At 42.8% G+C, this 122,992-nt stretch overlaps 2 protein-coding genes and 1 long non-coding RNA gene across 12 annotated transcripts; 2 read left to right on the top strand and 1 right to left on the bottom strand.

The window, feature by feature from the left end:
* Positions 1–13,585: 13,585 nt before the first annotated feature.
* Positions 13,586–114,353, bottom strand: LOC125635670 (alcohol dehydrogenase 1-like). Of its 3 annotated transcripts, XM_075127333.1 has the most exons (5): positions 113,859–114,353; positions 101,230–101,278; positions 16,465–16,600; positions 14,733–14,871; positions 13,586–14,083 (listed from the first exon to the last, which is right to left on the bottom strand). In XM_075127333.1, the coding sequence occupies exons 3-5, from the start codon at positions 16,598–16,600 to the stop codon at positions 14,059–14,061; spliced, it is 300 nt and encodes a 99-aa protein (XP_074983434.1). In that variant the 5' UTR covers positions 101,230–101,278; positions 113,859–114,353; the 3' UTR covers positions 13,586–14,058. The 3 variants fall into 3 exon arrangements, with proteins under 3 accessions (XP_074983434.1, XP_074983435.1, XP_048703607.2); XM_075127334.1 differs by lacking the exons at positions 101,230–101,278; positions 113,859–114,353 and adding an exon at positions 81,027–81,135; XM_048847650.2 differs by lacking the exons at positions 101,230–101,278; positions 113,859–114,353 and adding an exon at positions 16,853–16,979 and having other exon boundaries at positions 13,587–14,083.
* LOC142071844 (uncharacterized) lies at positions 57,446–62,287 on the top strand. Of its 2 annotated transcripts, none has more exons than XR_012668041.1 (2): positions 57,446–57,585; positions 59,681–62,287. It is a non-coding gene; the product is annotated as an uncharacterized LOC142071844 (long non-coding RNA). The 2 variants fall into 2 exon arrangements; XR_012668042.1 differs by having other exon boundaries at positions 57,523–57,604.
* LOC125635669 (endogenous retrovirus group K member 21 Gag polyprotein-like) lies at positions 57,604–62,287 on the top strand. 7 transcript variants are annotated; one of them, XM_048847649.2, is made up of 3 exons: positions 57,604–59,733; positions 60,328–60,394; positions 61,166–62,287. In XM_048847649.2, exon 1 carries the CDS (start codon positions 57,611–57,613, stop codon positions 59,204–59,206), a length of 1,596 nt encoding a protein of 531 aa, XP_048703606.2. In that variant the 5' UTR covers positions 57,604–57,610; the 3' UTR covers positions 59,207–59,733; positions 60,328–60,394; positions 61,166–62,287. The 7 variants fall into 7 exon arrangements, with proteins under 7 accessions (XP_048703606.2, XP_048703604.2, XP_048703605.2 ...); XM_048847647.2 differs by having other exon boundaries at positions 60,278–60,394; XM_048847648.2 differs by lacking the exon at positions 60,328–60,394.
* Positions 114,354–122,992: the final 8,639 nt, after the last annotated feature.

Below are 122,992 nucleotides of genomic sequence, written 5' to 3'. Positions count from 1 at the left end.
AAGACCAGGTCAAAGCCCCTTTCCAGCCACTCCCCATCATTGAAGTTCCATTTCAGCGAGTAGCTGTGGATATTCTGGGTCCTTTTCCCAAAAAAGACACCCAGAGGAAAGCAGTACATACTGACTTTCATGGATTTTGCCACCCGATGGCCGGAAGCAGTAGCTCTAAGCAACACCAGGGCTAAAAGTGTATGCCAAGCACTAGCAGACATTTTTGCCAGGGTAGGTTGGCCCTCCGACATCCTCACAGATGCAGGGACTAACTTCCTGGCAGGAACTATGGAAAACCTCTGGGAAGCTCATGAGGTAAATCACTTGGTTGCCATTCCTTACCACCATCAAACAAATGGCATGGTGGAGAAGTTTAATGGAACTTTGGGGGCCATGATACATAAATTCGTAAATGAGCACTCCAATGATTGGGACCTAGTGTTGCAGCAGTTGCTGTTTGCCTACAGAGCTGTACCACATCCCAGTTTAGGGTTTTCACCATTTGAACTTGTATATGGCCGTGAGGTTAAGGGGCCATTACAGTTGGTGAAGCAGCAATGGGAGGGATTTACACCTTCTCCAGGAAATTCTGGACTTTGTAACCAACCTACAAAACACCCTCCGAACCTCTTTAGCCCTTGCTAAATCTTGGGCTGTATGAATTTAATGTACTCCCTTTCGGGCTGCGAAATGCACCTGCCACCTTCCAAAAACTTGTAGATGGTCTCCTAGCGGGATTAGGAGAATATGCAGTCGCCTACCTTGACGATGTGACCATATTTTCGGATTCCTGGGCAGACCACCTGGAACATCTACAGAAAGTCCTTGAGCGCATAAAGGAGGCAGGACTAACTGTTAAGGCTAAGAAGTGTCAAATAGGCCTAAACAGAGTGACTTACCTTGGACACCAGGTGGGTCAAGGAACTATCAGTCCCCTACAGGCCAAAGTGGATGCTATCCAAAAGTGGCTTGTCCCAAAGTCAAAGAAACAGGTTCAATCCTTCTTAGGCTTGGCCGGTTATTACAGATGATTTGTACCACAATACAGCCAAATCGCTGCCCCACTGCCAGACCTAACCAAAAAGAAACAGCCAAATGCCTTTCAGTGGAGTGTCAGAAGGCCTTTAACCAGCTTAAAGCAACACTCATGTCTGACCCTGTACTAAGGGCCCCAGACTTTGACAAACCATTCCTAGTAACCACAGATGCGTCTGAGCGTGGTGTGGGAGCAGTTTTAATGCAGAAAGGACCTGATCAAGAATTCCACCCTGTAGTGTTTCTCAGCAAAAAACTGTCTGAGAGGGAAAGCAACTGGTCAGTCAGTGAAAAAAAATGTTACGCCATTGTCTACGCCCTGGAAAAGCTACGCCCATATGTTTGGGGATGGCGTTTCCACCTGCAGACCGACCATGCTGCGCTACAGTGGCTTCATACCACCATGGGAAATAACAAAAATCTTATTCGGTGGAGTTTAGCTCTCCAAGATTTTGATTTTGACATCCAACACATCTCAGGAGCTTCGAACAAAGTGGCTGATGCACTCTCCCGTGAAAGTTTCCCAGAATCAATTGGTTAAAATAGTCCTTCAGATGTGGAAAATATTGTTAGTCTTTATGTACTTGGTAGTATATTTAGAGGTGCATGTGTCTTATTAACTCTATTTTTCCTAGAGCTCCAGGAAGAAATCCCAGCCAGCATTTCACCCTAGCTGAGATTTGGGGGGTGTGTCATAAATATAAAGGGAAGGGTAAACCCCTTTAAAATCCCTCCTGGCCAGAGGAAAAATCCTCTCACCTGTAAAGGGTTAAGAAGCTAAAGGTAACCTTGCTGGCACCTGACCAAAATGACCAATGAGGAGACAAGATACTTTCAAAAGCTGGGAGGAGGGAGAAAACAAAGGGTCTGTGTCTGTCTGTATGATGCTTTTGCCGGGGACAGAACAGGAATAGAGTCTTAGAACTTAGTAAGTAATCTAGCTTGGTATGTGTTAGATTATGATTTCTTTAAATGGCTGAGAAAATAGCTGTGCTGAATAGGATGAATATTCCTGTCTGTGTGTCTTTTTTGTAACTTAAGGTTTTGCCTAGAAGGATTCTCTATGTTTTGAATCTAATTACCCTGTAAGGTATCTACCATCCTGATTTTAAAGAGGTGATTCTTTTTTACTTCTATTAAAAGTGTTCTTGTAAGAAAACTGAATGCTTTTTCATTGTTCTAAGATCCAAGGGTTTGGGTCTGTGGTCACCTATGCAAATTGGTGAGGATTTTTACCAAACCTTCCCCAGGAAGTGGGGTGCAAGTGTTGGGAGGATTTTGGGGGGAAAGACGTGTCCAAACTATGTTTTTTCAGGAACCCAGATAAAGTTTGGTGGTGGCAGTGGAAGTTCAGGGGCAAAGGGTAAAATAGTTTGTACATTGGGGAAGTTTTAACCTAAGCTAGTAAAAGTAAGCTTAGGAGGTTTTCATGCAGGTCCCCACATCTGTACCCTAGAGTTCAGAGTGGGGAAGGAACCTTGACACCTCCCTATGCCTCAGTTATACCCTCTGTAAAATGGAATAATTATGCTTTCTAAACTGCTCTGAAACATGCAAATGAAAAAAAAAATCATGCTATAGAACTCAACGTTATTATATTAATATAAATGTTCCACATAACCCAGCGAGCTTTTGCATTTTCATGAATGACATATTTATCTTCTATTCTATCTTCTAGAAAATAGAAAAAGCTTGCCATGCTGCAGTATGCCTTAAAGGCAGTGCTGCCCCTGGGATCTCACATTAGCATAATGATAAATCTGCTGTGTATTGCCTGAAAATGTTGTATGCCAATGTGCCAGAATGTGTTTTCCCAGCACACTTCTTGATGAGCATCTTATTTACATATTGGTAGAAAAGAGATCCTGTGAAAGACCTACACAATAAACTATGTTTTTAACACAACATTTTCTTAATTGTGTGTTAATTGTGCATGTTCTATGTGTTTTCAGTCTTATCTGTGTATTTTCTGACTGATGTAGTGCTTTCCTACTTGGCTCTCATGCTATACCAGTGGAACCAACACAGCTAGAAAGACTATCAGAATAGTTACTGACGTATGTTCTGATACAAGAATCTTTACTACTGGTGCTGTTGCACAAGTCAGACCCCCTCTGCCTGCCCCTCCCCCCACACACACCCTAAATACCTAATTTGAGTTGCAGATCTCAGGCAAGTTTGTTGGGGTGGCAAACTAAGCAAGTTTAGTCTGGAAATAATTGAGAGACAGCAAATAAAGAACCCAAAGTGCCATATTTTTTAGGATATAATCACATTATTTTATGATAGGGGAACTCAGTCTATCTTGCAGATATGGACCTGATGCATAGAGAAGATATACCACCATCGCCTGCCTACCTCATGAGATATCATGATGATAAATACACTGAAATTGTGAAAGACTTGTGCCCTGCATCACTCATTAGGGACTTCCCAATATCTCTTTTGTTTTACCCTTTTTCTTAGGACAGTAGGGTAAAAGGGGCCATATAAACACCATGGATTAGATTGATAGATAAATTAATATTTTGAATTGGCCTTGCATGTCGAGTTTTAATCACAGTGTTATAGAAATCATGATAAATATAGCACAGTAGAAACTTTTCCACTTTCTTATGCAGGTGGTGATTGTCCTTTAACCCTGCAAGCTGCAATCTTAATTACTCAGGCAGATTACTCCTTGGGTCCCGCTCATTTGTCTTGTCCCCCAGGCAGGTCAACAGGGAACAGTGCCTACGTTCAGGGGAGCACAAGGTTTGCCATTGTGAGTCCAGCTGCTGTGCAGAAGGTCAGGACTGGGTGGGAGGCGGAGAAGGTTTCTTGCTAACTCCTCTTTCCCAATTGGGCTCAATCTGGCCCAAAAAGCAGCATAAAAGCACCATAAAGCTAACACAAGACCCTAGGTAGTAGAACTCACTCTGACAGTAACTAGCTGTATCTCCAGAGATAAGAAAGTACTACACACAGTTTGCATTGTGTGAGAAAATACCACCACACATTTCTGTGAATAGGCTATTTACAGAACATGTACAGGTCCATTAGCACAAAGGGACAGCTATGTTTACTGCAACCCAAACAAAAGAGTAACCTGAAAGAAACACAAAGAACACCCTGGTTGTACAAAGCAGGACAAAAGTGCAGAATATCTCAGGTCTCACTCCTTAATCACAACTGTGATTCTCTGCTGTCTCCCTGACCACTTCTTTAGTCCTCTCATCAACCTAAGAGGTGCATCTTTTCTCACAGCTATGCCTTTTGTACTTCTGTCATGGTTCTCATGGTGTCCTTGATGAGAGTCACCTTGTTACACCCCTGCCTCTAGCAAGAGGGAGTCTCTCTTGTGGTAGGTGGGAGTCAGCCGCCTGCCACCTCCAGCCCTTCACTCACTCAGGCATTCTTCTCTGGGCTTATGTCAGTCCTGGCTTTTCCTTCATAGGTGTACTATAGTCCCTGAACTGTTTTGAAGTGTTCTGTGGATAAGGGACTGAATACTATACTGGAACACTTTACAGAATTACCAGGGCAGCTGTCCCCAAACCACCAGAATACAAACCAGTTTGTTGATTCAACTCCCGCTCAATTCTTCTATAACCTCACCACACCGAGATATGTTTGTTTTCATTGTAAATCTACGTTTATTGTCAAAGGTTAAGATTTAATAGATAGTGATTAAGGATAATGGAAACAAAGGTTTTATATAAAACAAAATTATAACATGTTTTTCTCAAGATTAACCTTAACTTAGCCTGCTAACCTATCTCAAGCCATTTATTCTCACCCCAAATGTCTTTCATGGCCTTTCACCCAAGCCTCGTTGAGACCCTGTTTTCATGAATGTAAATATGCTGTCCATTTACTTCCTCAGCTGCAGGATAAAGGAAGTCTCCTTGCCTTCTACCTGTATCCCCAAATGTGTTTGTCTTTTCTCAGAGATAGTAAAACTCCTGTTGCTTGTTTTGCCTGTGTTCTCCTTTCCTGTTGACTCTATATGTAGAAGACCACTATGATGGGTTACATTGCTTTACAATAATTAATTTACATTTGACAGAGGAACACATTTTACTTTCTGTCTGGAAAAGAACCCTGTCTCCTTGGTTGGTGACAGACTTTTAAAATATATTTTCAGTAGATGTACACAGCTTCTTAAATATCATTGGGGGGAGAGATAGCTCAGTGGTTTGAGCAATGGCCTGCTAAACCCAGGGTTGTGAGTTCAATCCTTGAGGGGGCCATTTAGGGATCTGGGGCAAAAATTGGGGATGGCCCTGCTTTGAACAAGGGGTTGGGCTAGATGACCTCCTGAGGTCCCTTCCAACCCTGATATTCTATGATTTGTATGTACATCACAAAGATTGAGGATCCTTATGACAAAAGCTTTTGTTGGAGATTTCACATGACATGTGAAATGGATAAATACCATGAAAGCAATGTTCTAGGTGTAGTGAGGTTGTCAGACCTGTTAAGAGTTGCTGTTACACAGCAGTGAACCCGTTGACTGGTGGTATTGAGTGGTTTTTAGGGTCACAACTTCCCATTCCTGTATCCACAACACTTTCTTCCACTGCATGATATACAAATATAGCCAGTGTCTCCATTCTTGCAAAGACCACATACAAGCTTTTAAACTCTCACTCCTCGGACAGATCTGTCAGACATAAAGCTATATCTATTCTGCTGTGCTCAAGGAGGATGGCACAGGAAAGCGCTTTCGGTCTTCGGATCACTACAGCATCTTGCACATACTTGCTGAGTAGGGGGTGGGGGAGCCCAGCTAACATACCCAGTTTTGCTCCACACATAGTCTGGTCAGGGTTGAGGTCAGGCCCCAGACTTACACACCTGCTATTTCTAACACCTCAGGACATTATTGTGATCTTGCGGATATTAAACTGAAGTGACTCTTGGTTTCAACAGAGTTACACCAGTGTAAATCAGGAGAAAGAGCAGTTTTTGGCTCTCAGTGGGAGGAATGCATGTGGCTTAGTTTTGAAGCAAGGATAGGGCTCAGTGCTGGGAAAACTCCCCCAAGCACACTTGACCCATTCTGCCTGCATTTGGTCTGTGTAGGCAAAAAGGGTCAGACAACCTCTACTTGGCTGCTGCAAACCTGCTCTGCCTCCAGTATTCCCCCAGGAGGGCAGCCAGAATTTGACTCAGAGAAGGAGGAATTTTGTGCCACCCTAATCATTCTATAGAGGCTCATGAGACTCTTACCTAAATGCAGCTAAATAAAATTTTCCACTTCAGCAACTCATTCAACCAGGGGGAATTCTGCCTGCAACACAACTGAATGTAGTCTTGCTCAGAAAATACAAATCATTGATTAGACCATATTCATTGGAGACATTGTTCTTCATTCTGCCCAATGGACTGTGCTTTCAGGAATCTTTTTTGATTGCCACTAAATAAGTCAGTGTTGAAAAAGCACCGACTAGGATCTGGATTACTATTATTACTCATCTGTCTGCAGCAACATGGGCCAGGTGTAAGCAGGCAGGGTTCTTTTTAAAATTAGTACACTTCCAGCTCGGGCCCCACACAGAATTTCAGGAATCACTAAATACCTTCCCCTGGTGCCGTTGCAGACAATTTCCCAACTTGCAAGCACCAAGTCGGTATGTGAAACAAGGAAAAGGGAAGACGACATTAACTTGGAAAAACACACCAGGGATAGAGCTATCTATGTGAATGAAAAGTAAAATACTTTCCCTGGTGGTAGCTTTGACAATAGTCCTTTAACTCATTTTCCTAGCCCAGGATGTAAACTTCCAGTAGACAAATATCTCTTTACCATGCCACTTCTCCTTCCCCATCTGCTAACCCTCAATGTGTTTGGTGTTAGTAGATAGCATAGTCCCAGAGTCCTGAAGTCCACTCAGGGAGGCCTATCTCCAGTTTTATGGGAAGTGCTGGCTGGTGCTGTCCTGGGGCCCCACCACCTAACCTAGTTATAGAGATGTCACATTGTGGGGTGCAATCCAGACCAGTGAGGGGCTGTGTCATCACCTGCCCTGAAACCTTGGGTGCCTCACAATGCTTTGTGAGCAGCCCAGGTTGAGAGCTACAGCAGCAAACAGCCAGACAGCATTGAAGTCACACCCTGAATGTCTGGGTATAACTGCAGTCCTAGTCCAGCAACTCTGACCCCAGCAGGCTGTCAGCAACACCCTAGCCACACTCTGGCTTCAAGCAACCTTGGTTATTACCTGCAGGGTAACGGCAAATTACTCACAGTCCCAAATTTTCCCCCAAAACATGTGTCTAGCCCTGCTCTCCTGGACAGTTCAGATATTAGAGGACTGTTGCCCCTGTATGGGGGCAATACACAACAGTTTGTAGTTAAATAAACTTGTTTTTTGTATGGTAACTCCAATTAAAGTAGCAAAGAGAGAAATTTTAAGTATAAAGGTATTAAAGTCAGAAATGGTTACAAGAGCAAGAAAGATAAAACACTTTCTAATAACTAAGACGTAAGAAGCTGCACTTGATTCGAGGAAAAATCCTTTACCACATGTTCCCAGCAACTGGCCTGAGCAAATTCTCAGGTCAGGATGCCCCCCAGAGTCAAAGGGCTGATTCCTTTGTCATCTTAGATGAAAGAATGAGAGAAAAAGAAAGACTACCTGGGGTGCTTTTGCCCCTCAGTTTTATAGCCCAGTCACCCTCTGAAAGGCATTTTCCCCGAGGGTTATCGCTAGATCAAGTTCCTTCCTGCTGTGAAGATGGAGATATGGAATCTTGTGGTGAAAGAGGTTCCATGTTGTTGTTTGCTAAAATGCAGATCCATCTGTTCCTGGCCCCCTTTGCTGTCAAAGAATGGCCACTTGGCCGCTGATTGCCAATTCACTTTGATGACACCTGGCTAGAAGCATCAGCTTGTCCTTTGTCTTTGAGGAACAGGTTTTTTTTTTTTTTGTTTTTTTTGTTTTTTTTACACACACACACACTCTCTCTCTCTCGTCTGGTAAACACATTTCAGTCATAATTTCAGCTTCTGTTCACAACTTTACATATAGTGTTGCTGCACACATTTCACCATGATATTATTGACCTGGGAGATATTAGTTTTCAAATGATCCCTCACAAGGCATATTTTGTAAACAGATTACTACAATAGGATGTAGGGTGTGAATATGGGGATGCATTCTCTTGCACCTGGATATGGGAGCAGGCACTATTAGAGAAGGGAAGTAAAGGGAAATAAAATCTTCAGACTTACCAGAGAGAGAGAGAGAGAGAATCAAGGGGGGGGGGAACCCCCACAGAAGGAAATAGAGTTGGTGAAAAAAGGAATTGATCAAAAAAGCTGTTAGATGAAAACAGATCCTGAAAATGGTAAACGAGAAGCCCGCCCACAAAGGGCCTGAAATACATGAACAGAGAGAATGACTGTTGGAACATCTGTTGACAGAACACAGTTCAAAGGTGCCTAATAGAGAAGTGAGGACCCACTAGGTGAAGAAACACCACTTGTGGTTAACCTCAGTGAAAAGAGATGCAGCCACAGGAACCTCAAATCTAAGGAGCACTTCAAGGTGAAGAGAAGCAAAGAACAGGCTAGCAAGAGCAGAGCTGGACTTACAGCCAAGAAGTGGAAAAGCTGATTCTTCTCTGAAGTGACACAGTATATTGTTAAGGAAATACTTTTGTTCTTGTTAATAAGCACTGGTCCTAACTGCACAGTGTGTACAAGCTCAAAAAGGTTGAGCAATGGCGTTTATATTCTATAGCTTATTATTACAACAACTAGTAAGTCTTTGGTAATGTTCTATATTATTTATGCTCCTGGTAGAATTTTGAGGGGTTTCACTTACAAAGCTCTAAAAATGTAAAATGATCCCTTTTGTCTCAGCCTCTCCTCACAGTTAGCACAGCCAAGCTGGGTCACCACCTGGTCCCCAGTCCTATCACTGCCTGGATGCTAAGCAACCACTCTACGATTTAAGCCAGTGGCTCTCAAACTTTTTTACTGGTGACCCCTTTCACATAGCAAGCCTCTGAGTGCAACCCCCTCTTATAAATTAAAAACACTTTTTAATATAGTTAACACCACTATAAATGCTGGAGGCAAAGCGGGGTTTGTGGTGGAGGCTGACAGCTCACAACCCCCCATGTAATAACCTCATGATCTCCTCAGGGGTCCCAACCCCCAGTTTGAGAACCCCTGATTTAAGCTACTCCCGTGCTCTGAATAGGTCCCTGACTCACCCATGTCATGCTAGAGGCTGCAAGGACCCCAAAGAAGCCTGTTGTTCCTTTATGAAGTGGTCATGGGAGGTTTTCTTCTTGTGGGTTGGCTAGCTCAGGTGGTCAGAGTGGGGTGCTCTTAGGGTTTGAGCCCTATGGTGGACACAGGCCTTAGGAAGATGTTTTTTCCCCTTTTGTCCCACTGCTCTGAGCAAGGAGGCCAAGAATAGGGAAAGAGGCAGGCTGGCTGCCTCATATGGAAATGGCAAGAGTCCTCCTTACCCCAGTGTCTGGAGAACACATTACGGCTTGAGCTAATTCCCCACCTTCAGTTAACCTGTCTCATGCCACAGATACAACGAGCTGGCTCTGGGGTCTTGAGCAAAGCAACAAGCAAGGCGTGGCTCCCCCCTGCCACAGCAAAGCAGGCTCATATGCAAAAGGAGCACTTTACAATTTGATCTAACCCACCTGACAAAAAAAACCACTCTGATGTCATCTCATCGCAGCTGTTTCCTGTAAGGCTGTGGGAAGGGCCTTTGACACAGGCAGCCTAGCTCAGTTGGTAAGAGTGGAGTGAATAATACCAGCATTGCAGGTGTGAGTCTCTGTGTTGGTGGTTAGCTCCCTGTAGACTGGCCTTTCCCTGAGTGCTACAGGCAAAGGCCTAAAACAAAAGAGAAGGAGGTGGGAAAACCACACTCCCATCCCCAGAGAGCAGGGGAGAGCCATTGCCCCAGCACCTCAAGAGTGTAGACATCAATCCTACTATTTCTTGCATGTAAAGAGAGTGATAATCCCCCTGATGAGACACTGGCCCCAACCAGCCCACATTGTGCCAGAGGCCACAGAGACTCCCCACAGCAGCCTATTGCTCCTGTCAAAAGGACCAAAGGAAGCATACTTCTTTGGGGCTGGCTAGCTCAGGTGTTTAGAGCAAGGTGCTAGTGATACCTGCAAAACCTCTCTGCCCCCAGACTCACCCCCACTGGTTCCAGCCTGCTCTCTCTGACCCCCAATGACTTGCCTTTTGTGACCCCACTACCTCCCAACTCATACTCATTGACTCTCTGCATGAGCCCAACTGCCTTCAAATTCATAAGCACTGACCCCTGCGAGATGCCCCACTGCCTCCAGACTTGCCATCATTGACCCTGCTGTGACATGTTGCCTCCAAATTTTTCATCATTGACCCCTGAATGACCCTAACACTTGCCCGCCTTCAGCCATCAGTGAGCCTCATTGCCTCCAAATTTATACTCATTGACCCCCTAAGTGCCCCCCATTACCTTCAGGCTTGCTCCCTCGGACCACAGTGACCACTAATATCTCTAGATTCACACTCATTGACCCTGATTGTCTCCCAGTTTACCTCTGCATAAGTCCACTGCCTTGCTACTTGCCCTAACTAACCCCCTGTGAGGCTCCCTGCTGACAAATTTATCGCCATTAACTCCGCTACCTCCAGCCTTTCTCCACGTGGCCCCCACTGACCTCTGCCATCACTGACACCTGCATCAATTGGCTGCCAACAAATTTAATCTCATTGACCCTTGAAAGAGCATCACTAACTGTAGCCTCTCTGTGACACTGGTGTAACTCCACTGCTCTCCAAATTCAGCATGTACGACACCCACTACCTCCTGCTGTGGTCTATCAAAACACTGGCTTGAAATTTATCATCAGAGACCTCTCTGCATGACCCACTGATACATCCAGTCCCCACTCCCTGTGTCCTCATGTGATGCCAGTGCCTCTAATTAGAGGCTCATTGGCATTGGAAATTTCCACTACCCTCAGCTCTGCCATCTATGACCTTGTGTGACCCTTTCCCATCCAAATTTACACGCTTGACCGCTGCATCCCCACCACTGCCTCCAGCCCTGCTCTCTGTGACCTAGTGAGAACCCTCTGCCTTCAAATTAACTACAGTGAACTCTCCAAAACAACAGCCTGAATTGTGTTACCCCTGTGCAAATGCTCTGCCTTCAGATTCAACGATTTTAAATGCTCCATGACACCACACTTATTCCCTATATCCTCGTGTGACCTCTCTGCATCCAAATTAAGCCTCATTGACTGCTACATAACCTTTGTGACCTCATGTGAACCCCCAACTTCAAATTAAACCACATGAACTCTGTATGACCCCAGCCTTGCTCGCTGAACTCTGTATGACCCCAGCCTTGCGCGCTGTGTCCTCATTTGACCCCTCTGAATCCAAATCGATCCTCATTGACCCATATTTGACCCCAAAGTACCTGCAGCCCTGCACTCTGTGACCTCTCTGCCTTCTTATTAAACCACATTGAACTCCACATGACCTCAACTTGGTCTCTGTGTCCTCATTTGACCCCTCTGAAGCTAAACTGATCCTCATTAACCTCTGTGTAACCCCATAGGAGCTCCAGCTCTGCTCTCTGTGACCTTGTGTGAACCCTGTGCCTTCTAATTGATCCTCGCTGAACTCTGTATGACTCCAGTCTTGCTCTTTGTATCCTCATTTGACCCCTGTGCATCCAAACTGATCTTCACTGGCCTCTGTATGATCCCCCACTGAGTTTAAAATGACTCATAGTGTCCTCTGTATCAGCCCCATTGTCTCCAGCTTTCACTCTTTGTGACCCCACTGCCTCCGAGTTGATCCTGAGTGACCGCCTGAAGGTGTCCCACTACCTCCAGCCCTGCTTGCTGTGGCATCACTTACCCCAGTGCCTGCACAGCTATCCTCATTGATCTCTGCGTGTCCGGCTCTACCTCGAGCCTTTTTCTCTGTAACCCCCCCAGTAGTCCCTGATTGAACCCCAATTCCGACCTAGCTTTTCATCTGTGAGCCCTGTCTGTCTCCGTTTCCCCTAAACTTGCTCTCCTTGACCCCGTGTGACCCTGACAGCCTCCCTTTTCCCCCTGCATGACACAATTAACTCCAGCCTCACCCTTCTATGGCCCCCTTTTCCTCTAGACTCTTCTGCCCTTACTCCTGTATTGCCTATTGCCTCCTGACCTGCCATCGTAACCCGTGAATAGTAACCAAAAACAGGCTAGTGAGGCGACCGAGTCACAAGTGCCTTCTCCATCTCCTGAGATGGTGGGTTTGATTCCACTGGAGGCTCCCTTAGTTGAGGCTTTGCAAGAGACTTGCTCTGTTTCCTCGTTGCCATAGCCGGTGGGGAGGGGAGGGGGGAGCAAAAAAGGCGGTGTGAGACAGGGTGACTGAAGAACACAGGTATCCATCACACTACTTTTTGCAAGGAAGGCAATGGCTCCATCATTTGGACTCAGACCCCGACTGGAGACTGTCCCCGCCATGCCCATGTCATGCCATAGGCCACAAAGTTCCCTTGGCTGCCTGTTGCTCCTCTCCAAACATCCAGGGGGAGCGTGCTTCTTGTGTGCTGACTACAGTGTGCTGCTAATAATGCCTGTGTTGTGGGTTTGACTCCCCATGGTGGTCACTTGGTGACTGTGGGCCTGGGGAGCGTGGCTTTTGCTCTTTTACCTGACTGCTATGGGAAGATGGGGCAAGAAAAGGGAAGGATAGGGGCTGGCTACGTTGGAGGGTGTGGGGGAAAGTCCTTGCCCCACAATCTGGAGGGTACTGACGTCAATCCCCCTGCTGCAACAGAGCAGGCTGGAGAATGCAGGCCTCCATCCTGCTGCCACTCACATGTAAAGTGAGCGTTCAACCACTGGAGCTAATTCCCCAGGCTCTCAGCCAGCGACCACTGTTGCATGGTGAACAAGGGCCAGAGCCGAGCAGCTTTCACCCTCACTATGGCTTGGGAGGCCAAGTGAGGAAAAGGGTTACTGGAGATGCTCAGCCCCCTGGCTGACAACAGCTTCTAAACAGAAAGATCAAAGGGCCTGCACTCCACCCTGCCAACCTCCTGTTGTGGCTCAGGGGCTGGACTAGGTTACCTGCTGAGGTGCCTTCCAGCCCTACATTTCTATGACTATGACTCTATAAACATGCATTGCTGAACTATGGTGCAATGACACTGATCAGTGGGATCCCGTCAGACCTGCGTATAATCTATACAGGCAGGGCAGATTAGGTCACACAGGGCGGGGAGGAGTCTACATCTGAAACTGTAGATCAGCTGTAGAACTCCATACTCTGAGAGCAAATAGTAATTATGGCAACAGGCAAAAGGAGGTGGTGTCCCTTCTACATCGATGGTTAGCTTACAGAAGTGTCAGTACACCCTGACCTAAGCAAGTAGAGATCGATATTTCTGATCTCTCCACATGTTTAGGAGGGAAAAACACAAAGTTTGAATTAGTTAACTTTACTTTAGACCCTGATACATTTACACAAACATTGCAGTAAAGATCACAAGAGAACATGCAAAGCAAGAAGCAATTAGAAAACTAGTTTCATGCATTTAATGAAATGTTACAGTAACAGAAGGTCATTATTCAGTTTGAATGGGAAACCCAGGCTAACAAAAGCATTACTCTTTTCAGCTGATAAATGTTTTCTCGGATTACATCTGTGTTTCAGGAGAAGCCCTGTGTGAATCTCACTCAAGTTATGTGCTGTTGGTTGCAGCTTGGTTGGTACTTGCTCTTGGCCAAATTGTGGATTCCAGAATTGCTCTGCTCTCTTTCACACACCTCAAAGCTATGGATGGAGGTTTGAATTCTTAATCCAAAACAAAAATGATTCCTCAATCTATTTAGATGTTTCCAGGTTCAGATAGGCCAAATTTACACAGCTCTAGAAGCAAATATTGTAAAACCAACACACTAATAAAAGTTTTGACTAAGGGGAAAAAGTCAGACAGGTGATTCTGCAGGAGAAGTGCTGTGCTGCTCACACCCTACTCCTCATTGCTCAGGGGCTTAAAACAACAGGATGCTGTGAATACTGAAACAGAAAATGGAAGAATTAATAGAGAGAACAATCATCCGTACACTGACATTGGATATCTATTACAACAAGCCCATTCCCCTCCTTTAGTTATTTTCACAATTCCATTTTGTTGGCTGTGCAATGTGTAAATTGACTGCAGAGACAGAGAAGTACCCCTTGCCCAGAGAATAAGGATAATTTCTCCTAAATCTTCATGTGTACCGTATTGCCAAATTTTCAGACTTAAGTGCCTAAAGTTAGGCACCTAAATTAAGTATTTGGGCTCCTAAATAAGTTTCTTGATTTTCAATTTCCAAGCACTCAAAATTCTCACAGTGACAGGCCACCGTCTTTCTATTTACACCTTTTAAATGACAGATAGACATGAGTCATGAGGTTCAGATCTTGATCTCAGGTTTCTTCCAGTCTCAGGATGACTTGACTCAGGATTCTTGTTTAAAATCTTTATACAGATACACACAAGCTTTGAATACAAACATTCTGAAAGTTTGTGGAAAAAGGGGTCTGGATCAGTTTCCATTTTGAACCCATCTCTTATCTATCAAAAAAACTGGTCAAGAAATGGCAGAATCTTTCTCTGGAAATTCCTACATCAGACTGAGTCATGAAATTGTCATTTAGACAAATAAATAAAATATCTCACCTTTTCCCTGCCCACAGCAGTTTGAATCCTTCATTGATTTTATCATATGGCAAAGTGTGGGTTATTAATGCAGCTGGGCTACACTGCTTGTTCATGTAATCAGACACCAGTTTAGGAAGAGGGGCCTTCAACTTCCACCCTTAAAAAAAACAAACAAACAAGCAAACAAAAACAATAGCAGCAGCCTATCAGAAGAATGTGACGTACATAATACCCATTCAAGAAGGTAGAGGGGACGAAAAATCATGTTCATAAGGTGAAGATGGCTTTAGCTGCAGATGTGTTTACCGTAACAATTAATTCTGCTTCACAAGGCTACATTGGCATTCAGGACTCAAATCAGCACCCCAACACCTCAGAGCTGTAATGAGGTCACCAGACTGTGATTGTGAGGACACAGTTTGAATCTTTGTGTTTTGATTCCAGAATTCCTGCTAATGAGACGAGTAGCACCAGCGCTTCCTTGTCAGGATGGGTTGATTTAAATCAAAACTATTTAAATCACCGATTATAATAATGATTTAAATCAGCAAGCAGGAAACCTTAATTTAAATACTGAATTTTAGTATTGTTTCAATTTGTATTTTTTTTTGTGATTTTCTAAAAGAACCCAAAAGTTGATACTTAGTGGCTGGTAGACATTAAAACATGTTGATTTGCAACTAAATATAGCCTTTACACTAAATCTGGTACTTCTTATGCTAAACAGGAGGATACATGACAACTATACCCATTTATTTAACTTAACATATATTTATTTAGATTCTTAATTTTTAAAGTTTTATGTTAGAAGATGGTGAACGATGTATTTCTTATTTACTAGATGATGATTAACTTTTCACTTGTGATCGGTGTTAAGCTCTATTTGGATGGAAACTGGAACCCAAATAGAAATGTGCAAAAATGGCATTTTAAAAAATTACTTAAATGTGCTGGGTACATGAGAATTTTTTTCCAAACACATTTTGCATTTAAAGCTAACTGATTTAGTAAACTGTAGTTAGTGAATTGAAGTGATTCTTTCTGTCACCCATGACCTTCAAGATTTTAGAACGAGTAGAATTTCATCTTCTCACACCTAGTTTTTATTTGATAGGAAGAAGAAATCAAGCTTTTCTGCTTTTTCAACTCCCAATTGTTTTCTTAACTTTGAATGAACTAGTCATTGAACTGAACTAGTTGAATAAATGGATATGGAGTATGTATGATCCTTGCACCTGCAGAAGAGATTACTGCTATCAAAAGCTGGGTTAGCAGTTCAACACACACTGGTTCCAGATGCTTAGCCAGTGACCTCTACTAATTCACTGGTTTGGCTTCCTTTAAAACTTCAGTAGCAAACATGGGCTGCTTCGTATTTTTCTATTTAGTGTAAATTATTTTACATACGTTGTCACAATTTCAAATGTAATTTTTAATAGGTTTATTTTTAAAAGAAAAATATATTTAATTTAAATAATAAAATCCAATCTAAATGAAAAAAATCTGGTATTTTTGATTTTTTTTTAAACCATCAATTTTTATCCACCCTGTTCCATACTATGCAATGTCTATGCAACTTGTAGCTTCCATCTCCTCTGTGAAGGTTGCATTTCCATCTCTGGCTGTTCTCCTGCAGCAGGACCTTTTCCTTGCTTAACCATGAGATCAAGATCAAGAGACTGAACGTTCAGACTCTGAATGTCACAAGTACATCAGAGCACTAGGACTGCACTTCCGCTTAACTCCTTACCTCCAATCAAACTCTCCTTCCATTGATGCCCAGAGAACAGCAGCATAGGGTCAAAGGAGATCTGTGATCCTGAAGGGGGTTCTCCTACCAGCACACAAGTTCCATAGCCCAAGTGGCACGATAGCAGGGCAGCCATCTGTTTTAGAACACAGACATGTAAAGAGGGCAGGAAGGTTATGAAACAAGCTTCCATTCAGAGCTGGTTGTAACTTTTCCATAATACTGAAGTTTGCTAAAAGGGAGACTATGCGCAGAATAACTAGGATAGGGCCAATTGGCGATACCCTGACGCCACAAATAATCCCATTGAAGTCAACGGGAGCTGCTGGGTGCTCAGGCACTTGAAAGTAAGGTTACTAACTGAGGTGCCTAATCAGAGGGTATTTACCTTTCAGTGACTTGAGTTCTTCTGCAGGGTGTTTTATCCCTGTGTGCGCTCTACCATGGGACATGCATGTGCCTGCACGCTCTTGTTTGGAGATTTGAATTAGCAGTGACTGCAGGTCTGCACCTGTGCACCATGCAGCCTCATGCCCCAAAGCGAGGCCACAGAGAGGAGTGGAACCCGCCGTCACTCCAGAGTAGCAGACTCCACTGCAGAGGGGAGGGAGGGCGGGAGGTGGAGCACCCATAGGGACAAAACGTCTTGAAGAGCTCTACTGAAAGGTAAGTAACCGCTCCTTCTTCTTCGAGTATATGTCCCTATGAGTGCTCCACTCTAGGAGACTTCCAAGGAGTAACTCAACACAGAGGTAGGTGCTGAGGAGGTGGATCCAAGACAGTGGGGAGGATGGAATCATCAAGGGCCGCCTCCATCTTAGATGCAGGTAGGGGATCGCGATGTCTGGAGAACATGTGAATGGAGGACCGAGTTTGCAAATTTGGATGATGGGAACATAATAAACAGGGCCCAAGAAGTGTATTGAGCCCTGGTGGAATGTGTTGTCACCTGGGGGTGGGAGTTGTATCCTAGTGACATTGTAACAGGTTATGATGCAAGCTGAATCCCACTAACAGAATCTTAAACAAGAGATTGATTGTTCTTTCTAGCTTCCAAAAAAGGATATGAATAATCTTGGAGAAATCCTAAAGATTCTAGTCCTGTCCAGATAGAAGGGAAGTGCCCACCAAACATCTAAAGTGTGAAGACTAGCCTCTTCTCTTGTGGAGCAAGGTTTGGGAAAGAAAATTGGAGGATGGATACTTGAATGATTTGAAAGTCCAACAAGACCTCTGGGAGGAATCAAGGATGTGGGCGTAGTGTTATCTTTGCACAGTAGAAGGCAGTGTAAGTTGGGTCAGGAGCTCTGTGTTCTCCCACCCTTCTACGTGAGGTGATGGCAAGGAATGGTGTTTTGAAAAGGTGGAGGAACAAACAGGTGGCCATTGGTTCAAATGGGGGGTTCATTAGGGCACTGAGGACCAAATTAAGGTCCCCATGGAGATGAGGGGATATGAGGAAACAAATGAGATAAGTCCTCAAGGAATCTGGGTGTGGAGGGGTAGGCAAAAACTGAAAGGCCCTCAATAGGCAAATGAAAGGCCAGAATAACTTCCAGGTGTACTTTGACTGAACTCATAGATAATCCACTTGTTTTGAATTCCCGCAGGTAATAGAGGATTCTGGAGAGAAGATCTTCAGAAATGGATAAAGTGATATGAACACCAAGAAAGAAAGCACTTCCACTAGTGCAGGTAAGTTTTAGGTGTGGAGAGCTTCCTACTATTGAGAAGTACAGAGTGGACCTCCACTGAGCAGTCCAACTCTAACATCGAGAACCATCAAGGAGCCAGGCCTTGAGGTTCAGAGACAGGAAACTGGGGGATTCATGATGCCTGAGTTCTGTGTCTGGAGGTCTGATAGGAGCAGGAGTCATTGAGATCTCTACAGAAAGGTGAAGTAGCTCCCAATACCACACCAGTCTGAGCCAAGAAGGCACAATCAGGATGACCTTCACCTGCTCCTGCTGTTATTTGACCAGTGTCCTGAGAATGAATGAAGTTGGAAGGAAGGCACAGAAGAGGCGGTTGGGCCAGGGAACTAGAAGGGCCTCCCCTAAGGAACTGTGGTCAAGTCTCCCCCAGGAGTCGAAGATTTACCATTTTGTGTCGTCCAGGATTGGAAAGAAATCCGCGACAGGGCTGCCCCAAACTTTGCAAATGTTGCAAAAAATCGGGATGTTGAGCTCCCGCTCATGGGGTGCTGATGGAAAAGAGTCTGCTTCGGGCAATGGCTGCTGTGTCATGGAGGCCTGTTCGGGAGACCACGGGGATCTCTATGCGATGTGTAATGTGCCAGTTCCACAGTTTTAGGGGTTCTGTGCATAAGGACTGGGACCTTGCTCCCCCTTGTTGGTTTATATAGTTCATCGCTGCCCTGTTGTCGACCATTAACCTGGCACGACAGCTTTGAATGTCACCAAAAAATGTTGGTACACGTAATGAACTGTCCTTCGTTCTAGAACATTGGTCTCAAGCAACATTTCTTGTGGTGACCATTTGGCCCTGCACTGTGGAATTCTGTAAGTGGGCTCCTCAGCCGAGCAGGGAGGCATCCATTGTGAGGATTCATGTTGATGGTGGGCAGGAGAAAGGGGCTCCCACACATACCTTCATAGGGTCTTTCTACCATCCAAAGAAGTCTAGAACCCTTGGGGGTATATAATTCATTCGGTAAGGCTGTGCTTATCTGGTCTGTACACAGTTCTGAGCCAGCCTGCAGACATCAAAGATGTCATCTCTCATGTGGCGTAATACATGCTGAGGCCCACATAAGAGCTGAAGGAAGGGTCTTATTGCTGTCTAAGGCCTCAGCTGTAAGTTAGTGACTAAACTGGAAATGATGGAGAACCTATCCCCCAGAAGATAGGCTCTGGCAGTTTGGGTGGCCAGGGTAGCTCCAATGAAATCTATTCTCTGAACAGATGTCAGCGTGGACTTCCCTCATTTGATAAGGAGGCCAAGAGCCTGAAACAAGGGGAGGGCTCTGTTTTGTTGCTGATTGTACCTTGGGAGCAGATCATCCCTCGCAAAACCAGTCATTTAGATCAGAGGTTCTCAAACTGTTGTCCGAGCTCCATTCAGGTGGTCAATGGATAGTTTCAGCCACAGGCGTGGCTCCACTAATTAGGTGCCTGGACCCTGGAGAAGACGCACATGTAAGGTGTGGTGGTAGCCTTGGAGGGAATAGGGGCTAGGTGGCAGTAGACAGGGGGGTGAGAAGACAGGATGCGGGGAATTTGGGACACACAGGGCTGCGGAGGCCAGAGAAAGAGGTGACTTTCCCCAGCTCCAGGGCTGTGGCTGCCGGGGAGAGACAGCCCTCCTTCCGAGCCTCAGCTCTGTGGCTGCTGTGGCGGGGGAGAGACCCCCCCCCTCCTTCCCAGACCCAGCTCAGGGGCTGCCGCGGCAGGGGAGAGAGGGCACATCCATCACATTAGAAAGGTAAGACTAATGATATTACAATGAGTTGTATGCTTTTATCTGTAGAACAAAAAATGTTAATTATTATTAAGGTTTTTTTTATATAACGGTTTTATCCAAAGCGCTTTACAATAGTTAGCTAACAGTACAAACAACATTTGGAAAGAGCATTAAGTGGTCCGCTGAGATCCTCAGTAATTTTCAAGTGGTCCGTGAAAAAAAAAGTTTGAGAATCACTGATCTAGATTGGGAAAGACAGCAATGCCATCTCGATGTACCTGCAGCTAAAGAGAGGACCTTTGTGAAAGCCCATGGAGTCATGGAAAATGCAAAGGGGAGAACATGGTATTAATAATGCTCTGAGCCAATGGCCAACCGCAAAAATGTCTCTGGGAGAGTTGTATAGTGACATGAGAATACATGTCTTGAAGTTGAAGAACAGTAAACCAATCTCCCTGATTCAGGGATGGGATTATGGTAGCAAGAGTCAGCATCCTGAAATGCTGTGAAAGGATATAGGTGTTCAGGTTCCTGAGGTCTAGCATCAGTCCCCAATCACCGTTTCTTTGGGGAACCAGGAACTATTTGGAGTAAAAAGCTTCTTCCCACAAATTCTGGGGGAACTGGCTCTCTCGTTCCCTGAGTGAAGAGGGACTGAAATTCCTGTTTCAAGAGACGCTCCTGACAGGGGTCCCCGAACGGGGAAGGGGAAGGAGTGGGGAACAGACTGGAAGTGGATAGAGTAACCTGTAGCCACCACCTCTGAAATCCACCTGTGCATGGTGATAAATTCCCAAACAGGTAGGAAAAATGCATGAGGTGGTCCCCAAAGGGAGGGTGGAGGTTGCGTTTGCTCAGCATATTCAGAAAAGAGGATTATTTGAGGCCCTCAACCAGGCCATCAAAATGGTTGTTTGGAGGAAGGTTTGGGTAAGAAAGTTGTTATTGGGGTTGTCCCTTTACTATGAGGCCAGGATCTCCTAGGAGACTCCATAGTCTGGAATAGGCCTGATATTGTTGATGTTGGAATGACTGGTATTGTGCTGTCTGGGATTTACTGACACGTCTTTTTTCCAGGCACATAAATTCCAAGCACCCTCAGGGTAGCGCTAGGATCCTGGAGGGAGTGAAGTGAAGTGTCAATATCACAGCTTTTATCCTTCAAATGGGAGATCTTCCACCATGTTTTGTACCTCACAACAGCAGTGACTAAAGAATGTGAAGCTGTCTCAGTGTTGAGGGCAGCCTGTAAAGAAGCCTGTGCTCTGAGCTAGCCCTCAGAAATGACAGTTTAGAACTGATCCCTCTTGTCCTGTGGCAATTAATTAATAAAACGAGTAAACTTTTCATAGTGATTAGAATCTTATTTAATGATCAGGTTTTGGTAATTTGTTACTCAAAGTTGCAACTGAGGAATATCTTTCTGCCACCTCCCTGTTTGGAGGTGTGGATCTGGATCTAGTCTGGCAGTTTCTCTCATTAACTGCATCCACCACCAGGGAATTGTTAGTGGGAGAAGAAATATTCCATCCCCTTGGCCGGTATAGAATTTTTTTGTCTGCCAGTTTACAGGTAGGTTCTAGGGTGGTGTGTGTTTGCCAGAAAGTCTGGGTTGGAGATAAAAGTGCATCTTTAATGGGCAAAGCTATTTTGCTCTGGGGGGTGATGTGAAGAATATCCATAAAAGAGTGCTGAGACTCTTGTACCTCTTCCGTGGAGATTTCACAAGAGTCTGCAAGTCTCTTCATTAGGTCCTGAATGACCTAAAATCATCCATGTAGGATGGCGGAGTTGGCATTACGACCAGGAGTGTGAAGGAGGAGGACTTATGAGAGGATGGTGTATCTTTCTCTGGAGGTTGTTTTAGTTCCTTCTGCTCTCCGTCCTATAGTGGAGAGGCATGTGGTACCAGTGATTGCATGTAAGATACCAGTGGCTGTTGTGGAGCCAGGAGAACATTCAGCCATGTTTTCTTGGGGGTAGGAACCCAATAGAACTGGTCCACATAAGGGTTCCAGGGACTCTAATAGGCCCATTGAGGAAGTGGGTAGGTTGGGGACCCTAGGGATTTACATGAGCAGAAGGTCCAGGGTAGCTTCTGGACCCTGGTGAGGCTGAAGAACACCATACCAGGATTTCGGAGTCAGAGGTATCATTCTTATAAGGAGGAGCTCTGGGCATTGGTGCTGGAGAGCAAGTCAGAATCTGAGCTGGTGGTTGGGTAAATACCAGGAGACTAAAACCTGCTGCAAAGTGCCGAGAGGTGGTGCCCAGTGGGTATAGAGGGACCTGAGGAAAACTTCTCTCAGTACCATGGAGAAGAGGGGACTCTGGTTTCTCTGAAACAAACAAGTCCCCTTGAGACAGGAACCTTGACAGAACTGGAGGGCTGTGATTGCCAATTACCAGGGCCCTACCAAATTCATGATCCATTTTGGTCGATTTAACAGTCATAGGATTTTTAAAATAGTCAATTTCATGGTTTCAGAGGTTTACATCTGGAATTTCATGGTGTTATACCCGTGGGGTCCTGACCCAAAAGATGGTTGGTGGGGGGCTGGGCGGGGTGGGGCGGTCACAAGGCTATTTCAGGGGAGTTGTGGCCGGGAGCCAGCTCTAAAGCCAGTGCCACCACCACCACCAGCACAGAAGTGAGGGTGGCAGCGAATTGAGGGTGGGTTACCATATGTCTGGGTTTTCCCAGCAGCCTTCCGAGCGGGCTGGGAGGCTCACAGCTGGGGCTGCAACTTCCCTGCCCGGGTCAGAAGGCTGACAGCTGGGGTCTCACCCTCTCTGAGCGGGGGGAAGAGGTGACAGCTGGGGCCTCACCCTCTCTGCGTGGTGGGAAGAGGTGACAGATGGGGCCTCACCCTCTCTGAGCGGGGGGAAGAGGTGACAGATGGGGCCGCAGCCTCTCTGCAGGGGAGTGACACCTGGAGCTACAGCCTCTCCGCATGGGGGGAGGGGGTGACAGCTGGGGCCGCAGCCTTCCCCCCGAGTTTCGGGACAGACAGCCACCTTCACTTTTGTGCCACCTTCAGAACTGGGATCCCAGCCAGCAGCCGCAGAGCTTCCTGCAACCCAGGGAGGTTTCTGGCAGTGGGTCTGACCCGGCTCCAGGAGTGGCCCCTGCAGGGGAAGAGGAAGGCCCATCCCTCCCCAGCCTGGGCTGGGACTAGCAGTTGGAGCCCATCCCATGGTAGGAGCTCCCAGATGGGGTGCCCCCGGCCCTGCCCCTCTCATACAATAGCCAGATTTCACAGTCCATGACACACTTTTCATGGTCACAAATTTGGTAGGGCCCTACCAACTAGGTTTGGTGACACCTGGCTAAAGGCATCAGCTTGTCCTTTATTTTTGATATTTTGTTTTGCCTCCTGAGTAGAGAAACTGCCATCCGGCACTCTAGGGGTTAAAGAAAACCTTTGGGTTCAGCAAGCCCCACCCTGCTGTACTTGAGGCCAATAGCAGGCTTGGAGGGGGTAGAAAAGAAGGGAGCTGGCTCAACTGAGTGCTAATTAGTGGGTGTGCACTTTTACTTTTCTATCTGTCTGAAGGATTGATCAGTTATCTACCAGCTAGTGCAGCTACTTGAGGTAAGTAAAGGCTCCCCTGCCAAGGAGAGACTACAACTAAGCCCCAGCACTTGGGGCAACTGGACTAGTGGGACCATGCCCCAAACTGAAGAGACCTGTAGGAAGTAACCCAAGGAAGTGGGTCTTGACTCCCTGCTGGGAGGGAGACCCCATTTCCCTTGTTTAGGGATTGATCTACATAGGGCCCTGAGGTGGGGGGAGGGGCTAGAGAGGGAGGGTCAGGGTTCCCCTACCACCCCATCTTGCCTTACAGACTGAAAGACTGGTGATCTAACCCTTAGGCTGCCTGGCCATGGAGACCCTATTGCACCCCCTTTCCTCCAGACTTGTCTGGTAAAGGCATTTCAGCTTATATTCATAACTTTTACTATGCATTTTGTACATATATTTCACCATGATCTTGGCTAGCAAGTTATTGGTTTTCAAATTATAGCTCACACAGTATATTTTGTGCAAAGATTACTAGAGTAGTGTGTGGGGTATGATGAGGGGTGCATTTAGGTCACAAGTGTTTTCAACTTCATTATTGAATGGGAAGGAAAGGACTTACTAGAGTTCACTCAACTCTGATGCTGTGGCTTCAGTGAGGAGCTCTGTGCTACACCCCAACAAGGAGCTGTCTCCTCATCTGCTGTTGCAAAATCATCTGCAACAAGCTCTCAGACTGAACTTTGTGTGATGTTTCTCACCATGAAGTCCTTGACGTGTAGGCTCTTCACTTGGACAGAACTAGTTGTATATAATTAGCATTACCACTATGGTCCTAAAACAAGACCCCACTACAATAAGTAACATACAAATAGGGTCCTTAAACAGACTCCTTACCAAGGTAAGGCCACACCAGCTCTGTTCTACTACCCAACTGTTTCTGAGTTGTTTTAAAGTTATGGTGACCCCTGAAGTGTGACTGAAGGAATTCTGGGTACAATGCTTATGCAAATGAAGTTTTCTGTAGCCCTGCTTCCCCCAGTTCATGGATAGATGGGAGCAGAGTGCTCCTTCTCCTTTGGAGCTTTAGGCCACAGACCTGCCATTATCATTATTTAAAGTTTATATTGCAATAGCTCCCACAGGACCAAATCATAATTAGAGCTCCATTGGACCGGATGCTATGCAAATACTTATGACAATACAATTCCCTGCCCTGAAAAGCATACAACCGAGAAAGACCTACATATTCCATATAAAAGGGAGTGAGCTAAAATATCTAATCCATGTAGTTTTATACACCTAAACTCTTTTGCTCCATATAAATATATGGAATAGGTCTCGACTCTGTCTATTGACCCCTTAAGCTATTAGGTGAGTTTTGAGGATGCAGTTACAGGACCTGATAATGACTGATTCTGGGAGGATAGCAAAGGGGTGAATGAGTGAAAGGGAAGCTAGAATCCTACTGTTAGCACACCCTGAATACGAAGTGCAAGGGTCTGCACCACCTGAAACACTGGGCATTGGAGTGGTGGGGCATAGCCACAACCCCATCTTCATTCCACACCCACTAGAAGCTGGAGGCTAGTCCCAGAGGGAGTGTACACTGCATCTTTTAAATGGCTGCTGTAGATACCACCTCAGTGTGTAGTCTCCAATGTGACCCAGGAAGCAGTCTGTTTGCCTGTCTCCTCTGTATTCATAATGTTTCTGGCAGCTGCCTCAGCATGGGGCGCCTCTAACCTCCTAAAGCAGATGTGGCTTAAAAAGCCTCAATATAGCTCAACATGTTCAGCTAAGCATTCCTATTTGGGGGAGCTTACCCAAAAGAGACCTTCAGAGCTTTTCGGGTCATGCTCTCAGACAGCTTTTAAAGTTTTGTCTTTATATTTTTACAATGCTATCATTTTGTCATTAAAATTACATGTCTGAGGGTATGATTTTATCGATCATTTAAATCTGAAATGATCCAACATTATCGACATGATACCATCTAGTCAGGACAGGCAAGTTTGCAGCTCTAGCAGAAAAGCAAAAGGAAAAATATAGCTAGCCCTGCAACTTATTCAAAGTAGCAAACCATCAGGCATTCAAGAATGGATGCATTTGTGTGCCCCTACAGCTGAAGATGCACCTATTTGCTGGTTACAGCATGTGGAAGTGCATGCGTCGTAAGAGGGAGGTAGAGAAAATAACTGAATGTAGAGATCCCATGCCATGCCCGTGTTATGTGATCACGTGCAGTATAGTTTGTCTAAATGTTGCTTTCCAGGACTATATCATAACATAACAGTCTGGTGCAAGTCTCAAATGCTAGGCTATTTACACTGAGGTCAAGGGCTTCTTAGCTTTTGATCTGTGCCCTTTATAGCTGTATTCATTTTAACTCTTCCTAACAGATGTTTTTCTGCCTGAAAAGAACTGCAGCTATAATCTAACTGCCTAAAATTGTAGGCTCTGTTGTAAAAGATGCAGGGGATAAATTGTCAATACATGCTGTCCAAAGTGTAATGACAGTATTTAAAATTTTTTTATGACTGAACTCTGGAATGAGAACAATTTACTAGATTAAGAACAAAAAGAATCTTTCATAAAAATGAATATTTAATCCATGTAGTTAGTCATATAATTGTTCAGCCTCGGTTCTACTATGTTTCACTATTTTTTTTCCCCTCAAGTTTAAAGATAACCTGAATATGTTAAAATAATGGGAGGTTGTCAGTCATATTCTGATCCTTTAGGAATGCATGTATGTGGAATGGTTGGGATTCCGAACTCAACCTTATTCCATATATACGTGTGAATCTTCTGAATGACTAATGTAGTGATTCTAAAAATACAAGACCCACTGGATCCATAGTATTTAACATAGAAGAATTTGCTTGTGAGGGACACCTGTGAAATATGAATATCCCAATTTACCAAGTAACCCTAAAACCAGAACTTAAGGCCAAAACCTGATTATAAAGATACGAAAACATAGCACAAATGTGGATTGTAAAAATCTCTACAGCAGTTCTCAACCTTTCCAGACTACTGTACCCCTTTCAGGAGTCTGGTTTGTCTTGCAAACCCAAGTTTCACCTCACTTAAACTACTTGCTTATAAAATCAGACCTCAAAAGACAAAAATGTCACAGCACACTACTACTGAAAAATTGCTCACTTTCTCATTTTTACCATATAATTATAAAATTGATTAGAATATAAATATTGTACTTTAGCATATAGTATATAGAGCAATATAAAACAAGTCATTGTCTCTGTGAAATTTTAGTTTGTACTGACTTTGCTAGTGCTTTTTATATAGCCTGTTGTAAAACTACATGAATTGATGTACCGTCTGGAAGACCTCTGTGTTCCCTCTAGGGGTATATGTATCCCTGGTTGAGAAACACTGATCTGGAGACTATGTAGCCCACTGGCAAGGGACACTACTAGGACTGGCTGGAACACAATTCCATTTCATGAAAAATGATGCATCAAAAAACAAATTCATTCATATACAAAACAAAGATGTTTTGAAGGCTCATGAACAAAACAAGGGAGAGTGACCCACCTCAAATTCGCCCATAGACTGGGTAGAACATTCAGCAGGCATGTGGGAGAACCAGTTTGAAGTCCCTGCTTCTAAAGATCAAGGGCTTCAACCAGGGTCTCCCACATCCCTGGTAAGCACCCTCACCACTTGGCTATTAGCTATTCTGGGATCTCTCCCCCATCCTGGATCTTTATATATATATATATATATATATATATATATATATATATATATATATATATATATATATATATAAAGAAATGAAACATTTCTTCACAACTCTTGGTTTTGACAAAATGGTATTTTTCTACAGAAAAAAGTTGTCAAAGCTTGACTAGCTCTTGACACTACAGTAACATAACTATCAAGCAGATCAGATAATACTTTTACAAATTTTCCCTGTAAACTCTGTCAAGATGGTCAGAGCAAGTCACTGAAGGGTCAGATAGTAGGACTTGGTGATACAGGAGCAGAGTAGACCAAGGTCTCAAAGCCACAGCTATCAAGGAGAAGTACTAGTGGACTATATCAGCATGTACCAGTTTTCTTCAAGCCTCAACCTAGCATCACCTGAAACAGAACCATAGAAGCAAATAACTCGGTTATATGGCCCTGATCCAAAGCCCATTGAAATCAATGGAAAAACGCCCATTGATTTCAGCGAGCTTCGAAACCTATTCTGTGTCAATATGTAAAGTATGGAGGCTTTTAATAAGCCTGGTTAGCTACCAAGTTTTCCTATTAAGCATCAGCCATTCTGCTGATGGAGCAGGACTGCGGAAGACTGTCCTGATAACCAGCAACATACTCTTTAAAGAGAAGTGTCACTGTTAATTAATTTCTGGTGGCCCTTATTTAAGCAGCTATTGCAGACTGTTGGTCAAATTCAGTGTTAATATAAGACAACAGCTCTGCTAGAATCAGTGGAGTACTACCCCTATTATGGGCTTTTTTTTTTAAGAATACAAATGTCTTGTCATTCTGGCTGGTGGCTGAGTGTGGGAATCAGGTTTTCTGCACTTACAGTGATCATGAGAACTAAGTAATAAGAGAATCTACTGCTGACTACAAGCTAGTTATAATTGAAGGAAATTTTTCTTCCTTGTACTGTTTAGTACACTTAGAGTATAATCATTCCTCAGGATCAGCACAAGTTTTTCCTTCAGAACACAGGCTAAAATGTTTGAAATATTGTGTTATCAACCTGTTTAGTGCTCATATGGGCCTGTGAGGTTTAGGAACATTAATAAAAATCTTTCTAGGAAAGTGGTCAATAATAGTGCTCCAGCAAAAGACTCAGACTTTTCAGTGTCCTTGATTCATCCTGGTAATGTCTTTCCTACACATTACAATGGTCTGTAGAAAACTACTCCTCTCCCTGGATGTCTCTCTATGGAGGAGAAGAAAAATTGTTTTAATAAATCACAGTGCAACATCGCTACCATCCACAGCTCTGCTCAAATAGCTGCAGTCTGACTCTGTCTCTGACTTCAGCTAAACCAGACACTCTCAGGGATTGGATCATGCACTGCATAGGGGCAGAGCACTCCTTATACGTGCAAGGAAAACCGTGCTCCGAACAAGACCAAGGAACTCAATCCTGCCTTAATGAGTATGGTCTGTCTAGGCCACTTTCACCTGCACCCAACAGTCGGTGCACCATGGTTTGGGAATCTCTGCAAGAGAAAGGAGCGGACTACGGTAATGCACGTTGGAGCTCAGGGCAGACAAGTAATATAGCCTGGGTTTGTGTTACTAGTCCATGACCCTCCTCATCTGTTGGGATCTTTCAGAGGGTTCACTGGGGCAGCAATGGCCAGGAGTGTTCCTAGCAGTGTGGAACCTGGAGCCATGCTGCCAAGGAGTGGGATTAGCATTACAGTGGGCCAGAGCTAGTGTAGAGGCCTTGGGCAGATAGAGGCTATACCCCTGATTTCCTTCTAAGCCTCTGTGGATGGGCCCAGCAGGCTGTTCTGTCACAAAGTGGGGTAAGCTCCCCTGCTCTGGGCACTTCACAAAACAAGGCCATGTCCAAAGGTAGGTCAGACTCCTAAATCCATGTTGTGAAACCTTAATAAAAGTGGCCTGATACTCAGAGGTGTTGAGCATAAGCAGCTCCCATTGACTTCAAGGAGTTATGAGCCTAACTTTAGACACCAAGTTTCCAATTTTAGCCATGGGCCCTGTGCTGAAGAATACATCTACATTTAAAAGGACACAACAAGTGAGGGTCATAAAAAGCTTCCCAAAGGTGGAGGGGAGGGGGAAGGAGACAAAGGGCTCTGTTCCTCAGCAAGGCATACACATTTTGATAGCTCAGTTCCTTTTTATGATGGTGATTATCTGTTTATCTATTCTCCCTCTCACTTCCCACAAATGAGACAGCAAGATTTCAGGAGGGATGTGAATGAATGAACATGTATTTGGCAAGCATTCAGAGCAGTGTATTAAATAGTTTGTGACTTTCACTAAAAGTGGATATAGTGGAGTAGAAAGTAAGCAGGTTTCACTGTACACAAGAATGCTTTATTGAAAGTGTTGTCAAACTTACCACTCCAAACTCCAGTTTTCAGAATTAAAAAACCTAGCTTTATTTTACAATTTGTTCCACGTTGCCTTATGAATTCCTAGCCTGGTAAAGTAGAGGGACATATGAGAGAGAGTTAGACAAACTGAAACCCATTAAATGTCACTTTTTCCATCCTAAACGCTTTATCAGTTTGGGCTTTCTTGTTCTTATAAGCAGACTTTCATTTTAATCTCTGCAAGTAACACTCTTAATATTCAATGGGTTTTTTTATGTGTATATGTTTTTAATTACAACCAAAGTGTTGAAAGATTGAAAACCAGATACTGTGCATGTGTTAATACCTTTAGGACATGAATATGGATATCTATATTTATTAACAGCTTAAGACAAGTGATATGGCATTTTTGAGGCCTGATGTCAGTGATCTGCACAATGACTAGACTGAAGTAAAGTCATACGTCTCTGATTTAACAAGACTGTGCAGAACTGTATGTACATCTCCCAATGCATTTAGTGCAGGGGTGGACAAACTTTTTGGCCTGAGGGCCACATCAGGGTTGCAAAACTGTATGGAGGGCTGGGTAGGGAAGGCTGCGCCTCCCCAAACAGCCTGGCCTCCACCCCATATCTGCGCCCCCCAAACTCCTGACCCATCCAACCCCCCCCCCGCTCCTTGTCCCCTGACTGCACCCCACACTGGGACCCCACCCCCATCCAACCCCCCTGTCCCCTGATTGCCCTGACCCCTATCCACACCCCTGCCTCTAACCTCCCCCTGGGACTCCACCCCCTATCCAATCCTCACTGCCCCCGGGACCTCTTGCCCCTTATCCACCCCCCTGCCCTTACCATGCCGCTCAGAGCAGCAGGAGCTCGCAGCCCCACTGCTGGCTGGAGCAGCAGACCAGAGCACTGACGGCGCGGTGAGCTAAGGCTGTGGGGGATGGGGAACAGCCTCCCCAGCCGGGAGCTCAAGAGCTGAACAGGATGGTCACGCAGGCCAGATGTGGGCCGTAGTTTGCCCACCTCTGATTTACAGCAGGCCCATTAACCATGGTTGAAAAGGCTGCAATACCACAGCCAAGACGAGAACTAAGTGGACTGGGTCAAAGAAATTAGAGTACCAGATACTGGAGATGCTTTGCCACAACCTTGTCCAGTATTATCCTATCAGCCAATCATCTGCCAAAGCTCTCCCTACTGTGACATCAGTGACAATTCCAATAAGACAAGCTCAACCTCCAGATCCCCATAGGGTAAGAGGAACATTCTCATTGCTTTTATATATTTTTGGCTTATTGAATATTCCTTTGCCTCTCTAGTCCATGATCTTGGCTTGTGGTCACAATAATGACATGATCCTGTGAAGTGCTGAGCCTTCAGCTCCCATTGACTTCAGTGGAAGATAAGGATGCTCAGCACCTCAAAGTATTGTGCCTACGTGGATTCTGTGGTAGAGACGCATCTGCTTCGAGTGCATTTAATTGACCCTCCAAAGTCATTTTTACACCCTGCCAGGGATATGGTCCCTTAAATACACATGACAGTGGATGGTGTAAGACATTTTCCCCCCACCCATGAGTTAGAAGTGATACATAAGGAGAGGAATGAAGAATTGCCATGTGAGTCCAGAGAAAATGTGTGGTAAGAGGTGAAAGTGAATTCAAGAGTAGATTTCACTAGGACTTCTAATGAAGATAAGCGATCTCAAAAGAAGAGATGTGACTGGAGAGCTGAAAGACTAGAAAATTTCTTTAAAAAATGGTTGCAGGAAATGAAAGGATATGACCAAGTGTGCTAATGGCTGAGAAAAGTGGGAAGGTAACACAGAAGGTCAACAGAAGAACCGTGGAGATCTAGGACATCTACAGTAAATGAAGACCAGCTGCAAGGATTATTTAAAAAGCACATGAAATAATATATTCTGCCTAAAAGTACTTGGTTAGATCTTTCACTGGTGTAAATCAGCATTGACTAAAGTTCCATCCTATTGTATTTAGTTTTATGACACATGACTGGTGTAATTTCACTTGCAACTCTGCCTTTGGGGAAAGCATCAGTGCCATGACCACTAACTTAAATTCAATAATTAATATTGAATTTAGGCAGTTGAGTAATTAAATTAGAAATTCAGTAGGACTGCTCATGCACTTAAATTTGAGCACATGCTTAAGTATTTGCAGGCTATTGGCGTCTCAGACTGCAGTCTGATCTTGTAGCCCAAAAACTTGCAAGGGAATGAAGTATTGGACTCAAAGTGTCACCAAAAATGCACTAAAATGGTGTTAAATTGACTTTTTTCTTTTGAAATTTATCTTGGGATGTTCCACTGAATGAATTCTTATTGGGAAAGAAAACTATAAGTTGCTTGACTAACCATCCTTTTTTATCAATAGTTTAGTTAACATTCTTTATTTGAGATAATCAAGATTTTCATTCACAACAAGTCTTCAGTTGTTTACTGTTTCATTGTTCTGGATACTTATTATTATATAGAGCCAAATCATCAGATGTAAATTGGCATAGCACTATGAAATCCAGGGAGGCACAATGATTTATACCAGCTGAGGATCTGGCCTGTCTGTAGATCAATAACCCTTTACAAATATGTGTGCCATTGAATTTGGGGGGATGAATTTCATTTTCTTTCATTATTGGCTCATTAAGCACAAACTGTTTGCCAGATCTTATTAAAAAGAAAAAGAGAATGAAGACACTTGCATGACTTTTTTTAACAAGAATCTGTGCAGCTTTACACACATCATTCCTAATGTGTCCAGAATTACCGGAAGTACAGGGATTAGGTTAGTGGGAGCAACTATCACATGCTTTCACAAGACCTGTCTCTAAAGACTAAATATCTTCTCAGCACTGCCCTAAAGTAGCATATTTTTGCAGAAGTGCTTGTTTCTTTTTGTTAGTGGACTCCTCTTAAAAACCCAACGCCTCCCCTCCAGATTTTTGCATTTTAATATACTCCCCTGATTAGAATTGGCAATGATTAGAGATGCAGCTTGGTTATTTCTATCTTAAATATGTACACAGCTAAGTCCTTGAAAAAGTTTACAATCCCTTCAGTTCTGCATGGTTAACTCTACAGATCTTGACCATTAACATTCAGGACTGAAGTGGTTAAATTTCAGCAGACCCCTTCTCCCCCCAAAAAAGGGTTGGAGAGTGATTTGAACTTGAAGAGCAATAAGAGTCCACTGTTGTACTAAATGGCTATCATAGCTACAGAGTGATTTATTACAAACTGCGCTGCAAGGTACAAATAACCTTCAAATGTTACCAGAGAAGGAGATATCAGAGAAAAATGTGTTTTGGTGTCATGGATATCTCCCCAGACCACCAGCAGATTTTTTTCCGAGACACAATAGGACTCAGTGTCAGGCAGTAACATCCAGTTTGAAGAATAACTTTGTAAGCAGCTGCAAGACAATCTGTACTTACTGTGCAGTTAATAGCACCCCCCCACACACCTCCATCACCATTCCTCCCGTCCCCCAACTCACGCAGCAAACTTGAAATAGCTAACCTGACAATTAAGGCCTTCAAACCCAACTATGAAGTAAAGGCTGTGGCTGTTGCATAGTTGAATTTAGACAGTAGTTGGAAAGATTAAAGGCAGAGAAATGAGTTCCTGGTGGCTGAGACAGGACAGATTAGCTGCAAATTTGCTTGTTTTTAGTTTGAGTCCAGCTGCTATGCAGATGCAGAGGATCTTGCACAACAAGCATATTGATTGATTGTTATGACGTGGCACGTACTCAGAATGACAAGGTAATTTCAGCACACAGTGATGCTGAAATAAGTCATCTCAATAAGTGGAGGTAGGAGTACTAAGACAACCACCTACAGCATGTACTGACCCCAGAACCAATTTTTTGGAGGTTTGATCACATCACGAAGCTCATGATTATTCTGACAATAGGAGATGACCAATAGATGGAGAAGACGGGCTTATTTGTCTTGCTTTTAAGTATTCATCTTTATCACACTGTGAATTTTAGGCCTGGGAACCCAAATTATCTGAAAATACAGCCCACTTTCATTCAGGCTAAACAGATGTGCAGATTTGTATTGCTCATGAACTAAACAAGCCATTACTAAACTTTTTGTACTGAAGATACAAGCACAGGCAAAGGGTGGTTGGGTATTTTTGAGAAGACTTAAAATTTTCAGATGCAAATTCTTAATGTTAGGCCTGGACAGCCATGTGCCAGCACCTAAACAGAAGGGTTTTTATGTGCCTTAATATGGGATTGAGGAGCCTATTGCTGAGCACCCAGGTTTGAAAATATTGGTCTGTATATTTTTTGTATGTACACCTGGTTCAGGCTGCAGCCTTTTGACAAGCTTCCAGCATGGCCCTCCATAGTAAAAATTTTTGGCAATCCTGACTTACATTCTACATTTCCTTGTCCTTATGAAGTTTGTGTTCAAATTCAGCTTCCAGAACAGTCACTTCAGCACAGTTCTTGAAGTTGGCAGTTCTCTCCTCTACAGAAGCAGTAAAGCTTGGGCAGCGACAGTGCAAACCTCATGACACTACCCTGCCAGTGGTGAGATTACCCAAGTGTAGTTCAGTCTCCATGCCCTATTTATCTAATCGAGCAATCCCTTATAACACACCCATCATCTTGGTCTTTCAGCAGAAACTGCTACATAAAGGTGCCAAAGCATGTCAATTTGTGACTGGTTTTGGTGATATGGAACTGGGCACTGGAGTTAAGCCTCTCCCAAACTTGTTTCACACAGGCCACTGATCAGATGGCAACAACATGTGGTCACTACTGCCCTGACCAAATTTTTACCAGCAACCTTATTCCATTAGCAATCTCACGCCATCTGGTCCCACAGTGCTATAAATCTTCTGATGTATTAATAAACCAATTGAATATAGCTGTACATATTAATAACCAAAAGCAGCTGGTGGTTGTTTATGAGCTTGCTATTTTCCCTGATGCTTCAGCCACCCTAGTATAAAGTTATAAGTGAACTTCAAGGAAATGAATAGGGTTTTAATTTGTCTACCAGCAAACCAAAATAAACTAATCTTTCATAACCAAAGATTTTCATTGGAATGGAAATTATACTCAGTGTAAATGTCATTTCCCTGCTTATAGTTGAAGTTCAGCCCTTGAACAGCATTGTCTATTCCCATTATTACTCTCTAAACTCCTGACAGTTCTTATATTAATTGCACCAGATTGCTTGCCTTATGTTGTTGTCGTTTGTTTGTTTTGTTTGTTTTTTCTTTAAAAAGTCGGCATCCCTTCAAATATGGGTCAGGTAAGGAGAAGAAAAGGGAAGTTAAACTTTGGGCACGCTCTTTACTGACAGAACCAAAAGCTGGGTATCCCCAAGTACTTTCTCAAGGTAATTCATTACTAGGACTATAACCCTAATTAGAATGGAACTAATTTATAGCAAATCTGGCAAAAGTAAGACCTCATTTACTGTATTGATGGGCCCAAGCCATTAATTTCCAAACCAAATTTAATCTTTTTTTCCAAAAGGTTAGAGGTGTTTGGCTCTGTGGTTTTGTTTTCAATCCAACAGATCTGAACCAGCTGTGAATTTCAGATTTCAAAGTATGGGGATGTTCATATCTGTTGTGTTGGATTAGGCTTTTGTCTATATTATTGTGCAGGAAACTGACAGCACCAAATAGGTGTAGCTTAATGCATAAATCTCATTGAAATTCAATGCCATCTGAGTGTCTAATTTACTTAGGCTCTTAGAAGTGATTTTTCAAATGTAAAAATTATAATTGCTGTTCTACATTTCTGTTCAGAGTGAGGTTTTTGTGTGTGGGGGGCAGGAGGGGGGTGGTGGTGATTTCACACACTTCTCTATACACAACCTGCTTTTTCTTTGTTTAGAATGGATACATTAAACATAAGCAGAAGGATGTTACCAGGATGACCTAGCATGTCCACTGCATGGTTTGGTTATGCTGACTTCAAAGGACTCCTTCTGCAATTTATAGAAGTTCAGATGTTGGCTTTGAGAACTTGTATCACTTAAAGAAAAAGAAGAAAGGTTCCTTTGCCTCCCCTTTCCTCCTCCAATGTCTTTGCTCAGCAGATGCTGCCCAGGGCACCCTCCACATCATGCTATTTATAGTCCTTTATTTACAGGCTACAGCACCTCAGGTAGCACCATTTAGGTCTGACAGGTCAAGAGGATGACCTGTATGCTGAGGAGAAAGGTGTAAGGTAAATTACCATTCAGTCACCTGCATTTGGGGAATGTCAGAGGAGAAATGAAAGGGCAGGAACCCTCATCTTAAAAGAAACCATAGCATTGTTTTCAGGATGCTGGCTGAAGGCTGTTTAAAGTGATACTACCCAAAGGGAATTTTCCAGTTTGCTGGCTTTGTGGCTTGACTGAACTGGTGTTTAAGAAACTATCCTCTCTTCAGTTGCCACTGATAAAATTATACTACTTTACAAAAGCTGTTGAAAAACTACAAGAAAAACACACACATAGGAAACAAGTGCACTGCCAACATTCGCAGTCACAACCTGATCCAAAGCTCACTGTAGTCAGTGGACAGATGCCACTGATTTAATGACCTTTGGCAGAGGCCCTTAGTGCATGCCAGCAGCTCAGAACAACAACAACAAAAAAGCATTGGTGAAGTGGCTCATAAGACATTCATTCTAGAAGATGTGGGGCATCTTAGTAAGCATATTTAGGTACTTTTAAAGAAGCATTACGTCAAAATCTGCTCTGCTACACTCATGATATTCCATCAGAAGTTGTAGTTGCAAAGCTACAACTGAGGGCAGGATTTGACCCTGTAGTTCTGGAGGTATTTACATAAATGACTATCTATTTGACCTTGATACAGGTAATAAAAAGCATTGGCATTTTAATAAACCAAAAAGTATTGTCAAACTTAGATTAGGTATAGTTTCAAAATGGTATCCAAGGATACTCCATCCATAAAACCTATGCTAGGGCTTTGAAAAATTCTCAATCAAATCACATGGAGACCAATGGCCACCGCCAAAAGAACCATGCAGTCTGTTAGATGCTGCCTGTTCTGGTTCTCCCAATCCCAGGCTCTCTACTCTGAAATGTTTTTTAAAGTGAACAATAATCCTGTCTTCTGCAGGCCTCTCATGTTCATCAGAAGCAGGGCAGACAAAAGTATGCATAGTCTAGATATGGTAGCTGTCCCATTCTGTTGGTGTACTATTGTACACCAAGCCCCATTGTTCAACTGCCTGTGTTCCCCATAAAACACTCCAGTGTAATTCACATCTTTTGCATTCTGGTCATTCAGTCTTTTCTCTTTGGCAAATGTATTGGTGTTCTCCAGAACTTATCCTCTGTATGCAGCTCATTCAGTCTCCCCTTTTTAGTGAGTTCAAATTATGATACATTCCAAGTAATTGTTTAGATTTACATTCATCTGAGTCTCATCTCACTTGTTAGTCAGTGCACTTAAGAGGATGAAGCTGATTCTGAGCCACAGTCCCAGAGGTGAAAGATAGATGCTTTATCATATAAATCCCAAACTGTTGTCATTCTTTTTGTCCCATTTCAAGAGACAAAGGGATACAAAGTGGAACCTTTTCAGAGCTAGGCAGTGGTGAAAGCTGTAACCCTAGCTGTAATTAGTCATACATAGAAGCCTAATTTAGTGAAGGACTGGAAGAGTATGGAGTTTTTAATGTTTCAGACTAAAATGTATATTGAGTAAGAGTAGACCTCTTACAGTTCTGATACAAGAAGAACACCTAAGACATACTTATATTCTTAAAAAGTACAAGGATGAATGTGAATTTTGAAAAGGAAGAGACCTATTATAGTGGCATTGAACCAATTAAAAAGATACAACTGAACTACAACAATGGTCTCTTTCCATGTAAGCCTAAAAACACACACATTCAAATCCGGGTGTATGCACTTTCTTTTACACTGGCTTTGAAAAGAGAAAATAGTTTGCACAGAGCTGGGAGAAATTGGATTCTAATGAGATTTTTTTTCCCACATCTAAAATGAACACATTAGGGCATATTCTACTTTCTGTGCCTGCAAATTTCATTAATGTGAGTAAGTGATGAGTGTGTACTGAAGACAATAGACTCCATTGTGTCCCTCTGGTCTGTGAGCTGTGGGATAATGCTTTCATTGCTGGGTCAGGTGAAAATGCAGATTCAGCCACCTTTAGTCTTTCCTAGGTACTAGCTGCTTTTAGAAGTGCTCCTTTATGATTGGAAATTATTTTAAAAACTGGTCTTTGAGGTGCCTTGCGGTCAAGATGTGGCATAGGAAAACTGATCTGTCCTTCCCAGCACTTTACTCTATCAAATGCTGGGATAGAGATGGGGAAGGCTTCCACCTGGGGCAAAGTAAAGGGGATGGTCATTGACTGTCGAAATCATTTGAAAGAACACAGGTGTATTTACACTGTTTGGGGAAGGAAAAGCAGCAGAGAAATAAGGCAGAAAGGAAGGTGGGTGACAGATTGGTACCACCTAGATACCAGGGTGATTGACACTAGAAAAACAGTACATGGATGGATGTTGGGAGGATAGGAGTGAGTCTGTGAGGGGCCATAAGTTAGCAGAGATTTGCTAAAACCAGCATCTCTCAAATGTATATGCTGGCCAGCACGTACAAGCTCCAAGGATCTTTCTAAGGTGAAGAATGGATTCTTACTCATGTGAGTAATCTCATTGACTTCTAATTAAATTACTAGAATGAAGAACTGCATACAACTCTGTTGGCAGGGGACAGGCATTCTGCATGCTCAAGCCATTAAATGAACTGTATTGTGAGCTCCCAGGCCAAGGACCCCAAATCAGAATTTATATCCTAGCACACCATGCATGTGAAGAAAATGGTGGAACCTGACATTTCTGGCTACTGCCAGCTTTCTGATGTTGGCAGGTCCATTGAGCCAAAGTGATTTTCATCTATTTCAGCTCCCCAGAGCTGAAGACAAGGGTAGGAGATAGTTCTCACAAGGGCTTCCTGAAGTGTCCCCTTAGCTCTGAAATGATATGACAGGATGTTTTGTCACTAGCAGTATTAAAGGGAACAATGAATGTTAAAACAGATATTGATGACAGAACTAGGGGTATGGTTTTTTTGACAAGCTAGGAATATTCTCTCCCCTCCCTGTCCCCCTAATATAGTTGCCCTGGGTGTAAATATTTAATAACTTCATAGTCAGACTGTATTTTCTCCCTCCTTATATTTGATTTAAAGTGATCATTTGCTAAACATTACAACACATGATTTACCTTTGTCCACAGCTTTTGAGGCCTTTCACTTTTGCAGGAGTGGCACAGAAAAGCCAAGATAAGGCACAACACATGTCTTATCTACATGGTGTGTGAGCTGAACTGAACACTTAACTAGAATGATATTGTGACTTAAAATAGCTTAAGTTTAAAAAAAGATTATACAGCCATTTACAACAGGAATAAAATAATGGCTCTGTTCTTTTTACAAATAGTTCGACCTATTACGATGCAATTCATGATTCAGCTGTTTGGTGTATGATCTATTTTTAAAAGAAGATTCTAGCAGATTTGTAGAAATCATTATGGAAAAATGAAGTGCAGTTAAGCGTAAGCTTGATAGAACTGCAGGGCCTGGACAGGCTACGCTAGAGAAATCCTTTACCATAGCAGCAGAAGAGTGGAAAAGGGCAACTGAAGACCTTAACTCTTAAAAGATGACAAAGGCAGTGTAACTTGGCTGTTAGAATGGGTGAGAACCATTCAGTACTGCTGAGTTTTGTTCCCAACTCTAAACTCTGTATCACAGTTTAGTCATCTGTAAAATGGTTACAATTTATACACCATACAGAGATAGTGTGAGAATCAGGTTGTTTATAACTTGCCTTACAATTCTCCCAAGAAAGGAGCTATACACAATACAAAGTATTAATATTAAAAGCAGAAATGGAATAGAACTTATTCTAGAAGCCCTCATTCAAGGGGGAATCCATTGATCAGTACCCCTCATATCCAAGTTTCCAGCCTGCAAGCCTTCTCCTGACAGAGGAGATGGCATGACAACAGTTACTGTGTAAACGTGGATTACTTAAAACAATGTGTTGCAAGAATCTAATGATTTGTCATAGACCCCAAAGTACTTTACAAAGGTGGATAAGCACTCTCCCCATTTTATAGATGGAGAAACAGAGGAACAGACTAATTGAGCAATTTGTTCACGGTCATGCAGTCAGTGGCAGAGTCTGACTGAACCCAGCTCCCCTAACTGCCAGTCTACAGCTTAAACCTTTCCATTACAGCTGCCCTGTACAAGAAGGGTAATTGGGGTGGGGAGAAGATGATGTGCTAGTAGGCAGCTGGGTGGGAGGAATAATTCAATCCTCTCTCATCTCTCATAACTAGAGTGCCATTGGATTTTCTTTCTTTCATGTTAGTATGACTTAGATTCACTGCAACTCATTAAGGGTAATTGAGTTAAGTCAATTTGTTATCCAAATAATAAAGGAACGGTGTGTACTAAAAATGAATTTGCACCATGGCACACTAGTTCAACTCTGGGAACTAACATGAAACAATTTATTCCTTTCCAGTTTTTTCCTGTTAGGGAAATAAATACTTCACAGAGCAATACCCAATTTCCTTTCAGTTCTTATCTATCCTCTTTATGCTGTCATAACCCTCCCCCCCCCCCCACTGGTTCAAACATCCGAAATGACACACACGGTCTGTGGTGGTCATCAGTGAGTTGGGGCACTCGGATAAACAGCACCGGGACTTGACTTATTGAGCAAAAGGCTAATTCACGTGTCCGTTTAAGAGTATTTAAAATAAAGAGCTTTGTCAATTAAGATGGATATCATTAGTACTCCTTTGTCTGTGTCCTTTGATATAGTGGACATTGCATCTTACAACATTTTTCCAGCAACAAGGTTGTAACAGTATATAAATGTTAATTTATTTTTTTAAGATGGATGTTTCAGTATGCTGCTCAGTTGATCAATATCTACTGATTCAAATATCTGAAAACTACTTCACTCTTATAATACTCTTAAGTACAACACTTCTCATTCATAGATCTGAAAGCACTTTGTCAAGGAAGGTAAGGATCAGTATCCCTATTTCATAGGTGAGGAATCCCTGGGATACTGTAAGGCACATAAGAATGGCCTTACTGGGTCAGACCAAAGGTCCATCTAGCCTAGTTTCCTGTCATCAGACAGTGGCCAGTGCCAGGTGCCCCAGAGAGAATGAACAGAACAGGTAATCAAGTGATTCATCCCCTGTTGCTCATTCCCAGCTTCTGGCAAACAGATAAGGTTACTTGTCCACACTCACATAGCAGGTAAGCGTCCTATATACGGGGTGATGAACTGGAACATCTCGGCACCTCTGGATCTTCCCATTGCTTAGATGACCTTGAATATCCGATTTATTGCTCAGTTGAAGATACCTCTAACTTCTCAGAAGGACCTGAGATCTCCGTTTTTCATCTACATGCAGGAGACTGACTGGTACAATTTGGGCCAATTCTAAAACTTTTAGAGCTTGGATTCATTATTCAGGGAGAGCCTAGTGCAGCAGAGAAAATGCACTCTGCGAAACTGACTTCTTTGTGCTTGTTCATCAGAATGCTATGTTCTATTTGCTCAATTACTTCTACAGTAGAACCTGAGTTACAAAAACCCTTAGAAATGGAGGTGGTTTGTAATTCTGAACAAATGCTACAGTGACTCTTCCAAAAGTTTACAACTGAACATTAGCTTGATATAGCTTTGAAACTTTACTATGCAGAAGAAAAATGCTGCTTTTAACCATCTTAATTTAAATGAAACAAGCAGAGAAAAATTTGTTTATCCTGTCAATTTTTTAAAATTTACATGATTTGCTTTTTAAAAAAAAATCTTTGTTGCCTGATTGCATACTTCCGGTTCCAAATGAGGTATGTGGTTAACCAGCCAGTTTGCAACTTTGATGCTCATAACTCTGAGGTTCTACTGTATTTTTCTGTTTGTATTGTCAAGACGTGGCCCACAAGTGGAACTGAAAATCCAAGCCCCCTCAAACACTTGAGATTCAGATTGGTTTTGGTTCCAAGTCAGATCTACATGTGGGAGGAATGATTTGTCTCGTTCTAATTTAGATGTGGTTTAAAATCTCCTGAAAGTACCAAAATCTCATAAGAAAAGCTAATCTGGTTTTGAATCTGAATTCCAACCCAATCCTTGTCTGGCTTCAAAAGTGGTCCCAGATTCTATCCTAATCTGGATTTAAACACCATCTCCTCAGCACATCTGATATTTAGCTCTGTTCCTATAGCTTTTTTTTCTCTTTCTCTTCTCTTCCCCCCCCCCCTTTTTTTTTTTAAATTTGGACAAAAGTGTTAAAACTTTATGGGAGTCTCTCCTTTGCACTTGAGTTTTACTTTTGACCCTCCCAGGTGCTGAATGTATCTTTTTGGTTTTTTAATAAAAGGTGTTAAAGTACCATTTCATTATTTTCTGATGAGCCTAATTAGCAATCATTGTTATGCAGTGCAACCAATTAACATGAATACAGGCTGATTTGGAAAATCAGGTAAATCAATTTCACTTCTATGTTCAGTCATACTGTGCCAAGATTTAGCACAAAAATGTAAGAACATTAGACATGAGCCTGAATTTTACTTGCAGATGTAAACACCCCTGAACTCTGTGCAAGCTCAGATCTGCAGCTGGATCCAAACTTTGCAGCGTCCACTCAACTTTTTTTTTTTTAAATTCTCCATTGATGAGCAGGACTAGAGCTCAAAAGCATCCACAAAGATAAAATTTAGCTCGTACATCGTGCTTTTCACCAATACACCTCAAGTGCCTTACAAAGGAAGGTATGTTAAATAAGTCTAACAACATATAGCCCTGTCATGGGGACAACTCTATAACTAGAGATTATCTTGCTCACTTAAATGTATCGGATCAGACTTTAATGGAGCAGCACCATGTTTATCAGCTGAGGATCTATCCTCCTATTTTCAACACTTTAGCAGCAAGAACAATGGATTGCTGATATTCTCTTAGGCTGAAAAAGCATCTGTACATTTTCATAACACTGCTTATGGCAGATTAGAAGCTTTACTAATTACAGAGCATAGTTTTGTTTTACTGTACAGCTGGAAAAGATTTCATTCCCTGTCTTTTTGTCTGGAAATGAAACAGGGATGGGCAGAGACACACTTGTAAGGGAGGGAGCATGAAAGGGGAAGGACATGTGCTTGTCTCCTTTTCTTTTATTGCAGCCCTGTTCATCCAAGGGATCAATGGCCCACAGCAAGCAATCTCAACCAGAGCTGCTTGGCAGCAGGGTCGGTCTCAGCAGGTTCTGCATTGTTGGCCTTTGTCCAATCACTTGGTAGATGGGCCTTGCACCTCATGTCACTCATTCAGCCGCCTTACGTTTTTTTTTATTACTGATGCAAAGATAATGACTACTTTTAAAAAAAAAACAGACTGGGCTAAATCTGTCCTTAGTGTAACTCCATTGACTTTAGGGATGAATCCAAAGATTTCCACAGTTTACAGAAGACCAGGCCAAGCTTTGTTTGATTACCTCACCCAAATGAGTTAACCACTCTTAATTGGGGGTATGGGGGAACCCTTATTCTAAAATCTTTCATGGCTCTCCTGGAAGTTATAATTGTCTGATCACCTAGAAAGAGCAGCAGCAGGACAGAGCCATACACCACTCTAACTTGGAGAGGCTGTCAGTGTTACACTGCAGCCTTTTTTTAGTTTGAAGGGGAAGTAAGCTAAAAGGCTGAATTCTGACTTTTCACACCCTGGCTTCCTTAATAAAATAAAATAAAAAAAGCTGTACAAAGAGTGAATCCAAAACAGAATTTAGCCCTGAAATAATACAACCATGTGGATTTCAGGTTTGCACAAAATAATATACTTGGAACAGGTTTCAGAGGAACAGCCGTGTTAGTCTGTATTCGCAAAAAGAAAAGGAGTACTTGTGGCACCTTAGAGACTAACCAATTTATTTTACAGTCGTCTTTTGTCTGTGTGAACAACAGGCAAAGACGAGCAGACTATCCAGGAAGGTGTTGAGGCACATCCTGGGTCGGAGGAGACAGAGGAAGTGATGAGAATCTAGGGCTTGCTTGTGTAGTCATTTACATTGTGCAAAATCCATAGAGTGCTATCATTGGCACTCATTTTGAACAGCTGTAAGTGACTGCCCAGCACAAGGCAGTGGAAAAGCAGATCCACAGCATCAAGGAATACGGATCTGTCCTGACTGCACAGCCTCCGTTCCAACTCTCCCTTTTCTGGCCTGCCCCTAGCATGCCCTCATCCATTGGCCCATCCCAGAACACCCTATGCCAGGACATGCTGTAGAGACAATTTAGCTGCTGCAGTACAAACCCCCTGCACAGGGTAACCCGTGCTATGGGATCCTTTTCTGAGCCCCATAGCTCCTTTATATCCACCTAGCTCATGCAAGGGTGCCTCGAGCCAGTGATGAAACCTAACCGATAAATGCCTGCATAGATCTACATATTCATTTTTCTCCCCACCCCAGAAATCCAAGTTTTCCTTTATTTCTCCTTGTGAAGGAGTTCACTCACCACAGGAGCTCCTCCTCAGGGAGGCCACCCAGCTCTTTCCCCATATGATGCCCCCTACCGGTGGTCTGTGGTGTTCTCTCTTCCCACAGCTTGGCCTTCCAGCCAGGTCACACTTTAGTCCACCCCTTCTAGGGTAACAGAGTTCAACCAAACTGTAGTCCAATGACTAGTTTTTCTTCTCTCTGGGATGCATGGTCCTCACACCCCTTACTTCAGTGGCAACCAGGTCCTCCCTCTATCAGAGTTCCAACCCAGGACCCTATAGCTGGCAGTCAAGGTCTACTCCCTCAGATGCCTTACTGCTCCATACCACTATTTCCCCCCACCGTGAGTGACTGCAGGCTCTCTTCTTGCAGCCCCTTTCTGCTACAAATTTCCTGGCTTTATAACCACCACTCCATCAATTAAGCCTGGTTTTTGCTCTTTCTGAGGTGCTGCCAGGTATGTTAACTGGCCTCTCAGGCCCACATTAACCCCTTTGAGGCCTGCGTAGGGCACACACTCCATCACAGTGTATTGGTGGAACCAACAGATGGGTTAACCTCCATAAATCCATACAAATTAAAAGTACATCAACATGCACTACCATTCTTGGACTCTAACTGATAGATAGAAGTAAGAACTGGTAGACTGTGCCATAGTTTAGTCTATGTAAACTCTGCATTTAGAGCTGTAACAGATAAACCATATTACACTTAGCCAATGGTGAATATAAAGGGGTTGCCTGTGTTTCATAAAGTAAGCCTCCTTTCCCAATTTTGTGACAGGAAGCATGAAGGCCAAAAGATCACATTCCATGCCAGAGGAGGCGGCCAGTTAACCTGCTGTTTTGCACACCCTCACAGCAAAATCAATGTTGCTGGGGACTGAATGGCTCAGGTGAGGGATAACTGAATACAGCTATTCTTTTTCTTAAAAAACCCCTGTTTATATTTTAAATCTCCTTAACCAATCTCAAAAAAGCCTTCTATGCTGAAGAAAAGAATTCTACATCTTCAAGAATTTTATCAATTTAAAATAAAGAGTTAAAGAAAAAAATAGGGATATTGAGAGGAAGTTAATAAATTTGAAAGAAAAATATTTCCTCTGCATTCTTTTGAAGTGTTCCCTATTTTTCTCTTGTATGCTTTCACAGAAGCCCTTTGTTTGACCAGCTGAGGCAAAAATACTGGCCACTGAAAACCATAATAACTTTATTCTATTACAGCAAATTTTTTCTGAGAGGGGGAGAGATTGAAATTCAACAAAAAATAATAAGGCACCGTCCACATTTACATTAGAGATTGATATTTATCAAAGATCAGTAATAAGCAAAAGTTATCAAATATATTGAGACACAACAGCAGACAGTGACCAGAGGAAGATTGCTTGTGATTGGTAATAAAAAGGAATATAAAAACAGGTAATTATTTTATTGATGTCTATGCATAGTCATACAAATGTGCATTTTGTTTTATATTCACCCTTGTACAAGGCCGATGCACCACTGAAGTCCAATTTAAGTCCTTAACATAAGAGATTAAGTGGGATTTTAGTGGGTCTTAACTCTTTTGTTGATTCATTTCACTATAATTTTTTGTACAATTTTTGGTGTGTGGGGGATTACTTTCACATGCAGTACCGAAAACTTACAATATCTAAATGCCTGGCGCCTTACACCCGCACTGTTTGTAGCAAGGACTATCACTCAAGAATTGGACTTCGAAGCCGCTCACAATGTCACAGCATGACACAAGGAAACTCTCCTGCTTTCACAGTTGCACAGTCTTTTGAGACAAACAGTTGCCACTACCCCAGGCCTATGTACTGAATTAGTGGTTTAAGTCAGATTCTGAGTAAATGGATGTCAGCCATTATTAGTAAGTGATCTGGTTGGCAATGTCAGAGAGACCAAGAACTGAAGGGACACAAACTGTATCCCTATCTAAGCCCGATAGCTGATGCTTCCAAGTCAGAGTTGAAAACACACTGGCCAGGCAATGTGGGTAAGTTTGTCCTGCAACTGTCTGTGCTACATTGTGCAGACTCCATCCCAGAACCAATCTACTGACTTAAACCTGGAGTTACTGGCGCACAAAACAATGCAGGATAAATAGTTAACGTTTTTGTCTCCAGCGTTCTGAATCAGATCGCTTTCAGCACTATTACATTTACTGAATCCAACAAAGTAAAATAAAATAAAACTAACTGTAGCTCTGAAAAATCAGCCAAGAACTGAAAGCTGTGTTGTAAATGTTCTTTCTACCTCTTATAATACAGATCCTGGAATCACAACTTGGGCCTGATTCGGCAAGGCATCTGCTTAACGTTAAGCATGTAAGCAAACCTTATTGATTTATTTTCCCACTGAAGTCAATGGGACTAATCTCATACTTAAAGATAGGCATATGCTGAATCAAGGACCTTAGTTGCCAATGTTGTCTATGCACAAGGCATAACAGAATACAACTTGCTCTGCCATAACTGAAATTACTCTGGAGAGCAAAGAGGAGTGAAACTGTGCCTCTGTAAGTACAAGGACACACAGCAGATGTGCTGGATGTGAAGGTGCCATTTAAAAAACATTTTAATGATCATAATTGTACTTTAAATTCAATGTTACAGTAACTGAAACAAATCCACAAGTAAAACAAAATAAAAATAAAGTATTCTGAATATAAAAATAAATGCATTAAAAAGATGAACAACAAAATCTCCACAGCACTGGAGACCAAGGGAGTGTTAAATAGCACAGCTTTTGATACTGCTTCTTTACTAGTAATTAGTACAATATTCAATATACAGGACCCAAGAGTCCAATGTTCTCATTTTCTTTCTATTGTAAAGTTACAATATACAAACAATCATTCAAATGGCACTGGTTCTAAAATGAAAAATATAATTGTTAATTAACTCTATCCCTAAAAATCGATTTGTATGTTAGCACAGTGACCTGGGGCCTCATGATTTCCCCCCTCCAATGGTGGAGTTAACTAATACAATGGCAGTGTCACCCATACTCTGTGAAGAGCCCTCTGTAGAGCTGGGGATCTGCTGTATCAGAGGTTGGGCAAAGGGGACCCACATGATTTCCCCCCCCCAAACCCTGTGGCTTCCATATGACTGAAGCCATCTAGGAAGAAGCCCCATGTCTCTGTGGTGGCTCTGGATCCCCTGCCCATTGGTGCTAAATACAGTGAACTAGGTGGTTCCACATGGGTGAGGAAGATCTGCATCTTTGTGCCTAAACACCCTTAAAAATCCATGTCCAGGGCTCTAGTTTTCACAAGCGTCCTATCACAAGCTTTCACTATGTTTGACTTTTTGCAAAAACACCTGCATAATTAACAAAGTGATTAAAAATTCTTAGAAAATGTCTGAATTTGTGTTCTTTGATTTGTTTCATGATTTTGCAAATATTTTTTAAAAATTTGGATTATACTTTATAATATGGTGACTGATGACAATGGAATTACATTGATGTTTAACTTTCTGATAACTAATCACCAGTAATTCATATAACAGGAAGGTTAATATATGTAAATTGAGTTGTTACCCTTTAATACATTAACTACATTTAGTTAAACTGCAGGTACTTGTAGTTAAGGATTCAGCTATATGAATTAATGGGAATTACAGGAATCAAAATATAAGCAGTGTAATTACATTGTAATTATAGTATAGGTTGGGCATAATTACCATCACTATTATAATTACAACTCTGATATAAATATTAAGCAATTTGATAAATGTATTCTAATTGCTAGCACTATCTTACAATTTCAGGAATTTATCTAATGCCCCATATTAAAGAATGTTAACTGTATTCCAGATGAGATCACCCAATTGATTTATGTGAAAGCGTAAGTTTCCATACTTTGCCCCCAGGAGCAGAAGGATTGACCAAGACACACACTGATAAGTCTCTGCAATGGAAATGCGTGTGCAATCTTAACTCTAGACATCCCTAGATGATTGCATAAGTGTTGCTTTTACAGGATGAGAATGACAGATATGCATATCTGCGGCCAAATTCTAAGTCCAAAGTAAGTCTACTGAAGTCAGTCAAGTTACTCTAGATTTGCCTTGGTGTCACTAAGAGCAGAATTTGGCTCCTGACTTATGATTTTGTCTCTGAAATAGTATGAAGTTTTCATAATTTGGGACACCAAGAGGGAGTTAAAATGTCTACAACATTTGTTCAGTTCATATGCTCAGACTATTCTCAGCTGAGAAGTTTTGGTCATTATTAGAAAGATTAAAAGGTCAGTGATGATTATGAACACCTGACAGGGATAATATTGGGTCTTGATTGCTCAAGGCTCCCAGGACTTTTTTCCTGAAGATACTTGGGTTAGAATCACTACTCTTGCAATACCTGAACCCCATAACATCCAACCCATCTTTCTCCGGAAGATGAAGAACTGGGTGGGCAATGCTAGGGTTGGAACCTCCAACGGCACTTGAGCCAGGTAGTTCCAAGATGTGGTTTGCACCACTCAGCCAACCTAGATGACATTGTAAGATTCTGAGGAGCTCAGGAAAATGACCATAAATTCCTTCATTGAGGGAGAGAAGAGAAGGTTCTTTCTTTTTATTCCCCTCAGGTGTTCATCTAACAGTACTAATGATACAAGTGGAATAGCTGTAAGCATAACAGTCCATAGTGCATAATCCAAACACTGATAGCTTTTGTATCATGTTAGTGAAATGGCACCCTGGAGTAGTCTAACCTCTGTCAAGAACATTGCATGAAAACTACTACCAGAAAAGGCTTTTTCATCTTTACATATTAAAATACAATAATAGTAACAACAACAAAATTTTTCCAGTGGAAAATATATAAATAGTTCTTAAATTAGAGACCAGATATAATTACATTTTTTTCCTGCTGTGGCTTACAGTAACAACTAGTTTGAACACTAGACTCCAGTTAAGCAATATTTTACTAAATACAGAGGGCTAGATGCCATAAAACAGCATATCCCTATTAACTTCAGGGAGGCCATGCAGATTTACCCCATCTGAGGATCTGGTGCAAAAACTTCTTTTAAATAATTGCTTACAATAGAAGTGTTAAATATGCAGCCAGCAGGCCAGATCTGGCCCTCATGATGTGCATATATGTGCTCTACATGGCAGTTAGATTATCCAGAATCTCAGCTTTCATTTAAAAAGTAGTAGTTTCTATCCCTCATTGGTTACAAAGAAAACCTTTAAAAATGAACCAACTATGAAGTGACACACTGTCTGCAGACAGCTTGATTTAAGAAAAAAGGAGACCCAGCAAGGTAGAGTAGAGGGAGAGGAACAGAAAGCATGAATGGAATAGAAGAGAGGCAGCAGAAGAAAGAGGAGCACATTTTCTCACAGAGGGATTTTGAATGTGACAATCAGAGTAAAGAAATGATAGATAAATTGAGTTTCAATATAAAGGCTGTATCCTCTCCTTGCACTCTCTGCAATCCGCCCTGTGACATCAGTGAGAGATTCTGTTGTGGACTGAAGGGAGTATGAAATTCTGACTTTATATCCACAGACCATAATTAAACGTGCAATCCAGCTCTTCCCATCAAGGGACCTTGACACCATTGCACACCCATTCCCCGCCATCCCCCATTTTAAAAAAAACTTTTTCTTTATGTGACCGTACTTAGCGGTTGTGTTGGTTGATTTTTCAGAAAAGCTCAACAATTTAAGCACCCAATTAAATGAACAGATTTTCAGAGGTGCCCAGCATATTGGGTGCTGAGGCCTTTTGAAAATCTTGCCCCACTTGTTGGTTCTAAACTTGAAAATCTGCCCTATAATAGCCAGTTATGTGAGCAGGTCAAGTAAAACCTCTATTTAAAGGGCAATGGTAGCCAAAACCAAAATATTTTAGGACAAAAAGTGGAATAGAAAATACTGAATCTGATAACTTTTGTATTTTAAAGAACAGACAAACATTCCTACTAATCCACAGAAAATGCGATATTAGGGAAAAATAAGTGTAATGTTAATGACATTGTTTTTAGTGATAGGAAATCAAGTAAATGAATAGTAAACAGGTCCTGTTTAATTGCACATGCGATATTCCCAACAAGGCTTCCTGTAATACACGTATAGTATTTGTGAGAGCACTATTGTTTCTTGCAGACCTCCCTACCTTTGTGTACACAAATAGGTACCTATACACAAAATTACCTGTTTAGTCTAGTCAAACCACTGTTTGCAAGAGAAAATGCAGAATTTTACACATACAAACAGATGCATTTGCAAATATATGAGGCATGGTCCGAGAGACCTGTAAAAAAAATTATCCCAGGAAGATTTTAATATCTAACTTACCAACACGACCCCTTTTCTAAATGCATAACATTTTTGCTCAGTGGACTTCCATTTGGATTGGGAGAGTATTTTCAAGTAAGTATCAGTGTTTATGGCCATTGCAGGTTGAATCTTTCTGGTCTTTAGTGTTATCTCTAGTGGCATTCCTGGGCTTGCATGAGCACAGCTGTCATCTTGGGTAAATGAATTAACTTTCACTATATTACAAATTTCTAACATAACTTTTTATTAAATTTCAGTGTTGTAGAGAATTTCAGTTTTGGTTGTTTCGTCACCCAGTTCACATGTCAACCCATTGCCAACTCTGTTAGAAGTGCTGCACGTCTTCAGAAGGCACTTAGCATTTTGAAGGATTTGACCATGTATTAGCAGCTTTTTCTGCTCAGGTTCATCTAATCTTCGAAAGCCAAAATTGGCTATGCACCATATTACTTTCTCCTCTTCTGATCTTGGATTTACAGGAGGGTTGACATATAAGACTGAACATAATGTTGAGAGTTCATAATAATAATAATAATAATAGTACCTTAAGCTTCCATACAATTATTCCAAGGATCCCAAATCTAATGAATAGATGTCTAAACTGAGAAGACTGGACTGACTGGAAGCTGGATGAGCTGTCTGAATTCTCTGAGTGAACATACACACACACCGAGCATTTTTAATGTCTCTCTTAGAATCATAGAATCATAGAATATCAGGGTTGGAAGGGACCTCAGGAGGTCATCTAGTCCAACCCCCTGCTCAAAGCAGGACCAATCCCCAACTAAATCATCCCAGCCAAGGCTTTGTCAAGCCTGACCTTAAAAATATCTAAGGAAGGAGATTCCACCACCTCCCTAGGTAACGCATTCCAGTGTTTCTCCACCCTCCTAGTGAAAAAGTTTTTCCTAATATCCAACCTAAACCGCCCCCACTGCAACTTGAGACCATTACTCCTTGTTCTGTCACCAGCTACCACTGAGAACAGTCTAGATCCATCCTCTTTGGAACCTCCTTTCAGGTAGTTGAAAGTAGCTATCAAATCCCCCCTCATTCTTCTCTTCCGCAGACTAAACAATCCCAGTTCCCTCAGCCTCTCCTCATAAGTCATGTGTTCCAGTCCCCTAATCATTTTTCTTGCCCTCCGCTGGACTCTTTCCAATTTTTTCACATCCTTCTTGTAGTGTGAGGCCCAAAACTGGACACAGTACTCCAGATGAGGCCTCACCAATGTCGAATAGAGGGGAACGATCACGTCCCTCGATCTGCTGGCAATGCCCCTACATATACATCCCAAAATGCCATTGGCCTTCTTGACAACAAGGGTACACTGTTGACTCATATTCAGCTGCTCGTCCACTGTAACCCCTAGGTCCTTTTCTGAAGAATTGCTGCCGAGCCATTCGGTCCCTAATCTGTAGCGGTGCATGGGATTCTTCCGCCCTAAGTGCAGGACTGCACTCTTTTGTCACAGTACTATTTTTTTTTTAGGTGGGGTGATGAAATGTCTCCTTTGGCTGTCCTATCTGTATTGGTCACTTTGAAATCTGGCATTGAACTGAAATCACACAAAGGGAATGTGGCCAGGCTTTCAACTCTGGCAGTCAGTGGGGGGAGGAGGAGGAACACCCTTGCCTTGCAGTAAGAAGAAAAGGATTCAATAGAGGTTGAAAATGTTCAACTCTCCTTGTAACTAATACTTTGCTCTTTGCTTCCTTCCCCCCACTCCCCCACAAAAGGGCTTAATAGAAGTAAACATTTCCATCTTCTGTTCATTCCTGGAACGTCCTAAGCAAATTGGGCGCTTTTGTTGTGGGGGCAGTGGCGGCTGCATATTTTTGAATGAGATTTTGGAAATAGCTTGAGCAATTGACAGGTTTCAGAGTAGCAACCGTGTTAGTCTGTATCCGCAAAAAGAAAAGGAGGACTTGTGGCACCTTAGAGACTAACAAATTTATTTGAGCATAAGCTTTCATGAGCTACAGCTCACTTTATCGGATGCATGCAGTGGAAAATACAGTGGGGAGATTTATATACATAAAGAACATGAAACAATGGGTGTTTACCATATATACTGTAACAAGAGTGATCACTTAAGGTGAGCTATTACCAGCAGGAGAGCGGGGTTAGCGTGTGGGGGAACCTTTTGTAGTGATAATCAAGAGGGGCCATTTCCAGCAGTTGACAAGAATATCCTGGAGGAGGGGGAAGAAAGGAATAAACATGGGAAATAGTTTTACTTTGTGTAATGACCCATCCACTCCCAGTCTTTATTCAAGCCTAAATTAATTGTATCCAGTTTGCAAATTAATTCCAATTCAGCAGTCTCTCAGTGGACAGTCTCTATGTAAAAGAATAAATGGACAAAAATCAGATATCAAGAATTATAACATTCAAAAACCAGTCGGAGAACACTTCAATCTCTTTGGTCACTCGATTACAGACCTAAAAGTGGCAATTCTTCAACAAAAAAAACTTCAGAAACAGACTCCAATGAGAGACTGCTGAATTGAGGCTTGAATAAAGACGGAGTGGATGGGTCATTACACAAAGTAAAACTATTTCCCCATGTTTATTCCCCCTCTGTCCCCTCGCCCCCCACTGTTCCTCAGACATTCTTGTCAACTGCTGGAAATGGCCCACCTTGATTCCCCCCCCTCCACCCCGCTCTCCTGCTGGTAATAGCTCACCTTAAGTGATCACTCTTGTTACAGTATATATGGTAAACACCCATTGTTTCATGTTCTTTATGTATATAAATCTCCCCACTGTATTTTCCACTGAATGCATCCGATGAAGTGAGCTGTAGCTCACAAAAGCTTATGCTGAAATAAATTGGTTAGTCTCTAAAGTGCCACAAGTCCTCCTTTTCTTTTTGAGCCATTGGTAAGCAAAGCATTTTTCATATAAAGAAGGAACATTTTAAAAAAGCCTCTGGGCACCTAGTGAAATTGTACACATCCTTTCTATGCTTAGAGGAGTCAGAATTTGGGGTCAGATCAGGGGCAGATGTAGCATCCTGATTCATTTGGTGCACAATACTAAACTGCCAAAGGGGCATCAACCAGCCGCAGCAGCACCCATGGACCAGCACCACTACCCTAAAAATGGCCCGGTGTGGAGGGGGAAATCCCAGTGCAGGGGTGCTGGAATGCGAGCCTGCCCCATGCTCACGGTGCAGGCCTCAAATTTGGGTCTGGCTGCCCCTTCCGCATGAATCTTTACCAAAGTGAACCCATAGCTGATCTCTTCTTATCAGATACTAACAGGCCTCTACTGTATTATGTTTTTCTCTCTGCTTTCCTACACAATATGGCAAAATTATTTGTTGCCTGGCCCCATCCCCTTTTTCTTTGTCTGTTTGCTTTTGAGTGAATTCAACTGTTTGGGGGGAGGGAGGAGCCCATGCACCCACCTATATTGTTTAAGTTGAAGCATAGGTTGCTAAAGAACATGCCTGACATCCTACAATGTTTGTACTTATCAGAGGAGGAGGGGAAAGGTGCTATTGACTTTAATTACAAAACAGTGTTTTAATCTGACAGCCATCTACCAAGAAACTTTAGAGAACAGGAACTAGCTTTCTCTCTCTAACTCTCATGTTCCCATTACTAATGTAGACTATAAAATAGATCCCTCTAGAGGACACAAGATCACAGTGGTAAGAACCTATTGACTTACTGAGGCAATTGCCTTTTCCCCTTGAGCCTTTACCCTTGCCCTTCACGTCCCAACATGTCTTCCCAAACCTTACCCATTTCTCACACACCGTTAGGTGTGGCCCTGTATTGTGCAGAAGTCATATGTGCAAGGTAATCAGGCTTCCATAATTTGCACATCTGGGAATGTTTCAGAAAATTCTGTTTAAGGGGTATACACACACATTGTTCTTGGAGGGCACCTTGGTACTCAGTCAAAGTGCCCACATGAAAAAACAGTAAGGTAAACAAACCCTCATTAATAAGCAAAGAAGCCTGGGTGTATCTTGATGGCATAATTTGAAAAGTCAATTAACAAAACTTAAATCAGAGCCTGATCTTCAGCTGCTGTAAATGGGTATAGTCAGTGGAGCTGTGTGGGTTTACATGGGTTGACAATCTACCTTTAGTGGCTTAAGAACTCCACAAAGGAATGTTGACTGTGTTTGTCTGGAATAGTGAAACTTTGGGAATTTTACAGCATTCGATGGCCTCTCACACAAACCTTACAATGTGTAGTGATTTACTGCTGTTGCACTGAGCACTATAAAACACTAACATGGAAAAGGTTAAAGGAAACTGTCTTTAAATAAGATAACTTTTCAAAAATGTCAGTAAAATGGGTTTTAAAAAAAAATTAAAAGCCTTGAAAGGTGGCTTCTCTTTTGGAAAACTTTGCAAATGCTTAGCATTTGTCGCCTTCTCTCAGCCCAACAAAGTCACCTTACTTCACAGAATATGGACTATATAGCGAAACTTCAACACTGTCTTGGGCAAAGGGCAGTTTTCAAGGGCAGGAATAGTTAAATAGAGAAAAAATTGACATTCTATAAAAAGGACCCTTGCTTCTCCTCACTGAAACCAAGCCGGGGGTGGGGGAACATCAGCAGAATAGAAAATATTTGTCATTAAAGCCCATGGATGAAGCATTATGTGTGAGCTCTTTTGATGGAAAATGTTATGGCCAGTTTTTTCAAAAGTGGTTGTCATCCAAACAAGTGGCTTTAAAAGTTGGTCTTATTTTCACATGGAAAGCTTTAGTAGTGTTCCCGCATTTGGCAATAGCCGGCACTTGGCTTTTGCAGAATCAGTGGAGAGGGGTCATAGCTAAAGGGCCCAGGCCCATGAAGCGCTCAGAGAACGCCAGCTAAGTGCTTGCTGCACTTATTAATTTCAGTGGGATTCAAAGGCACTCATCTTATGCCAGGAGTAGCTCCTCATCTCGCAACCTCAAAAACCCACTGAAGTATTCTGGCTCAACTTTGGTCTTTTCCATCTCTAAATGAACAAAAAAAATGCAAACTAAATAAAATGAGACAAAAACCAATGACTACAAGAGATCTAGACTTGGGGATGATGTTGGGTTAACCAAGGAAAGAAAGAGTTCCAGGCATGAAGGTCATTGTGCACAGGTGCGAGGATCCACTGTTGTACTACAAGCAAAAAAACCCTATCTATCACCAGCACAGCATAGTTCTTTGGGATGAGGAAAAAGAGAAGAAAGCCAGTTGGAAACACTCGAGTGCACAAGTGGATCCAAAATATGTGGCTGCTCCAGAGTAAAATTTTCAAAGTTTTTCCTAACAATAGAATGACCATCTTAATAGTAGCTACGCATTTCAGCAAGGGGGAGGAAGGGGAAACACATTTTTTAGGTGGCACTAAACAATTGTATTAGAAACAAAAAGGGCAAGTGATGCCATGATGGTTACAAACTAGATATCTGAATCCCCTGCAATTTCTTTGTATTATGATACTGAGTATTGTACTCTTTCGTTCCTGCCAACAGAAAGGAACCAAACTGAAAATGAGAAAGACCTAAAATCTTTATTTACAGCCTATGATGAAATGAGAAGGTGCAGTAGAACTCTGTCTTTAATCTTGCTAAAAAAACAAACTGAAACAGCCAGCCAGAAAAAGAAGGGCTCCACAGGGAAGGAACAACAGCGTGACACAAAAGTCCCACAGCCATGTCTGAAAGTGCCAGAAAAACAAAGGATTCCAAAGTTTTTTATCTTTTATAATTATTAAGAAGTGCAAAGAAGCCAGACAGACTGATGAGAGATGGGGTACAGGATGTGAATCCCCACCTGTAAAATGGGGATAATGCCATGTAATTACCTGCCTCACAGGATTAATTCATGTTAATTAGTACTTTGAACATGAAAGGCATTATAGGAGTGCTAAGTATTATCATTAGCAAGAGGGAACATCCAGGTTCTGTTAAACCTCAGCGCACATAGTTTCCAATATTTTACATTCCTGCTAGCTAATCTGCAATCACACTCTGACATGTGCTATTGCTTTTGGGCCAGCTCCTCAGCTGGGATAAATCATTGAAATCAAGGGACCTACACCAATTTATGCCAACTGAGAATAGGGCCCTTTCCTCTATGCATTATCAATACAATTGAGTTAAAAAAAATATGGGAATAAGTTTCATCATGGGGTCTGCTACAGAACAAGTATTACCAACCTTAAGACAACTGTTCTTCACATAACAGGCAACACTGTGGGAGAAATTTTCAAAAGCACCAAAGAGCGAGAAGTACAAGTCACATTAAAAGTCAATGTGACTTGTGCTTCAAACTCTTTTTCATGCTTATGAAAATCTCCCTCTACAGGTTTCTGGAGTTTTTATGGATGTGGTTACATGAAATAATTAACCTTTCTATAAATGTATATTCTGGGGAAATATGTGTCTGTATCTGGAGTAGGTATATAGATGTGTAGAATACAAAACAAAATGAAAAACAACCTCACCTGGTTTGGGGTTTATAGTCAATTTTTAAAGTCAACCCAACTTCACTAAGATGTTCAGGAAGGTTTGTAAGCCTTTCACTCAAACCTGGACTAATTAATTAAAAAAATGCAAAACTTGCAGCTTCTCATGACTCCAACATAAACTCAAGTTGAAACATGGATATTTTGACTGACTTTTCACTTTGTGTTTTTGCGTGTGCTTGAACTGGAAATTTGGATCAAAAATCTAGGTAAAAATCATGTGAATTGAAACTTTGGAGAACCAGAACTGCCAAACTGTGCAGTGTTCTAATTATCTGCTGTAGGATTCATACAAGGTTTATGCGCTTGGCAACATTCAGGGCACACCCGGAGTGTTGTGCTGGACCTGTGCACACACAGCTCCTTTCAAGGGCATCAACCTTGGAATCTCGCCCAGATGACATGAACCGTGGGAAGCCTCCCAGGACTGGGCTCAAGGCCCGAGAGCAAGGAATGCGGTAGATAGAAACTGGTAAATAAGAATGTTAAACAAAGCCAGTGTATTCCTTTTATCTGTTGGAGAATGTAATACGCGGGGGGAGAGAAAGAATAAAGGGGAAGGTGGAAAGCTGACAGACAGAAGCCTGTTAGCAGACCAGCCGCTTGCTTGCTAAAAGCTCTGTGCTGTCTTGTCATTGAACCGCCACAACTGGCGCCCAAATGTGGGGCCCTCAGCACTCACCTCGCCCGGCAAGGGTTTCAGACGCGTCACTCATCCGCTTCGTGGATCCCGGTGAGTATTTTTCATTGTGGTAAGTATGGGAAGCTCCCTCTCTGCTTTGCAAGTGCAACACCGCAGTGAGCTACAGTATTTGCTGCGTAAGGCTCAGCATGACTGCCCCACTCGAGAACTCACTCTCCTGCTACAGGAGGTGCGTGCCCAATGCCCGTGGTACCCTGAAGCCGGAACCCTTAAGCTAGCGGACTGGGAGCGATTGGGCCAGACATTGCACAAAGAGCCTCGGGCGCCCGTGCAGGCTCTACATGCCTGGCACCTCTGCAGCGACGCGATACTGTGTGTCGCCTCGGACAGGCCCGCCCTCGCGAGGCTGGTGATCTCGCCACGCCTGTCCGCTCCTGCAGCCATCCCCCCTCCTGGCGATGCGACACAGCGTGTCGCCTCGGAAAGGCCCTCTCCCGCGCCAACAGAGGGGCTGCCGATCCCGCCACCCCCATCCGCTCCTGCAACCATCCCTCCCCCTGCTTCGCCCCCAGTGCCTCTATTACCACCGCCTCCCTGGCCTTCCCCACCGGAGCTGGTGTGTGATCACCATCCCACCGTGGTGCCCCATGTTCCGGGGCCCCCCGGAGGGTCATCCGCGTCTGCTCAGTGGCTTTCGCTGGTGCAACAAATGGTTCACGCAGCGAAGACTCGCTCAGATATTACAGCGGAGGAGTTGGCTGATCTGGTCTCAGTTTGTTCGGTGACCTGGCAGGATGATGGCCAGGGCAACCAGGTTGCAAACTGGGTCAGTTTGCCCTACTCGGTGATCAGAGACGTAAAGAAAGCGATTCGCGAGTTCGGCCTCACTAGCACGTATGTAAGTGGTCTCATTGAAGGGCTAGGTACTGGGTACACCCTGATCCCTGAAGATTGGAAGGCGCTGTTGCGCATGATGTTAACACCCAGTCAGTATGTTATTTGGCTTAGTGAGTATCGGCAGATGGCGGAACGCCAAGCCCAGGTATATAGAGAGCAAGGTATCATTTATGAGCAGTTGGCAGGGGAGGGCCAGTTTGCTACTGTTCAGATGCAGTCTCAACTCCCTCAGGCCGTCTTCCCCATTATTTCCACCTGCGCCCAGCATGCTTTCCAGAAGGTCCCGGATTCAGGCAAGCCTACCAAAAGCTTTGCCAGTATCTGTCAGGGTGCATCAGAGTCCTTTATGGATTTTACCAACAGATTGCAGGAGGCTATCCTCCAACAGGTGGATAACCCTGCGGCAGCTCAGGAGATCCTGTTAAAACTGGCGGTTGAAAATGCGAACGAGGATTGCTGCCGTGGTCTCCAGGCGGCACAAGCCACTGGCATTCTAGAGCTGTCAGACATGCTGCGGGCGTGCCAAAACATCGGAACTCAAGCACATAAAGCTGGAGTTCTGGCCGCCGCCCTGCGGAAAAGCGGGAAGGAGGGGAAGCGTTGTTACCGCTGTGGAAAGGAGGGTCACTTTCAGCGGGAGTGCCGCTCATCGACGGCGCCCGCCCGCCCCTCAAAGAAGTGCCCCAAGTGTCGGAAGGGCTATCACTGGGCTAATCAGTGTCGTAGCGGGTCGGGAAACTGCACGGCGGGTCCCCCCCGAACCCAGGGCCAAACGGGGGTGTTTCCCACTCAGACAACTGTTCCTCTGCTTTAAAACCCATAGACTCCATGAAGGCGGCGACTGCCGGAAGTGCAGGGCTTGATTTGATTATGCAGGAGGACGCTGATTTTCAGTTGCCGGGGGAGGTTTGTGCCATACCTACCCAGGTGACGGGACCTCTCCCTGCCGAATTTGTGGGTCTGGTTCTCCCTTGCTCACACGCTGGGAAACAGGGCTTTTTTGTCATCCCAGGGGTCATTGACGCCGATTACAACGGCGTTATTAAGGTTCAGGTGTGGACCCATCTTCCGCAGTCGCTCCTGCGTGGACGGTCAATTGCGCAATTGATTTTAGTCCCCTATCAGGTGCCAGCTGAAGAGGATCGAGCCCGGGGCGGAGGCGGCTTTGGATCAACTCTGGCTCAGTCGCCATCTCACAACACGTCCTCTCCACTTGTTGCTCTAACAATGTCGGTCCGCCCCTCGAAACCTCAGTTAACACTTCTCTTAAATAATGTTCCTTTTACAGGGCTGGTGGACACTGGAGCTGACGTTACGGTGATTCGTGATCCGGAGTGGCCGGTCAGTTGGCCAACAGTTCCTTCTAAAGAGTTGTGGGGGATTGGGGGTAGCAAACCCGGGCGCCAAAGTTTGTCTTGGGTCACGGTCTCTAAACCAGGAGGCCGTGCCCTTGCTACAATCCGCCCTTTTGTACTCCCTGTCCACCTCAATATTTGGGGCCGTGACTTACTTACAAAGCTGGACACCACCCTCGATATTAATATATAATGGCCCGAAATCCTCCCTCACCCACCTTGCCATCCGCATTACCATTAGTATGGCAATCCTTAGAGCCTGTATGGATTGACCAGTGGCCCCTCCCCCTAGAAAAGCTGAAAGCGCTTCATTCACTTGTACAATAATATTTGCATGCACAGCGCTTGGAGAGCTTTACTAGTCCTTGGAATTAGCTGCTGTTATTTTGGCCTTTTAACTTTTTGGTGATTGTCCCTTTAATTTGATTGTGGACACGCATTATGTTTATCAGGTAATTGATCATTTACCCCTTGCCCTTATTACCCCTCAGGTCGATGCAGACCTCCTTCGCCTGTTTTTGTCTTTACAGTATCTCATCACCACTCGTAATTTCCCATACTTTGTTGCTCATATTCGCAGTCATACCCCTCTGCCTGGGCTACTCACTGAGGGCAATGCACGCGCCGATCGCGCGTTACGTGGTGAGGTAAATTCTCTTTTTTCTGACCCCATTGAAAGCCATGCCTTTTTTCATCAGTCTGCCTCTGTTTTGGCCCGGCAGTTTCACATTCCTGCTGATCATGCACATTCCATTGTTCGTTCCTGCCCCACTGTGCTGCTGCTGCTCCTACTTTCTCTTATGCCGTTAACCCCCGAGGTACCGCAGCAAATCAGCTGTGGCAAATGGATGTTACTCATGTGCCACAATTCCGCCCCTATTCATTTTTACATGTTTCCATTGATACCTATTCGGGATTCCTCTGGGCAACCCCACAGCATGGGGAAGCCACTCCTAAAGTTATTCACCATCTGCTAGCCTGTTTTGCTGTTATGGGTCACCCGAGCCAGATAAAAACAGATAATGCCCCAGCCTACTGCTCCACAGCCCTTTCCACCTTTTGTGTCCAATGGGACGTCCATCTCACACACGGGATCCCTTATAATTCCCCTGGCCAAGCCATTGTTGAACGTGCAAATCACACGCTAAAAACCTTGCTTGACAAACAATTAAAACAAGGGGAGCTCCGTCTCCGAACCTTAGGAGACATTCAGCAACAAATGCATATCCTTTTGTTCACTTTAAATAATTTAACGCTGAACACAGATCAGCAGACCCCCACGAATCGGCATTTTCACAAATCCAAGGTACTGGAAAGACCGCGTGTCTTTTACCGTCAGCTGCCCCATCCGCAATGGTTGGGCCCAGTGCCTCTAATTACTTGGGGTCGGGGATATGCTGCTGTGTCTCTCCCTGCAGGACCGTTGTGGGTTCCGGCCCGGTGTGTGCGACCGGCACTGAAACAGCATGGCATGGCACCAGGGGCTGTCGAACCCCATACCAGAGTTTCAGCTGACCTTGGAGGAGAATGCGGTGCCTCCCGGGTCGACAACAGCGGGATGGAAACGGAGGAGGCGTAGCGTCCCAAGCCGGTCCGTGACATGGGGAGCAGTAAAAGCATTGGTCGCCGCGGCTCAACAAAGACTGGCAGCAAATCAACACCAAGAGACTTCTGAGGCTTTGTTTGTGGCAATTCTCGCCCAAATTACTGCTAATTCTGTATTGACTGTATGCCTTTTGTGCCTGCTATTTCCTGTAGGGGTTGGCTCGGGAGCGCTTTCTCCGTTACGAGCCCGAATGACATATAACCTATGGGAAAGATTGGCTTCAATAGCAAATGTTAACCACTTTTGTTTATCTGATTTTGTAGCAGCTGAAGAATTGTTAGGTACGTGCCTTATTCCAGTATGTCATCACCCTGAGGAAATTGGGAACGAGATGATGCTCGCTGCTTACTCGAACCTCTCTTCCCAGTACTCTAGCATGGCTAATTGGGGCCCGGCCAATTACACTTTACCTTCTTACGCTCATTTTTTGCTGTTGCTGTGTGCAATGTATTTCCTTTTTGTTAAGGCTTTGTCGAGACCTGCCCTGGCAGGCTCCACGAGTTATGACCTTGTCTGTCTGGGAGTTAATTGGCTTGCAAAAGCAAATTGATGGCTACCATGAGATGGCCGAGTACAAATAAACAAAAAAGGAGGGGATGTAGGATTCATACAAGGTTTATGCGCTTGGCAACATTCAGGGCACACCCGGAGTGTTGTGCTGGACCTGTGCACACACAGCTCCTTTCAAGGGCATCAACCTTGGAATCTCGCCCAGATGACATGAACCGTGGGAAGCCTCCCAGGACTGGGCTCAAGGCCCGAGAGCAAGGAATGCGGTAGATAGAAACTGGTAAATAAGAATGTTAAACAAAGCCAGTGTATTCCTTTTATCTGTTGGAGAATGTAATACGCGGGGGGAGAGAAAGAATAAAGGGGAAGGTGGAAAGCTGACAGGCAGAAGCCTGTTAGCAGACCAGCCGCTTGCTTGCTAAAAGCTCTGTGCTGTCTTGTCATTGAACCGCCACAATCTGCCTTAACAAATGAAACACTTTTGCAATTCAAAAGTATATGAAAAACACAGTTGAAAAGAAATCAGTACAATGGAGGATATGCAGTCAAAGATGAACATTTATTAACTATGGCAAAGGGCCCAATGGTGTATGTTGTATTCTGGCAAACATAATCTGTGTTACTAACTTTTCATCATAGAAAGTAAGAAGAGAGTAGGAAAAGGAACCTAAAGATTAAATCTGACTTTTGTTAATCTAAAAAGGAAACAGTGGAAAAACATACTGGCTGAAATCCTGGCTCCAGTGAAAACAATGGCAAAATTCCGATCAAATTCAGTGAGGTCAGGACTGGACCCATTGTGTCTAATCAATTTCTGGGGTAACTCCACTGCATGAAGAGAAGTTACGCTAGAGATTAATTTGACCTATGGTGTTTATTAACACCTTCCTGGATCAAACAGGACTGTGTGCTTCAAAAGGTGGAATTTCCCAAGACTCAGGGCAGAACTCTGGAACACCACAAGGAATTTATCATTTTCCTCGAGTCTACCAGGACCAGTGATAGAAGGCTGCTTCTTCAGCCAGAAAGACATCTTTGCCTTCCAAAATGGTGAGATGCTTACCGTGACTTTGTGCAGTTGACATTACACTGTTCTACTTTGTATCTGCCCAGAGAACACACGCTGCACCAGCTCCTAGTTTGCCAGAACCATCACTGCAGTGTGTTCTTCCCAGGAGCTGCCTAGAGGAATTTTGGCTCAGGCAACGATCATTCCTCTTAAGTGCTCCTACTGGAGACCAAGCCCTCTACACTCTCCACCCGTGCAGGTAATGTCTGTAAATCATAATGCAATCCATACTACCTTTCACACTTGAGCTAGCCCCACTGAATATACCCCCCAAGAAAAAACCTAAACAAACAAACAAAATGTTTTCTTATAGTTCCCAGGACAAATGTCAGACGAAAGTAGGTAAAAGAAAGATTAGTAGAAACAGTCAGGTTATTTCACACCTAATCTCATCTACCAGAAGTTGGTCACTTTCCATATAGTATTAGAATATGGCATGGCCTTAAAGTTGTATGAAACTTGTGATCAATTATAGCCACAATAAAAGCAGAAGAATTTCTGCACGGTGTAGTTCTGTACACTTTCATTAATATTTCTTTGGGGGCTAGTGAAAAGAAGAAAACAGGGTTAAAAATCCCAGTCTCTCAGGGCCTCTTCTTATTACAGACTGCAAATAGAGAAGAGAAAGGAAGGAACATTTTCAAGCAATCTTTGTGAGTTGCACTGCTCTAAAGCCATAAAAAACAAAGATAGCACTATGACGTTGAAATAAAGCCTCACGCTACCCTATGTCCCTTGGCCCACGCCGCTTCCCACAGCCCCCATTGGCCTGGAGCGGCAAACTGCGGCCAGTGGGAGCCGCCATTGGCCGAACCTGCGGACGTGGCAGGTAAACAAACCGGCCCGGCCCGCCAGGGGCTTTCCCTGAACAAGCGGCGTCCCAAGTTTGGGAAACACTGTGTTATTGGGCTCAAGCCACTGTTATTTTCAAAGAAGGCCCCCGAAGATATTTTGAATTCAGCTCTTGTTGCTCCAATCAACACCTGGCAGGATGATTACATCAAGACCAGCCTCTGAACAGGTCCTACGGAGCCTGACGATGCTACAACAACTTTAATTATCATAGATAGGAAATGTGGTTAAATGAGACGAAAACACACTTTTTCCCCTCCTGTGATGGCAAAAGCCCTGTAGCTGTTCATGCTCTAAGACAAAGAAGTTGATGCTGGCTTCGCTGGGTATCTGTTCACATGAGGGATTAAGTTATGAGACAGAGGAATAGAGCTGGAGAAATGACTGTACAATCCTATGCACACTGCTCTGACTTTCCCTAGTGCAGCAGGCTGCAAAGCTCTGTAAATCATAGTAAACAAGTATGGTGATCGATCATATGCTGCTGGACATACAATGTCTGGAAGATACTATGCCAGAGATAAATTGAACCTCTTTCCAGGATTTTATATTGCCCCAGCGTATTCTAAATGCAAAGCAGAAGTCACTTCCTTACAGTATTAAGCCTCAAATTATTTTCTTGCATGCAAGCCATGCGTAATGGGCACTGTAGAACAAAGCATGGAGATGACCATGGGAAAAGCAGGCAGACAAACATTTCAGGCTAAGATCCTTGGCAGAGCAAAGAAGCTGAGGGAGGTTCACATTAAGAGTGGGACTTTAACTGAAGAATGGAAGAGAGCAAGGATGGGGGCTGGAATTGATATGGGAAGCTGGGAGGTGAAGGGAAGAACTTGGACTTCGGGAGAAACTGAGAAGGGCAAGGATTCTCAGGTGTGTGTGGAAAAGAGGACATACTTGGAAGCTGGGATTTGTTTTGTGGTTTGGGGGGTTTATTGGTGGTCTGAGAGGAAAGAGGGGAGAAATAAGTACTATGACATGAGAGAGCATTGCCACTGCTTGTCTTTGAGGTAGCCTGGGGCTGAAGAGTAAGGAAGGGGTTGGAAGACGCATTAAATCAAGTTATTTGCTGGGCAGACGGCTGGTTTCTCCAGCAGTGGGTCCAATTTTGAAGACCCTTCTCTGGCAAAACTCCTACTGACTTCAATAAAAACTTCACTGCTACATCCATGGTGTCCAACTGTGAACTCGCTTACACCTGTAAGAATCAGAAGTACCTCCACTGAAGTCAACAAAGTTGCACTGATGTAAAACTGGTCAGGGGAAGCGAATCATGAGTATGTGAATTATCAAAATGAAAACACATTAAAAAGGTGCTCTCCATATTTTTAATATCTTTGTTGATACCCACAGTCTGAGGTATATTGCACATCATGCAATATTGTAGATGCACATGATCAAGATTCTGGCACTGTTTTGGCGTGCATAACTCAGGACAGCCTCGGCTATGTCAGCAACACTGCCTCCATTTTCACCAAAATTAGCATGAAACAAGTTTCAAAACTGAAGAAAGTCAGATTTGATTTAAAAAAAAAACAGATTTCACTCTTATGCTTATGAAGTGGGGTTAGAACAAAGTTAAGCCTCACCATGATGTTGAAAAACCATTTCCACGTGAACGGTGTCCCTCTTACAACTACATCCTATTTTCGAGAATTGCACGTGTCACCACTAGCTGTCAACTTCCAGTTAGCAAAGCCCTGAATTGCCTTAGCAGAATGACGTGCTCATGTGAGTCACAGCTCACGCTATTGTTCATTCAGTTTTGTCTCAGTAATTTGAACTAATCGAGTCAAATAACATAATGTCACAGAAACTTGGGTGTAAACAATTTCTGCTTCTGCTTTAGTTTCTCATCTTCAATTATCAGCTCAGAATAATCACCATTACTGTCAGAACTGACATCAGAGTCTACAGCAGTATTTACCTTATTCCCAGTTCTTATTTCAATAGTCTCATTTACATATTTTATCTATTTTCCACGTTTATGTCTCATTCTTGATATTCTGTCTAAACTAAAAGTGTGTTCCCCCATACTGTACTTATCTCTTTTCTGTATTTGTCTATTCCCACTGCATTTTTTTCTTTTTAATATCAATCCTTTTATTTTCAGGATTGTATCTAACCAGGTAAATTCCCTGTTTGTCTCTTTTTTCCCCCTTCTCCTCCTAATGACTCATTATCATAACTTGTTTCTTCTCACTGACTCTCTGAATGACTGCTCTGCGCATGTGTCTAATGAAGAGTATTGCAGGCAATCGAAGGCTCTCAGCAAGAGAGTGCCAAACTGCCAGACCCCAAATCATCAACACCCTCTGTGAGCTCTACCAGAGAATAATGGCAGATTGTGGTTTTAGCTTGCCCTAATTTGGGATCCAGAGTGATACTGTGTTCAGTTTACAGAGAGCCACTTCTGCTGCTGCTGTATTATTGGAGCAGTTTTTAGAGCTACACAGTATCGATACAATAAATAATATAAAACATGTTCCTTTTATTAATGATGCTTAATAACAGGCAAACAAAATATTATTTTAATCTCCATTGTGTTTCAGGCTTTTCTATATTCTCCTATGTTTTACAGCTCTATCTTTTCCCCAAACCTTTTCATTTCTTTTTCTTTGTTTGCCTCCTAACTCTATCTAGCCTTCTACTAGGTCTCTCTTCACTTCAGACCCCTTTTTCTCCTGCACACAATACATTGGGATGCCAGGATCCCCAGGCTTTTATACTTCTCTCTCTCTCAGTTTCTCTCTCTGTTTCTGTGTAACTGCATATTTCTCCCTTATCTCATTATGTTTACATCTTTCATTGCCTTATCTCTTGTGTATCTTGCCTCTTCTTTCACAGGTCCTTCCACTATTCATTCTCTCCCCCCTCGCTCCTTGGTCCCATTTCCTTATTGATTTTCTCAACATCTAATCATTAACCTTTTCCCACTCTTAATCCACCGCAAGTCTTTTTTCTTTCAAACCTTCCGACTAAGCAGAACAATTTAAATTGAAATTTGAATGGAACATAGGTCAGGATTTGAGTGCAAATATGACTATGATTTGTTCAGTTTAAAAGGTTATATTGCATTTTGGATGGTTGGTCTGTTTCATGGGGTTTACTAGACAAGCACATAATATAGTCAAATATGAGATAAACTAACATTATCTAGCCAAATGAACAGAATAGGATTTGATTCCAATCTCTGTGCAAAAGGTGAATTATGAAAAATAGTGGCATACCATAAGAATAGCGCTCCATAACAACTCCATTTGCTCTGGCAGATCTGAAAGTGGCTTATGGTTTGGGCTGGATTTCCATGATAAAGACTTAACCAAATATGATCAGAGTTTAACCCGTTCCCAAATCTATCTATTGATACTCACACTGTTTATTTACTATGAGGATATGCCATCATTTCAGGAATAATAATAAGAAAATGTAACAGAATGTAAGAATATTTAGCTGGAAGAGAGGAAGATGTAGGAAACAGTACCCAGTTCCAAAATGATGACTTTTGGGCTACAGCTACCAGAAAGATGGCATGCCAGGAAAAAAAAGTTTCCCTAAGAGGAGTGAATCATAAATAAAGGGACTCCAGGGCAGAGGGCTGCTTCAGCATGCTGTAGACCACCACTACCATAGTGTTTTCCATGTGCTTCATTTTGGCTGTCTATTCCAGAACTGGCTCCCGAAGCATGTCTTTATTAATCGTAACACTGATTGTCCCAGTAAAAGGAATGAATATTGTGTGAGAAATAAATGCTGTTTGGGTGGAATTGCAGAGTTCAGCAGTACAGTCCTGTTGTGTGTATGGGAAGAAAATATAATATAGAGAATATTTGTCCCTATGTCTCATATTTCTGGCAGGCTTTCATGATCACAAATTCTGTAAAGCCTAGCAATACCATATACCTGACCAAAATATACTGCAAGGTTCTTTTAGAGTGCTTTGTAGCAAGTGTCTCACTGAAGCGACAGGTATTGTATATCAAATGCAATACAACATTGTCAGTTCCATGTGAGACACGCCACAAAATTCTGTACTTTCAACTGAAATTTGCAAACCAGGTGGTGGTATGCCTCCGCCAGGAAAAAAAGTCTTTCACTGTGGTGGCATGAGGCTGACCCAATGCAATTTGCTGCATGAGATGGAGGTGTAGGAGACAGGATTTGCGGTGTATGTGCAGAAAGATCACATCCCTTATGAGCTTTGGAGCCTAGCTGCATGAGGGCTTCTTTTATGTCCTCATATGAAGTCCACAGCAGTGCTCAAGAGGCTAGGAAGGAGTAGGGTTGAGGCCATGAGTTCACTGCTACCTCAATCTGCCTCGCCATTATATCCCATTCAGAGAGCAGGTGTGCAGCAAGAAAAGGGGATACTGCAGCCTTAAGGCTCAACTGCCTCTTCATTGCCACCTGCCCCTGAGAAGCCTTTCTGTAATCACCACATCTGCTTAAGCATCATCAGTGCCATGGTGTTGCAAGAAACACAAAACGCATATTCCATGGTGTGTTGGCAAGATAGAAAAAAATTCCCATATTCAGTTGTGTCACAATTGTATTGAAACGTGACTGTGATTCTGACTGGCATCTTGACAACAGTCTAAATTCTATTCCAACTCATTAGTGCAACTCCCAGGCAGATTCCATTTGCTCCTTGCACGGCCTACTGTCAGAAAGGCTGACAACATAATATGAGTTGAAAAGACTGAATGAGAGAAAATATTGCCTAGTCTGTGCAAGCAGTGAATCAAGTACACCTTTTTTCATACTCAGGAATTATCTAACAATGGCATTTTTTCCAGTCTTCCTTCTACCCTTAGATTGTCTACATTTTACTTCAAAATTCTATTGATTATGTAGGTATTCCTATGTCTATAATTAAAAGATCCCAAGCTGCCCATGTAAGATGTACTATAACTTAGCACTTAAGATTTTCAGAATGGCCTGTCCTCACAGGTTGTTATGCACTCTACACTGCTTATCCACTCATTGGATCTGTATCACTCCTACTCTACAAGACCAACAATGGGCTAACAGCTGACTGACCACCTTTATTTTCAAACCTAGAAACTTATGATCCATAAAAATATGTACAACTGAGAAAGTCTGGGGTGAAACTATAGAACCCAACAGCAGGACAATTTCCATGAAGGTTTCTTGACTGTGTGGTTTCCTACTAGGGAAGATTAGAATGAGAACCCATCTCTCTTCTTGTAGATCACAATGCATGACACACCATTTGGTGCAGACCTTCCCCCTGTAAAGGAGGTTATAACATGAATGATGACATTCTCCTCCAGAATGACCCATAGCTATTCAACCTAGCCAAGGCAGAAGCTGAGAAAATGGTCTGCTGCAAGAAAGCCTCTTCTGGCCTAGTGGATTGAGCACTGGACTCATACTTGTGAGACTTGCATTCTAGTTCTGGCTCTTCCACTGGTCTGTGGAGTGATCTGGGGCAAGTCATGTCACTTCTCTGTGCCTCAGGTTCTCCATCTGTAAAATGAGGACCTCCTTTGTATTGGACTTTGAACTCTACTGATGAAAAGTGTTTTATAAATACTATAATATATTAATTATAAAAAGAAAAGGAGTACTTGTGGCACCTTAGAGACTAACAAATTTATTTGAGCATAAGCTTTCGTGAGCTACAGCTCATTTCATCGGATGCATCCTAACACGGTGTCATAAATATAAAGGGAAGGGTAAACACTTTTAAAATCCCTCCTGGCCAGAGGAAAAATCCTTTCACCTGTAAAGGGTTAAGAAGCTAGGATAACCTTGCTGGCACCTGACCAAAATGACAAATGAGGAGACAAGATACTTTCAAAAGCTGGGAGGAGGGAGAAAAACAAAGGGTCTGTGTCTGTCTGTGTGATGCTTTTGCCGGGGACAGAACAGGAATGGAGTCTTAGAATTTAGTAAGTAATCTAGCTCGATATGCATTAGATTATGATTTCTTTAAATGGCTGAGAAATTAAGCTGTGCTGAATAGAATGGATATTCCTGTCTGTGTGCCTTTTTGTAACTTAAGGTTTTGCCTAGAGGGATTCTCTTTGTTTTGAATCTAATTACCCTGTCAGGTATTTACCATCCTGATTTTACAGAGGTGATTCTTTTTTACTTTTTACTTCTATTAAAATCCTTCTTTTCAGAAACTGAATGCTTTTTCTTTGTTCTTAAAATCCAAGGGTTTGGGTCTGTGGTCACCTATGCAAATTGGTGAGGACTTTTACCAAACCTTCCGCAGGAAGTGGGGTGCAAGGGTTGGGAGGATTTTGGAGGGAAAGACATTTCCAAACAATGCTTTCCTAATAAATAAACTCAGATAAACGTTTGGTGGTGGCAGTGGAAGTCCAAGGGCAAAGGGTAAAATAGTTTGTACCTTGGGGAAGTTTTAACCTAAGCTGGTAAAAGTAAGCTTAGGAGGTTTTCATGCGGGTCCCCACATCTGTACCCTAGAGTTCAGAGTGGGGAAGGAACCTTGACACACGGCTGCTACTCTGAAACCTATATTAATTATGTTATTATTATTATTATTATTATTATTATTATTATTATTATTGTTGTTGTTGACCTATTGCTTTTGGCACCTAAAACTATGGTATTGTAATGTTAGAAATGCAGAGAAAGAGATGAAGCTCTTGTAGGGCTTTCAAACAAGCATAAGTGTCACTATTTACACATGGGGAAATGGAGGCAGAGAAACTAAGTGATTTGCACAGAGGGAAGTGCTGTCAGAACTGGGATCTGAATATAAGAGTCCGTGAATAACATGCTTATTTTCAGACCGAGTCTATATTTCTCCTTCCAATTTATTTGGAAGTTTTGGAATTTCTATCAGCCAGTCAATTTGTTTCCTCATTCACAGTCTATTTAAATAGCTTTAGACTAGATAGTTAGTGGCTGGCTGACTGTCCTCCTCAACCATAATGAGATGCGGATGCATTGATGAAACTTGCCAGTCTTCTGCATAGAAGAAAAACAACTCACTGGAGTTTGACTTACAGGTGAAATGTTTAGCAACCCCAAAATCATTATCTCTGCTAGCACAAGTCTAAAGGGGAAGGTTACTATCTGTATCATTACAAATATTTTTCATATGTATTTCATGAATTTTGTCAAATAAAGCAACTCAGTGTAGTACGTGTCAGACAATTCGTATGAAAGGTCACAACTGCAGCAGAGGTTAAATAATGTCTTGGCTGGATGAGTTTCAAGGAAGAAGATAAGCAGGTACTGGACATTTTTTATTTAATTATCCTTTCCCTCAACTACATTTCCAACCACAAATGTATTTGTTCTTTCTTTTATGTGTATATTTTGAACTTTGACTTATTCAAATTTGTTAACTCCAATGAGGGGGAAACTAAAAGTGGCCCCACAGGAAGTTTTACAAAGATCTAGGTTGATAAGGTGATGGACAGAGAAAATAACACCTGACTATTCAGATTTAAACTACAGCAATCCAGAAGGAGGCTCCCTCACAGGAATAAGAAATGCATCATAAACATACCCCAGCGCAGCACAGTGAGTTACATGGAGAAGTGTCACTCTCATTTCACATAAGAGGAAACAAATTCCGCTGCGAGGACTTTCTACGGATGCATCTCTGTGTGTGACTGAAGGAAGGGATGTCTTTACTTGTCAAGACTGCTATCAATTTTATTTTCCCAGGGTGACCTCTACAACATTTACAGCTCCAGCTTGGGCTTGAAACACTAGTTTTGATACAAAGACCTGTATAGTTAAATGACATATAAAATAAGGTAATTTATAAGTACATAATACAAGAGACCATTATAGATCACTATACTTCAAAAGAAAATTCATGGATGTACATTTCTGACATATCAATTTGGAGCACATGCCTCTGGATGACTTTACCCCTCCCTGCCGTTCTTCCTAGCCTGTCTGTATGTTAAAGGAAGCCATAATAAAACTAATTTCTATCATCACCAAGGGCACTGCAGATGAAAAATGAGCACACAAGTTGAAATGACCATAAATATTAGATGCCAAAATATATCACTGTTCAAAATGCAGTAGGGACTGGCTGTTGTGCAGGCCTGTATATATTCTGCAGCTTGAGACAGAGTCATTTCTATTTCTTTCAGAATGATAAATAGGTCACAGAGTTCAACTGCATAACCAGTTAACATGTACAGGATACAAACCACAATGAAAAGTGTTGTATTTTCTCTCCTTCTATCAATCTTTGTGGTACCAAATAATAATCACCAAAAAATCCTAAATTTAAACTACAAATAAGCCACTGCACTGGAGCCTTAAAATTTCTATTCCCTCCCCCTTGAAGATTTTCCAGTGAACAACAGTGAGTTCCTGTAAAAAAATCAAATGAGGACAGGTGGAATTTTAGAGCCTGTTTTCATAAGCACCCACAATTCCAACTGGAGCAAAGGGCTTAATACTACAAGGTGCTGAGTGACTCTGGAGGTATGCCTTATGCTATCATTGAATTTGATGCAAGATGATTGAACTCAGCACCTGGCTGGACTGGGAGCTTGCGGGGGTTTAGCAGGAGCATTCTGAAAATAAGGCCTTTTCTCCAAGGCCAGATCTCAGCTCAAGTTCCTGAAAAATTCAATGTAGCTAAGCCAATTTGTGATCATAGGACCATACACCAAAGCTCCTCTGTCTGCCAACCATTTCCCTATCTCCAGCTGCAAGAGAAGTATCTGTGTTTTTAGAAAAAGATTCCAATAAAAAACAATAGTAACATTTATTTTCTCTGTTCTGCTGAGGAAACAGATAAGCTACCTTTCTGTGGGGAAATATATGTATCTCATAACGGCTTCTTGTCTTATTCTACTCTAGGCTAACAAGTACTCTGATATGTTTGCCTTATTCCCTGAGTGATGTTAAAAAGTTGGAAAACAGCTGAGAGCGCTGTCTGACCTGGAAACGAACCATTTGTGTTTTCTATAATCTGAGTTTACTTAATTGCTTTCAGAACAACACAGAAAAAGACCAGAAGAAAGGAAGATTTGATTTGGATATGTGAATAATGGTAGTGCCCTGACACTCACTATGCTCAGACCAATATTCACATATTATTGCTTTGATGCCATTCATAATAGTTATTATTGTGGAAGTTATTAACCTGCAAGGATGACCTCCCTGTCACTACAGCCACATTGATATTGGGGAGTGGGTCCACCAGGTGTGTCAGTACCTTGTATCATTTATTGTACTGAATTTATTATTAATAAAGAGCTTTAGAAGATTAAAATTTGTGAAAGATCAAAAGAGAAACCATAAAAATGGAAAAGAAAGAAAGAATTGCACATATCTTCCGATAGTCCCAGGCTTGGGAGATGCTGCACAGCATTATCACAGCATCAAAGACGTATTTTATCACATTTTGTTGTAGGTCCACAGCACACAGGCATAGCAAACCTCCCAGTTGGACCTACTGGCTCAGTCTCTTTCATGTCCTTTCCTTTGTGTGACATACTAGCTTCTCTGCATCTTCATTTCTATTTTATTTGTCCTCCTCTTCACTGATTAGCAATGTTTAGTTAACCCTTTATCAATCTATATTCAGAACCAATCTTACAATCACGCTCGGTATTTTCTGCCTTTCTCTGACACTCCTAAAATAACATCAAATACACTGGACCAATTTGAAATGTTAAATGTTTCCCTTTAAAGGATTCTACCTATCATTGTTTGTGCATTTCAAGTGAAGTTTCTTTGTATAGACTTTGTCCAGGCTGCTGTTCCTGAAAGTGCATATAGTGTTGTGTGTTCAGGGAAAACTGATTTGAAAATCTCTTGGGGAAGGGAGGAGATAATCCATGATAACAGCCAAGAAAATAGGAAAGAAATGCTGTCCTTCTGACTACAGTCTTAAAAAGATCCACCAAGTAATCTAAGGCTTCCTGTCATTAACAAGTTGTAAGGACTCTGTGCCAGATTTTTAAAAGATATTTAAGTGCATAAAGATGCAGACAGACACCTCGTGGCATTTTCAAAAGTGCCTAAACACCCACCTGAAAGTTTAAGTGCTCTCTAATATCCTACTAGGTGCCTATCTGCAACTTTAGGTGCCTTAATATCTTTTTAAAATCTGGCCCTTTATGACTAGGTTCTGTCACATTTCCTGAGCTGAGTAGTACTTTATTCCATGTAAAGTCCCATTGAAATCAGAGGAACTACTTGGGGAGTAAGGTACTAGTCAGTGTAAAGAGGAGCGGCAAAATTTGGCCATTAGTTACAGTTCTTATTATGTTTGGGTCACCTACTTGTTTAAAATCAGAGCTAACAAATTCACCCCAAATTTCCACTGCTTCTGCCCATGCTATATTAGTTCTGTGGATAAAGACTCCAGTCTTCAAGGCAGTCAGTCTAGCTTTAAATTCACTAAAAACAAGAAATCTATTTAAATAGAAGTTGTATAAATGCTCTATGACCTTTTTCACTTTATGAAAGTCTGTCTCAACCAATTCATTTATCTCTACTTTCCAGGTAATTAATATATATATAAGAAACAGAGAAAGAGATTCAGAAGGAGTCCTAAGGACTGAGAATAGTTTTATACAAAAGTAACATACAGCTTTAAATACATGGAACGTAAACTGTACTAGAAGCAGCCAAGAAATGGGTGAATGACAGATACATGACAAAGTATGACTATTAATGTACGTAAATTTTGGCACAAAGTACATTAACCTTAAAAACACTGATCTCTAGCTCACAACTTTATCAACCTCATTCAAAGATATGTGAAACAGATTTTTAAATAATTTCAGATATAGCTGATTTAGAGATAGATAATTATATTGATAGGAGATCGGAGACACTTACATATGAGTGCCTGGAAAGAGTGGCTCTGTTTAGAGATCTGATGAATAACAGAGGGTGTGACAGAGCCATACAAAATAATGAGTGGTACGGAAAAGGTTAATTGGTAAAAGGAAATTGTAACACCAGAGCAAGGAGACTTTCAATTAAATTCAAAAGGCAACACATTAATACTGATTAAAAGAACTATATTTCTACAGAGCACATATGTAACATGTGGAATTTACTTCCACAATATATCACTGTGCATTTTGTACTTTTAAACTAGAAGAATGCTATAAATAGTGGTAACTCTTAAGATCCTGATCCTGCAAACATATACATTATTAAGTTTAAGCATACAAGTAGTCCACTGAAGTCAATGTTATCAGTTGTGTCCTCAGTTTTAAGCATGTGCTTAAGCGTTGCAGGATCAAGGTCTATATTAGTTTTGTGTACATATGCTCAAAACACCCTCACTCGACTCCCACACATACCTTTGCTTCACAAATATAGAATCAGGAAATGATCAGTGGATTTGGACTGCAGGATGGCAGCCAGGTTACCTAGGCATTGTGGTTTGCTCTGGAGGAACATCTACCAAGAGTCTGGAGATGTGGAAGAGGAGAGATGATGGCCCGATGATGAAAAGGAACCAGGAGGAGGATTGTAGGGCACTGCCTTACTCCATGTAAAAAATACATGAATGGTAAAGGTGTGGGGGTAGGGGCAGATGTCACAGAACCTATGTTTTGGATGGGAGAAGGGAGGGAATATATGGGAGGACCTGCAATCCAAATACTTTCCCATTGTTATTCAACTTAGACTTTTCCAAGCTGTTCATCATTGAAGTATTTGAATGCCTCAAAGACATTAATACATTTTATCCTCCCAAAAACCTGTTAGGTCGGGAAATATTATTACAGAGGGAGAACTGAGACTCAGAGAGAGATTAAAGCCATCAATTTTCAAAGTGGCCATTGATTATGAGTGCCTCTATTTTTGAGGCACCTTGGGCTGCATTTTCAGAAGTCCTGAGTATCCACAACTCAATGGGAGCTGCAGGGACTCACGACATGTGAAAGCTGGGCCCACAGTATCACGTTGCAGACCCAAAATAAGTTGCCATTTTGGAAAAAGTGTCTTTTGGTAACTTACCCCAGGTCACACCCCAGGAAGTCTGTGGCACTGGGGACACATTTTCTGAGTCCCAGTTTAGTGCCTGAACTGTAAGATCATCCATTCTCTCAGCTCAGGACATTTAGTGGCCTTTATTTAGAAAACTATGCAGACTAGTCAGCATTTTTTAAATTTAGATGGCACATCCTAGGGCATATGTATATTACTTTGACATAATCTCATGTTTTTCTTTGTTTTACTGAAGCAGATTTAAGGATAGTTCTTTCATTCTAAGAAGGAGGGAGGAATCCCTGCCTTGCAGACAGTTCCTATATTTTGAAAATAGCAATCATAATATTCTGCAGTTGATATATTTGTGCCAGGCCCTTTATGTAGATTGCTCCTAGGTAAGTACAAGAGGTTGGAAATCTGTGATAAATTATTATATTCAGAGACTCATACATAATGGAGTTATTTAAAAGAAAATTATTTGGTTGTTCATTTTAGGCTTCCCTTATAATGCAAGATTACATTCCTTATTTACAGGAGCATCCAGAGAGATGTAGAGGATTGCTGCACTATGGAAACAAATCAAAAGATAGCCAGACGTGTTAAAACTATAATCACCATTATTATTTGTATTCCAGTAGGTCCCCACTGAGATCAGTACCCCAGTGTGCTAGGTGCTTTAAGTACATATAGTAAGAGACAGATCCTACCCCAAAGAGCTTACAATCTAAAAGGACAAGACAAGTGAAAATGAAGCATTATTATCCCTATTTTACAGATGAGAAACCCAGAGATTAAGGGTATGTCTACACTGCAGCTGGGAGACAGGATTCCCAGTGTGGGTAGACAAACTTGTGTTAGTCCAAGTAGAGCTAGCAGGCTAAATGCAGTAATAGGAACACTGTGGCATGGGCAGTGGCTCAGGCTAGCCACCCGAATCCAAGCCCGCCTGTTCCCTGGGTCTGATCTTGGGGGACTAGCCCAAGCTGCTGCCTGGGCCACAAATTCCACACTGCTTTTAGCCCACTAGCTCCACTCAAGCTAGCACAAGTCTGTCTACATTCCTTGGGATTCACACCTCCCACCTGCAGTGTAGACATGCCTTCAGGTCAAATAGAATGTCTGGAAGAGGTAGAGAATGAAACACTATCTCCTGGCCCTAAGTCCAGTTTCTCAAAAAGACCATCCTTCGTCTCAATTTATTTGAGTCCTAAACATTATCTCAAATCCACTTTAAATCCTTTAAGGTGGCTAGTCTATAAGAAGAAGAGAAAGATAAAAATAACTTGGTTTCTTTTAGTGAAAGAATATTTTTTAAAGCTTTCCCAAATCACTTCCTCCTCCCACCCACTCACTGTTGCAATAACAGCAAACAATGCTGGGAGGAAAATGAAAGAAGAAAGTAGGATTTAATACAAAGGTTTAATTTATTTAATAAATCATTTTATCACGGCTAGAGAGCAAGAACAAGCAGGAGAAGGAAGGTGGCATTGTCCTGTTTTAATCAAATGGTTCCCAACCAGAGCTTATAGACGAGGTCTATATCCAGTGTCTAGTTAGCACCTCTTCCCCATCCTTGACTCCCTGGCATTCCAGAGTTTGTATAGTTATAGTCAGTCTTATATGAAGAAACAATTTGCTACAGCGGCATCTGTTTTGAGTATTGAAATCATGGACGGTGAAACTGTCATGGACTGAATAGGAGAGATGCATGGCCAAGCAAAGAGCGGAAGCTGAAAAGAGCACTCGTGTCCTTGATAATGTCTGGAGTGATTTCCCACAGGATAGGTACTGCAGTATGATAAAAATAACATTGTTTCAGGAATGAAACTTAAGGTCAGGAAAAAAAATCAGCAGCAGGATAAAAAAATAGAAACCTTTCTGGATAAAAATATGAGTGTTAAATAATAACTGTGGTTCCGGAGATTAATTTTGGATTCAGTACTTCATAGTGGCTGGCTCCCTGTTCCCCGCCCTGTTTTAAGGCAAATACCTATCGACTTTCACTTGTCCTTCAAGCAAGAAATGATGTGCACGCTATTCAGAGATCAGATGCTACTGAAACCAAATAAATGAATATTGTAATTGCATCAAAGTTATCTGTGGAAAGACATTCATATCTTGGGGGAATTTAAGAGGAGAGTGCTCTTTTAAAAATATTTGTATTTGGTTAATAAAAATATATGCTTTTACAGATCCATTATTGTATTGGGTCAGTTGGCAGCTGTTGCAATGGATCTTTTAGTTCACTGGAGCTTTACTCTTTGCAATGTGTTTCTGCTTGGGGTGTATATCTGTGTACTTCCTTTAACCTTCTTGACAACAGCTATTTTGTTCCAAGAGTTGCTGCAGCTTATTACTGAGGAGGTACACATTGTGCTCTCTCATTATTTTCCTTAGTCTAAGCTAAACGTTAATATATACTGAAGTATGTGTTTTCCATTGGTGTATGGGAAAACATAAAACTTCCTTTAATTACCATTTAAAAGAGTCTCACTGTTTTTCTGCATATTTTATGTTTTTGAATCACTACCCTAAAGATCTGGAGCCACATGCACGGTGGATTGACATGCCAATATAAGCAATGGCACATGAACGAATAGTCCTCATCGAAGGTAGATAAGCAGACTTAGCCAGAACAGCAGTATAGGGAGGCATTCTGAACCAGCCCCTAATATGTTTAATTGCTCTTGCACAAGCTGGACAAAGGGGTAGATAGGTCAGTGGAGAGTTTTGAAAAATAAATATGGTGAGGAGGATCTAGCAACAGACAAGTGTCCTGAAAAGTTTAGTTTACTTTAAATTAGACCCACCGCTCCACAGGGACAGAGTCAGAACAGAATAGATGAGCAAAGCAACACTCAGATTCCGACACCAGGAGAAAATATGGAAATTTCACAGGCGAATAAAGATGCTTCAAGTATACATTATCTAACATCTTATTTTCTTAAATGCATTTGGCCACTATGATAATAGTCTGTATGTTCCCAGAGGGACTGGAAGGATTTTTTGTAGTAGTTCTATTTAGGAACTTGATGTAAGTGTGTCATACTTTTCATCGGAGAGGACACTGTAGGATATTAACAGTATAAAGTCTGCATTTTTGACTAAGACCCAACTCAACAGTCCACTTTTTCTATGTAAGCCAAATAATATACCAACACTGTGTCAAGTGCACACAAGTATGAAATTAATATAGGTCATTTATTTAATTTGCATATCTGTGCCGAACTCTCACCTTTCAAGGTTAATGCAAATGAAACAGGTCGAAACAAAACCAGACATGTGTCAGTAATGGCTCATATTAGTACATTCAAATGGGAAAAGAGAGCCTGATTTGCATAGCTTTTGGACAATTACTAATGCCTTTTGGAGTGTCCAACTATGATCCTACAGTCAAACATAATTGATCACTATGAATTATGTATTCATAATGATTAATTGTGATGACTAACCACTGGTGTTCAAGTCAGTGACAACCATAGTTGTCATTATTATATTAATTTGCAACACTGGAAATTATGATGAACCAAATGGACTTCATTTACTTAACATAACCTATACTCTGTTTTAATTACGGTGTGTTTGGACAGTGTCTAGTCAGAGACGATGCCAAGATTTATTTTATTGTGTACTATTAGTAAAAAAAGTTTAATCAAGGCCAAGAGGATTGTTACTCCAAATATTTATACTGAGCAATATATTATGCTCCTGTTCTATTATTAAGGAGTAAGTTGCAGACTGGATACAGCTTCACACAAAGTCCCTCTGTGATTAGTGACATATTATGGCTGGATGGGAAATATCCTCAATGTACACAGCTGTAGGGATGTTTTTGCTCATCTTGAAAATATCAGGAGATTCAGAAGACAGAATAAGTTACTATTTACCAGAAACTTGAAGTACTCATTCGGTAGAACGTAATAGTTTGTATGCACTAGAGCCAGTTTAAGCAAAAAAAAAAAAAAACCCCAAAAAACCAAAAACAAAAAACAAACTAAAACAACCCCAGTCTCTCTGCAAAGCCACTGGATCAGGCCCTTCTGCTGTATGTCCAAAGATTCAGGGTACAACTTTCTCCCCTGCCTTCCATCGAGTCCAAACTGCTCCTCTATGCCTGCTGAAGGAGTTCAATCTCCTGAGAGTGGGGGTGGAGGATGAGAACAGATCATGTGTACAGAACTGGAGTGTGACTTTGTGCAGAGACTTAGGTGAACAGTGGATAGAGGATACTCCCCAGCAGGGCCGCAACAGTTGGTGTGACATCGTGACTACCATGGAAATCAAGCTATCGCCAGAGCTGTATGAAGCAGCTCATGCTCCAAAGCAGACACCAGTGGAACACAAGCAATAAACATCTCACAATTCAGCCTGTCTGTTGTAAGGTGGATCTTGTAGGACCTGGTCACCCTCTGCTGTTTCAGGTTCGGCAGTAGGTGCTCTAGCTGCTCTGATATTCACCAGATACTCCAGCAATGAGAGTAGCCTGATGAAGAACAGCAAAAAACTAAGTGAAGGTTATGGGACCATACAGTCACACTGCAAGTTTGCTCTGGTCATAACATTTAGGATTCATCCTGCAAATCTTTATTTGAATATTTCCATTGGGCCTGATTCACCTCTCCCCTATACTGTGTAAATGAGGAGTACGCCCACTGAAGGCAATGAGAAAGTCAGGATAAAATCAGTGGAAATTGGAGGAGAATTAAATTTCTTGCTTTCAGTGGGACTACTTGTGTGAACGCAGACCACTCAGACGAGCAAAGGCTTGCGAAGTCGGGCAATAAAACTCAAATATTTAAAATGAACAAAAAATGTTAATTTTCCAGGCTGCTGGATGACCTGCAGTACTTTTGTACCATGTCATTCTGCCAATTGTCATGTGCTTTGCCTCCTTACTTGATGGTGTCCTTTCTGGGAGTACAGCTATTGAGTGAAGGGTAGCAAAAACCGATGATTACGATATCTATCAACTTCTCAATCAGTTTACACCACAATCCCAAATGTGGGTAAAAGCAACATGTAAACAAAACGACAAAGCCGCCAGTGATAATAGCATGCTGTTAAAGCAGCAGCCCCCGTAGTGGTCAAATCACCAGTGAAAAGAACTGGCTCCAAAGTGTCATCCTTCCTCTCCCTCCTCCCGCAAACTCCTTGACCAATACACAGAAAGAATCTAACAGTAATACATGGAAGGCCATTTTCTCCAAATGGCAGGTTTCAGCTACAAGCCAGGGGCGGGGATTCCATTCCCTGTTCTGCCAGACTTCCTGTATGACAAGGCAGGCGAGGTAATATCTTTTATTGGACCAACCTCTGTTGGTGAAAGAGACACTCTTCTCTTTTCCACAGAGCTCTTCTTCTGGTCTTCAGGCTTCCTGTGGGACCTTGGACAAGTTGCTTAATCTCTCTGTGCCTCAGTTCCCCATCTGTAAAATGGGGATAATAGCACCTCTGTGAAGTAGGGAAGTGTGGTGAGGATAAATACATTAAAGATTAGGAGGTTCTCAGATACAATGGTGATAGTGGTCATCTAAGTGCTTGGTCTACATACAGAGTTAGGTCAACATAAGGCAGCTTATGTTGACCTAACTATGTCAGTGTACACACTACAGCCTTGTCATATTAGGTGCCCTACCACACCAACATCATAACTCCACCTCCGTGAGAGGCATAGGGCTTATGTCAGCGTAATTAGGGCAATGCAGTTACTGGTGGCTGACTTGTCAATTTCATGGAGCTGGGAGGCAGCTGGGCATAGGTGCCAAAGGAAAAAAAACGTGGGTGCTCAGCAACTACTGGCGGCTCCCCCTGTTCAGCTGCTCCCTGCCCAGTGCCTCCCACCTGTTGGCAGGCCCTGCTGATCAGCTCCTTCCCCCCCGCCACCCCAGTGCCAGCACCTCCTGCCTGCCGCAGTCAGCTGTTCAGCAGCAGGCAGGAGGAGCTGGAGGGCGAGGGGCCGGAACGGAGCAGGAAGAGGCGGGGTGAGGGTGGTGCAGGCACCCCCGGGAAAATGACAAAGTCAGTGCTCGTGCAGCTGGGCTCCCGGGGGGATATGGGGGGCGCTGTGCAGAGTGGAGAGCCCTGGCTCTTAGTGCCCCACACTGCCCCTCTTCAGTCGGTGGAAGCGCTCCTTGTGAGGACCTGCACACCAATAGACGGAGGGTAATGTGGACATCAGCCACCGTAGGAATTACTGCAGTGGATGTAAGTCAACCTAACACAGATCGACCTATGACTGTTGTGTAGACATGCCCTTAGATAGATTAATAGATGTTATTTGGAGCTGAGGGCAACCAGCATCCCTTATGAAGTGGTCAGCACCTTACAAGACTGATTTCAAAATACTGAATAATTGAAGGTTTCAGAGGGGTAGCCGTGTTAGTCTGTATCAGCAAAATCAATGAGGAGTCCTTGTGGCACCTTAGAGACTAACAAATTTATTTGGGCATAAGCTTTCGTGGGCTAGAACCCACTTTGTCGGATGCATGGAGTGAAAATACAGGAGCGGGTATAAATACAAGAAAGGATGGGGGGTTGCTTTATCAAGTGCGAGGTCAGTCGAACAAGTTAAATCAATTAACAGCAGGATACCAAGGGAGGTAAAATAACTTTTGAAGTGGGAAGAGAGTGGCCCATTACACACAGTTGACAAGAAGGTGTGAGTAACAGTAGGGAGAAATTAGTATTGGGGAAATTAAGTTTAGGTTTTGTAATGACCCAACCACTCCTAGTCTCTATTCAGGCCTAATCTGATGGTGTCCAGTTTGCAAATTAATTCCAGTTCTGCAGCTTCATGTTGGAGTCTGTTTTTGAAGTTTTTTTGTTGAAGAATTGCCACTTTTAGGTCTGTTATTGAGTTACCAGAGAGATTCCTCCGATCCCTCAGACAGAGACAAACACCTCCAGAATCTCTATCAAGCATTCTTAAAACTGCAATACCCACCTGGTAAAGTGAAGAAACAGATTGCCAGAGCCAGAAGGGTACCGAGAAGTCACCTACTACAGGACAGGCCCAACAAAGAAAGTATCACAACGCCACTAGCTGTGACCTTCAGCCCCCAACTAAAACCTCTCCAGCGCATCGTCAAGGATCTACAACCTATCCTGAAGGACGACCCATCACTCTCACAGACCTTGGGAGACAGGCCAGTCCTCTCTTACAGACAGCCCCCCAACCTGAAGCAAATACTCACCAGCAACTACACTCCAAAAACACCAACCCAGGAACCAAACCCTGCTACAAACCCCAGTGCCAACTCTGTCCACATATCTATTCAAGGGACACCATCATAGGACCTAACTCTAACAGTTCCCACTATCAGTTATGTATGGTCAGATTTTTCCAGAAAGTCCAGGACCGAACATGCTGACCTGTTTTAAAAATCCAGCCACGTATTTTGGTGCCTAAGTGGGAGTTGAGCTCTTTTAAAAACTTGGCTCAGAGAGTACAAAATAACTCTTGCAGTTCTGGGATTTTAATATTTTGTTCTGCAGTTCAGAACTTTTGTAAACTTTTTCTAAAGAACATCCACCAAACACGGAATAAACAGGGGTGCCTGTTGTTCCCTTGCCCTGTGTTTATTATCAGACTGTACCTTGAAATGCAGCCACATACTTGGAATTGAATCCAAAACAAAAGGACCATCTGAACATTAATTCTCAAATATCTACAAACTGCAAAATAAAATATAATGGTGAAGCAATAAATGGAAAATATAGGCCTAATAACCAGATGCTTCAAGACTAGTAAGTGTCTGCCCTTCTCATCAGTACTTAAAGGGAAGATCTATGTTCTGATTTAAATAACTATCGCTTTAGAGCCTTTAAAATGCCAATCTTAATACTTCACCTATGACTAACAAGAGAAAAATGTAGAAAAATTAAGCCAACCATATTCCATGAAAGCCTTAATGAACATTCATTGCTTGCTTCCATTACCAAATAAAGCTGCAGTGTAATGCATAGTGCTGAACATGCACATTCCTAATTTAGCATCAATGACAGGCTTGTCTTCACTGCTAAACGATGCATATTTTTAGCTCAGCGTAACTAACATGCATGAACTATTCTGAGGTAAAAAGCACAGTGAAGACCACACACTTTAATTCTGCTGCAAGGTAAACTCGCCAAGGTCAACCCTGTATCCCCACCTGGGCTTGACCTCAGCAAGTTTACTTTGTGGAAAAACTAAAGCCTCTTTACTGTGTTTTTAACCTTGCGGTAGTTCAGACACCTTTGTTAGCATGGAAGCTCAGTGAGCAATATATGTTAAAGTCACCAGTAAAACATGGACATTTGTGCAGTCCTACTTTCTCCAGACAACACGTTTTCTTTATTCTCTTTGCAAATGATCCACCTTACCTTCACTAAATCTTAGCCTGAGATTTTGTGGTGCCTCTGTAACAAACACAACTCACTTCTGTCTTCGCTTTTCAGCTCAGAGAAGTGGGCCGATTTACCGCCTTTTACATATTCTTCTGGATATTGGCTGCTGACCACCTCTTGCCCCGCTTCATAGGGTTACATTATGTGGTCACATGAATCATAGAATCATAGAATATCAGGGTTGGAAGGGACCTCAGGAGGTCATCTAGTCCAACCCGCTGCTCAAAAGCAGGACCAATCCCCAGTTAAATCATCCCAGCCAGGGCTTTGTCAAGCCTGACCTTAAAAACTTCTAAGGAAGGAGATTCTACCACCTCCCTAGGTAACGCATTCCAGTGTTTCACCACCCTCCTAGGGAAAAAGTTTTTCCTAATATCCAGCCTAAACCTCCCCCACTGCAACTTGAGACCATTACTCCTTGTCCTGTCCTCATCTACCACTGAGAATAGTCTAGAATCATCGTCTCTGGAACCACCTCTCAGGTAGTTGAAAGCAGCTATCAAATCCCCCCTCATTCTTCTCTTCTGCAGACTAAACAATCCCAGTTCCCTCAGCCTCTCCTCATAACTCATGTGTTCCAGACCCCTAATCATTTTTGTTGCCCTTCGCTGGACTCTTTCCAATTTATCCACATCCTTCTTGTAGTGTGGGGCCCAAAACTGGACACAGTACTCCAGATGAGGCCTCACCAATGTCGAATAGAGGGGGACGATCCCGTCCCTCGATCTGCTCGCTATGCCCCTACTTATACATCCCAAAATGCCATTGGCCTTCTTGGCAACCAGGGCACACTGCTGACTCATATCCAGCTTCTCGTCCACTGTCACCCCTAGGTTCTTTTCCGCAGAACTGCTGCCTAGCCATTTGGTCCCTAGTCTGTAGCTGTGCATTGGGTTCTTCCGTCCTAAGTGCAGGACCCTGCACTTATCCTTATTGAACCTCATCAGATTTCTTTTGGCCCAATCCTCCAATTTGTCTAGGTCCCTCTGTATCCTATCCCTGCCCTCCAGCATATCTACCATTCCTCCCAGTTTAGTATCATCCGCAAATTTGCTGAGAGTGCAATCCACACCATCCTCCAGATCATTTATGAAGATATTGAACAAAACCGGCCCCAGGACCGACCCCCGGGGCACTCCACTTGACACCGGCTGCCAACTAGACATGGAGCCATTGATCACCTACCCGTTGAGCCCGACAATCTAGCCAACTTTCTACCCACCTTATAGTGCATTCATCCAGCCCATACTTCTTTAACTTGCTGACAAGAATATTGTGGGAGACCGTGTCAAAAGCTTTGCTAAAGTCAAGAAACAATACATCTACTGCTTTCCCTTCATCCACAGAACCAGTTATCTCATCATAGAAGGTGATTAAATTAGTCAGGCATGACCTTCCCTTGGTGAATCCATGCTGACTGTTCCTGATCACTTTCCTCTCATGTAAGTGCTTCAGGATTGATTCTTTGAGGACCTGCTCCATGATTTTTCCAGGGACTGAGGTGAGGCTGACTGGCATGTAGTTCCCAGGATCCTCCTTCTTCCCTTTTTTAAAGATTGGCACCACATTAGCCTTTTTCCAGTCATCCGGGACTTCCCCCGTTCGCCACGAGTTTTCAAAGATAATGGCCAATGGCTCTGCAATCACAGCCGCCAATTCCTTTAGCACTCTCGGATGCAACTCGTCCGGCCCCATGGACTTGTGCACATCCAGCTTTTCTAAATAGTCCCTAACCACCTCTTTCTCCACAGAGGGCTGGCCATCTATTCCCCATGTTGTGATGCCCAGCGCAGCAGTCTGGGAGCTGACCTTGTTCATGAAGACAGAGGCAAAAAAAGCATTGAGTACATTAGCTTTTTCCACATCCTCTGTCACTAGGTTGCCTCCCTCATTCATTAAGGGGCCCACACTTTCCTTGGCTTTCTTCTTGTTGCCAACATACCTGAAGAAACCCTTCTTGTTACTCTTAACACCTTGTTGCCAGGAAGGCCAATGGCATTTTGGGATGTATAAGTAGGGGCATAGCGAGCAGATCGAGGGACGTGATCGTTCCCCTCTATTCGACATTGGTGAGGCCTCATCTGGAGTACTGTGTCCAGTTTTGGGCCCCACACTTCAAGAAGGATGTGGATAAATTGGAGAGAGTCCAGCGAAGGGCAACAAAAATGATTAGGGGTCTGGAACACATGAGTTATGAGGAGAGGCTGAGGTAGCTGGGATTGTTTAGCCTGCAGAAGAGAAGAATGAGGGGGGATTTGATAGCTGCTTTCAACTACCTGAAAGGGGGTTCCAAAGAGGATGGCTCTAGACTGTTCTCAATGGTAGCAGATGACAGAACGAGGAGTAATGGTCTCAAGCTGCAGTGGGGGAGGTTTAGATTGGATATTAGGAAAAACTTTTTCACTAAGAGGGTGGTGAAACACTGGAATGCGTTACCTAGGGAGGTGGTAGAATCTCCTTCCTTGGAGGTTTTTAAGGTCAGGCTTGACAAAGCCCTGGCTGGGATGATTTAACTGGGAATTGGTCCTGCTTCGAGCAGGGGGTTGGACTAGATGACCTTCTGGGGTCCCTTCCAACCCTTATATTCTATGATTCTATGATTCTATGATCTCTCGCTAGCTGCAGCTCCAGGTGCAATTTGGCCCTCCTGATTTCATTCCTACATGCCCGAGCAATATTTTTATACTCTTCCCTGGTCATATGTCCAACCTTCCACTTCTTGTAAGCTTCTTTTTTATGTTTAAGATCCGCTAGGATTTCACCGTTAAGCCAAGCCGGTTGCCTGCCATATTTACTATTCTTTCGACACATTGGGATGGTTTGTCCCTGTAACCTCAACAGGGATTCCTTGAAATACAGCCAGCTCTCCTGGACTCCTTTCCCCTTCATGTTAGTCCCCCAGGGGATCCTACCCATCCGTTCCCTGAGGGAGTCGAAGTCTGCTTTCCTGAAGTCCAGGGTCCGTATCCTGCTGCTTACCTTTCTTCCCTGTGTCAGGATCCTGAACTCAACCAACTCATGGTCACTGCCTCCCAGATTCCCATCCACTTTTGCTTCCCCTACTAATTCTTCCTGGTTTGTGAGCAGCAGGTCAAGAAAAGCTCCCCCCCCCCCCTAGTTGGCTCCTCTAGCACTTGCACCAGGAAATTGTCCCCTACGCTTTCCAAAAACTTCCTGGATTGTCTATGCACTGCTGTATTGCTCTCCCAGCAGATATCAGGAAAATTTAAAAAAAGGAGTACTTGTGGCACCTTAGAGACTAACCAATTTATTTGAGCATGAGCTTTCATGAGCTACAGCTCACTTCATCGGATGCATACCGTGGAAACTGCAGCAGACATTATATACACACAGATCATGAAACAATACCTCCTCCCACCCCACTGTCCTGCTGGTAATAGCTTATCTAAAGTGATCATCAAGTTGGTCCATTTCCAGCACAAATCCAGGTTTTCTCACCCTCCACCCCCCCCCCACACACAGACTCACTCTCCTGCTGGTAATAGCCCATCCAAAGTGACAACTGTCTTCACAATGTGCATGATAATCAAGGTGGGCCATTTCCTGCACAAATCCAGGTTCTCTCACCCCCCTCCAAAAACCACACACACAAACTCATTATCCTGCTGGTAATAGCTCATCAAAAGTGACCACTCTCGAATACAGACTAACACGGCTGTTACTCTGAAACCAGGAAAATTAAAGTCACCCATGAGAACCAGGGCGTGCGATCTAGTAGCTTCTGCGAGCTGCCGGAAGAAAGCCTCATCCACCTCATCCCCCTGGTCCGGTGGTCTATAGCAGACTCCCACCACTACATCACTCTTGTTGCTCACACTTCTAAACTTAATCCAGAGACACTCAGGTTTTTCTGCAGTTTCGTACCGGAGCTCTGAGCAGTCATACTGCTCCCTTACATACAGTGAAGAGAGGGTAAGGACAAGGAGAGGCCAAGTACACTGAATCTGTGCTCCATCCACCACTGTCTCTTGCAGAACAGAAGTGCGGGCAATGCAGAAACTACTGCAATATTAGAAGCAGCCCTGCCAGGTGTCCGAATCCCACCAGAGAGATCTCAAGCCACACACCCTGGCCTCAGGCTGTGTGATGACCAGAATGTGGGACAGTGATGTTCTTCCACCCAGTCATTAAACCACCAGGATGAGTCTTTCATAATTGCAATTTCCAGTACCTAATATTTCATTTCCATTTTCTGCAGGACACATAGCACATTGCTCTTGTAGAATACTTTCCTTTGTAATGTTTGTGGTTTTTAAGATGAAGTACTTTGAGGATGCTATTTTTAATAGAATTCTCTGAAACAAGATAGCTTAGAACGGCAGAATATTAATGCTCTGAACATCTTTGTAACGTACATTAAGATTTCTTGGTATGATAAGGGAATGGTACGTATATATACACACACACACACACACACACACACAAATAATTTTATATTATTGCTGATTCCAGAGACTCCCATTTACAAAGAACAGATACGGTGGCTCTTGCTTCATTTTTTACTCAGTCTTTACTCAGCCAACCCTCCCAAGGAGGCCAGCATACCAAATGCTCACTTTCTTACTAAGACAAGCTATCATCTAAATCAATGAGCATTTGCCTGTTTGAGAAGAGGATAGAGGAAGATAATCTGACCAAAGGCCTCTGGGTTTGGCCCAATAAAGTCATTGGAATAAGCTAAATTATCTTTTGACGAGATTCACTCACTTCCAGGGCAACAAAGCGCTTCCAGTCAAACTGTCCAGACGCCATCACAGGCAATCATCTGTGCCAAGTCCAAGTCCAGGCCGCTTTCCCAGTCACTGATAGTGGAACACAAACCCTTCTGCGACTCCAGGTTCCAGACCAGGGACTCTATCATCAGCAGCCAAAGTTTACACAATCACAACTCTCATTGCTCTTTCCCTGGGCTTCTTCCTACTCTGCCTTCCACAGACTTTTCCCCCTCCAACTCATCTGGGTGATCCCTTCCTGCACAGGTAGAATCCAGGGCTTTTTGCCCACCCCCATCTGGGTTTCCGCCTACCCACCTCTCTGTACACAGAGGGTGACTTCAGACTCTCCCTGCAGCCCTCTCCTGCTCTCTCCTTTGCTGGCTGTACACAAGCTCAGCCTGCCTCTGGTGCATATAGGTGCAGCCTATATGATTAATTGGCCCCTTCTGAGCCACTTTGGCCCTTTCAGGGGTGGTGTGGGGTGAACACCCCATTGCATATCCACAGAGATGAGGATAGGTTCTTTGGGGGAAAGCCTTCCAAGCACAAATCCAGTAGTGTAACCCCAAGCAGCTGAGAGAGGACATCAAACTAAGAATAGTTTGCCCTGCTAGCCTCACTGTGGAGTGAGTAACAAATTGTTCCCTCCTCCTGGGGTCCTACAACCAGAGAAGGGGATCAGACTTGGCTGTGAGTGACCAAGTTTTCACAGAATGTGGCCCTTCAAATGAGAGGTGTCTGAAGCGGTCACTCACTTTGCTAGTACTGAAGGTCAGTACTGCTTCCGAAATGAGAATAATGTGAAAGGAATGGGGGTTACAAACATCACTGAAAAGGTTTTCCGGGGGAAGTTTATTCAGAGATAAATCCACAAGAATGAGATGTTCCTTGAAGGAAGTGTGATGAAGAATCCTGAAGTTCTGAGCTTCAATCGTGGCCCACAATACTCAGGTGCTATAGCTTATTTTAAAATATACAATTTGTGCATGCATATGAAAGGGCAGTATGGAGTCACTTGTAGAAAACCAGGCAGGAGTAAGGAAATCTGGGGCTGTAGGCATAACTGTGGGTGGTTCTGGCTTCACCCGTGTGCCAGGACCCCACCTCTGCTTGGGAATGCTATGACAGGGGCCACCCACAAAAGAATCATTTGCTGGGCTGATGGGAGGCCTCCTGCCCTCATTCTTAGGAAGGCTGGGACTCCCTCCTCTGGAGCAGTGCTCACTGCATTAGGGGTCTGTCCTGGAAGAAAGAGGGCTCCCTATTCAGTTGAACAGAAGGTAATGTGTTGAGGACCCTGCTGACACCACCCCAGAAGAATCATGAAGAGCTGGTGGCAGCAGGTTACAAAGTTAATGGGACACTGAGATGAACAGGGCAGTCCACACCTTTTTAAAAGGTTGTTTCTGGTTCTATGGAGGCATCAGTGCATTGGTGATCTTGGGGCACGTTTTCAAGTTTTCCTTGGCAACTATGAGGCCTAGAAACATATATTTTTAATAAAACCCCAGATGCTGATGTCTTTATGTGTCTTCTGGAGCCAGGGCCCTGGATGGGTGCCTGTCCTCTCTACAAGGGCTAGACTAAGCTGAAGAGGTAGATGTAAGAGGTAGCGCCTCAGAAATGTGATACCAGCAAAGTGGGAACTCTTCTTGTCCTTTGAAAAATGCTGCATGTACCTCTTGTTAATGTTTCGGAACGAAGGAGAGGTTCTAATGTCAATAAACGTCATCCTGCACTGATTTCCAAATGATCCCGTAATTATTTCCAAAGTTGTTTCTGATCTACTCCAACACCTTCTCCAGTAAGAACTTGCAAGTTAAAGTAAACAAGCCTGCAACACGGAAGGGGAAAGAAAAGGAGTGGTATTTTTCATTCCAATCAGTGCTCTTGGACCAGCACTTGGAAAGTTAACTGGTCCTGAATGTGTCTCTGCTGGTCAGCCAAAGTATTTCTGGTGCTGGTGGGTCATGAAATATCAGATATTAAAATCATATGATTCTGATTACTGTCCTGATTCCTCACACACTTCACCTGATTTTATTAGTAGTGAATAGCTTGCAAAATACTAAAGAAAGGGCTCTTTAACATAGTGGTTCTCAAACTGCTCTGCGGATCATGAGAAGTCTGCAGAACCTTCATGATGGTTCACAGAATGAAACACTTGGAAAAACAAGCAGTGGAGGATTGGAGAGTTGGGTGGGATTTCTCGCTGACTAACTGATTTACAGAAGGTAAAAGTTGGGGACCAGTCCTCGCTTACAGACAGCCCCCCAACCTGAAGCAAATACTCTTCAGCAACCACACAACAAAAACACTAATCCAGGAACCTATCCTTGCAACAAAGTCCAATGCCAATTCTATCCACATATTTATTCAAGTGACATCATCATAGGACCTTATCACATTAAACATGCCATCAGGGGCTCATTCACCTGCACATCTACCAATGTGATCTATGCCATCATGTGCCAGCAATGCCCCTCTGCCATGTACATTGGCCAAACCGGACAGTCTCTATATAAAAGAATAAATGGACATAAATCTGACATCAGGAATAACAACATTCAAAAACCGGTAGGAGAACACTTCAAGCTCTCTGGCCACTCAGTAAAAGACTTAAGGGTGGCAATTCTGCAACAGAAAAGCTTCAAAAACAAACTCCAATGAGAAACTGTTGAGCTTGAATTAATATACAAACTAGATACCATTAACTTGGGTTTGAATAGAGACTGGGAGTGGCTGGGTCATTACACATATTGAATCTATTTCTCCATGTTAAATTTCCTCACACCTTCTTGTCAACTGTCTAAATGTGCCATCTTGATTATCACTACAAAAATTTTTTTCTCCTGCTGAGAACAGCTCATCTTAATTAATTAGCCTCTTACAGTTTGTATGGCAACTTCCACCTTCTCTGTATGTATATATATATATCTTCTTACTATATGTTCCATTCTATGCATCCGATGAAGTGGGCTGTAGCCCATGAAAACTTATGCTCTAATAAATTTGTTAGTCTCTCAGGTGCCACAAGTACTCCCGTTCTTTTTGCGGATACAGACTAACACAGCTGCTACTCTGAAACCTCTAATTAAATACTGATTCCCTCCAGTGTTACATTGGTATAACTCCACTGGAGGGAAAGTGGCATTAAGGCAGTGGTGAATCAAGCCCCAAAGGTTTGATTTTTTTTGCCTGTGATATACTGTAGCCGTTTTACAACCATGATTTGCTATCATCCTAGTGGGCGAATGTATAGGATGCTTTGTGAATGAAACATGACCTATGAGTCAAGAAATTTAGATTCTATTCTCTTCTTTGACACTCACTCACTGTGTGACCTTGGGCAAGTCTGTGCTTCAATTTCCACATTTGCAAAATGTGGATAATAATCTGTCCTAGTTTGGAGAGTCATTACTATGTAAAATGTAAGATAGACTGCGAGTAAACTGCTTTTCCTTCTCTTTATGGAAATTGCTATCATACCCAGTTCTCAGCGCTGACTTTCTCATTAAAAGTAACTTACCAACTTTTTTTGTAGCATTTCAGGACCAGGCTCTGACCATACAAGAAGCTTCTCTTCCTTACACTCCTCTGCAGACCTTGCCCTCACCTGAGCACAAGCACTGGATCTGACTGCCACTGCTAAGGCTAGTAGCCAAGCATCCCTCCCAAAAAATGAGTGAGGAGAGGCAGGGAAGAAGCAAGGTCACAGGCCCTGCTCTCACTCCTCCCCAGATAGGTAGGCTGTGGAAAGGAGAGCTGACAGCACTCCCTTAAGGCACATAGCAACAGGTGCACTCCCTCACATTAGGCCTCCTGGAGTCTGGGTTGGGGCAGTGCACCTTTGCCTCACCCGCATGGGCGCCAGGGCTAAGAGTACTCAGTTAAGCCCTGCATTTCCAAAATCGAGTCCCAAACAGCTTTTCGAAGCATGTGGAGAATTCAGCTTCTGACACCCTTATAATGATGACACCACTGTAGATCCTGAAGATAGAAACTATCATTAATAGTGTATAGAGGTTTTTTTTGGAACATGGAATGCGGAAAGCATTGCTAGCAGTTCTGAGATTATTAGCAGCTTAAGAGTGTTGTTATTGTTCTGCCACTCTGCAATACTTTTTGCACTCTTTCTGATCTCTCACACCAAGTGTTGCTCTTCCTTGCATTTATAATATTTTCAAAACAGAAGATAACCGAGAAGCAATTAAATACATGATCCAGGGCACTTTTTAATGTTCAAAGACCCTTTTAGCCTAATTCCACAAGAATGTTTAGACACAAATAACAGAAAACCTGCATTAAATTATGTATATTCAAATGAGTAATGGTAAGCACCAGGGATTGAGAAATTTCAGCAAATGGCAGCTTTACCCAGGAAATCTGATAATAGTTGCACTCGGATGAAATGAATAACAAACTATCTGAGATCTTTTGTGACCTCTAAACCATTGTATTTAAGCATGGTCTCTTTCCTTTATAGATATTTAAACCTATCTCACATCTCTTCAGTACCTACCGTGCTATTTTGTATTATCATTATTTATTATGAATGAATAAAAATCAGGTATATAGCGTGATAAATGTATACAGTTCTTTACAGACATAAATGATCACATATTCCCTGCTTATAACAAACATGTACCTAAATTCCTAATAGAGATGATGTAGTATTCTGTATATGCTGCATAATTAACCTTCATTTCAGTTATAAATTCTGGATTTTAAATTGAGTCACCTATACATCCATAATCCCAAAGTCTGGTTTAGTCATTCTTTTTTTTCCCCCAAACATTTTTCAAGGTGCAAGTGATTGTTGATATTTCATGATCATTAACATAATGACGTCAGAACTGGCTAGCAGCCAGTTGCAGACATGAATTGAGGTTTATGGCAGCACGGTTGCCACTTCAGGCAATTGAATGAAGTTGTTAATGGACAGATTTATCCCTGACTTAAGTTGAAAAAAGCTCAAACAATAACAAATACATTTCCTTCCATAAATACTAAGGGCCTGATCTTGATCTCACTCATACTGGCCAAATTCTGTCCAGGCTTACACATGGGGCAAGCCCAACAAAATTCAGTGGGTTTACGTAATGCGCAAGTCAGGGCAGAATTTGGCCCACTGACCTCAGTGCTGTTACTTTTCATTTACCCCAGACTAAAATCAGAATCTACCCCTGGGTTTCCAGATATAGGGCTAGATTGTGCCATTTGCACAGCGCCTCATGTAGGGGATGGTACAATTCTGCAACATCCCTGGGCATAGTCTCTTCTGGGGCTGTTCATTGTGTATGCAGGGCTCATATTCTGTAAGAATGCCACATTTATTGGTCCCGCAGTGCAAGGCCCCTATTCTATAGATCACAGCTCAGGATAAGGCAGGACCATGGTGATTTCTGGGTGATTGGAACCCTGGAGGGAGCAAGGGTTATCCTCGTGATTGACTCTTCTGCAAGCCACATAAGAAGGTAAGTGGATTCTTGCGCGTCTCCTCACCCACATGTCTGTTCAAGAACCAGACACAATCTGGCCCATATACCCTTGTTTTCAGAATCAGTAAGAGAATTATAAATGATGATGATGATCAAGAAAAACATGATATTCACTCCATTGTCAGCTGAGGATTTATTGACATTCTTTGCTGTCAAAGTCCTGCAGAGACAACACTGAAGCAGGAATTTTAAAGTTCACGCAGTTCTGCTTGAAGGGGGAATCACCTTCAATAGTAAACTACCTACACACAGTTGCACCTATCTGTAAACCAGACCATCTTGTCCTTCAACTCAGCCACCCTATTCTCTATGAGCTCTTTCACGCTGAACAGCCCGTAACCGTCAATATTGCTGATGGAGTATGTTACAATGAACTCTTGGAAGGATAAAGAGATTAAATGAAACTGAACCTATGTTGTCCAGTAATTCAGCTATTTCGAGGAATGCACAGTCACTTCTTTCATCTGTATTAGTTTGCTTTGGGCATTGTACAAATTCATTTTTTCATGCAAAGGTTCTTTCCATAATAAAAAGACCAAGATGAAGGATTATTACACCGAGATGGAAATCAGAAAATGCTCAGTTTCATTGGCTCATTTTATTCTATTGGAAAGTTATGGTTGGTGTTAACATGCCTGTATATGGTTCTGTCAAGCTGCAATAGTGCAGAGTAAGATAGAAGGCTTAACTCATAAAATACTGCTGCACCTCCAATCAAGTACGAAGAGGTCATTGTTACCTCTCCTGAGACATAACAGGACACATCTTGAAGGTGTGGTGTCCTTCTGAATGCATGCACGTTTGTGAGTGCCGTCATTGTCACACAGTTTGTGTACTGTCACATGTGCCCAGATGACAGAATTAATAAGTACAAATCCTAATTTTCAAGCTCAAATCAAGCATAAATGGGGTTTCCATTTGTAGGTTCTATCATTACTATGCATAAGTGGCAGTGTGCTACAGAATGCACAAATGATTGTGTGTACAAAGTTGCATGCATATGAATGGACTTGCATCTCCATTTCAACTCCAGTGTGCTTGTGTATAGAAAGTCTTGGCATGTGGGTTCAGTTCCTGAAGAAGGTAGTTTTTAAATTTCATTCCCTGGGTTTACATTTTTTATAGTTCAGAGGCAGAGGGAAGACTCTCCCTCCCTGCCACACCCACCAGAAGCCATGTGCAAGAGCCACACTCGCAGGTGGGAGCCTTAGGGTCTGGAATGCTCTTCCCTATGAGTGGGAGCCAGAAGCTGAGAGAGCCAAAAGGAAGTCTGAAAGGGAGGGAGTAGCACAAATCCTCATGTACTGGACCTGGAGGGCTGTGATGTGGGTGGTCCCGTAGCGGTCAGAGGAGTAGCTGACTATCCCCTGTTGTGGTTCAAGTCTGTGAGTTGGCAGAAGTGCTTAGTGGCTCAAGTCTGTGGGTTGGCAGTAGGGGAACCCGGGACCTTCTGCTCCACTGGATTCCAACCTAGGGCCCTGGGGATGGCTGTTCAGGTGTGCAGCCTTGGCAAGGGTCTCACCAAGCCAGCACTCTTGGTGACTTCCTAGTTCACCTCCTACCTTTCCAGAGGCCCAATGGAGTGGGGAGCCGACAACTGACTTGAACTGAAAGGGATCCAGAGGCTCCTCTCCCTCACTCACAAGTAGGCACTCTGCTGTCTCTCCAGGGGCAGCCTGCAGCTCTCATTGAGGTCTGGTCCTAGCAGCATTGGGCTCCTGCTGTAGTCCTGAAGAAGAAACCAGTGCAGTTCTGCTCCCTTGAACTGACTGCTGTGACTGAGCTCTGCTGATCCTTTTCAGTTCCACCTCCACTGTGAGCACACCCAGCAGATGTGGCTGGGCAGAGAGAGCCTCCTGGGCCCAGAGCTGATCTTTAACCCTCTGTTCCCCAGGGTGGGGTTTGTACACTCTGTCACATGGGTGTAGAAGTAAGCAGGAGGGAGAAAGCATCCAGCAACTACAGTAGGATCTTTATAGTAGCACTGAGGGCAGGTATCAGAGTCATCCAGTGTTAAAAATATGCTGATAATCATTATTAGTAGTTCATGAATTTTTCATTAATCTTCTGGCAGAGTGTTAAAAAAAACAGGTTTGAGATGGTTAATTCAGAATTAATTCCCCACAATTTGTCCAGTTTTGAAGATTCAGATGCAGAGAAGTTCAAGAAAATGAGTATTGAGAATTATCCTATAGAACTTCAACTCCATGAAGGAATGGTTACAGGGCACAGAACACTGAATGGATGATTGTACAGAATGCTTCACATTTCTACCTTTTTAGAGCCTGCACTAGCAGAAACAAGTCTAAGTAATCAAACACTGCTCCATAATTAAAACAACTGAGGACAGTTGGATCAATTAAATCAATGTTAAATATTACCTTTGTAAAGCACTGTATTTCCAATGTCTAACTACGGTGAAATCATTGACATTGAATGAACAGATACATATGGTTCCCTGTAATTACACTTCACTATCCAAGGGTAGCCTTTGTGATTAGTACACAGGAAAGCAGCATGCAATCAGTTTAATGTTTTATAATTAAAAAAAGATCACCATGGGATATGATGCATGCTAATAGAACACAGCCTTCCTGTTATCTTCTCATTTACATTTAATGACCACTGTCCCTTTAAATGATGGGACGTTCCCTTCCTTTGCGAATGGGTGTCCTCTGATAAGGTTGTGCTTAATTAGCGGTCAGCGAGAGACAGTGTTGGTAGGCAACTTCAGACGCTGCAGTGCTTACATTATGGCCCCAATCCTTCACAGCTAAAGACAATGAGAGTTTTGTCATTGACTTCACTGAGAGCAGGCCTGAGCCCTGTAGTTGTGTTACCCTCTTAGAGAACTGGTCAGGATTGAGCATAAGATACTTTATATGTCTATGGATTATGAGACTATCCACATTTACATTACAAAGGGTAAAGAATAGTGAAAAAAAAACCCTACATGCTTCAGGGCATGAGCCACCCTCTAACTGACATAGGGCCAAGAAGAAGCTTGCTCTGTGAGCAGGTTATTCCATATTTATCCACTGCAAAGTCTCTTGCACCACGTTCGAAATCACCTGGCCACACAGTCAGAGTTAAGACACTGGACTGAACTAATCCAGCGTGGAAAATCCTATATTCCTGTGCCCCTGTGCACTTCAATTTAGCCATAAGGCAGGATCCAAAAAGGGAAAATTATTTATCAGTAAATTAACTATTCCGTTTGTCGTCGTTTTCCCTCCATTCTAGAACAGTCTTTAAACTGAGTGTTATAGCTCCACCTCTAAGGGGACAAGGGTCAAAAGTACCGTTAATCGAGGGACAGTATAGGGGCCCGATCCAAAGCTCCTCTGGATTTAATTGATAACATCCTCTTGACTTCAATGGCCATTGGATCAGGCCCCAAAGGAGCCAGCACACCTATTTCCATTCGCTCAGCTCCTGCATACCTGGAGTTATTTGGGGGGAACTCTATAGCCTGTCTTATGCAGGAGGTCAGACAAGATGATCACAGGTGCCTTCTGGCCTTAGAATCTATGAATATATATCAGCCATGATAGCCTGTTCTTTTGCGATCAGGATAAATGTAAAGATTTGTTTGTCGGGGAAGAGGGGGGTATATAAGGGCTGCTCTATGTGATACCTCTCAGCTGGTGGCTTTGTACAATTAATTTCAGTAAACACTGCCTATCAATTTTCAAGAACCAGAAGAGTAAACAGTGAAATTTTTCATTGGAAAATAGCTGTTTAAAACAGCTTCTACAGTGGGTGCCATTAAAATCTTGACATTTACCACTTTGTGGTATTTACCTTTATCACTTTATTTGTGGCATTCTCTATACTTCGATGGGAAATACCATGATAACTTTAACAACTCTGCACAGTGAATATCAACATTTTTAATGTATTCTATAGTGGGAGAGATGTACCTGTCAGCTGTGGGGGTGTGTGGCTCTGTTGTCTGAAACAGAAATGGCCACTCTGAAGATATTATTCACATGAAACAATTTTAAAGTAGCAGCCAGGGACCCGCTTGGAAGTGTCACTCCATTGTTAACTCACTCTGCTGTGCCTAGATACTGCCAGCATGGGATACATGACACAAAAGCACTCATCTATCCCGGTAAGGTCTCAGCATAGGAAGTTCGATAGGTAGGTATGCCAGAATGCAGCACCTCGGTACCCCAGGCGTTAAGGTTGGAACGTTTCTCATATCTGATTATAAGGTGCCTAGCTGTACCTCTTATGAGTCTTTTTCTTTGTTTTGCTGAAACTCAAACTCTTAATTTATGTGAACATTTCCGCTTTGTTTTTAACGTCAATGTCAACATTTTTAACTTGTTTTTTAAGAACAGCTCCTAGTGACACCATAAGGAATCTGCACTGACACTGTGTTTAAAAATACCTCATTGCAAAAGCTTGATACATAAAATCAGCTCACTTTTTAAAGTAAACAGCTGTCACAGGGATTCTTTGCACAAGTGCATGGTGAGGTAGGGGCAACAATGTAAGAAGCTTCTTTGTGCAGCCCACGTAAGTCCCTGCACTCTGGGAATTGAAGCTAGCTCTTTTTCCCTACTCCCTTTGGGGTGCCCAGTGCCCCCAATACAGGGTGGCGAGGGAGGGGAGGAGTCAGGGCTGTGCTTCTGCCTGCCATAGGCACCAGCCACAAAAAGGTGTAGCAGTGGACGTGCAGCTGAGCACACCCAGGAACGTTCTGCTATCTCCCGACGCTTTCCCTCTGGGCAGTGCAGCTCAGCACTGCCCCCTTGCTACAGGTTGGGCCTACTCAGCACAATCACGTTCTTACTTTTGGGGGGCCAAATGCTGGCCTACCATTCTGCAGGGATACATGGTGCAGAAAATCCCTCTGTCTCGTGTCATCCAGCTCTACGCAACTCCAACCAGTCATGATCAATTCAGGGCTAGTGCAGGGGGTGCACGGTCTGTCTAGGGGATGGAACTGCAAAACCACTTGGGAGATGGAGTGGGGATGGAGGTCATGCAAATGGGCTCTCTGCTTCCTCCCTCAGAGCCTCCTCCTCTTTCTCTGTACAGGGTCTGTAGAGTTTACTACAGGCTTGGTGCAGTAACCTCAGTAGAGCTGGCACAGCAGAGAGAGGCTCAATAGTAAGATCTTTAAAACACCACCAACAAAAGCCAAACCCAAACCACTTACGAGCTGTTTGTGGTGGGGTGACGAAAGGTGGTCTTTCTTCTCCTACCGCTCCCTGAGAAGGGACTCTTTGCCCTAATAAACCCTGTGCCTCTCTTAGCTGATAGTTCCAGATGTGAACCCCGTTTTGGATCCCTGCAGCTGTGAGTCAGCCTCCCATTCCAACACCCTCCTTAGAGCAGTGGAAGTACAGAACAAGGCAACTTCCTCCCCCAATGACATAACAAAGCACCCTAGGAACAGAGCTACAGATTGCACTCCCTGTATAGGAGTCAGGACTGAGCAGCCATGGAGCCATCCTGAGTCTGCTTCTCCTCTCACTAACACAGGTGAGAATCAGGAGGAACTCCACTGAAGTCAATGGAGTTATATCAATGTAAAAGTGATCCCCCCCTCCTCCTCCTCCTCCTCAGGGGGGGAGGGATAGCTCAGTGGTTTGAGCATTGGCCTGCTAAGCCCAGGGTTGTCAGTTTAATCCTTGAGGGGGCCATTTGGGATCTGGGGCAAAAATTGGGGATTGGTCCTGCTTTGAGCAGGGGGTTGGACTAGATGACCTCCTGAGGTCCCTTCCAACCCTGATATTCTATGAGAATCCAGCTCTACTCGAAATTCCAGTAGTACTCCACAGGCATGGAGCATGGCCAAGCCATGAAGTTTTGGCAGGACTCTGTGCTGCAGAGTAAGCAGGGCTAGAAATTGGCTCTAAAAATTTAACCCTAAGAAGTAATTTGATTACTTTTAAATGTAGCTTCCTTTTCAATTATTTTTCACAGCAGGCATTCCTATCATTTCTGTCCTAAACATGAGCAATGCTGTTATGTTACTTGGCCTGGCCACAGTAACCCTGTGCAACTTGTATGCAGAATGCTGTGCTCAAGGCAGGGACCGAGTTTTTTCCCATGTGTTTGTATAACACCTAGCAAAGAGGCCCTGATACCGACAGGGGCCTCTGGGTGCTATAATATATGACAAATATAAAATGTAATATACAATAATAATAAAATAAATAATAAATAAATAATAATGATGATGATGCAAAAGTAATTAGTAATCATTTTCTGTGAGAATGTAATCAGAAATTTGCACTAGATTCCCTTTCCCAAGCATCTTAATGAATGTCATGATATGGCAAGTGTTCTCATGGACAGTGCTGCAAACACTTATGCAAATTGTGGGTGCATTTCCTTGGGAGCCTTGGATGCCCAGCATATCTGGAAATCAGGCCATTTTTAAAGCGCCTAAATATGAATGAAGTTGCTTAACTTTTGATACCCAAGTTGGAAAGTTTTGGGCTTTGACTCACTGTGCCTCAATTTCCCCATCCATAAAATGGGAATAATTATGATTCTCCACTCTTGCAAAGATCTTTTTAGATCTAGAGCTTAAAAGCACTGTAAGCATTAGTAGTATTATGGTGATAATAGTATACATAATTCCGTTAAAATGAGTGGATTGTGAAGACAATCTTTCTATGAATTTTCTGCTTCATAATACTGTCTTTTTATATTTGATAAAGTAAAATGGTGCATAAGCAAAAGGTGTGAGAAACATTAGAAGTGAAATGCACATTGTGATTCAGTCTTGTAAGGCCAACACATTAAGGAACAACACATATTAAGGAAAGAAAATAGCAAGCCTTATAAAAATCCAATGTAATTAAGATGTCTATTTTAATTTTACATAGATTGAGCTGCAGACACTCACGGGCATTAATTCACTCACATTTCTCTTCGATCGTCTCTGAAACTAGTCAAACTTGGGTTATGTACCACTGCAAAGAGAGAGAGAGAAATTCTCGAAGTGAAATTACTCGACTCACATTTGTTTTTAAATAAATTACAGTTTATTTTTTACTGTGAAGTGCTTAGTTCCAATTCTTCATGCACGCACGCAATACTGTAATGCAATCGTTTTCAACCTTCTTCTCCCAGTGAACCCCAAATTACATGCAGCATCCAGTCAGGACTAACCTTTGGGCATACCACTGGGACAAAGGAACATAACCCTATGTGGCCATAACCCACCATGTTTCAAATCACTGTGAGAATAAATATCAAAAATAACTGCATGCTGTAGTGAATATTTATTGCCATGGTATCTGTAAAATACATCAAGTGCCAGTTGTCACCGACAATTGGTATATAAAGGCATGGAGTTTGGATGGGGAATCAATAACATGCAATGGAAAAAGTTTTGGGGTGGGAGGTGCTCACCTCCGAAAGGAACTTGGGGCTGGAAGTTAACTGGGAGCTGGGGAGGGATCTGTCACCTGTAAAGCAAACTGGGATTTTAAGGGCACCACCACTAGCAGGAGGTACAGCTTGTTCTCATTGCTTGTCCTGTCTCCCAGCACACATCACACCACACTGGCTACATGGGAAAGCTCTGAGGAAAGACACTGCTTGGCTTATCTAATTTCCCCAACCCTTTCTTAGGCATACAAAGACAAGAGACTGCAAACGTTTCACTTATAATCTCATGCAGTTTTAAAATGAGATGTCAACAAATAATTGGAAGTGGTTGGGAGAAGACAGCTGGGGTGAGTAGGCCTGATCCCAGGATGGGGTCTCGATCTTCATATGCTCTGGAAGTCACATTACTCACACCAGTGCTGGTCTCTGTCCCTCTGCAGACCCGCCCAAACCAAAAGGCAGGAGTTCCCCCTCTCTGCCACAAAGGAATGTTCGATGCTTGAGAGAGGAGTAAGGGAGAGACCAGGGATTGGAAGTATGGAGAATGTTATGGAATGGAATTTCCTTGAATGTGGACAGATACATACAGCTCAGACAGAGAAATGGGAAGTGCCCAAAGGTTCAAATGCCTGCCTCTTCTGGCGGGGGGACACCTGTGTCTTGTTAGATTTGATGGTACAGATGGAGATTTATTGGTATTTAACCCAAATGACAAAAAAGTGTATTAATCTCATCCAGAGGTGAAAGTAAACTGGTACGCCCTGGTACGGTGTACCGCCAAGAGCCAGTGCGCCGAACCAGGGTGGATCGGCTTCCCCAGGCACAATTTAAAGGGCCTGCGGCTCCCAGCAGCGGCTGGAGCCCCCGGCCCTTTAAATTGCTGCCAGAGCCCCGCTGCTGGAGCCCTGGGGTAGCGGCAGCGGGGCTGGGGCGGTGATTTAAAGGGCCCGGGGCGGTAGCGGCGGCCGAGCCCTGGGCCCTTTAAATCGTCCCCACTTCCCCAGGGCTCCAGCAGGCTCCGGGGACGATTTAAAGGGCCCAGGGCCCTTTAAACCGCTGCCAGAGGCCCTGGCTGCCGCTGTTACCCCAGGGAGGGGGAAGGAGGCACTTGCTGGTACAGGGTGGGCCAAGGCTGGCTCTGACCTTCCCCAGCCCCGCCCCTTCTGCCCGAGGCCCCGCCACTTCCGGGGGCCAGAGCTGGCCCCAGCCCAGCCCCGTATCGGTAAGTCCCTAGACTTACTTTCACCCCGATCTCATCTTAATTTTAAAATACTAGGTGCAACAGCATTAAAAATATTGCAACGAGAGATGCAGAAAGATAGGTGGGACGTATATTACGCATGTCAGTGAGCATCATGCCAATACAGAATAACAGATGGACGAATTTGGAGGCATAGGAATTTCCCAGAATTTTATTTCTTTTGTCATTACACTTAATAATAAACCAGAGTGTAATTACAGGTACTGCACTGTGATGACTGTGATTACACTATACTTACACTGGGGTTATACTCTATTATACCATAATTAGCACTAATTCATATAATTGGAAGTTTAACTATATAATTTAACTACTTCTTACCACTACCCCCTTGGTTTCATATTTAAATACTCACCAATATAATTACTCTCAAGCTGTACTTTGATACATGCACCTTGAACACTGTCCTGTAACTAAAAGGTCAACTACCTAGGTTACAATTTATATTCTAATTTCCACGTAACTATAGTATAATTACAGCCCCTGTATTATAAAGCCTCATTGTATTTTTAACCCTTATGATGCATACATACCCTGAGATCATTACTATGCACCTAGTCTTCTCTAAGACCCTACCCATTAATTTGTCATGGCACCATACCACAGCAACATAACAGCCCCATAAGTTTCCTGCATGAATTCATGCATGGCTCCTCTCCTCCCCTCCTCTGCACACTCTTGTAGTGACTCCCAACCAGGCCAACAACAGTCTGAACCTTCAGCACAGCCACACAGATCTCTACCCAGTATGTTATGTTGTTGCTTTTTGCTCCCCTCCCTCCCTAGATGCTGACATTCAGAGTGGCTTTACCCGGAATGACAAATCCACCTTAACAATTATTGGAGGGCAACAGCAATTTTCAATGCATGTTCTCTGCAAAGAACTTTTGTTGCTGATCTGCCCTTTGTGCCGGAGAGTCTATTTATGTTCTAAAATGAACATATATTAACTCTCTCCCTCTGTCTCTAGCTTCATATATGTGCCTGGAGCAGAGTGACCAAAACCTGAATATCTGAAGCAGCAACATAGAGCACCTGAGAGTGTGGGACTTTCTTTCTTTTTTTTTTTACTCAGTTTAATTTTTCAGCTAGCTTAGGGAGATCAGGGCAACAGTGAAACATAATGCAAGAACTTGGCATGGGAGGGGGTGTGAGACGATTCTAGTGGGTGTTTGTAGCTGAGAGGAGACGGGGAAGGAGACTGGGCAGATATCTGTTTCAGACCTTCCCCTGCTTGAGACAATGTAACAGGGGTCTCTTAGTTTTCAAAAAAAAAAAAGCCTTCTTGTCTTCTATCAATTTCTTTTTAATTATTATTCATGAAATGAGGCTGTAATGGCTTGACAGTGTCCCTTTAAGTCCCACTGAGATACTGGGTCTCATAGCTGACTGCACCCCTGTGGTTTGCATTACTTTTTTATGTGTTGCCGTTTTTTTCTGGAGCGCTAAAAGGCTTAATTACATTTTACTGGTTTATTCTGCTTGCTCGTGCATATCTTCATTAATCAGGCACACAATATTTTCTTCTCCAAAATGAGAACATGTAATTTTTGAACGTATTTTTGGGGACTGGGGGGTCGTTGTAGGTACTGGCAAGGGGTGAATGCACTGTTTGCTGAAAAATTATCAAGTGTTTATGTAAAGTGTACAAGTCATAGACAAAAATGAATAAATTGGGTCTAACTAAACTCGAATGCAGCATATTAGGATCCCAATGGATTGAATGTTTGGTTGTGCTGGCAGAATGGAAGGGTCTTATTTCTAAGTATCTTCTAAACCTTCTATTTACTTTTACACTTGGAGAATGCCACTGTTTACTGTGGTGTCTGTGTAAACCATTGGACAAAAGTGTCCATTTGGGGCCAGATTCAGTTGCCCTATAAGCCCCTGGCATCAGCATACTAGCGTAAGACTGCCCCTTCCCTTTCTCTCTCCCTCCCTCAGTGACTAGCACTGGTACAGGGGTCTCTACTCATACTGCATAGGCAGCTACCCTCTGATCCTTTGCTGCAAGGGGCATTCTGGGGCAGAGAGAAGGCAGGCCAGAAGCAGGCCAGGGAAGATTAAGGATGCAAGGCAGCATGGCCAGGATGTTTCTTCTGATCTATTAATCTTCCACTGCTGTAAGCCTGAGAAGGGCTGTAGCAGTCAGCAGCACAGTTTAGGGAAGTCCTCTGGCTGCCCTATCTTGCACCAGGGGATGATTTGGCCACCACAGGCCCTAAATAAGGGAGGCCCAAACCACTGCCTCTCGGTCCCAGGTCTGGCCATAGTGATGGCACAGCCATCAGTCTCCCCCTTGGCTTTTAGTACAGCATGCTTTTAACCACTGCTTCATGTAGTTCATTGCTGAAAGGATAGGATCAATGCTCACCTCAGCTTTGCAGATGGAGAAGAGAAACTGCCCCTCTTGAGTGAAATTGTACATGGAGGTTAGCAGCAGCTCCACTGTAGGCTTCCACTCCCACAGAGGCCTCTCTGCCATAAACCCAGGAATTGTATCTTTGTTGCTGGAGTGAGATGGAGCTGCAGGGAAGCAGCCATTTGGCCTCCCGCCACTTCTCCCAAGTGTAGTATTTGCCCGTTTAATTGCCTTTCACCAACGTCTAAGGTGTGGTGGATATATATTCTTGGGAGACAACTGAAGGCAGCCAGCTTCTGAGCTGTAAATGGTGAGAGACCAGGGGAGTATTTCAGAAGGACATAGGATCTGCAGAGATGGAGTTCTGTGGCATCTCCAGGTTATACTCCCTGACACCTCTGCAAGGTTAGAGGCACCTACTGCCTGTTGAAAGGTTGCAGTGAAAACCTAGAGCCAGATGCTGCCAGTAGTAAATTTCAATGGGACTACTCAGAGAGTAAGGGGCTACTCCATGTAAGTGAGGCTGACGGAATTTGGCCCTTTGTGTAGAATACCTTGCTGAGTTTTAACTGTCCCACCCCTGGCTTTTTTTTGTCGGAGGGTAGGACATTCTCTCTGCTTCTTTGTAACCATGTGCACTGTGTTTCATTCAGTTGAAAATGACTTCTACACCCTATTGTATGAATAAATGTTATATTTTAAAGAGACACCACTAATGACTACATATTTCCATCTGAAAATTTTCTACCTACTATTGTTACGAGTAACCTGTAAGGCTACTATCACAGAAAAGAGATCAGGGATTCACACACACACACCTTTTCCAGACTTTTCTTCTCTGTATTAAACTGTAATTTGTGTACAGCTAGTTTTACAGTTTTGTTGAATAGTGCTCTGGAAAATAGTGCTTAACTGGAACAGCTGCAGGAGAGCTGAAATTGAAACTGAGGGCTTGTCTACATGCTGAGTTACTGCGCAGCAAACCAGGGTCTGAATCTACAGTACAACAGCTTGCTGCACAGCAATGTGCCATGTAGACACTTCTACAGAGCAGTGTAAGTCTTGGCTGAAGTAGTATTAAAATAAGCTGCACTTCAGGGCTTTCAGTCCTCTGTAGTAGTGTCCACATGGGATTGTCTGATGTGGCAAGCTGGTGAGCTGTAGATACACACACTGGCTTGATGCACAGTAATTTGCTGTGTAGACCTGGCTTGAAAGTGAACAGAGAGTAGTGTGCTGTGCACACAAAGTGAAATGGGACAGTGGCAGAGGGTGTCTCAACCTGTTGAGGGTATTGCTTTCAGTCCTGTCCCAAGGACCCTTCAAAATATAAGCCCTTAATCTTCACTAAAGGATTTTTTAAACAAGCAAACAAACAAAATGCCTTACTACTTAAAAAAATAACTAAAACAAATGGAACTTTTTATATTAGTCAGTTAAAAAGAATCAAGCTGATAAGTTATTTTACATCTCAAATATTATGTTTCTACGGCATGACTCAACAAGCAAAGCGAACATGCTCATCGAAAAAATGACTCACTACAGATTTAAAAAACAAATATTTCTTCATGAACTAACTGAAAAAGGAAATATTGTGGCCATTTTTCTGGGTTTTTTTGTTTTTGCTTTTTTTACTGTATCCACTCCCCCCCCCCATTTTTTTAACCTTTGCTGTGATGAAGCGTCGAAGATTTGTGTCCTCTCTTTAGCCCTGTTACGTCAGAATGAAGTCTGGATTTTCGGAAGCAAAGATTTCCTGCATTGCCTATGAGCTAAGACCCCAACACAGAAAACACTTAAACACTTGTAAAAAGAAAAGGAGTACTTGTGGCACCTTAGAGACTAACCAATTTATTTGAGCATGAGTGTAATTATACCAGTGTGAATAGTTCTGTTCAACTCAAAGGCACTAGTCACTTGTGTGAAGTTATAGCCATACTTGTTTGTAGGATCAAGACCCAAGTCTAGTGGAAGGCATTCTTGGCCCACTGCCACAGATGGGTTCAACACCCAGTTTTACAATGACTCAAAGATATGCTGCAGTTCCACTCACCCAAGTCATCATGCAGTTCTTTCTGTCTGCTCTTTATCAGAATGGATCTTAGCTCTAAATCAGTTGTCACTGAGTATAGGGTAGGGCGATTTTAATGGCAGTATAGCCAAAGCAATTAGACTCAACAGATAGTTGTCCTAGTTGGCTTGAGAAGAGCTGCCTTTAGCTCTAACACATCGTAACTTCAACAAATAAATAATTCAAAAATAAAAGGGAAAAGAAATAATAAGGAAAATTATACACATTGCCTTCTAGAGAACCTCAGATTCAAATTCACTGCATGGGGTCAATTAGGAAAGAAAAGTAACTTTCTCTTCTGACACTTTGTTTCTTAAAAGATTTATTACAAATCAAAGGAGTTGCAAGAGGGTTTTTTTTTCATTTATAATTTAAAGCTAAACCCCATCATATGCTTAAGTTACAGAGGCCAGTTTCCCCTACAAGAGGGCAACAGTGCAACCAAAGCACTCCAACAATTCAGTTTTCAATTAAATCTCCATTATATTGTACTTTATTGAGAAAGTAAAGGAAAAGAAGAAAAATGAAAAGATCAGAGCAAAGAATAGGAAAGGAGGAGGCAAAGAAAGAAGAAAGATGAGAGGAGAAAGGAGAGTACTACCTTCCTGTTAGTCACTTTTCCTGCTCACCTTCGGGCCTGAGTCATGATTCTTGAATTTTTGGGACTGGCAGAGGCAGCAGCAGATGTAACTGACTACTCGAGGCAGAGGAAAATTGGGCCCTTATTGGGCCCAGGTAAGTGATACTTGTTTTCCACTACTACTGAATACCAAAGGCCTCATCTCCTTTACACAAAGATCCCTCACACAACTCTGGCAGTATAGAGGGGCCTTAATGTAAAGGAGAATCAAATCTAACATCAGTGCAAATTACTTTTTGCTCCTTAGCCCCATTTTCTGACCAGCCTACAGCTGCCATGACATTGGCTTACATCACTCTTTATGTCCCTGTTGACCCAGAGACTTCTGGGATATTTGCACCCACTGAAATTAGATCTGAATTTGCATATAGGGGCCAACTTAATCTTTGATGTAACTCCACTTTTGTCAGTGGAGTTACACCAGCGATGAATTTAGTTCATTTTCTTCCAATTTTTATTTCCTGTATAAAGGAGAATGTATCATTAGGTACAAAATCCCATTTGCTCAAACTCCTTGATCTGTGTTCTGTATGCCTGAGTTGTTGTTGTTATTTCACACATGCTCTGATACTTTTGGATTATCACTTAATTAACTGGATATAAATAGAGAGAACAATTGGTGTAAGTCCCACTGGAGAAAACACTTGACTCTATGATGGATCCCAAAAGAAACCCTGGAAATGGCTCAGAAAAGAGACAGCCACCTGCTTTGGATCTGACATGAGTAGATGGACGGAGGCTTTTAGTCTCTTTCAGGAAGCTACCCTACATGGCAGGATATTAAAAACAGCAGCTGTGGTGTCAATGTGGTTCTTTGGAGTACTTTCAAACCTTATTCCCACTCCTCGGAACTGGGCCATTGCAGAAACTAGGGATTAATTTGAACTTCAAGTAGGTGTTCTGCTTTTTCTTTCTCCTTTATAATTATCCCAATAATAAGATATTATTTTCAGGTATGGTATGGTAAAGTGTAGGGTACAGATATTCTACATGCTTCTACTAGAATGACTTTCAAATGTGTTGTATTCTGATCATGAAACAAAGAGGATACTTACTTATATTCTGGTATTCGTTTTTCTCCATTTAAAAGGATAAACACATTTAGGCCTTTCACTGTTGCCTTGCACCTTGTGTAGTCATTTAAATAACAAGTGTAAAGGGGTGTAAATCCCTCCTCTTCTAATTGTACAACCACTTTGCACTGGTGTACATGTCTAAACAAGATGTAGCTGTAATCTCGTAATCCCTCGGTAAGTGTGTGTTACAGATTCCCCCTCTGCTCCTATTCACGGAGAATGCGTCTGTCACAGCCTAGCCAGAGTTCTTTAGTTTGAGATATAGCAGTTCATCATGAAGTTACTTCTCGAGGTTCCCAGTTCAATTCCCAGTGTGTTAGCAAAGAAGGCGGCTGTCACACAGGACAATGGAGACTCAGGCCTTCTGTGCAGTGCTATGTACACTGAAGCTAAAGGGAGTTGCCGGATGCTCAGTCCTTTGTAGGATCAAGCACCTCATCTACTAATCATGTTTCATTGAATTATCTCAAGAGAAGTGGTGCAGAAGCATATCAATTGCTTCCATCTCTATGTGCACCCCAGCAGAAATTGTGGGTAAGGCAGCACTTAAGTGGCACTCAAATGAAATTTCCTGATGTTCAGCTTCTGGAAGGATTTTGTTCTAGGAACAATCTTACAGCATAGTAGGGTTGTGAGAAATGCTACCAGTGGAACCCAAAACTAATGATTCATGCATCGTTACATACTCAAAATCCAGATGTGTGAGGCTCAAAAGAGTTGCATGTCTCTCAAATCAGGCAAATTTCAGACTGTCATTTTGCTTTGAAAACCATGCAATGCTTCTATTTCAGTGCCAAACCAGGTGAAACTCATGGTATTAAATCAAATTTGGGGCTCATGCAGAGGCAATACTCAACCAACACTCAGGGAGTATGAACCCTGACAACTCAAAACTAGTGAGAATATTTGCACAAGACCCTATGAAGTGAGCCTGTCAGGTTTCAGGAAGATTTACAGAAAGATGAGAGGAGCAGCCTCATCCCCCTGCACACAGAACTCCTCCTCCCCAATAAGCCCACTCTTCCTACACCTGGACCACCCTGATGAGCCACCCGCACCCACGTACCCACCCCACTGAGCCCCAACCAGTTGCATCTGGATCCCCACCCCACTGAATCCCACTACCCCAGCATCTGGACCCCCCACTGATCTCCCCACTCCTAGACCCCCCTGCTGAGCTCAATCACCCTCAACACCCAGACCAACCCCTGTTGAGCACCAACCACCTTCACCTGGACCCCCTGCCGAGTGCCATTACCATTGCACCCAGAACCCCACAACAAGATCCTGTGCATCCAGATCTCCTCTACGCCTGGATCCCCCACTGAGCTGCCTGCACCCAGATTGCTCCACACAAAACCCTCTCAATCCACACCTGGATTCCCCCACACTAAGCTCCTCCACCTTTGGATCCTGCCTTGTTGAGCCTGCCTCCCACACCTGGTGCGCCTGGCATGGAGGGGCAGGGCTTTGGAGCGTTTCTGGGGCAGGCCCGGTCCTTGCACTGTGTCAGGGTTGGGTGCAGCCTCACCGCAGAGTCCATGTCCCGGGGGTGGGGAGAGCTGCACAGTGATCTCCCACCTCTGTGCAGCCAGTGGCCTGTACTCTCCAGTAACAGGCTGGAGCCTCCACATTTATTTGACAAACAACATTTGCAGAATTTTAAAATATTGTGCCCAGAATTTTAATTTTTTCTGGCACAGAACTTTTAATTTGGGTGCAGGATGCCCTCAGGAATAATAGGAGTAATCAGCTATTTTCTTGAATACCTGCACCTCTTCACCTATCTTCCATTTCTAAACTTCTTAACATCACACTAGTAATAATAGCTGTTGAAAGTATAACGTGCCTGCCTGTGAAATTCAGGGCTGAACAGACATCTAGCTAGCTACGTGTGCATGCAAATTCCCAGTCTTGTGCTCCCACATAATGTGGGCACACAGTTGCATTCATGCAAATGTGTGCAATTTAATTGTCAAAGTCTGGCCCTTAGTTCTTTAGGAGTGAGGGATGCAATACCCACAAATGTACCAACAATAGAGAAGAGGGTGACAGAATGAAATTGGAGAAAGGGGGCAGGTACTGCTCTTTCTAAGCTTTTGTCTTTAAGAATCATCCTATAATAGTTTTTCTCCTACTGTATTAAAAAGCTGGCAGTCAAAGCAGATCTAGATTGCAACCCTTACGTTTGCTACATTTCAGTGGGATAGTAATTTACTTTCCACAGTGCCTAAAAACAGCCTAAACCAATGAGTGTCCTGACAGAATTTGAAAGATAGTGGATCATTCTGTGCAAAAATAAGGAGTTCTACATTAAATCAGGACATTTTTGTCACTCGCTTTATCTCAAGTTGCTAGGTTAGCGCTAATAAGGGGGTTTGAAACATTCCACAAAGTACAGCATATAAATCAGAAACAATTCTTTGCTCATTATTTTTAAATTATTTTAAATGAGCAATCAAATTAGCCAGTAGAGAAAACAAAACTGTTTTGCTCTTGCATCCATTAACTTCTCCCCACAATCTGCTGGTTCACATATAAAATACCGGGGCATACACAAACAGGCAAAATACATAGGTAGAGGTGTGGAAGTGCCGTCTGTCATTTCCTTCTTGACACCTAGCCTGTGCCTGGCATATCCGAGAAGTAACTATAACCACGAGGTTGGTTTTCTTCCTTCGCCAGCTGGGGAGAGAAGGTGCAAAGGAGAAGAAGGAGACAGAAGAGGCTGGTTCTCATCTCCCCAGCAACAAACCTGTCACTTCTTTAATGTTCCTCTTCAGTGGTCTGCCGGGACTGAGAGGAACCAGTCCATCCCCAACAGGGCCCTACTCATCCTTCCTGCTCCACTAAGCTGGCAACATGTTTTGCTTTTGCAAAGCTAAAAATTAAAATCGCAGCAAACTCTGTTTTAACTAAACTGAATTAAATGTGAGTGTCTCAGACTCGCTTCTCGTTATTGGAGCACTTAACCATCATCACCTCAGATAAGAAAGCGTAGACAGCAAGGCTTTTTCTTCTCCCTTTGTGGGTTTGATCTTATTACAGAAAACAAGTTTGCCAAGCATGAATTATTGCTACAATTCTTAATGCTTCTCTAGGAGAAGAAAGTGAGCTTCAGATATTAGTAAATATGCAGAGCTATAATGAGAATGCCTCTCCTCAATACACTTTACTCTCCCAACTTTCAGCCATGAGAATTATTTCCAAAGATGAGCAGCAGAGAGAGGATCAATTAATCTGCTGAGTGAATGTTAGAATCCATTCTCAGTGCTGTTGATAGCCACAGACCCCCTCCCTGCGCTTGGTAATTACCCCAATATTTCCTGCACGCTTGTTTAAACGGCTTACACTTGGGCTTCCTGTGAAGAAGAGCTCTCCCTCCGCTGATCTGAGGCATAAGAGAAAGGCAGCTTGCCTTATCTCTCTGCCTCATTCCATCTGCAGCCAGTGGGGGGTCCGACTAATCATTGTCATTGGGACAGCGAACGAGCAGTCTGGGGGACGCAGATAGATGTGACACCAAAGGGGACGGGGACTTTCCTACAGTGAGCTTGCCACAGAAAACTCGTGCTCTCCCAATTTCAAAGGCAAAACAGGAGCCCCTTTAAACCAGAGGCCTGTCCCTTAATTATACAAATGCAGCAATCAAAGTTATATGTCTTTACAAAGGCTGGGCCTTGAATTGCGTTGCTACCTTGGAGAGAAAGTGTTCAATTCTCATGGAGAGCAAAGTGACAGCGAGAAAAAGAGAAAGGCAGAGATGGTATTTAACAAGCAGGCTGCTTTATATGGAAATGTAATGAATACAGTTGATAAAAAAAGAGAGAGAGACAAAAGTTGTGAAGTTTCAAGCTGAGAACTAACTTCAAAGTATATTCAAATGTCACATTGATTTTTCTTCAAATCTCTGAGTAGTAAGTTTTTCAAAAGAGGAATATGATCCCCTATTTTATCCACTAATGTATTATCTACAAATCAGGGTGAAAAAGCACAGTGTTTTCTTTTCACATGAAATAATCCCTATATTGGAAGTCTTCCTCTCTCTTTTTTTTAAACCAAAGATTTTAAACCTTTGAAAATGGTGACGTCTTCACCACATTTGTATATTATAACTTAAAGTCCTAAGAATTTAGGGTCTTATACTCTGATCTACATTTAGATAAATGAGGGTGAGCCATGCTACTGTGTGACATCATTATCATATTATTCTTATTATTCTCATACTTTCCGAGGAGTCTCTAAATAAGGTATCACTATGTTAATGTCAATAGAGTTATACCACTGCAAAACCAACAGGAGATGGAAATCAGGGCCAAGTGGAGTTACACTCGTGTACCATTGCTATGGAGGAAAATAAGCCCTAGTTTCTCCTACTAGTCTGAAGATTCAGACATCACAGTATAAACCAGTTGCAAAAATTGTCTGTTGCTGCTATTTCTGGTCTGGAAAGATGAGAATACATTTTCTCTTTCACCCCTTTCAGCTCAGTGAGGTGTGAACTTCCAAGCCCAACTGGGGCCATTTAAATGCTATTATTGAACCTAGGCAATTTTTTTCTCACTGGCCCCTCGTTTTATTATTTAAAAACAACAAGCAGATGATACAAAATAAATTAAATAATAAAATAATGCAATGGAAATATTTTAACTGCAACTTAAATTTTGTATTCACATAGGGTTAGGTTCCTACTCCCTCCCCCCACCCACACACATTTAATTCTCATGTAGTACAGGGAACAATACTCACAGTTTGTGTACAGGACTTTACGGGATGAAATTGGATGGAGGTCCAGATTCTGTTCCCCACTACAGCAGCTTTACTTTTGGGCAGTGAAAAAGTATCAGGAAAAGGTTAATTCTTCTTGTGTAGGAGAATCTTAGGATTGTATAGGGCATAGTAGCTGTTCCTATGTCCCTCCTTTCTGGCACAGGAAGGCTGTGACTAGCTAACAGCCCGATCTAGGGAGTTGCTTCATCTGGAAGATTTCCAGATGCTCCCTTTGGGCGGCAGGGTTTAAGATAGAGCAGCCTGATAGTTGCTGTATCTAATGGCAAGGACCAGTCAGCTACCATGGAGCAAGGTGCTACTCAGCTTGAGTAAAGATATCAGAATCTGGTCCTAATTGAGTAAAAATAATTAAAAAAAAAAAGATTCCTGGGCTGAGGAACCTACACAAATATTTAATACTAAATGTTACTTCTAAAATCTTCTAAAGGGAGAATTTCTCATGAAAACAGTACAGCCCTGATTCAAAGCCCTCTGAAGTCAATGGAAGTCTTTCTAAAGACTTCAGTGAGCTCTGGATGAGGCCAAAGAAACCCTGCAGTGATGCAAGCAGGAACCGACACAATACAATGAATAAAAAAATAAGCTCTATCTTGTTTACTCCAGAGAAAGCCTGTGTTATAATTTTGTGAGTACAATGATGACAAATATGCTCTCTGCTAAAGAGTCGGGCTTTCTTTACAAATCCTGTCGCATCCTCAGCAAATGTCCTTGCACATTAGATAAATGGAAAGAACAAAAACTGACTTACAGCCTTCCCCAGTTTACTAAATAGTACAATGCCCAGAAGCACCAAAATAAAAGCAGATACTTCGTGTGCACATTGTAATTCTTTGATGTATAAGATTTCTTTTGTGGATGAATGAATATTTCTTTTAGAGCTGTCTGTTTCTCCACTTTCATGTGCACAGCTCCCAGCAGTTGTCACCCAATGCACTTTTCCCTTCCTATCGCAGCTTTCACTGTCTCAGCTCACATTCTGCTTTTATCCCTAGCCCACACATCCCTCATCAGTGAGACGTTTTTCTCAACAGGTGCATCAAGCCCTAGGAATTCCAGCTAAGCTTCACAGACAATTTGAGATGGGATCTAAACAAAAACAATGATCATTCTCCATCCCTATGAGAGAAAACTGAAGTCTCTTTTTCCCTCCTCGTTGGGTCAACATGGACTTTTCCAGAACACAGAAACATTGCTGCCCTGGCCTGGAGAGAATTAAATTTGTCACACACTAGCTACACAGTGCGGATTTCTCTCTTTTTTTATTTTAATTTCATTGATAAGTTACCCTGGGAAAATCATCCAAACCAGAGCAAGAAACATCAGATTCACAAGGAATCCACTGAGTTTTCGAGTTCAATACTCACATCATTTTCATGGTACTGAAATATTGGACACACTGTGTTTTTTTAATTATTGGAAGACAAAAATCAAATGCTGACAACCATCTCCCAAATACACATGATCCCCAATTTCATGGTTGGGCTTCCATACCCAATAATCTTTACCACGTGATCTGCAAATATATGTAAGCACAAAAATGCTCTCTCAGAGTGAAATTTTGGCCCTACTGAAGGCAACGGGAGTTTTGTCACTCAGTGGAATGGGGCCAGGATTTCACCCTCAGTTTTTTGCCACCAACCATTTTATGGACAGAAAAAGGGAAAGTCACTGAAAGTTAGGCAAAGCCAGGCTTGTGGTGGGTGAGGTTTGTAACCTGATTGAGAGATTTGCACCAGTCCTTGACTGTTACTTCCACTACAGACTTGGAAACTGTCCCTATTTCCTCCCTCAGTTCTGTCCTCTCCAAACCCCACAAAAGCTGCCAGACAGTCCCCTCACCACCACTCCTCCCACAAAGACCAGTATCTTCTTCCTGCCCACCAGATCCATCCTGATGACCTGTTCCTTCCCATTTCCCAGAGTGCTTTCTTCCTCCCTCTCCATTAGACACTCACCTACAGTTCACACTCTGGTGCCATAAACCCCTGCCCAGCTCCCTCCCCACTAGTCAGCTCCTGTCTCCTCTGTGCCTCATCTCCTGACACTGTCCTGCTCTGTAGTCCTGAACTTCCTCTCCCAATGGACCCCTTATTCGTCCTAAGTAGGATATCCCATAGGCCATTTCCTTTCCAAAGGATTTCTAAAACCAAGATCTAAAAACAACTTTCCAAACAAGTTATTACCACCCCAATCAGATTTAGCTATATTGCTATTTTGTAGTCACATTTTTTTCCAGAGATCTCTCATAGCTTAGCGAGCCATTATTTACCCTTGCAGGAGCTGTGTTGATTTGGCTCTAATGTATTTATCTAAGTGTTGTCCTATACACAGATTCTCTGTATATTTCCTTGGAGCTGAGATAAGGCTCATCAGGCTGTAATTCCTGAAATCGCTGTTCTCCTCAACACCCCCTCCCCCTTTTTAAATACCGGCACCAGGTTGGATTTTCCAATTTTTAGGGAACAGCTGCTATTTTTAATGATTTATATGCACTGTTTCACACTTTATTTCCTTCAGAACCGCCCCCCCCCCCCCCACACACACCCCATGAATGCCATCTGGTCCAAATGATTTATTGAACTTGCATTTCATGAGTTGCTCCATGACATTCCAAATTAAGACAAGGAAAATAAAGGCTGAATCTCAGAAAAATCTTCCTGACACATTTATTAGACTGTGGCCTAATCTGCTGATGGAAACCTCATTGTCAAAGACATTTATATCGAGACTGGACAAAGCACTGGTAAAATATACTGCAGGGGACAATTCTGAATTAGCAGAGGGATAGCCTAGATAAAAGGTTCTAAAGCTTTTCCATATTGCGGACCTTATCCTGAACTAGAGAACATTTTGGGGACTGTCCCTCCCCTCCTAAGTTACCAAACCACATTCTATACTTTGTTTGCCGCAACTAATGATCTAGTTCTTAGTTTTCTGAGGAACGTATTAAAACAACAAAATGAAAAATAAACTCACTCTAATGCAATAGGTATAACTGGTTGTTTATAGTCCCCTATTTAGTATCTGACCTGTTTCTTCTCCCTGGGTGTAGAATAGATTTGGTTCATGGGTCTGCCACTGGCCTACTGTGTAACCTTGGACAGTCACTTCATAGCTATGTGCTTCAGTTTCCCCATCAGTAAAATGGGAATGATACTCACCTTCCTTTGAAAATTGCTCTGAAATCTAGAGATAAAAAGCACTTAAGAGCTTAATATTATTATTACCAAACATCCTCATTCCCTGCAGCCCAATTTCTTTAATCTGTTCAGTAAAGTTTGGTTCTGCCTTCGTTTATGAATAGTCAGAAACTCCGATCAGGGTTGAAATCATGCCAAAGATGGACATGACATAGCTATCCAGCTTTCAGAGAGGTTCTTGGCTTTGCTTTTTCTTTTAAGATTGATTGGTCAGAAAAGCTCCTGCAAGCCCTATGGCCCATAGACAAAGCTTTTTAAAAATAGGGAGGCTCCTTAAAAAAGTAAACTAATTTTCAAAGTACTGAGGGCCCAACAGCTCCTTTTGAAGTCAGTGGGACCTGTTGAGTGTCCAGCACTTTTGAAAATCTTTGCTTCAAGTATCAGAAGGTATCACTCTTTGAAGACTGCCAGATCCTCCTTGATTGTGAATGAAGGAGTGGCACAAAATGCCTGGAAGTGCTCCACAGACCACACATAATCCACGTTGGGTAATCACAAGCCCAGATGACCTAATAGATCTTGCCCTTCTAATCACCATTTGAAGTCCAATATCTTTCATAAAACTAAGGGAAGAAGGGTGTAAGCAAAACTGAAAAGTCCCTGAAATCTGCCTTAATATCCTCCCCACCGCTAGTCTTCCTCCCACTGTCCACAAAAGTCACCCCTGCCTTCTTCTACTAAACCATTGGTTCTCCCATTTACTTTTGCTTTACCAGGGGCCCTGGATGGGACTGCCATCCATGACTTGTGCCCTTGGACGGAAGCTTCCAGTCAGCACTACTTACCTCCAGCTCCCCTGAAGCAACCTGACTTCTCTCGACACAGAGTATCTGGAGATGAAAACACTCCCAGCCTCTCTCTGCAGTTGCTGCTGTATTAAGCCCTGGAGCAGATATCACCCCATGAGGTTCACCTTGGTAGCTAGATAACCCATAGGGATTCCTTAGTAATCATACCAGATGATGACACCCAATAATTCCGAGCATGTGGTTGCTACCATGCTAAGCTCTATCTGCATGCAATCTCTCCTGCTGCTGCCCTGTTACTCTGTTGTCAGGCCACTCTTGGCTCCGCCCCTTCCCAAAAGACCATCAGCTTTGATGGAATTTGAGAGAGAAGGTGGAACAGTGGCCCTATATGACAGCCCATCAGAAGAGAGAAAATGTAGGAGAACTACTCAGTGACCCCTCGAAGTCAAAGGAAAGCCCCACCTGACACCAAGAGAGAGTAGGAGGGGTAAGGAGGTCACTGGGTCCTTCCTGGAGACAGCAACAGTGAGTAACAAGGTCCCTAGGCTCATTTTGCTGGGGAACAACTGGAGGAGAATGAGTGGGCCCTCAGTTTGGGAAGTAAGATGAGGATTGTCTGGGAGAATTCTCATTCTAACACAGACATCCAAGCAAATATGTAAAGAGTGGTTTGCTCCAATCCCTTCAAACTGAACTGCAGGGTTAAATTCCCAAGACCATCAAACCTCCAAACCTGCAGGGCTCCCATATCCCTAATTCTGATCTGTGTTGCTTGAGCAGGATTTCCACATTTAAAAGATTCTTGTTAGCTCCCATATATGTCTCTTCCTCGGCTTAGCCTTCTCACTTTATATTTTGCATGTGTGGAGCAGGGGAAAGAAGTGTTGCATCTTTTGGCCAGATTTGTTGCACAGACAAAGGTGATCTTAAGTGCAGTTCTGCATTGTCCCCAACAGAGGGATGTGCCTTTACAGCTACAAGCACTCCTTAACTTGGAGTTCTTCAATAGATTCATAGGTATTAAGGTCAGAAGGGACCATTATGATCATCTAGTCTGACCTCCTGCACAAGGCAGGCCACCAAATCTCCCCCCTCACCCCAACTCCTGCAATAAACCTCTCACCTATGTCTGAGTTACTGAAGTCTTCAAATCATGGTTTAAAGACTTCAGGGTGCAAAGAATCCTCCAGCAAGTGACCCATGTCCCATGCTGCAGAGGAAGGTGAAAAAACCCCAGGGTCTCTTCCATTCTGCCCTGGAGGAAAATTCCTTCCCGACCCCAGATATGGCGATCAGCTGAACCCTGAGCATGTGGGCAAGATTCACCAGCCAGATACCCAGGAAAGAATTCTCTGTAGTAACTCAGATCCCACCCCATCTAACATTCCATCACAGGCCATTGGACCTATTTACCATGAATAGTTAAAGATCAATTAATTGCCAAAATCATGTTATCCCATCATACCTTCTCCTCCATAAACTTATCGAGTTTAATCTTGAAGCCAGATAGGTCTTTTGCCCCCACTGCTTCCCTTGGAAGGCTGTTTCAGAACTTCACTCCTCTGATGGCTAGAAAGCTTTGTCTAATTTCAAGTCTAAACTTCCCGATGTCCAGTTTATATCCATTTGTTCCTGTGTCTACATTGGTACTGAGCTTATATAATTCCTCTCCCTCTCCAGTATTTATCCCTCTGATATATTTGTAGGGAGCAATCATATTTCCCCTCAGCCTTCTTTTGGTTAGGCTAAACAAGCCAAGCTCCTTGAATCTCCTTTCATAAGACAGGTTTTCCATTCCTTGGATCATCCTAGTACCTGTTCCAGTTTGAATTCATCCTTCTTAAGCATGGACGATCAGAACTGCACATAGTATTCCAGGTGAGGTCTCACCAGTGCCTTGTATAATGGTACTAGCACCTCCTTATCTCTACTGGAAATACCTCGCCTGATGCATCCCAAGACCGCATTAGCTTTTTTCACAGCCATATCACATTGGCTACTCATAGTCATCCTGTGGTCAACCAATACTCCGAGGTCCTTCTCCTCCTCCGTTACTTCTAATTGATGTGTCCCCAGCTTCTCACTAAAATTCTTGTTATTAATCCCTAAATGCATAACCTTACACTTCTTACTATTAAATTTCATCCTATTACTATTACTCCGGCTTACAAGGTCATCCAGATCCTCTTGTATGATCTCCCAGTCCTTCTCTACATTGGCAATACCTCCCAGCTTTGCATCATTCTCAAACTTTATTAGCAAACTCCCACTTTTTGTGCCGAGGTCAGTAATAAAAAGATTAAATAAGATTGGTCCCAAAACCGATCCCTGAGGAGCTTCATTGGTAACCTCCTTCCAGCCTGACAGTTTACCTTTCAGTATGACCCGTGGCAGTCTCCCGTTTAACCAATTCCTTATCCACCTTTCAGTTTTCATATTGATCCCCATCTTTTCCAGTTTAACTAATAATTCCTCATGTGGCACGGTATCAAACGCCTTACTGAAATCTAGGCAAATTAGATCCACTGCGTTTCCTTTGTCTAAAAAATCTGCTACTTTCTCAAAGAAGGAGATCAGGTTGGTTTGGCATGATCTACCTTTTGTAAAACCATGTTGTATTTTGTCCCATTTACCATTGACCTCAATGTCCTTAACTACTCTCTCCTTCAAAATTTTTCCAAGACCTTGCTTACTATATATGTCAAACTAACAGGCCTGTAGTTACCTGGATCACATTTTTCCCCCTTTCTTAAAAATAGAAACTATGTTAGCAATTCTCCAGTCATATGGTACAACCCCTGAGTTTACAGATTCATTAAAAATTCTTGCTAATGGGCTTGCAATTTCATGTGCCAATTCCTTTAATATTCTTGGATGAAGATTATCTGGGGCCCCCGATTTAGTCCCATTAAGCTGTTCGAGTTTCACTTCTACCTCAGATAAGGTAATCCATATCCTCATTCCCATTCGTCGTCCTATCATTATCCCTAAGCTCCTCATTAGCCTCATTAAAGACTAAGGCAAAGTATTTGTTTAGATATGGGGCCATGCCTAGATTATCCTTAACCTCCACTCCATCTTCAGTGTTAAGCGGTCCCACTTCTTCTTTCTTTGTTCTCTTCTTATTTATATGGCTGTAGAACCTTTTACTATTGGTTTTAATACCCTTCGCAAGGTTCAACTCTACTTGACTTTTAGCCTCTCTCACTTTATCCCTACATGTTCTGACCTCAATAAGGTAGATTTCTCTGCTGATCCCTCCCATCTTCCACTCCCTGTATGCTTTCTGCTTTTTCTTAATCACCTCTCTGAGATGCTTGCTCATCCAGCTTGGTCTACAACTTCTGCCTATGAATTTTTTCCCCTTTGTTGGGATGCAGGCTTCCGATAGCTTCTGCAGCTTTGGCTTGAAGTAATCCCAGGCCTCCTTCGTCTTTAGATCCATAAGTTCTTCAGTCCAATCCACTTCCCTAACTAATTTCCTTAATTTTTGAAAGTCAGCCCTTTTGAAATAAAAAACCCTAGTTGCAGATTTATTTTTGTTAATCCTTCCACTCAGTTTGAACTGAATTAGCTCATGATCACTTGAACCAAGGTTGTCCCCTACAACCATTTCTTCCATGAGGTCCTCACTACTCACCAAAACCAAATCTAAAATGGCATCCCCTCTTGTCAGTTCAGCAACTACTTGATGAAGGAATCCATCTGCTATCGCATCTAGGAAATTCTGAGCCCTATTATTATTACTAGCACTTGTCCTCCAGTCTATATCTGGAAAGTTAAAGGTCTCCCATGATCACACAGTTTCCCTTAGTATTTACTTCATTAGAAACATTAAAGAGGGCTCTATCCATATCCAATTTAGATCCCGGTGGTCTATAGCACACCCCAAGCACTATCATAGGGGGGCTCTAGTAGTTTTCTTCCCCAATGTGATTTTTGCCCAGACAGACTCTGACTTATCCATTCCATCACTTCTTATTTCTTTACGTTCTACCTCATCATTGATATACAATGCTACTCCACCGCCTTTACCTTTATTTCTGTCTTTCCTAAACAGCACATACCCTTCAATACCTGTAGTCCAGTCATGACTACTACTCCACCATGTTTCTGTTATCCCTATAATATCTGGTAGGATGTTTAATTCTAATTTTGCTATTCATCCTGCTGAGGCACTTTCCTTGTACTTCTAAAATCTGCCCTTTGTTGCTGAAGATATAGAATCCACTGATCCTACCAAGAGAAAACCCTGCAAGTAAAGAATCAAGTAAGGCCAAAGCTCTTCTCTGGGAGTGTGGGGTGAGAAAGTCTGAAGTCCCAAAGCTGCTTGGAGGGCATGTTCTACAAAATGATTTTCTCTTCCTGTTTACGTCCATGCTTAGCTTTGTGGCAGGAGCACTGAATTTTGTACAGCAAAGCATGCTGAATACTGTGTATGAAATTGGTGATGTTTTCAGTTTTAAAACCAGGATTAAGCAAACTAAAAAAGCTCCGATCAAGAAGCAATTCTGGGATAGAATGTAAACATCAAAGCACATTCTGTCATGAAAATCTGAGTATACTTGTGGGGAAAACATAGTTTTATTGGTCATTACCAAGCTTAAAACCCAGACCTAATATTTAGAGAGAAACTTCGCTCATTCCTATTTTGTCCCATCCGTGTCATTCTCTGCACAGTACACCCCCGAACTAACTAGCATTCACACTATACTTCTGTGTCAGTTGCAGAAAGTAGCAAGGATGGTACCTTCAGGTTACGAATGTCATCAATAACTGGGCACAGCGGGAGGGTCTAAGGCAGCATATGGGCCTAACACAACAGTGTTCCATTTGTCTGCATAGGTGCAGCATTATTGAACCGTGTCTCATAAAGTACATCCATTAGAGGTCACTGGCTTTCTTTTGTCCTTTTTTTCTAATAGTTCTATTTCATCTTCATCCAGTCCTGCCAGTGGTGTGGGACAATGAGGTGGTGATTATATGTGGTCCAGCCAAAGCTGGTCAATTTTTTTGGCACTAATTGGGAATCTGAATATTTAATTTCAATTGATGAGGGTAATTTGTGAGTTGAATTTACCACCAGAAGCAAAGGAATTGGATTCTATTTTTATTCTCCCTGCAGATATAGAAGTGCTTTAGA

This window comes from Caretta caretta, chromosome 4 (assembly GCF_965140235.1).
Source record: "Caretta caretta isolate rCarCar2 chromosome 4, rCarCar1.hap1, whole genome shotgun sequence".
Taxonomy (NCBI): Eukaryota; Metazoa; Chordata; order Testudines; family Cheloniidae; genus Caretta; species Caretta caretta.
Note: the sequence above shows the minus strand (reverse complement) of the source record. Positions and strands in the feature narration are given on the sequence as shown.

What these genes read in the sequence shown, in the direction of transcription:
- LOC125635670 (XM_075127333.1), bottom strand. Translation starts at nt 16,600, where the DNA reads ATGGCTGCCCTGCTATCGTGCCACTTGGGCTATGGAACTTGTGTGCTG. An exon ending in GAAGGAGAGTTTGATTGGAG is followed by an intron (nt 14,872 to 16,464) that starts GTAAGGAGTTAA and finishes GTTTTTTTTAAG; the next exon opens with GGTGGAAGTTGAAGGCCCCT. An exon ending in CTGCTGTGGGCAGGGAAAAG is followed by an intron (nt 14,084 to 14,732) that starts GTGAGATATTTT and finishes TTTCTGTTTCAG; the next exon opens with TATTCACAGCATCCTGTTGT.
- LOC125635669 (XM_048847648.2), top strand. Translation starts at nt 57,611, where the DNA reads ATGGGAAGCTCCCTCTCTGCTTTGCAAGTGCAACACCGCAGTGAGCTA.